Source organism: Cuculus canorus, chromosome 35, assembly GCF_017976375.1.
Source record: "Cuculus canorus isolate bCucCan1 chromosome 35, bCucCan1.pri, whole genome shotgun sequence".
NCBI lineage: Eukaryota > Metazoa > Chordata > Aves > Cuculiformes > Cuculidae > Cuculus > Cuculus canorus.
Genome location: NC_071435.1, coordinates 1193323 through 1334791, shown reverse-complemented (window position 1 = coordinate 1334791; position 141469 = coordinate 1193323). Strand labels below are relative to the sequence as shown.

Below are 141469 nucleotides of genomic sequence, written 5' to 3'. Positions count from 1 at the left end.
CCCATTCTCCTCCCTTGCAGGAGCACAGCGAGGTGCGGCGGCTCTCCATCATCCTTTTCAGAGACGCCGTGAAGGCAGTGGAGGGGAGGCACAAGGGGAAGATGAAGAAGAATGTGCAGAGGGCCCTGCTCCCGCTATTCCTCCGCATGAACGACCAGATGGGGAATGTGGCCAAGGTGCGGTGAGCAGTGACCGGGGCAGCGAGGACGGGCATGTGGACACCATGAGGGTGGCCTTGGTGTGCAGGGCAAGGGCTGCTGGATGTCAGAGCCTGGGAATGTGTCCCCCCAGGGTCCCACCGCTCCTCTCATTCCCTGCGCTGGTCCCACCACTGCCGGCTACAGAGGAGGGTGGGGAGATAGGGTCCCCTCACAGCCCCTCTCTACACATTCTGCCTTCCCCTAGCCCAGATCCAGGGTCCCAGCAGCACCGGAGAACCTGGCACAGACATTTGCCAGCGCTGCCCTGCCTCCTTCAGCAGGAGCAGCCCAAGGCCAGTGGACACACAAGTCCCTTCAGGCTTCCCAGCTCTCCCTGCAGGTGTGGGAGGCCAGGGCTTTGAGCCCCAAGCCCTGTCCCCAGGGCTGTGCCAGAGACCCCCAGGGCTTTGGGCCAGAGTCTGCCACAGCTCCCAGAGAACATTGCAGGCAATTCCCAGGGGTGCAGCCCTGCTTCCCCAGCTCCCCTTGCACCGGGACAGTGACCTCAGTGTGCGCCAAGGGGGCTGCACGTCCAGGGTGAGGAGAGCCAGCTCGTTCCCCAGCCGGGGGCAGGGAGAGCAGTGGTAAGGCAGATGGAGCTGGAGGGGGACCCACCCTGCATCCTGGGATCAGAGCTGGGCCCACACGGAGCACAGAATGAAGGAGCGGGACAGCCACGCGTCCTGCTGGAGGATGAGTGAGCAGTGGCCAAGGTGGCCAAGAAGGCCAATAGCATCTTGGCTTGCATCAGGAACTGTGTGGTAAACAGGACCAGGGAAGCGATTCTGCCCCTGGACTCAGTACTGGTGAGGCCACACCTCAAATCCTACGTTCAGTTTTGGATCCCGCACTATAAGAAGGACATTGAGGTCCTGAAGTGCATCCAAAGAAGAGCGACAAAGCTGATGAAAGGGCTGCAGAAAAAATCTTACGAGTAGCAGCTGAGGAACCTGGGGTTGTTTAGCCTGGAGAAGAAAGGGCTGAGGGGAGATCATATCACTGAGTTCCGGCTCAGACCCTGCTGGAAATACCTCAGAGCTTGGGTGAGAGGAGGAGGATGCCAGGTCTCCTTCCCTGGGCTGTGGCACCGTCTCTCAGCCTCTGCTTCTCTGCAGGCTTCCAGAGACACCCTCCTGGTCTGCTCAGAGTTCCTGGAGTGGGAGAAACTTGACTGCCTGGCCCGGACGTATGAGACCACCCTGATCGGAGAGTGCTTGGTGAGGAGAACCCCGAAGCCCCAGGCCAGGCTGGATGAGCGCTGTCCCCCATGCCCGTGAGCCCGGAGCCTGGAGCCGCTTCCTCCTTCCCTGCCCTCGAGCATGGACCCCCCACGGGCTCCTTCCAGCTCCACTCCCCTCCCTGCCCCTGGATGCTGAAGGAGATGCTGGCCCAGCCCAGCCCTGGCAGTGGGACAGGGCAGGTCTGGGCACACCCAGGCTCTCTCTGAACCTCAGCCCCAGCTGGCTCCTGGCTGGGAGGGAAGGAGGATGCTGGGAGAGAGGACTGCTCCGGTGGCTGCAGAGCATCTCAACCAGCTCTGTGTCCTTGTGCACCTTCCAGCTGGAGCGCAACAGGAGCCAAGCGGACAAATTCCTGCGCCAGAGCCTGCCCTACCTGCGGGACCCTCAGGCCAGCTTGCGCACGGCGGCCATCAGGTTTCTAGGTGAGCCACCACCCCCACGTCCCTCTCCAATCTTTGTGATCTCTAAGGTCCCTTCCAACCCAAAGCATTCCATGATTCTAGGACTTTATAAGGGCACAGAGTGATAAGACGAGAACAATGGCTTTAAATTGGAGGGGGGGAAATGTAGATCAGACTTTAGGAAGAGATTCTTCATGATGAAGGTGGGGAGGCCCTGGCTCAGGTTGCCCAGAGAAGTTGTGGTTGCCCCATCCCTGGAGGTGTTCAACACCGGGTTGCATGGGGACTTGGGCAGCCTGGTCCAGTGGGAGCTGTCCCTGCCCGTGGCAGACGGATGGAACCGGATGGGCTTTGAGGTCCCTTCCAACCCAACCCATGGTTTCACGATTCTAACTTGCTGTCAAACAGAACTCCAAGATCCTCTCCCTGGAGCTGCTCAAGGCCAGGTTGGATGGGGCTTTGAGCAGCCTAATCCAGTGGGAGGTGTCCCTGTCCATGGCAAGGGTTTGAAACTGGATGGGCTTTGAGGGCCCTTCCAACCCAATCCATTCTGTGATTCTCCTGGCAGCCTGGCCCCAGTCCCCACGGCTGCGCTGGCAGCACAGGACAGCCCAGTGGCTGCTGGAGGCCTGGTTGTCCCGAGGAGTGCCCACCACACCAGGGGGATCAGGAGCCAAGCTTCATCCCTGCACCCTGGGCACTGTCCATCCTGGGGTAACCCTGCACCAGGGCCGGGAACTGGGAGTGGTGGGGAGCAGGAGGTGTGACCGAGTACTCTGTCCAGGTCTGGCCACACGCTGCCTGAAGAACCGGAGCTCAGAGAAGCTGCTGGAGATCTGCGACGGTGAGGAGGGGCAGGGCTGGGGCTGGTGGGGCAAGGATAGAGCCTGGGCAGAACTGCCATGATTCATTCTGCTCCAGGGAAACGCTCCAGGGGCAGAGGAACATGTCAGGGGCAGATGGGCCTTTCCTGAGCAGGAGTTTCCAGCTGGGCTCTGTCTCAGCTGCTCCTCCTGGCCGAGCAAAGAGATGAGCGGGGCTTGGAGGGGTTGGGGGGACTCCTGGGGGTCCCTAAAGGCAGTGGGGATCACCTCTGGGGAGACCTTAGAGGAACATTCTGGTACGGAAAGGGGCTCCAGGAAAGCTGAGGAGGGGCTCTGGATCAGGGAGTGCAGGGATGGGAGGAGGGGAATGGTTTTGAGCTGAAAGAGGGGAGATTGAGGTGAGATCTTAGGGAGAAATGTTATCCTGTGAGGGTGGGGAGGCCCTGGCCCAGGTTGCCCAGAGAAGTGTTGCCTGTCCCACCCTTCAGGTGTTCAAGGGCAAGTTGTATGGGGCTTTGAGAACCTGATGCAGTGGGAGGTGTCCCTGCCCATGGCACAGGGGTTGGAACTGGATGGTCTTTAAGGTCCTTTCCGACCCAAACCATTCCATGAATCTCTGATCTCTGCTTCCTGCCCTTGCAGCCCTTCTGCCCTTGAGGGAGGACCCAGATATCTGTGTCAGCTCCCTGGCAATTCAGACCTTCTACATCCTGTCGAAAGAGAGGCCAACTCCAAGATGGAGACTGCGGTGTCTGTGCTGGTGGCCCTTCTGAGCCTTGGAGAGACCGAGTTCTCCTCCCAGAGTGGCCACATCCCAATATTTCTTGTCTTCAATAAACCTGGAAGAACGAGCTATGTCCCGTGGTGGTTTCTATGATTCTATGTTCATAATTGTGCAGATCTCGATTTCCCAAGCCCAGCTGTAAGGGGAGCTGTGAACAGTCTCTGTTGTTCCTGACGGCGCTGATCCCATCACAAGCAACGCCGGCAGCAATTGCAGAGGGAACACAGCGGCTCCGCGCAGACAGCGGCGAAAGCCTCCATGCCCGAGGCTGCAGGACGAAGGGGCCCATCCCCAAGCTCTGAACCGAGCACAGCCCAGGGCTGGCGGGCGAGAGAAAAAGGACCTGGATGAAGGCATTGAGTGCACCCTCAGCGAGTTTGCAGATGACACTCAGCTGGGAGGAAGTGTGGATCTGCTGGAGGGTAGGGAGGCTCTGCAAAGGGATCTGAACAGGCTGGACCGCTGGGCCGAGACCAATGGCATGAGGTTCAACAAGGCCAAATGCCGGGTCCTGCACTTGGGGCACAACAACCCTATGCAGCGCTACAGACTGGGGGAAGAATGGCTGGAGAGCTGCACAGAAGAGAAGGACCTGGGGGTGCTGGTTGACAGCCGACTGAACATGAGCCAGCAGTGTGCCCAGGTGGCCAAGAAGGCCAACGGCATCTTGGCTTGTATCAGAAATGGGGTCACCAGCAGGTCCAGGGAGGTTATTCTCCCTCTGTACTCAGCACTGGTGAGACCGCACCTCGAATACTGTGTTCAGTTCTGGGCCCCTCACCACAAGAAGGATGTTGAGGCTCTGGAGCGTGTCCAGAGAAGAGCAACGAAGCTGGTGAGGGGGCTGGAGAACAAGTCTTACGAGGAGCGGCTGAGAGAGCTGGGGTTGTTTAGCCTGGAGAAGAGGAGGCTGAGGGGAGACCTCATCGCTCTCTACAACTGCCTGAAAGGAGGTTGTGGAGAGGAGGGAGCTGGGCTCTTCTCCCAAGGGACAGGGGACAGGACAAGAGGGAATGGCCTGAAGCTCCGTCAGGGGAGGTTCAGGTTGGATATCAGAAGAAAACTCTTCACAGAAAGAGTCATCGGCACTGGAACAGCTGCCCAGGGAGGTGGTGGAGTCGCCTTCCCTGGAGGTGTTTAAGGAACGGGTGGATGAAGTGCTGAGGGCCATGGTTTAGGGAGTGTTAGGAATGGTTGGACTCGATGATCCAATGGCTCCTTTCCAACCTGGTGATGATTCTGTGGGGAGCAGAAGTCTTCCCACATCCATCTCTTTTTCTAAGCCGCCCTCACACCGTCGCTTTGCGAGAGCTGCTCAGCGCCACCACCCCTTCTCACACACACACAAACCCCAATGTCCACAAGATTTGCATAAGGCGGAAGTGATTCCGGCGACGGATGTCCTTCTGCCCTGGTTCATACAGTCTCTTCGCGCTTCCCGTGTTCAGCCCCTCTCATCCCAACCTTCCTCCGTGGATTCGCCAAATTGTTGTTGGGGGAACCGATCCCGAGGATGATTGAGGTTTTCTCTTGTAAGGATCCACGGAAGGGTCACACATTCTTTGCCGGAGTCCATCGGGAGCCGTTCTCCGCGGAGACACAGCATAACCTCTGCCCCACGGAATAAGAGGAGACGATCCCATGACCTTCCCAGTTTTAGGGTCGCCAACCAATACCGTGGCTTTGACTCTCGCCTCGACGCGGTTGTATTAAAACACCGAACAATTGGAGGGTCGTTATCCACCGAAGAACCATTCAAAAGGTTATAAACACACAAAGCTTTCTTCAAGCGCTCCTCAGGAGTAACGATTCCTCTTCCCCCTTTTTTGTTGTTGTCGTAAACGTTTCAGCGAGCGGTGAGAGCGCTCCATCAAAGGTTGAGCTGAGGGGGAATGAGGGGTACCGGAGAGATGGGGTTACGCCCCAAAGAGTCAAAGAACGCCTTCGTTGCGGTTGAGATGTGTGGAGGTCCATTATCTGCCTTTATCGGAGAGGTTTTAGACCCAACGGATGGGATCGTCCGTTCCCTTCTGCGATAAAGCCTGGAAGAGAAGGGTGTGATTAATATCCGTAATAAAATAGGGGTGAGGGCGAGAATCCAAGAGAAAAAATGAGCTCCTGGAACAAAACAAAGGATTTAGGGTGCGAAAGGTCACGCCGTAAAGATGCTTCGTCTCTCTCTTCAATCCCCGCAACGTAAGCGGAATCGGTGACAAAATTAAGCGGTGGATGAAGTGCTTCGGGCCACGGTTTAGGGAGTGTTGGGAATGGTTGGACTCCATGATCCAATGGGTCCTTTCCAACCTGGGGATTCTGGGATTCCAAAAAACTTGGAGTACCGCAATTCCTTCCACTCTTTGAGGGGACCCAAGGACGGTGCCTACGTCTGAGTTCCATCGTTCACGTTGGTCATGATGGAACGTTGACCATGTTGACGTTGGTCATCCCACCATAAGGTAACCGACCTCTGCGTTTTCCCGGATCCATCTGTAAATCCAATGAGGGATTGTAGTGCTCGGCCACTCTTTTTTTTGGGTTTAGGCATTGATCGGAAGTCGGCGTTGAATAACGTACGCGAAGGCGGATGGGACGCGAGTGGTCCTATACGGTCAGGAAGTGCCGTAGTGAAGGCGTTCGATTGCCGATAAATACATTGCAAACACCGATTTCCCACGGGCGGACGGGAAAATCCATTCCTGATGATGTCCATAAGCGCTGATTAAGCAAACAAACACTTCGCGCTGAGTAAAAATGGGTTTTGAGGGATCGATTCGGCCCGAAAGATCCATTCAGTGCTCAACGGTGGGTGTGATCTTCTAGGATCCCACTGGAATATCGGAGCATGAGGCTGTGGAGCGGGGTTTGAAAGGATCGGATAAAAAGGGGGTTCGGGAGCCCACCGATGCGCTTGTTCGAAGCGGCGTTCGGTAGAGGATCAATGGCCTCGGGGCCAAAATTGCGGTGGGAACGCAATCAGTGTCTCCCTTGAGCGGTTCCAATAACGGATAAGTCCGCGTTAGGAATTCCCAACAGCGGACGGATCCGGTTCGTCGTTCCTAATAGTTTCTGCACGTGGTGTAAATTTTCTACGTCGTTTCCTATCGGTAAAGGTTTTGGGATCACGGACTGAGCCATCGTACTTCCATGGCGGTGGGATTTGAATCTTTTCCCGGAGGGATCCAAAGGTCCGACGAATTGACGGCGGCCGTGACAAAGGCTACGGCTTCCTCCAAGACCTCGTGGTGTTGTGCAGCCACCGGAATAGGTGAATCCCAAGGACTTGGTAGAAGGCACAGTATGTCCTTTCGGCGATTGTTTGGCCACTGATTCTTGGAGGGCTCCGGCGTCGATAATCCCATTGTTTCCCACGAATGAGGGTACGTTGGCATAGATGTACGTTGTACCCATCGAGATGGAAGAGGAGAAACCCTTTGGACCCATCGAGATGGAAGAGGAGAAACCCTTTGTACCCATCGAGATGGAAGAGGAGAAACCCTTTGGACCCATCGAGATGGAAGAGGAGAAACCCTTTGGACCCATCACGATGGAAGAGGAGAAACCCTTTGTACCCATCGAGATGGAAGAGGAGAAACCCTTTGTACCCATCGAGATGGAAGAGGAGAAACCCTTTGGACCCATCACGATGGAAGAGGAGAAACCCTTTGTACCCATCACGATGGAAGAGGAGAAACCCTTTGTACCCATCGAGATGGAAGAGGAGAAACCCTTTGTACCCATCGAGGTGGAAGAGGAGAAACCCTTTGTACCCATCGAGATGGAAGAGGAGAAACCCTTTGTACCCATCGAGATGGAAGAGGAGAAACCCTTTGTACCCATCACGATGGAAGAGGAGAAACCCTTTGTACCCATCGAGATGGAAGAGGAGAAACCCTTTGTACCCATCGAGATGGAAGAGGAGAAACCCTTTGGACCCATCGAGATTTGAAGCGGAAGGTGACGATGACCCCCGACCTTCCCAGTGCCTCCCAGTATCCTCCCACTCCATCCCAGTATCCTCCCAGTTCCTTCCCAGTGCCTCCCAGTTACCCCCCAGTACCGCCACAGAAGGCTCTACTGCCCTCCCAGTGTCTCCCAGTTCCTCCCAGTGCCTCCCAGTTCCTCCATAGAAGCCCACTCTGCTCTCCCAGTGCCTCCCAGTGCCTCCCAGTGCCTCCCAGTGCCCTCATATCAACCCATTCTGCTCTCCCAGCCCCTCCCAGTCTCTCCCAGTGCCTCCCAGTCCCTCCCAGTCCCTCCCAGTGCCCTCATATCAGCCATTCTGCTCTCCCAGTGCCTCCCAGTGCCTCCCAGTCCCTCCCAGTGCCCTCATATCAACCCATTCTGCTCTCCCAGTGCCTCCCAGTCCCTCCCAGTGCCTCCCAGTGCCCTCATATCAGCCCATAGTTCCCTCCCAGTGGCTCCCAGTGGCTCCCAGTCCCTCCCAGTGCCCTCCTATCAGCCCCCTCTGCCCTCCCAGTGCCTCCCAGTGCCTCCCAGTGCCTCCCAGTGCCTCCCAGTCCATTCCCAGTCCCTCCCAGTGCCCTCATATCAGCCCACTCTGCTCTCCCAGTGCCTCCCAGTCCCTCCCAGTGCCTCCCAGTCCCTCCCAATGCCTTCATAGAAACCCATTCTGCCCTCCCAGTGCCTCCCAGTTACCTTCATCACTGACGCCCAAACCAACGACCACGGCCGCCAGGAGAAGCGCCTGGGCCAGAGGAGGACCCCCACCTCCAGCGCCGCCTCGGGCGCTCCTCTCTTGGCGCCTGAGGGCTCCCGGGTGGCCTTGGGCGCATCTCCATGGGGTTGAGGTGGGACCACGGCGGATGGCCGGGAGGAATCCGGTGGATGGAGCGACGTCAAAGGCAGCTCCGGAACAGCCGAACTTGGAAGCTCTTCCCCACCGTGAGATCCCATGGATGGAAGAGGGGAGCAGAGGAACCCCTTCTGGACCACCACCTCCGGAGACGTCCGTGGATCCATGGACATCGCTACACCCCCTTTTATTCCCTTCTTTTTCCCTCCCATCCTTTTCCTCTCTCTCTCTTTTATCGCACTCCGCTTTCCGGACACAGTTCATAACGTTCCCATTGGGATCGGAATTTAACTCCTGGAACTGAATTATGGCTTTGGTTTCTCTTTGCGCTCCGAGATCAGAGCTGAAAAGAACCATCGAACGTCCACTCAGGAGGGGACCGCGACAATAGGAACAACGGATTTGTCCTCTTCCATCGTGATGGGTACAAAGGGTTTCTCCTCTTCCATCTCGATGGGTACAAAGGGTTTCTCCTCTTCCATCTCGATGGGTCCAAAGGGTTTCTCCTCTTCCATCTCGATGGGTACAAAGGGTTTCTCCTCTTCCATCTCGATGGGTCCAAAGGGTTTCTCCTCTTCCATCTCGATGGGTACAAAGGGTTTCTCCTCTCCCATCTCGATGGGTACAAAGGGTTTCTCCTCTCCCATCTCGATGGGTACAAAGGGTTTCTCCTCTTCCATCTCGATGTGTCCAAAGGGTTTCTCCTCTCCCATCTCGATGGGTACAAAGGGTTTCTCCTCTTCCATCGTGATGGGTAGAGCCTCCCCCGGAGCCCCTCCGCCCTCGGTAAATACCGGCGGCTACGATGGTTTCGGCGATTTCTTCATTCTCCCTCCTGGCGCCTGATGTTCATCCGTAGATCCCGCGGATCAGGTGGATGAAGGTCCGGCTCCTTCTCAGCCTTCACCGGTCCCGGATCAAAGGGATCGTCCGCAGGAGGACAACCGACGGCGCTACCGCGGAGGGTCCATCCTTTGCGGGTGATAACGGAGGGATAATCGGAGACTCCTCCTCCCCTTTCACCTCATCTCGAGGGCTCTTTTCTTCTACTTTTAAAGTCGCAAAGGAAGTGTTCCATTGGTATCCATGAAATAAATATCATAAATAAACCCTTTGTACCCATCGAGATGGGAGAGGAGAAACCCTTTGTACCCATCGAGATGGAAGAGGAGAAACCCTTTGTACCCATCACGATGGGAGAGGAGAAACCCTTTGTACCCATTGAGATGGAAGAGGAGAAACCCTTTGGACCCATCGAGATGGAAGAGGAGAAACCCTTTGTACCCATCGAGATGGGAGAGGAGAAACCCTTTGTACCCATCGAGATGGAAGAGGACAAATCCGTTGTTCCTATTGTCGCGGTCCCCTCCTGAGTGGACGTTCGATGGTTCTTTTCAGCTCTGATCTCGGAGCGCAAAGAGAAACCAAAGCCATAATTCAACAATTCCAGGAGTTAAATTCCAACCCCAATGGGAACGTTATGAACTGTGTCCGGAAAGCGGAGTGCGATAAAAGAGAGAGAGAGGAAAAGGATGGGAGGGAAAAAGAAGGGAATAAAAGGGGTTGTAGCGATGTCCATGGGTCCACGGACGTCTCCGGAGGTGGCGGTCCAGAAGGGGTTCCTCTGCTCCCCTCTTCCATCCATGGGATCTCACGGTGGGGAAGATCTTCCAAGTTCGGCTGCTGCGGAGCTGCCTTTGACGTCGCTCCATCCACCGGATTCCTCCCGGCCATCCGCCGTGGTCCCACCTCAACCCCATGGAGATGCGCCCAAGGCCACCCGGGAGCCCTCAGGTGCCAAGAGAGGAGCACCTGAGGCGGCGTTGCAGGTGGGGGTCCTCCTCTGGCCCAGGCGCTTCTCCTGGCGGCCGCGGTTGTTGGTTTGGGGGTCAGCGGTGAAGGTAACTGGGAGGCACTGGGAGGGCAGAATGGGTTTCTATGAAGGCATTGGGAGGGACTGGGAGGCACTGGAAGGGACTGGGAGGCACTGGGAGAGCAGAGTGGGCTGATAGGAGGGCACTGGGAGGGACTGGGAATGGACTGGGAGAGAAGAATGGGTTGATATGAGGGCACTGGGAGGGACTGGGAATGGACTGGGAGGCACTGGGAGGCACTGGGAGGCACTGGGAGGGCAGAGGGGGCTGATAGGAGGGCACTGGGAGGGACTGGGAGCCACTGGGAGCCACTGGGAGGGAACTATGGGCTGATATGAGGGCACTGGGAGGCACTGGGAGGGACTGGGAGGCACTGGGAGAGCAGAATGGGTTGATATGAGGGCACTGGGAGGGACTGGGAGGCACTGGGAGGCACTGGGAGAGCAGAATGGCTGATATGAGGGCACTGGGAGGGACTGGGAGGGACTGGGAGGGACTGGGAGGGACTGGGAGAGCAGAATGGGGTGATAGGAGGGCACTGGGAGGCACTGGGAGGAACTGGGAGGCACTGGGAGAGCAGAGTGGGCTTCTATGGAGGAACTGGGAGGCACTGGGAGGAACTGGGAGACACTGGGAGGGCAGTAGAGCCTTCTGTGGCGGTACTGGGGGGTAACTGGGAGGCACTGGGAAGGAACAGGGAGGATACTGGGATGGAGTGGGAGGATACTGGGAAGCACTGGGAAGGTCGGGGGTCATCGTCACCTTCCGCTTCAAATCTCGATGGGTACAAAGGGTTTCTCCTCTTCCATCTCGATGGGTCCAAAGGGTTTCTCCTCTTCCATCTCGATGGGTACAAAGGGTTTCTCCTCTTCCATCTCGATGGGTACAAAGGGTTTCTCCTCTTCCATCTCGATGGGTACAAAGGGTTTCTCCTCTTCCATCTCGATGGGTACAAAGGGTTTCTCCTCTTCCATCTCGATGGGTCCAAAGGGTTTCTCCTCTTCCATCTCGATGGGTACAAAGGGTTTCTCCTCTTCCATCTCGATGGGTACAAAGGGTTTCTCCTCTCCCATCTCGATGGATACAAAGGGTTTCTCCTCTTCCATCTCGATGGATACAAAGGGTTTCTCCTCTTCCATCTCGATGGGTCCAAAGGGTTTCTCCTCTTCCATCTCGATGGGTCCAAAGGGTTTCTCCTCTTCCATCGTGATGGGTACAAAGGGTTTCTCCTCTTCCATCTCGATGGGTACAAAGGGTTTCTCCTCTTCCATCTCGATGGGTACAAAGGGTTTCTCCTCTTCCATCTCAATGGGTACAAAGGGTTTCTCCTCTTCCATCTCGATGGGTACAAAGGGTTTCTCCTCTTCCATCTTGAGAGGTGTGAGGGTCGATCAAAGGGTCCATCGAAGGCTCTCGGGGTGAGAGCAGTAAAGGCTTTTTTGTGGGTTTTGCCAATCGGGGAACCTTCAAAAAGGCGTTTTTTGCCTCCCCTCGCGCTGCCTCTAAAGCCCCTCGTGGGGTGCGACCCTGACCCTCGGGATTGGCCCCGAGGACCTCTGTACCGCTGAGATGTTCGACGGTACGCGCAGCTACGCCAGCGTTATGGTTACCGGCGTTGAGTCTCAATAAGGGTTTGTAACCCCTTTCTCCGCTGACCCTTCCCGCCAGGAATATCGCGCGGGCGTCAACAGCAGTTGAAGCAGAGGCTTTAAATCACGGGGGCGTCGCGACGCGCGGGTCAACGCCAGAGGGCAATAGACTCGGAGGATACGGCGGAGAGAGGCCGCGTTCCTTTCCCGTACGGCGCAACCCCTTCACTACCCATAAAGGAAGAGCCTTCCCCGCAGCCCCTCCGCCCTCGGTAAATACCGGCGGCTACGATGGTTTCGGCGATTTCTTCATTCTCCCTCCTGGCGCCTGATGTTCATCCGTAGATCCCGCGGATCAGGTGGATAAAGGTCCGGCTCCTTCTCAGCCTTCACCGGTGCCGGATCAAAGGGATCGTCCGCAGGAGGACAACCGACGGCGCTACCGCGGAGGGTCCATCCTTTGCGGGTGATAACGGAGGGATAATCGGAGACTCCTCCTCCCCTTTCACCTCATCTCGAGGGCTCTTTTCTTCTACTTTTAAAGTCGCAAAGGAAGTGTTCCATTGGTATCCATGAAATAAATATCATAAATAAACCCTTTGTACCCATCGAGATGGGAGAGGAGAAACCCTTTGTACCCATCGAGATGGGAGAGGAGAAACCCTTTGTACCCATCGAGATGGAAGAGGAGAAACCCTTTGTACCCATCACGATGGGAGAGGAGAAACCCTTTGTACCCATCGAGATGGAAGAGGAGAAACCCTTTGTACCCATCGAGATGGGAGAGGAGAAACCCTTTGTACCCATCGAGATGGAAGAGGAGAAACCCTTTGTACCCATCGAGATGGAAGAGGAGAAACCCTTTGGACCCATCGAGATGGAAGAGGAGAAACCCTTTGTACCCATCGAGATGGAAGAGGAGAAACCCTTTGTACCCATCGAGATGGAAGAGGAGAAACCCTTTGTACCCATCGAGATGGGAGAGGACAAACCCTTTGTACCCATCGAGATGGAAGAGGAGAAACCCTTTGTACCCATCGAGATGGAAGAGGAGAAACCCTTTGTACCCATCGAGATGGAAGAGGAGAAACCCTTTGTACCCATCGAGATGGAAGAGGAGAAACCCTTTGTACCCATCGAGATGGAAGAGGACAAATCCGTTGTTCCTATTGTCGCGGTCCCCTCCTGAGTGGACGTTCGATGGTTCTTTTCAGCTCTGATCTCGGAGCGCAAAGAGAAACCAAAGCCATAATTCAACAATTCCAGGAGTTCAATTCCAACCCCAATGGGAACGTTATGAACTGTGTCCGGAAAGCGGAGTGCGATAAAAGAGAGAGAGAGGAAAAGGATGGGAGGGAAAAAGAAGGGAATAAAAGGGGGTGTAGCGATGTCCATGGATCCACGGACGTCTCCGGAGGTGGTGGTCCAGAAGGGGTTCCTTCAGCGATGAAGGTAACTGGGAGGCACTGGGAGGGCAGAATGGGTTTCTATGAAGGCATTGGGAGGGACTGGGAGGCACTGGGAGGGACTGGGAGGCACTGGGAGAGCAGAGTGGGCTGATATGAGGGCACTGGGAGGGACTGGGAATGGACTGGGAGAGAAGAATGGGTTGATATGAGGGCACTGGGAGGGACTGGGAATGGACTGGGAGGCACTGGGAGGCACTGGGAGGCACTGGGAGGCACTGGGAGGGCAGAGGGGGCTGATAGGAGGGCACTGGGAGGGACTGGGAGCCACTGGGAGCCACTGGGAGGGAACTATGGGCTGATATGAGGGCACTGGGAGGCACTGGGAGGGACTGGGAGGCACTGGGAGAGCAGAATGGGTTGATATGAGGGCACTGGGAGGCACTGGGAGGCACTGGGAGGCACTGGGAGAGCAGAATGGCTGATATGAGGGCACTGGGAGGGACTGGGAGGGACTGGGAGGGACTGGGAGAGCAGAATGGGGTGATAGGAGGGCACTGGGAGGCACTGGGAGGAACTGGGAGGGACTGGGAGAGCAGAGTGGGCTTCTATGGAGGAACTGGGAGGCACTGGGAGGAACTGGGAGACACTGGGAGGGCAGTAGAGCCTTCTGTGGCGGTACTGGGGGGTAACTGGGAGGCACTGGGAAGGAACTGGGAGGCACTGGGAGGAACTGGGAGGATACTGGGATGGAGTGGGAGGATACTGGGAGGCACTGGGAAGGTCGGGGGTCATCGTCACCTTCCGCTTCAAATCTCGATGGGTCCAAAGGGTTTCTCCTCTTCCATCTCGATGGGTCCAAAGGGTTTCTCCTCTTCCATCTCGATGGGTCCAAAGGGTTTCTCCTCTTCCATCTCGATGGGTACAAAGGGTTTCTCCTCTTCCATCTCGATGGGTGCAAAGGGTTTCTCCTCTTCCATCTCGATGGGTACAAAGGGTTTCTCCTCTCCCATCTCGATGGGTACAAAGGGTTTCTCCTCTCCCATCTCGATGGGTACAAAGGGTTTCTCCTCTTCCATCTCGATGGGTACAAAGGGTTTCTCCTCTTCCATCTCGATGGGTACAAAGGGTTTCTCCTCTCCCATCTCGATGGGTCCAAAGGGTTTCTCCTCTTCCATCTCGATGGGTACAAAGGGTTTCTCCTCTTCCATCGTGATGGGTCCAAAGGGTTTCTCCTCTCCCATCTCGATGGGTCCAAAGGGTTTCTCCTCTTCCATCTCGATGGGTCCAAAGGGTTTCTCCTCTTCCATCTCAATGGGTACAAAGGGTTTCTCCTCTTCCATCTTGAGAGGTGTGAGGGTCGATCAAAGGGTCCATCGAAGGCTCTCGGGGTGAGAGCAGTAAAGGCTTTTTTGTGGGTTTTGCCAATCGGGGAACCTTCAAAAAGGCGTTTTTTGCCTCCCCTCGCGCTGCCTCTAAAGCCCCTCGTGGGGTGCGACCCTGACCCTCGGGATTGGCCCCGAGGACCTCTGTACCGCTGAGACGTTCGACGGTACGCGCAGCTACGCCAGCGTTATGGTTACCGGCGTTACGTCTCAATAAGGGTTTGTAACCCCTTTCTCCGCTGACCCTTCCCGCCAGGAATATCGCGCGGGCGTCAACGGCAGTTGAAGCAGAGGCTTTAAATCACGGGGGCGTCGCGACGCGCGGGTCAACGCCAGAGGGCAATAGACTCGGAGGATACGGCGGAGAGAGGCCGCGTTCCTTTCCCGTACGGCGCAACCCCTTCACTACCCATAAAGGAAGAGCCTTCCCCGCAGCCCCTCCGCCCTCGGTAAATACCGGCGGCTACGATGGTTTCGGCGATTTCTTCATTCTCCCTCCTGGCGCCTGATGTTCATCCGTAGATCCCGCGGATCAGGTGGATAAAGGTCCGGCTCCTTCTCAGCCTTCACCGGTCCCGGATCAAAGGGATCGTCCGCAGGAGGACAACCGACGGCGCTACCGCGGAGGGTCCATCCTTTGCGGGTGATAACGGAGGGATAATCGGAGACTCCTCCTCCCCTTTCACCTCATCTCGAGGGCTCTTTTCTTCTACTTTTAAAGTCGCAAAGGAAGTGTTCCATTGGTATCCATGAAATAAATATCATAAATAAACCCTTTGTACCCATCACGATGGAAGAGGAGAAACCCTTTGGACCCATCGAGATGGAAGAGGAGAAACCCTTTGTACCCATCGAGATGGAAGAGGAGAAACCCTTTGGACCCATCGAGATGGAAGAGGAGAAACCCTTTGGACCCATCACGATGGAAGAGGAGAAACCCTTTGTACCCATCGAGATGGAAGAGGAGAAACCCTTTGTACCCATCGAGATGGAAGAGGAGAAACCCTTTGTACCCATCACGATGGAAGAGGAGAAACCCTTTGTACCCATCGAGATGGAAGAGGAGAAACCCTTTGTACCCATCGAGATGGAAGAGGAGAAACCCTTTGGACCCATTGAGATGGAAGAGGAGAAACCCTTTGTACCCATCGAGATGGAAGAGGAGAAACCCTTTGTACCCATTGAGATGGAAGAGGAGAAACCCTTTGGACCCATCGAGATGGAAGAGGAGAAACCCTTTGTACCCATCGAGATGGGAGAGGAGAAACCCTTTGTACCCATTGAGATGGAAGAGGAGAAACCCTTTGGACCCATTGAGATGGAAGAGGAGAAACCCTTTGTACCCATCGAGATGGAAGAGGAGAAACCCTTTGTACCCATCGAGATGGAAGAGGAGAAACCCTTTGGACCCATTGAGATGGGAGAGGAGAAACCCTTTGTACCCATCGAGATGGAAGAGGAGAAACCCTTTGTACCCATCGAGATGGAAGAGGAGAAACCCTTTGGACCCATCGAGATTTGAAGCGGAAGGTGACGATGACCCCCGACCTTCCCAGTGCCTCCCAGTATCCTCCCACTCCATCCCAGTATCCTCCCAGTTCCTTCCCAGTGCCTCCCAGTTCCTTCCCAGTGCCTCCCAGTTACCCCCCAGTACCGCCACAGAAGGCTCTACTGCCCTCCCAGTGTCTCCCAGTTCCTCCCAGTGCCTCCCAGTTCCTCCATAGAAGCCCACTCTGCTCTCCCAGTGCCTCCCAGTTCCTCCCAGTGCCTCCCAGTGCCCTCATATCAGCCCATTCTGCTCTCCCAGTGCCTCCCAGTCCCTCCCAGTGCCCTCATATCAACCCATTCTGCTCTCCCAGTGCCTCCCAGTGCCTCCCAGTGCCTCCCAGTGCCCTCATATCAGCCATTCTGCTCTCCCAGTGCCTCCCAGTGCCTCCCAGTGCCTCCCAGTGCCCTCATATCAACCCATAGTTCCCTCCCAGTGGCTCCCAGTGGCTCCCAGTCCCTCCCAGTGCCCTCCTATCAGCCCCCTCTGCCCTCCCAGTGCCTCCCAGTGCCTCCCAGTGCCTCCCAGTCCATTCCCAGTCCCTCCCAGTGCCCTCATATCAACCCATTCTTCTCTCCCAGTCCATTCCCAGTCCCTCCCAGTGCCCTCGTATCAGCCCACTCTGCTCTCCCAGTGCCTCCCAGTCCCTCCCAGTGCCTCCCAGTCCCTCCCAGTGCCCTCATATCAACCCATTCTGCTCTCCCAGTGCCTCCCAGTGCCTCCCAGTCCCTCCCAGTGCCCTCATATCAACCCATTCTGCTCTCCCAGTGCCTCCCAGTCCCTCCCAGTGCCTCCCAGTCCCTCCCAGTGCCCTCATATCAGCCATTCTGCTCTCCCAGTGCCTCCCAGTGCCTCCCAGTGCCTCCCAGTCCCTCCCAGTGCCCTCATATCAGCCCATAGTTCCTTCCCAGTGGCTCCCAGTGCCTCCCAGTCCCTCCCAGTGCCTCCCAGTGCCTCCCAGTGCCTCCCAGTCCATTCCCAGTCCCTCCCAGTGCCCTCATATCAACACATTCTGCTCTCCCAGTGCCTCCCAGTGCCTCCCAGTGCCCTCATATCAGCCCATAGTTCCCTCCCAGTGGCTCCCAGTGGCTCCCAGTCCCTCCCAGTGCCCTCCTATCAGCCCCCTCTGCCCTCCCAGTGCCTCCCAGTGCCTCCCAGTGCCTCCCAGTCCATTCCCAGTCCCTCCCAGTGCCCTCGTATCAGCCCACTCTGCTCTCCCAGTGCCTCCCAGTCCCTCCCAGTGCCTCCCAGTCCCTCCCAATGCCTTCATATCAGCCATTCTGCTCTCCCAGTGCCTCCCAGTGCCTCCCAGTCCCTCCCAGTGCCCTCATATCAGCCCATAGTTCCCTCCCAGTGGCTCCCAGTGCCTCCCAGTCCCTCCCAGTGCCTCCCAGTGCCTCCCAGTGCCTCCCAGTCCATTCCCAGTCCCTCCCAGTGCCCTCATATCAACCCATTCTGCTCTCCCAGTGCCTCCCAGTCCCTCCCAGTGCCCTCATATCAGCCATTCTGCTCTCCCAGTGCCTCCCAGTGCCTCCCAGTCCCTCCCAGTGCCCTCATATCAGCCATTCTGCTCTCCCAGTGCCTCCCAGTGCCTCCCAGTCCCTCCCAGTGCCCTCATATCAACCCATTCTGCTCTCCCAGTTCCTCCCAGTGCCTCCCAGTTCCTCCATATCAGCCCATTCTGCTCTCCCAGTCCCTCCCAGTTCCTCCCAGTGCCTCCCAGTGCCCTCCTATCACCCCATTCTGCTCTCCCAGTGCCTCCCAGTCCCTCCCAGTGCCCTCATATCAACCCATTCTGCTCTCCCAGTGCCTCCCAGTCCCTCCCAGTGCCTCCCAGTGCCCTCATATCAGCCCATAGTTCCCTCCCAGTGGCTCCCAGTGGCTCCCAGTCCCTCCCAGTGCCCTCCTATCAGCCCCCTCTGAACTGGGAGCACTGGGTGTACTGGGAGCACTGGGTGAACTGGGAGCACTGGGGGAACTGGGAGCACTGGGTGAACTGGGAGCACTGGGGGAACTGGGAGCACTGGGGGAACTGGGAGCACTGGGTGAACTGGGAGCACTGGGTGTACTGGGAGCACTGGGGGAACTGGGAGCACTGGGGGAACTGGGAGCACTGGGAGCACTGGGAGCACTGGGGGAACTGGGAGCACTGGGAGCACTGGGGGAACTGGGAGCACTGGGTGTACTGGGAGCACTGGGTGAACTGGGAGCACTGGGTGTACTGGGAGCACTGGGGGAACTGGGAGCACTGGGAGCACTGGGAGCACTGGGGGAACTGGGAGCACTGGGAGCACTGGGGGAACTGGGAGCACTGGGTGTACTGGGAGCACTGGGGGAACTGGGAGCACTGGTGATGGGTTACTGGGTGAACTGGAGCACTGGTGATGGGTTACTGGGTGAACTGGGAGCACTGGTGATGGGTTACTGGGTGAACTGGGAGCACTGGTGATGTGTTACTGGGTGAACTGGGAGCACTGGTGATGGGTTTACTGGGTGAACTGGGAGCACTGGTGATGGGTTACTGGGTGTACTGGGAGCACTGGTGATGGGTTACTGGGTGAACTGGGAGCACTGGTGATGGGTTTACTGGGTGAACTGGGAGCACTGGTGATGGGTTACTGGGTGAACTGGGAGCACTGTTGATGGGTTTACTGGGTGAACTGGGAGCACTGGTGATGGGTTTACTGGGTGAACTGGGAGCACTGGTGATGGGTTACTGGGAGCACTGGTGATGGGTTACTGGGTGAACTGGGAGCACTGGTGATGGGTTACTGGGTGAACTGGGAGCACTGGTGATGGGTAACTGGGAGCACTGGTGATGGGTTACTGGGTGAACTGGGAGCACTGGTGATGGGTTACTGGGAGCACTGGTGATGGGTTACTGGGTGAACTGGGAGCACTGGTGATGGGTTACTGGGTGAACTGGGAGCACTGGTGATGGGTTACTGGGAGCACTGGTGATGGGTTACTGGGAGCACTGGTGATGGGTTACTGGGTGAACTGGGAGCACTGGTGATGGGTTACTGGGTGAACTGGGAGCGCTGGTGATGGGTTACTGGGTGAACTGGGAGCACTGGTGATGGGTTTACTGGGTGAACTGGGAGCACTGGTGATGGGTTTACTGGGTGAACTGGGAGCACTGGTGATGGGTAACTGGGAGCACTGGTGATGGGTTACTGGGTGAACTGGGAGCACTGGTGATGGGTTTACTGGGTGAACTGGGAGCACTGGTGATGGGTAACTGGGAGCACTGGTGATGGGTTACTGGGTGAACTGGGAGCACTGGTGATGGGTTACTGGGAGCACTGGTGATGGGTTACTGGGTGAACTGGGAGCACTGGTGATGGGTTACTGGGAGCACTGGTGATGGGTTACTGGGTGAACTGGGAGCACTGGTGATGGGTTACTGGGTGAACTGGGAGCGCTGGTGATGGGTTACTGGGTGAACTGGGAGCACTGGTGATGGGTTTACTGGGTGAACTGGGAGCACTGGTGATGGGTTTACTGGGTGAACTGGGAGCACTGGTGATGGGTAACTGGGAGCACTGGTGATGGGTTACTGGGTGAACTGGGAGCACTGGTGATGGGTTTACTGGGTGAACTGGGAGCACTGGTGATGGGTAACTGGGAGCACTGGTGATGGGTTACTGGGAGCACTGGTGATGGGTTTACTGGGTGAACTGGGAGCACTGGTGATGGGTTACTGGGAGCACTGGTGATGGGTTACTGGGTGAACTGGGAGCACTGGTGATGGGTTACTGGGTGAACTGGGAGCACTGGTGATGGGTTACTGGGTGAACTGGGAGCACTGGTGATGGGTTACTGGGTGAACTGGGAGCACTGGTGATGGGTTACTGGGAGCACTGGTGATGGGTTACTGGGTGAACTGGGAGCACTGGTGATGGGTTACTGGGAGCACTGGTGATGGGTTACTGGGTGAACTGGGAGCACTGGTGATGGGTTACTGGGTGAACTGGGAGCACTGGTGATGGGTTACTGGGAGCACTGGTGATGGGTTACTGGGTGAACTGGGAGCACTGGTGATGGGTTACTGGGTTTACTGGGAGCACTGGTGATGGGTTACTGGGGGAACTGGGAGCACTGGTGATGGGTTACTGGGTGAACTGGGAGCACTGGTGATGGGTTACTGGGTGAACTGGGAGCACTGGTGATGGGTTACTGGGTGAACTGGGAGCACTGGTGATGGGTTACTGGGTGAACTGGGAGCACTGGTGATGGCTTTACTGGGTGAACTGGGAGCACTGGTGATGGGTTACTGGGTGAACTGGGAGCACTGGTGATGGGTTACTGGGGGAACTGGGAGCACTGGTGATGGGTTACTGGGTGAACTGGGAGCACTGGTGATGGGTTTACTGGGTGAACTGGGTGAACTGGGAGCACTGGTGATGGGTTACTGGGTGAACTGGGAGCACTGGTGATGGGTTACTGGGTGAACTGGGAGCACTGGTGATGGGTTACTGGGTGAACTGGGAGCACTGGTGATGGGTTACTGGGTGAACTGGGAGCACTGGTGATGGGTTACTGGGTGAACTGGGAGCACTGGTGATGGGTTACTGGGTGAACTGGGAGCTCTGGTGATGGGTTTACTGGGTGAACTGGGAGCACTGGTGATGGCTTTACTGGGTGAACTGGGAGCACTGGTGATGGGTTTACTGGGTGAACTGGGAGCACTGGTGATGGGTTACTGGGTGAACTGGGTGAACTGGTGATGGGTTACTGGGTGAACTGGGAGCACTGGTGATGGGTTACTGGGTGAACTGGGAGCTCTGGTGATGGGTTACTGGGTGAACTGGGAGCACTGCTGATGGGTTACTGGGTGAACTGGGTGAACTGGTGATGGGTTACTGGGTGAACTGGGAGCACTGGTGATGGGTTACTGGGTGAACTGGGAGCACTGGTGATGGGTTACTGGGTGAACTGGGAGCACTGGTGATGGGTTACTGGGTGAACTGGGAGCACTGGTGATGGGTTACTGGGTGAACTGGGAGCACTGGTGATGGGTTACTGGGTGAACTGGGAGCACTGGTGATGGGTTACTGGGTGAACTGGGAGCACTGGTGATGGGTTTACTGGGTGAACTGGGAGCACTGGTGATGGGTTACTGGGTGAACTGGGAGCACTGGTGATGGGTTACTGGGTGAACTGGGAGCACTGGTGATGGGTTTACTGGGTGAACTGGGAGCACTGGTGATGGGTTTACTGGGTGAACTGGGAGCACTGGTGATGGGTTTACTGGGAGCACTGGTGATGGGTTACTGGGTGAACTGGGAGCACTGGTGATGGGTTTACTGGGTGAACTGGGAGCACTGGTGATGGCTTTACTGGGTGAACTGGGAGCACTGGTGATGGGTTACTGGGTGAACTGGGAGCACTGGTGATGGGTTTACTGGGAGCACTGGTGATGGGTTACTGGGTGAACTGGGAGCACTGGTGATGGGTTACTGGGTGAACTGGGAGCTCTGGTGATGGGTTACTGGGTGAACTGGGAGCACTGGTGATGGGTTACTGGGTGAACTGGGAGCACTGGTGATGATGGGTTACTGGGTGAACTGGGAGCACTGGTGCTGGGTTACTGGGTGAACTGGGAGCACTGGTGATGGGTTTACTGGGTGAACTGGGAGCACTGGTGATGGGTTTACTGGGTGAACTGGGAGCACTGGTGATGGGTTTACTGGGTGAACTGGGAGCACTGGTGATGGCTTTACTGGGTGAACTGGGAGCACTGGTGATGGGTTACTGGGTGAACTGGGAGCACTGGTGATGGGTTTACTGGGAGCACTGGTGATGGGTTACTGGGTGAACTGGGAGCACTGGTGATGGGTTACTGGGTGAACTGGGAGCTCTGGTGATGGGTTACTGGGTGAACTGGGAGCACTGGTGATGGGTTACTGGGTGAACTGGGAGCACTGGTGATGGGTTACTGGGTGAACTGGGAGCACTGGTGATGGGTTACTGGGTGAACTGGGAGCACTGGTGATGGGTTACTGGGTGAACTGGGAGCACTGGTGATGGGTTACTGGGTGAACTGGGAGCACTGGTGATGCGTTACTGGGTGAACTGGGAGCACTGGTGATGGGTTACTGGGTGAACTGGGAGCTCTGGTGATGGGTTACTGGGTGAACTGGGAGCACTGGTGATGGGTTACTGGGTGAACTGGGAGCACTGGTGATGGGTGAACTGGGTGAACTGGGAGCACTGGTGATGGGTTACTGGGTGAACTGGGAGCACTGGTGCTGGGTTACTGGGTGAACTGGGAGCACTGGTGATGGGTTACTGGGTGAACTGGGAGCACTGGTGATGGGTTACTGGGTGAACTGGGAGCACTGGTGATGGGTTACTGGGTGAACTGGGAGCACTGGTGATGGGTTACTGGGTGAACTGGGAGCACTGGTGATGGGTTACTGGGAGCACTGGTGATGGTTTACTGGGTGAACTGGGAGCACTGGTGATGGGTTACTGGGTGAACTGGGAGCACTGGTGATGGGTTTACTGGGTGAACTGGGAGCACTGGTGATGGGTTACTGGGTGAACTGGGAGCACTGGTGATGGGTTACTGGGTGAACTGGGAGCACTGGTGATGGGTTACTGGGTGAACTGGGAGCACTGGTGATGGGTTACTGGGTGAACTGGGGGCACTGGTGATGGGTTTACTGGGTGAACTGGGAGCACTGGTGATGGGTTACTGGGAGCACTGGTGATGGGTTTACTGGGTGAACTGGGAGCACTGGTGCTGGGTTTACTGGGTGAACTGGGAGCACTGGTGATGGGTTACTGGGTGAACTGGGAGCACTGGTGATGGTTTACTGGGTGAACTGGGAGCACTGGTGATGGGTTACTGGGTGAACTGGGAGCACTGGTGATGGGTTACTGGGTGAACTGGGAGCACTGGTGATGGGTTACTGGGAGCACTGGGAGCACTGGTGATGGGTTACTGGGTGAACTGGGAGCACTGGGAATGGGTTACTGGGTGAACTGGGAGCACTGGTGATGGGTTACTGGGTGAACTGGGAGCACTGGTGATGGGTTACTGGGAGCACTGGGAGCACTGGTGATGGGTTACTGGGAGCACTGGGAGCACTGGGAATGGGTTACTGGGTGAACTGGGAGCACTGGTGATGGGTTACTGGGAGCACTGGTGAGGGGTTACTGGGTGAACTGGGAGCACTGGTGATGGGTTTACTGGGAGCACTGGTGAGGGGTTACTGGGTGAACTGGGAGCACTGGTGATGGGTTTACTGGGTGAACTGGGAGCACTGGTGATGGGTTACTGGGTGAACTGGGAGCACTGGTGATGGGTTACTGGGTGAACTGGGAGCACTGGTGATGGGTTACTGGGTGAACTGGGAGCACTGGTGATGGGTTACTGGGTGAACTGGGAGCACTGGTGATGGGTTACTGGGTGAACTGGGAGCACTGGTGATGGGTTACTGGGTGAACTGGGAGCACTGGTGATGGGTTACTGGGAGAACTGGGAGCACTGGTGATGGGTTTACTGGGTGAACTGGGTGCTATACTGGTTTTACTGGTTTTACTGGTTATACTGGTTATACTGGTTATACTGGTTTTACTGGTTTTACTGGTTATACTGGTTTTACTGGTTATACTGGTTATACTGGTTATACTGGTTTTACTGGTTTTACTGGTTATACTGGTTATACTGGTTTTACTGGTTATACTGGTTATACTGGGTGAACTGGTTATACTGGTTATACTGGTTTTACTGGTTATACTGGTTATACTGGTTATACTGGTTTTACTGGTTATTCTGGTTATACTGGTTTTACTGGTTTTACTGGTTATACTGGTTTTACTGGTTTTACTGGTTATACTGGTTTTACTGGTTATACTGGTTATACTGGGTGAACTGGTTATACTGGTTTTACTGGTTTTACTGGTTATACTGGTTATACTGGTTTTACTGGTTATACTGGTTATACTGGGTGAACTGGTTATACTGGTTATACTGGTTTTACTGGTTATACTGGTTATACTGGTTATACTGGTTATACTGGTTTTACTGGTTGTTCTGGTTATACTGGTTTTACTGGTTTTACTGGTTATACTGGTTATACTGGTTTTACTGGTTTTACTGGTTATACTGGTTTTACTGGTTATACTGGTTATACTGGTTTTACTGGTTATACTGGTTATACTGGGTGAACTGGTTATACTGGTTTTACTGGTTTTACTGGTTATACTGGTTATACTGGTTTTACTGGTTATACTGGTTATACTGGTTTTACTGGTTGTACTGGTTGTACTGGTTATACTGGTTTTACTGGTTGTACTGGTTATACTGGTTATACTGGTTTTACTGGTTATACTGGTTATACTGGTTATACTGGTTATACTGGTTGTACTGGTTATACTGGTTATACTGGCTATACTGGTTGTACTGGTTATACTGGTTATACTGGCTATACTGGTTATACTGGTTATACTGGTTATACTGGTTATACTGGCTATACTGGTTATACTGGTTATACTGGTTATACTGGTTATACTGGCTATACTGGTTATACTGGTTATACTGGTTATACTGGTCATACTGGGTGACCTTGAAGGTCGGTTCCACCTCCAACCACCCCTCGACTCCGTTCCGTCCCTCACTCCGAAGGTGACTCTCATGGTGGACCCAGAGGTGCTCAAAGCCATCCTTGGATGGAGGAACTCCCGCGGTTCCTCCTCGAACCCCGGATGGGCGTTGGCGCTCCACCACCTCCATCTCCATCATCTCCACCTCCATCCCCATCATCTCCATCATCTTCATCATCTCCACCCTCATCTCCAACACCTCCATCCCCATCATCTCCACCTCCATCACCTCCATCCCCATCATCTCCACCTCCATCACCTCCATCCCCATCATCTCCACCTCCATCACCTCCATCCCCATCATCTCCACCTCCAACACCTCCATCCCCATCATCTCCACCTCCAACACCTCCATCCCCATCATCTCCACCTCCATCACCTCCATCCCCATCATCTCCATCTCCATCACCTCCATCCCCATCATCTCCACCTCCAACATCTCCATCTCCATCATCTCCATCCCCATCATCTCCACCTCCACCTCCATCCCCATCATCTCCACCCTCATCTCCATCACCTCCATCCCCATCATCTCCACCTCCATCATCTCCATCCCCATCATCTCCATCTCCATCACCTCCATCCCCATCATCTCCATCTCCATCACCTCCATCCCCATCATCTCCATCCCCATCATCTCCATCCCCATCATCTCCACCTCCATCACCTCCATCCCCATCATCTCCACCTCCAACACCTCCATCTCCATCATCTCCATCTCCAACACCTCCATCCCCATCATCTCCATCCCCATCATCTCCATCTCCATCACCTCCATCCCCATCATCTCCATCCCCATCATCTCCATCTCCAACACCTCCATCTCCATCATCTCCATCCCAATTTCCATCTCCATCCCAATCTCCTCCATCTCCACCGTTGATCCTCATTATCTTTAATTAACGCCGGGAGGGGACGATGGGGGTCACGCGGTGGGGAGGGGGGGGGACACCGAGGGGGGGTTTTTGGTGACACCGCGCGGTGACATCGCTGCGACCTCGCAGAGCTCAGGAAAGGGCGAGAACTGCGGAGAGAGAGACAGAGTCACCGATGGCCCCCAGAGCCCCCCCAGAGCCCCCTCATAGCCCCCCCATATCCCCCATATCCCCATATCCCCCATATCCCCCATATCCCCATATCCCCCATATCCCCATATCCCCATATCCCCCATATCCCCCATATCCCCATATCCCCATATCCCCCATATCCCCATATCCCCATATCCCCCATATCCCCCATATCCCCATATCCCCCATATCCCCATATCCCCCATATCCCCATATCCCCCATATCCCCATATCCCCATATCCCCCATATCCCCCATATCCCCATATCCCCCATATCCCCCATATCCCCATATCCCCATATCCCCCATATCCCCATATCCCCATATCCCCCATATCCCCCATATCCCCATATCCCCCATATCCCCCATATCCCCATATCCCCCATATCCCCCATATCCCCCATATCCCCATATCCCCATATCCCCATATCCCCATATCCCCCATATCCCCATATCCCCATATCCCCCATATCCCCCATATCCCCCATATCCCCATATCCCCATATCCCCCATATCCCCATATCCCCCATATCCCCCATATCCCCCATATCCCCATATCCCCCATATCCCCCATATCCCCATATCCCCCATATCCCCCATATCCCCCATATCCCCCATATCCCCATATCCCCATATCCCCATATCCCCCATATCCCCCATATCCCCATATCCCCCATATCCCCCATATCCCCCATATCCCCATATCCCCATATCCCCATATCCCCATATCCCCCATATCCCCCATATCCCCATATCCCCATATCCCCCATATCCCCCATATCCCCATATCCCCATATCCCCCATATCCCCCATATCCCCATATCCCCATATCCCCATATCCCCATATCCCCCCATATCCCCATATCCCCCATATCCCCATATCCCCATACCCCCCATATCCCCCATATCCCCCATATCCCCCATATCCCCATATCCCCATATCCCCCATATCCCCCATATCCCCATATCCCCCATATCCCCATATCCCCATATCCCCCATATCCCCCATATCCCCCATATCCCCCATATCCCCATATCCCCCATATCCCCCTATCCCCCATATCCCCATATCCCCATATCCCCCATATCCCCATATCCCCCATATCCCCATATCCCCATATCCCCCATATCCCCCATATCCCCCATATCCCCCATATCCCCCATATCCCCCATATCCCCCATATCCCCCATATCCCCATATCCCCCATATCCCCCATATCCCCCATATCCCCCATATCCCCCATATCCCCATATCCCCCATATCCCCCATATCCCCCATATCCCCATATCCCCATATCCCCCATATCCCCCATATCCCCATATCCCCATATCCCCCATATCCCCCATATCCCCCCATATCCCCATATCCCCCATATCCCCCATATCCCCCCATATCCCCATATCCCCATATCCCCCATATCCCCCCATATCCCCATATCCCCCATATCCCCATATCCCCATATCCCCATATCCCCCATATCCCCATATCCCCATATCCCCATATCCCCCATATCCCCCATATCCCCATATCCCCATATCCCCATATCCCCCATATCCCCATATCCCCCATATCCCCATATCCCCATATCCCCCATATCCCCCATATCCCCATATCCCCCATATCCCCATATCCCCCATATCCCCCATATCCCCCATATCCCCATATCCCCATATCCCCATATCCCCCATATCCCCCATATCCCCATATCCCCCATATCCCCATATCCCCATATCCCCCATATCCCGATATTCCCCATATCCCCATATCCCCATATCCCCCATATCCCCCATATCCCCCATATCCCCATATCCCCATATCCCCATATCCCCCATATCCCCATATCCCCATATCCCCATATCCCCCATATCCCCATATCCCGATATTCCCATATCCCGATATCCCCCATATCCCGATATTCCCATATTCCCGATATTCCCTCACCGCTCAGCGCCTCCTGCGCAAAGTATTTGACATCCACATCCTGGTCCTGCGTCAGCTTCTCCAGCACCGGCTTCACCTCCGTCTGCAGCGTCCTGGGGACGGGGGGGTACTGGTTATACTGGTTATACTGGGAGCACTGGGAGGGCACCCGCTCCGTAGGGTGGGTCCGTGTCCCAGTATAGCGTCTGTACTGGGAGCACTGGGTGAACTCGATGGGTTGGTGTAGAGGGGCTCCGGGGGCTCTGCGTGCTGTCTGTACTGGTTATACTGGTTATACTGGGAGAACTGGGACAATACCCACTGTCCAGGATGGTCCCACTGTGCTACACCAGTTTGTGTACTGGGAGCACTGGTTGAACTGGTGCTGTGTGTGCTATGGGCACTGCATGGACTGGGTGCTGTGTACTGGGTATACTGGGAGCTCCCTCTGCTGGCTATACTGGTTATACTGGTTATACTGGGACCGTACTCACTGTCAAGGATGGTCCTCCTGTGCTACACCAGTTTGTGTACTGGGAGCACTGGTTGAACTGGTGCTGTGTGTGCTTATGGGCACCGCATGGACTGGGTGCTGTGTGTACTGGGAGAACTGGGAGCACTGGGTGCTCTGCGCGCTGTGTATACTGGTTATACTGGTTATACTGGGAGAACTGGGACTGTACTCACTGTCAAGGATGGTCCCGCTGTGCTGCAGCACTGTATGTACTGGGTAAACTGGTTGAACTGGTGCTGTGTGTGCTATAGGCACTGCATGGACTGGGTGCTCTGGGTGCTGTGTACTGGGTATACTGGGTGAACTGGCTGCTCTTTTACTGGCTATACTGGTTATACTGGTTATACTGGGACTGTACTCACTGTCAAGGATGGTCCCACTGTGCTGCAGCACTGTATGTACTGGGTAAACTGGTTGAACTGGTGCTGTTTGTTCTATGGGCACTGCATGGACTGGGTGCTCTGGGTGCTGTGTACTGGGTATACTGGGTGAACTGGCTGCTCTTTTTACTGGCTATACTGGTTATACTGGGACAGTACTCACTGTCCTGATGGTCCCACTGTGCTGCAGCACTGTATATACTGGGTAAACTGGTTGAACTGGTGCTGTTTGTTCTATGGGCACTGCATGGACTGGGTGCTCTGGGTGCTGTGTACTGGGTATACTGGGTGAACTGGCTGCTCTTTTACTGGCTATACTGGTTATACTGGTTATACTGGGACAGTACTCGCTGTCAAGGATGGTCCCGCTGTGCTGCTGCACTATATATACTGGGTAAACTGGTTGAACTGGTGCTGTTTGTTCTATGGGCACTGCATGGACTGGGTGCTCTGGGTGCTGTGTGCTGGGTGTACTGGGTGAACTGGCTGCTCTTTTACTGGCTATACTGGTTATACTGGTTATACTGGGACTGTATTCACTGTCCAGGATGGTCCCGCTGTGCTGCACCACTGTATATACTGGGTAAACTGGTTGAACTGGTGCTGTTTGTTCTATGGGCACTGCATGGAGTGGGTGCTGTGCGTGCACTGCGTACTGGTTATACTGGTTATACTGGTTATACTGGTTATACTGGTGATACTGGTGATACTGGGGATACTGGGACGTACCCGCTGTCGAGGATGGGCCCGATGCGCTGCAGGGATTTGGCGACGTTGAAGCGGACGTTGGCGACGGCGTCGGCCGCCATACGCAGCACCGTGGGCAGCATCTGCTTGGTCGTTATCTCCTGCCCACACACCTCCGAGAGGACCTGGGGGGCGTAAAAATGGGCTTTAGGGGTGCTCTGAGAGTTTTGGGGGGCACCTAAAGGGGGAGGGGGCAGATTTTGGGGGAGAAAAGAAGGATTTTGGGGTTCCCGGGGGTTGAAAGGGGGCGAGAGACGACCCAGGAAAGGTGACCCAAGCATCAATCAAAGGGGGGGGGGCAGGTTTTGGGGGGGTCTCCTGGAATTTGGGGGGCACCCAGAGGTCTGGGGGAGCACCCAGGGGTGCAGGGGGGTCCCTGGTTTTGGGGGACACCCTGGGGTGGGTGGGAAGCGAATTTTGGGGGAGAAAACCAGGATTTTGGGGGTCACATCAGGGCAAAAACCCAGTGGAGAGCACCCACATTTGGGGGGGGGGGCAGGTTTTGGGGGGGTCCCCTGGAATTTGGGGGTCACCCCGAGGTTTGGGGGGGCACCCATGGGTGCAGGGGGGTCCCTGGTTTTGGGGTGCACTCTGAGGTGGAGGGCAAAGCGAATTTTGGGGTAGAAAATGAGGATTTTGGGGGTTGCATCAGGGCAAGGACCCAGTGGAGAGCACCCACATTTGGGGGGGTGGGCAGGATTTGGGGGGGTCCCCTGGAATTTGGGGGGCACCCAGAGGTCTGGGGGGGCACCCATGGGTGCAGGGGGGTCCCTGGTTTTGGGGGGCACCGTGGGGTGGGGGGGAAGCGAATTTTGGGGTAAAAAACCAGGATTTTGGGGGTTGCATCAGGGCAAGGACCCAGTGGAGAGCACCCACCTTTGGGGGGGGGGGGGAAGGTTTTGGGGGGGTCCCCTGGAATTTGGGGGGCACCCAGAGGTCTGAGGGGGCACCCATGGGTGCAGGGGGGTCCCAGTTTTTGGGGGGCACCCTGGGGTGGGGGGGAAGCGAATTTTGGGGGAGAAAACCAGGATTTTGGGGGTTGCATCAAAACAAAGACCCAGTGGAGGAGCATTAGGTACCCACTTTTGGGGGGGGGGGGCAGGTTTTGGGGGGGTACTCTGGAATTTGGGGGGCACCCCGAGGTCTGGGGGAGCATCCATGGGTGCAGGGGGGTCCCTGGTTTTTGGGGGCACCCTGGGGTGGGGGAGAAGTGAATTTTGGGGTAGAAAACCAGGATTTTGGGGGTCGCATCAGGGCAAGGACCCAGTGGAGGAGCATTACGGACCTACATTGGGGGGGGGGGGGCAGGATTTGGGGGGGTCCCCTGGAATTTGGGGGTCACCCCGAGGTCTGGGGGGGCACCCATGGGTGCAGGGGGGTCCCTGGTTTTGGGGTGCACTCTGAGGTGGGGGGCAAAGCGAATTTTGGGGTAGAAAATGAGGATTTTGGGGGTTGCATCAGGGCAAGAACCCAGTGGAGAGCACCCACATTTGGGGGGGGGGGCAGGTTTTGGGGCGGTCCCCTGGAATTTGGGGGGCACCCAGAGGTCTGGGGGAGCACCTATGGGTGCAGGGGGGTCCCTGGTTTTGGGGGGCACCCTGAGGTGGGGGGCAAAGCGAATTTTGGGGTAAAAAAACAGGATTTTGGGTGTTGCATCAGGGCAAAGACCCAGTGGAGAAACCCAATTTGGGGGGGGGGTGCAGGTTTTGGGGGGGTCCCCTGGAATTTGGGGGGCACCCCGAGGTCTGGGGGGGCACCCATGGGTGCAGGGGGGTCCCTGGTTTTTGGGGGCACCCTGGGGTGGGGGGGAAGCGAATTTTGGGGGAGAAAACCAGGATTTTGGGGGTCGCATCAGGGCAAGGACCCAGTGGAGAGCACCCACCTTTGGGGGGGGGGGCAGGTTTTGGGGGGGTCCCCTGGAATTTGGGGGGCACCCCGAGGTCTGAGGGGGCACCCATGGGTGCAGGGGGGTCCCTGGTTTTGGGGGGCACCCTAGGGTGGGGGGGGGAAGCGAATTTTGGGGGAGAAAACCAGGATTTTGGGGGTCGCATCAGGGCAAGGACCCAGCGGAGAGCACCCACATTTGGGGGGGGGGCAGGATTTGGGGGGGTCCCCTGGAATTTGGGGGTCACCCCGAGGTCTGGGGGAGCACCCATGGGTGCAGGGGGGTCCCTGGTTTTGGGGGGCACCCTGGGGTGGGGGGGAAGCGAATTTTGGGGTCAAAAACTAGGATTTTGGGGGTTGCATCAGGGCAAGGACCCAGTGGAGAGCACCCACATTTGGGGGGGGGGGGGCAGGTTTTGGGGGGGTCCCCTGGAATTTGGGGGTCACCCCGAGGTCTGGGGGGGCACCCATGGGTGCAGGGGGGTCCCTGGTTTTGGGGTGCACTCTGGGGTGGGGGGGAAGCGAATTTTGGGGTAGAAAATGAGGATTTTGGGGGTTGCATCAGGGCAAGAACCCAGAGGAGAGCACCCACTTTGGGGGGGGGGGCAGGTTTTGGGGGGGTCCCCTGGAATTTGGGGGGCATCCAGAGATCTGGGGGAGCACCCATGGGTGCAGGGGGGTCTCTGCTTTTGGGGGGCACCCTGGGGTGGGGGAGAAGTGAATTTTGGGGGAGAAAATGAGGATTTTGGGGGTCGCATCAGGGCAAAGACCCAGTGGAGAGCACCCACATTTGGGGGGGGGGGCAGGATTTGGGGGGGTCCCCTGGAATTTGGGGGGCACCCAGAGGTCTGGGGGAGCACCTATGGGTGCAGGGGGGTCCCTGGTTTTGGGGTGCACCCTGAGGTGGGGGGCAAAGCGAATTTTGGGGTAAAAAAACAGGATTTTGGGTGTTGCATCAGGGCAAAGACCCAGTGGAGAAACCCAATTTGGGGGGGGGGTGCAGGTTTTGGGGGGGTCCCCTGGAATTTGGGGGGCACGCAGAGGTCTGGGGGAGCACCCATGGGTGCAGGGGGGTCCCAGTTTTTGGGGGGCACCCTGGGGTGGGGGGGAAGCGAATTTTGGGGGAGAAAATGAGGATTTTGGGGGTTGCATCAGGGCAAAAACCCAGCGGAGAGCACCCACATTTGGGGGGAGGGGCAGGTTTTGGGGGGGTCCCCTGGAATTTGGGGGGCACCCAGAGGTCTGGGGGAGCACCCAGGGGTGCAGGGGGGTCCCTGCTTTTGGGGTGCACCCTGGGGTGGGGGGGAAGCGAATTTTGGGGGAGAAAACCAGGATTTTGGGGGTTGCATCAGGGCAAGAACCCAGTGGAGAGCACCCACATTTGGGGGGGGGGGGGGAAGGTTTTGGGGGGGTCCCCTGGAATTTGGGGGTCACCCCGAGATGGGTGGGGGGCACCCATGGGTGCAGGGAAGGTTTGAGGTGTTCTAAAGTGCAATTTGGGGGTTCTTACGTTGATGCAGAAGAGCGTTGTCATGCGGTGAAGGTAATTGGGGTCCCCGGCCATGGCCAAAACCTTTGGGACGATGGTGCCCTGGGCCCAATCCTGCCCGAAGCGCTCCACCAGTTTGCGGAGGTTACTGGTGGCCGCCTCGCGGATGGCGTAAACTGGGAGGGACCGGAGACACCAGTAAAGACCAGTAAGGAGCGGGGAAAAACCAGTAAGGGCCAAAAGTTGGGGAGCAAAGGGCCATACGGGCAACGAAGAACGGAGGGGAAACGGTGGAGGAGAGGGGGAACGGCCAAGAAAGAACTAAAGGGGTCCCAGTGGCTCCCAGTGGCTCCCAGTAAGCCCTCTATAGCCTCCCAGTAGCTCCCAGTAACCCCTCTACAGCCTCCCAGTAGCTCCCAGTAACCCCTCTACAGCCTCCCAGTAGCTCCCAGTAACCCCTCTACAGCCTCCCAGTAGCTCCCAGTAACCCCTCTACAGCCTCCCAGTAGCTCCCAGTAACCCCTCTACAGCATCCCAGTAGCTCCCAGTGCTCCCAGTAACCCCTCTACAGCCTCCCAGTAGTTCCCAGTAAGCCCTCTATAGCCTCCCAGTAGCTCCCAGTGGCTCCCAGTAAGCACTCCAGGTAACTCCCAGTAACCCTGGCGGCTCCCAGTGGCTCCCAGTAAGCCCTCTATAGCCTCCCAGTAGCTCCCAGTAGCTCCCAGTGGCTCCCAGTAAGCCCTCTACAGCCTCCCAGTGGCTCCCAGTAGCTCCCAGTAAGCCCTCTATAGCCTCCCAGTAGCTCCCAGTGGCTCCCAGTAAGCCCTCTATAGCCTCCCAGTGGCTCCCAGTAGCTCCCAGTAAGCCCTCTATAGCCTCCCAGTAGCTCCCAGTAGCTCCCAGTGGCTCCCAGTAAGCCCTCTATAGCCTCCCAGTAGCTCCCAGTAGCTCCCAGTAAGCCCTCTATAGCCTCCCAGTAGCTCCCAGTAAGCCCTCTATAGCCTCCCAGTAGCTCCCAGTAGCTCCCAGTAAGCCCTCTATAGCCTCCCAGTGGCTCCCAGTAGCTCCCAGTAAGCCCTCTATAGCCTCCCAGTAGCTCCCAGTAGCTCCCAGTGGCTCCCAGTAAGCCCTCTACAGCCTCCCAGTGCTCCCAGTAACCCCTCTACAGCCTCCCAGTAGCTCCCAGTAACTCCCAGTAAGCGCTCCAGGGCTCCCAGTAACCCTGTTGCCTCCCAGTAGCTCCCAGTAGCTCCCAGTTGCTCCCAGTAAGCTCTCCAGGTCTGCCAGTAACTCTGATGGCTCCCAGTAACTCCCAGTAAGCGCTCCAGGTCTCCCAGTAACCCTGCTGAGTCCCAGTAGCTCCCAGTAACCCCTCTACAATCTCCCAGTAGCTCCCAGTAACCCCTCTACAGCCTCCCAGTAGCTCCCAGTGGCTCCCAGTGGCTCCCAGTAAGCCCTCTATAGCCTCCCAGTAGCTCCCAGTAGCTCCCAGTAAGCTCTCCAGGTCTCCCAGTAACCCTGACGGCTCCCAGTAACTCCCAGTAACTCCCAGTAAGCCCTCCAGGTCTCCCAGTAACACTGGTGGCTCCCAGTAGCTCCCAGTAAGCTCTCCAGGTCTCCCAGTAACCCTGTCGGCTCTCCCAGTAGCTCCCAGTAAGCTCTTCAGGTCTCCCAGTAACACTGGTGGCTCCCAGTAGCTCCCAGTAAGCACTCCAGGTCTCCCAGTAACTCCCAGTAGCTCCCAGTAGCTCCCAGTGGCTCCCAGTGGCTCCCAGTAAGCGCTCCAGGTAACTCCCAGTAACCCTGGCGGCTCCCAGTAGCTCCCAGTAACCCCTCTATAGCCTCCCAGTAGCTCCCAGTAAGCGCTCCAGGTCTCCCAGTAACTCCCAGTAGCTCCCAGTAGCTCCCAGTAAGCCCTGTAGGTCTCCCAGTAAAACTGACGGCTCCCAGTAGCTCCCAGTAGCTCCCAGTAAGCTCTTCAGGTCTCCCAGTAACCCTGATGGCTCCCAGTAGGTCCCAGTAAGCTCTTCAGGTCTCCCAGTAACACTGGTGGCTCCCAGTAGCTCCCAGTAAGCACTCCAGGTCTCCCAGTAACTCCCAGTAGCTCCCAGTAGCTCCCAGTGGCTCCCAGTGGCTCCCAGTAAGCGCTCCAGGTAACTCCCAGTAACCCTGGCGGCTCCCAGTAGCTCCCAGTAGCTCCCAGTAACCCCTCTATAGCCTCCCAGTAGCTCCTAGTAAGCGCTCCAGGTCTCCCAGTAACTCCCAGTGGCTCCCAGTAAGCACTCCAGGTCTCCCAGTAACTCCCAGTGGCTCCCAGTAAGCACTCCAGGTCTCCCAGTAACTCTGATGGCTCCCAGTGGCTCCCAGTAAGCCCTCTATAGCCTCCCAGTAGCTCCCAGTAGCTCCCAGTGGCTCCCAGTAAGCACTCCAGGTAACTCCCAGTAACCCTGGCGGCTCCCAGTACCTCCCAGTAAGTGCTCCAGCTCTCCCAGTAAAGCTGCCGGCTCCCAGTAACTCCCAGTAACTCCCAGTAACCCTGCCAGTAACTCCCAGCAGCTCCCAGTAGCTCCCAGCAGCTCCCAGTAACTCCCAGTAGCTCCCAGTAGCTCCCAGTAAGCGCTCCAGGTCTCCCAGTAAAGCTGCCGGCTCCCAGTATCTCCCAGTAACTCCCAGTAAGCGCTCCAGGTCTCCCAGTAACCCTGCTGAGTCCCAGTAGCTCCCAGTAACCCCTCTACGGCCTCCCAGTAGCTCCCAGTGCCCCCAGTCTGTGCTCCCAGTAGCTCCCAGTAGCTCCCAGTGCTCCCAGTAACCCCTCTACGGCCTCCCAGTAGCTCCCAGTGCCCCCGGTCTGTGCTCCCAGTAGCTCCCAGTAGCTCCCAGTAACCCCTCTACAGCCTCCCAGTAGCTCCCAGTGCCCCCAGTCTGTGCTCCCAGTAGCTCCCAGTAGCTCCCAGTGCTCCCAGTAACCCCTCTACGGCCTCCCAGTAGCTCCCAGTGCCCCCGGTCTGTGCTCCCAGTAGCTCCCAGTAGCTCCCAGTAGCTCCCAGTAGCTCCCAGTAACCCCTCCACGGCCTCCCAGTAGCTCCCAGTGCCCCCGGTCTGTGCTCCCAGTAGCTCCCAGTGCCCCCAGTAACCCCTCTACAGCCTCCCAGTAGCTCCCAGTGCTCCCAGTAACCCCTCTATAGCCTCCCAGTAGCTCCCAGTGCTCCCAGTAACCCCTCTACAGCCTCCCAGTACCTCCCAGTAACCCCTCTACAGCCTCCCAGTAGCTCCCAGTGCTCCCAGTAACCCCTCTACAGCCTCCCAGTAGCTCCCAGTGCTCCCAGTAACCCCTCTACAGCCTCCCAGTAGCTCCCAGTAACCCCTCCACAGCCTCCCAGTAGCTCCCAGTAGCTCCCAGTAACCCCTCTACAGCCTCCCAGTAGCTCCCAGTAACCCCTCTACAGCCTCCCAGTAGCTCCCAGTAGCTCCCAGTAACCCCTCTACAGCCTCCCAGTAGCTCCCAGTGTTCCCAGTAACCCCTCTACAGCCTCCCAGTAGCTCCCAGTAACCCCTCTACAGCCTCCCTGTACCTCCCAGTAGCTCCCAGTAACCCCTCTACAGCCTCCCAGTACCTCCCAGTAGCTCCCAGTAACCCCTCTACAGCCTCCCAGTACCTCCCAGTAGCTCCCAGTAACCCCTCTACAGCCTCCCAGTAGCTCCCAGTGCTCCCAGTAACCCCTCTACAGCCTCCCAGTACCTCCCAGTAGCTCCCAGTAACCCCTCTACAGCCTCCCAGTAGCTCCCAGTGTTCCCAGTAACCCCTCTACAGCCTCCCAGTAGCTCCCAGTAACCCCTCTACAGCCTCCCAGTACCTCCCAGTAACCCCTCTACAGCCTCCCAGTAGCTCCCAGTAACCCCTCTACAGCCTCCCAGTAGCTCCCAGTAACCCCTCTACAGCCTCCCAGTAGCTCCCAGTAACCCCTCTACAGCCTCCCAGTACCTCCCAGTAGCTCCCAGTAACCCCTCTACAGCCTCCCAGTACCTCCCAGTAGCTCCCAGTAACCCCTCTACAGCCTCCCAGTAGCTCCCAGTGCCCCCAGTCTGTGCTCCCAGTAGCTCCCAGTAGCTCCCAGTGCCCCCAGTAACCCCTCTACGGCCTCCCAGTAGCTCCCAGTGCCCCCAGTCTGTGCTCCCAGTAGCTCCCAGTAGCTCCCAGTGCCCCCAGTCACCCCTCTACAGCCTCCCAGTAGCTCCCAGTGCCCCCGGTCTGTGCTCCCAGTAGCTCCCAGTAGCTCCCAGTGCCCCCAGTAACCCCTCTACGGCCTCCCAGTAGCTCCCAGTGCCCCCAGTCTGTGCTCCCAGTAGCTCCCAGTAGCTCCCAGTAACCCCTCTACGGCCTCCCAGTAGCTCCCAGTGCCCCCGGTCTGTGCTCCCAGTAGCTCCCAGTAGCTCCCAGTAGCTCCCAGTGCTCCCAGTAACCCCTCCACGGCCTCCCAGTAGCTCCCAGTGCCCCCAGTCTGTGCTCCCAGTAGCTCCCAGTAGCTCCCAGTAACCCCTCTACGGCCTCCCAGTAGCTCCCAGTGCTCCCAGTAACCCCTCTACGGCCTCCCAGTAGCTCCCAGTGCCCCCAGTAACCCCTCTATGGCCTCCCAGTAGCTCCCAGTGCTCCCAGTCTGTGCTCCCAGTAGCTCCCAGTGCTCCCAGTCTGTGCTCCCAGTAGCTCCCAGTAACCCCTCCACGGCCTCCCAGTAGCTCCCAGTGCCCCCAGTCTGTGCTCCCAGTAGCTCCCAGTAGCTCCCAGTAACCCCTCTACGGCCTCCCAGTAGCTCCCAGTGCTCCCAGTAACCCCTCTACGGCCTCCCAGTAGCTCCCAGTGCCCCCAGTAACCCCTCTACAGCCTCCCAGTAGCTCCCAGTGCCCCCAGTAACCCCTCTATGGCCTCCCAGTAGCTCCCAGTGCCCCCAGTCTGTGCTCCCAGTAGCTCCCAGTAGCTCCCAGTAGCTCCCAGTGCCCACCGTGGTCCACCAGCCAGGCCATGCAGAGGGAGTTCAGTTTCTCATCGAAGAACTCCACCCCCTGCGGAGACAAAACCAGTACAGACCAGTAAGAACCTCTGCCCTCCCAGTACAAACCAGTAAGAACCCCTACCCTCCCAGTAGAGACCAGTACCCATCCCAATACAAACCAGTACCCTCCCAGTATGGCCCAGTGCCCCCCCAGCCCCTGCCAAGGCCAGAGCATCCTCCCAGTGCCTCCCAGTATCCTCCCAGTGCCTCCCAGTATCCTCCCAGTGCCTCCCCAGCGCCTCCCAGTATCATCCCAGTATCCTCCCAGTATCCTCCCAGTTCCTTCCAGTGCCTCCCAGTATCCTCCCAGTTCCTTCCCAGTGCCTCCCAGTGCCTCCCAGTGCCTCCCAGTGCCTTCTCAGTTCCTTCCCAGTTCCTCCCAGTGCCTCCCAGTGCCTCCCAGTGCCTCCCAGTTACTCCCCAGTACCTCCACAGAAGCCTTTACTGCCCTCCCAGTGCCTCCCAGTTCCTCCCAGTGCCCCCCAGTTACTCCCCAGTGCCCCCACAGAAGGCTCTACTGCCCTCCCAGTGCCTCCCAGTTCCTCCCAGTTCCTCCCAGTGCCTCCCAGTTACTCCCCAGTACCGCCACAGAAGGCTCTACTGCCCTCCCAGTGTCTCCCAGTTCCTCCCAGTGCCTCCCAGTTCCTCCATGGAAGCCCACTCTGCTCTCCCAGTGCCTCCCAGTGCCTCCCAGTGCCTCCCAGTGCCCTCCTATCACCCCATTCTGCTCTCCCAGTCCGTCCCAGTCCCTCCCAGTCCCTCCCAGTGCCCTCCTATCACCCCACTCTGCCCTCCCAGTGGCTCCCAGTGCCTCCCAGTCCCTCCCAGTGCCCTCATATCAGCCCATTCTGCTCTCCCAGTGCCTCCCAGTCCCTCCCAGTGCCTCCCAGTGCCCTCATATCAGCCCATAGTTCCCTCCCAGTCCCTCCCAGTCCCTCCCAGTCCCTCCCAGTGCCCTCATATCAACCCATTCTTCTCTCCCAGTCCTTCCCAGTGCCTCCCAGTGCCCTCATATCAGCCCATAGTTCTCTCCCAGTGGCTCCCAGTCCCTCCCAGTCCCTCCCAGTCCCTCCCAGTGCCCTCATATCAACCCATAGTTCTCTCCCAGTCCCTCCCAGTGCCTCCCAGTGCCCTCATATCAGCCCATAGTTCTCTCCCAGTCCCTCCCAGTGCCTCCCAGTGCCCTCATATCAGCCCATAGTTCCCTCCCACTGGCTCCCAGTGGCTCCCAGTGCCTCCCAGTCCCTCCCAGTGCCGTCATATCAGCCCATTCTTCCCTCCCAGTGGCTCCCAGTCCCTCCCAGTCCCTCCCAGTGCCCTCCTATCAGCCCACTCTGCCCTCCCAGTGCCTCCCAGTCCATTCCCAGTCCCTCCCAGTGCCCTCACTGAAGCTCATTCTTCCCTCCCAGTGCCTCCCAGTGGCTCCCAGTCCATTCCCAGTCCCTCCTAGTGCCCTCATATCAGCCCACTCTGCTCTCCCAGTCCTTCCCAGTCCCTCCCAGTGCCTCCCAGTGCCTCCCAGTCCATTCCCAGTCCCTCCTAGTGCCCTCATATCAGCCCACTCTGCTCTCCCAGTCCCTCCCAGTGCCTCCCAGTCCCTCCCAGTGCCCTCCTATCACCCCACTCTGCCTCCAGTGCCTCCCAGTCCCTCCCAGTCCCTCCCAGTGCCCTCATATCAGCCCATAGTTCCCTCCCAGTCCTTCCCAGTCCCTCCCAGTGGCTCCCAGTGGCTCCCAGTGCCTCCCAGTCCATTCCCAGTCCCTCCCAGTGCCCTCATATCAGCCCATAGTTCCCTCCCAGTGGCTCCCAGTGGCTCCCAGTCCATTCCCAGTGGCTCCCAGTGGCTCCCAGTGCCTCCCAGTCCATTCCCAGTCCCTCCCAGTGCCCTCATATCAGCTCATAGTTCCCTCCCAGTGGCTCCCAGTGGCTCCCAGTCCATTCCCAGTGGCTCCCAGTGGCTCCCAGTGCCTCCCAGTCCATTCCCAGTCCCTCCCAGTGCCCTCATATCAGCCCATAGTTCCCTCCCAGTGGCTCCCAGTGGCTCCCAGTCCATTCCCAGTGGCTCCCAGTGCCTCCCAGTCCATTCCCAGTCCCTCCCAGTGCCCTCATATCAGCCCATAGTTCCCTCCCAGTCCCTCCCAGTCCCTCCCAGTGCCTCCCAGTCCCTCCCAGTGCCTCCCAGTGCCCTCATATCAGCCATTCTGCTCTCCCAGTGCCTCCCAGTGCCTCCCAGTCCCTCCCAGTGCCCTCATATCAGCCCGTAGTTCCCTCCCAGTCCCTCCCAGTCCCTCCCAGTGCCCTCATATCAGCCCGTAGTTCCCTCCCAGTCCCTCCCAGTGGCTCCCAGTGCCTCCCAGTCCATTCCCAGTGCCCTCCTATCAGCTCCCAGTGGCTCCCAGTGGCTCCCAGTGGCTCCCAGTGCCCCCATATCAGCCCGTAGTTCTCTCCCAGTCCCTCCCAGTGGCTCCCAGTGCCTCCCAGTGGCTCCCAGTGCCCCCATATCAGCCCGTAGTTCCCTCCCAGTCCCTCCCAGTGCCTCCCAGTGGCTCCCAGTCCCTCCCAGTGCCCTCATATCAGCCTGTAGTTCCCTCCCAGTCCCTCCCAGTGGCTCCCAGTGCCTCCCAGTCCATTCCCAGTGCCCTCCTATCAGCTCCCAGTGGCTCCCAGTGGCTCCCAGTGGCTCCCAGTGGCTCCCAGTGCCCCCATATCAGCCCGTAGTTCTCTCCCAGTCCCTCCCAGTGGCTCCCAGTGCCTCCCAGTGGCTCCCAGTGCCCCCATATCAGCCCGTAGTTCCCTCCCAGTCCCTCCCAGTGCCTCCCAGTGGCTCCCAGTCCCTCCCAGTGCCCTCATATCAGCCTGTAGTTCCCTCCCAGTCCCTCCCAGTGGCTCCCAGTGCCTCCCAGTCCCTCCCAGTGCCCCCATATCAGCCCGTAGTTCCCTCCCAGTCCCTCCCAGTGCCTCCCAGTGCCTCCCAGTCCATTTCCAGTCCCTCCCAGTGCCCCCATATCACCCCATTCTGCTCTCCCAGTGCCTCCCAGTGCCTCCCAGTGCCTCCCAGTCCATTCCCAGTGCCCTCCTATCAGCTCCCAGTGGCTCCCAGTGGCTCCCAGTGGCTCCCAGTGCCCCCATATCAGCCCGTAGTTCTCTCCCAGTCCCTCCCAGTGGCTCCCAGTGCCTCCCAGTCCATTCCCAGTGGCTCCCAGTGGCTCCCAGTGGCTCCCAGTCCATTCCCAGTGGCTCCCAGTCCCTCCCAGCGCTCACCAGCTGCCCGGCGAGCAGGGGCATGTACTCGATGATGGCGAGGCGCACGCGCCACTTGGCGTCCTCGGCGAGCTCGACGATGGCCGGCAGCAGCGACTGCGAGAGCTGCCGGATGCCGATCACCTCGTTCACGCAGTCCAGGTTGGAAATGATGTTGAGGCGAACTTCCGGGCACTGCCGACACCGTCCGAGAGAGACCGGGGGGGTCAAAAACCCGGGGGGGGACCGAAAATGGGGGGGACCGAAAATGGGGGGGACCAAAGGGATGGGGGAGAAAGGATGGGGGGAACTGAAAATGGGGGGAACCAAAGGATGGGGGAGAAAGGGATGGGGGGAACTGAAAATGGGGGGAACAAAAGGATGGGGGAATAAAAGGGATGGAGGGGACAAAGGGATGGGGGGACTCAAAAATGGGGGGACAAAAGGACCGGGGACAAAGGATGGGGGGAACAAAGGGATGGGGGAACAAAGGATGGGGGGAACAAAGGGATGGGGAACAAAGGGATGGGGGAGAAAGGGATGGGGGGACCCAAAAATGGGGGGAACAAAAGGACAGGGGACAAAGGATGGGGGGAACAAAAGGGATGGGGGACAAAAGGGATGGGGAACAAAGGGATGGGGAACAAAGGGATGGGGAACAAAGGGATGGGGAACAAAGGGATGGGGGGACCGAAAATGGGGGGAACCAAAGGACCGGGGACAAAGGAATGGGGAACAAAGGGATGGGGAACAAAGGGATGGGGGAACAAAGGGATGGGGGAACAAAGGATGGGGGGGACAAAGGGATGGGGGATAAAGGGATGGGGGACAAAAGGGATGGGGGACAAAGGGATGGGGACAAAGGGATGGGGAACCAAAAATGGGGGGAACAAAAGGACAGGGGAGAAAGGATGGGGAACAAAGGGATGGGGAACAAAGGGATGGGGGAGAAAGGGATGGGGGGACCCAAAAATGGGGGGAACAAAAGGACGGGGGACAAAGGATGGGGGGAACCAAAGGATGGGGGGGACTCAAAAACGGGGGGAACAAAAGGATGGGGGGAACAAAAGGACAGGGGACAAAGGATGGGGGGGACAAAAGGGATGGGGGACAAAGGATGGGGGAACCAAAAATGGGGGGAACAAAAGGACCGGGAACAAAGGGAGGGGGAACCAAAGGGATGGGGGACACGGAGGTGGCGTCGATCCATGGAGAACTTAAAGAGGGGGAACTAAGGGAGGAGGAACCTTTGGAGATGGAACCTTTGGAGATGGAACTATGGAGAAGGAACCTTTGGAGATGGTGGAAGTAATGGAGGAGGAACCTTTGGAGATGGAACCTTTGGAGATGGAACCTTTGGAGATGGAACTATGGAGAAGGAACCTTTGGAGATGGAACTATGGAGAAGGAACCTTTGGAGGTGGAACCTATGGAGATGGAACTATGGAGAAGGAACCTTTGGAGGCGGAACCTTTGGAGATGGTGGAAGTAATGGAGGTGGAACCTTTGGAGAAGGAACCTATGGAGATGATGGAACGTTTGGAGATGGAACCTATGGAGAATGAACCTATGGAGATGGAACCTTTGGAGAAGGAAACTATGGAGAAGGAACCTTTGGAGATGGAGGAACCTTTGGAGAAGGAACCTTTGGAGATGGTGGAAGTAATGGAGGTGGAAACGTTGGAGAAGGAACCTTTGGAGAAGGAACCTTTGGAGATGATGGAACTTATGGAGAAGGAACCTTTGGAGATGGAACCTTTGGAGATGATGGAACCTTTGGAGATGGAACCTATGGAGAATGAACCTTTGGAGATGGTGGAAGTAATGGAGGTGGAACCTTTGGAGAAGGAACCTATGGAGAATGAACCTATGGAGATGGAACCTTTGGAGAAGGAACCTTTGGAGAAGGAACCTTTGGAGATGGAGGAACCTTTGGAGAAGGAACCTATGGAGAAGGAACCTATGGAGATGATGGAACTTATGGAGAAGGAACCTTTGGAGATAAAACCTATGGAGATGATGGAACCTTTGGAGAAGGAACCTTTGGAGATGATGGAACCTTTGGAGGTGGAACCTTTGGAGATGGAACCTATGGAGAAGGAACGTATGGAGATGGTGGAACCTTTGGAGAAGGAACCTTTGGAGAAGGAACCTATGGAGATGATGGAACCTTTGGAGATGGAACCTATGGAGAAGGAACCTTTGCAGAAGGAACCTTTGGAGAAGGAACCTTTGGAGATGGAACCTATGGAGAAGGAACCTATGGAGAAGGAACCTTTGGAGATGATGGAACCTTTGGAGATGGAACCTATGGAGAAGGAACCTATGGAGATGATGGAACCTTTGGAGGTAAAACCTTCGGAGAAGGAACCTATGGAGATGGTGGAACCTATGGAGAAGGAACCTTTGGAGATGATGGAACCTTTGGAGGTGGAACCTCTGGAGATGGTGGTGTCCCCCGTGTCCCTCTGGAGGTCCTCACCTCGTCCTTGAGCTGCGCCAGGAAGAGGGGCAGCAGATGCTCCACGGTGTTGTCTTTGCCCAAAATCGGTGACAGTCCCATAATGACCGAGGCCAACGCCGACTTCACGTGTTGGTTGGCGTCCGACACCAACTCCTGCCGAGACGTCCCCATGGGTTCCCACCACCGAACACCACCCCACAAGGTCCTCAACGACTTCCCCATGAGGTCCCACCACCCAAAAAGGCCCAACTGGAGGTCCTCAAGATGTTCCCATGAGGTCCCACCACCCCAGAAGGTCCCCCTGGAGGTCCTCAAGATGTTCCCATGAGGTCCCACCACCCCAAAAGGTCCTCAAGGATGTCTACATGAGGTCCCACCAACCCAGGGGGTCCTTAGAGATGTTCCCATGAGGTCCCACCACCCCAAAAGGCCCAACTGGAGGTCCTCAAGGACGTCTCCATGAGGTCCCACCACCCCAGAAGGTCCTTAGAGATGTTCCCATGAGGTCCCACCACCCAGAAGGTCCCCCTGGAGGTCCTCAAGATGTTCCCATGAGGTCCCACCACCCCAAAAGGTCCTCAAGGACAGCCCCATGAGGTCCCACCACCCCAAAAGGTCCTCAAGGACGTCTCCATGAGGTCCCACCACCCCTAAAGGCCCAACTGGAGGTCCTCAAGGACGTCTCCAGGAAGTCCCACCACCCCTAGAGGTCCTTAGAGATGTTCCCATGAGGTCCCACCACCCCAGAAGGTCCTCAAGGACCTCTCCATGAGGTCCCACCACCCCAAAAGGTCCCCCTGGAGGTCCTCAAGATGTTCCCATGAAGTCCCACCACCCCACAAGCTCCTCAAGGATCTCTCCATGAGGTCCCACCATCCCAAAAGGTCCTCAAGGACATCCCTATGAGGTCCCACCACCCCTAAAGGCCCAACTGGAGGTCCTCAAGATGTTCTTATGAGGTCCCACCACCCCAGAACGTCCCCCTGGAGGTCCTCAAGATGTTCCCATGAGGTCCCACCACCCCAAAAGGTCCTCAAGGACCTCTCCATGAGGTCCCACCACCCCTAAAGACCCAACTGGAGGTCCTCAAGGACGTCTCCAGGAAGTCCCACCACCCCAGAAGGTCCTTAGAGATCTTCCCATGAGGTCCCACCACCCCAGAAGGTCCTCAAGGACCACTCCATGAGGTCCCACCACCCCAGAAGGTCCCCCTGGAGGTCCCTATGATGTTCCCATGAGGTCCCACCAACGCAGAAGGTCCTCAAGGACCTCTCCATGAGGTCCCACCACCCCAAAAAGTCCTCAAGGATGTCTACATGAGGTCCCACCACCCCAGAAGGTCCTCAAGGACGTCTCCATGAGGTCCCACCACCCCTAAAGGCCCAACTGGAGGTCCTCAAGGACATCTCCAGGAAGTCCCACCACACCGGGAGGTCCTTAGAGATGTTCCCATGAGGTCCCACCACCCCAAAAGGTCCAACTGGAGGTCCTCAAGGACATCTCCATGAGGTCCCACCACCCCAGAAGGTCCTTAGAGATCTTCCCATGAGGTCCCACCACCCCACAAGGTCCCTCTGGAGGTCCTCAAGGACGTCTCCATGGGGTCCCACCACCCCAAAAGGTCCTTAGAGATGTTCCCATGAGGTCCCACCACCCCAAAAGGTCCAACTGGAGGTCCTCAAGGACATCTCCATGAGGTCCCACCACCCCAGAAGGTCCTTAGAGATCTTCCCATGAGGTCCCACCACCCCACAAGGTCCCTCTGGAGGTCCTCAAGGACGTCTCCATGGGGTCCCACCACCCCAAAAGGTCCTTAGAGATGTTCCCATGAGGTCCCACCACCCCACAAGGTCCCTCTGGAGGTCCTCAAGGACGTCTCCATGGGGTCCCACCACCCCAAAAGGTCCTTAGAGATGTTCCCATGAGGTCCCACCACCCCACAAGGTCCCTCTGGAGGTCCTCAACGATGTCTCCATGAGGTCCCACCACTCCGGGAGGTCCTTAGAGATGTTCCCATGAGGTCCCACCACCCCAGAAGGTCCTCAAGGACCTCTCCATGAGGTCCCACCACCCCTAAAGGCCCAACTGGAGGTCCTCAAGGACATCTCCATGACGTCCCACCACCCCAGAAGGTCCCTCCGTGACGTTCCTGAGATACCTCCACGCCGTCCCACCACCCCTGAGCGCCCCTATTTCGACCCCAAAGCCCCCTTTGATGCCACCACCACAACCGCCTCCTCACCAGGAGAGGTTCCCATGAGGTCCCACCCCCTCCCACCACCTCCAGGTTGTCCTCTCCCGGGGTTGTCCTCTCCTGGGTTGTCCATACCTTAATGCAGGGCAGGATCTGCCCCATGATGACGGCCTCGCGGCAGTCCGGGGAGAGGTTCTCGCAGAACTCTACGGAGGAACGCGGTGGCATCAGGAGAGGACACTCGGACCTTCTCCTCAGGCCACCAAGAACCATCTCAGGGGCCTTGAGGACCTCCAAGAACCATCTCAGGAGCATTGAGGACCTCCAAGAACCATCTCAGGAGCATTGAGGACCTCCAAGAACCATCTTTGGAGCATTGAGGACCTCCAAGAACCATCTTTGGAGCATTGAGGTCCTCCAAGAACCATCTTTGGGGCATTGAGGACCTCCAAGAACCATCTTTGGGGCACTGAGGACCTCCAAGAACCATCTTTGGGGCATTGAGGTCCTCCAAGAACCATCTTTGGAGCATTGAGGACCTCCAAGAACCATCTTTGGGGCATTGAGGGCCTCCAAGAACCATCTTTAGAGCATTGAGGTCCTCCAAGAACCATCTTTGGAGCATTGAGGACCTCCAAGAACCATCTCAGGAGCACTGAGGACCTCCAAGAACCATCTCAGGGGCATTGAGGACCTCCAAGAACCATCTTTGGAGCATTGAGGACCTCCAAGAACCATCTTTGGGGCATTGAGGACCTCCAAGAACCATCTTTGGAGCATTGAGGTCCTCCAAGAACCATCGTTGGAGCATTGAGGACCTCCAAGAACCATCTTTGGAGCACTGAGGACCTCCAAGAACCATCTTTGGAGCATTGAGGACCTCCAAGAACCATCTTTGGAGCACTGAGGACCTCCAAGAACCATCTTTGGGGCATTGAGGACCTCCAAGAACCATCTCAGAGGCATTGAGGTCCTCCAAGAACCATCTTTGGGGCATTGAGGACCTCCAAGAACCATCTTTGGAGCATTGAGGTCCTCCAAGAACCATCTCAGAGGCATTGAGGTCCTCCAAGAACCATCTTTGGAGCATTGAGGTCCTCCAAGAACCATCTTTGGAGCATTGAGGTCCTCCAAGAACCATCTTTGGGGCATTGAGGTCCTCCAAGAACCATCTTTGGGGCACTGAGGACCTCCAAGAACCATCTTTGGAGCATTGAGGACCTCCAAGAACCATCTTTGGGGCCTTCAGGACCTCCAAGAACCATCTTTGGAGCACTGAGGTCCTCCAAGAACCATCTTTGGAGCATTGAGGACCTCCAAGAACCATCTTTGGAGCACTGAGGACCTCCAAGAACCATCTTTGGAGCACTGAGGTCCTCCAAGAACCATCTTTGGAGCATTGAGGTCCTCCAAGAACCATCTTTGGGGCATTGAGGACCTCCAAGAACCATCTCAGGAGCATTGAGGACCTCCAAGAACCATCTTTGGAGCACTGAGGACCTCCAAGAACCATCTTTGGAGCATTGAGGACCTCCAAGAACCATCTCAGGAGCATTGAGGTCCTCCAAGAACCATCTTTGGAGCATTGAGGACCTCCAAGAACCATCTTTGGAGCATTGAGGACCTCCAAGAACCATCTTTGGAGCATTGAGGTCCTCCAAGAACCATCTTTGGGGCATTGAGGACCTCCAAGAACCATCTTTGGGGCACTGAGGACCTCCAAGAACCATCTTTGGAGCATTGAGGTCCTCCAAGAACCATCTTTGGAGCATTGAGGTCCTCCAAGAACCATCTTTGGGGCATTGAGGTCCTCCAAGAACCATCTTTGGGGCATTGAGGTCCTCCAAGAACCATCTTTGGAGCATTGAGGACCTCCAAGAACCATCTCAGAGGCATTGAGGTCCTCCAAGAACCATCTTTGGAGCATTGAGGACCTCCAAGAACCATCTTTGGAGCATTGAGGTCCTCCAAGAACCATCTTTGGAGCATTGAGGACCTCCAAGAACCATCTTTGGAGCATTGAGGTCCTCCAAGAACCATCTTTGGAGCACTGAGGACCTCCAAGAACCATCTCAGGGGCATTGAGGACCTCCAAGAACCATCTTTGGGGCATTGAGGACCTCCAAGAACCATCTTTGGAGCACTGAGGACCTCCAAGAACCATCTTTGGAGCATTGAGGACCTCCAAGAACCATCTTTGGAGCATTGAGGTCCTCCAAGAACCATCTTTGGAGCATTGAGGACCTCCAAGAACCATCTCAGAGGCATTGAGGTCGTCCAAGAACCACCTTTGGAGCATTGAGGACCTCCAAGAACCATCTTTGGAGCATTGAGGACCTCCAAGAACCATCTTTGGAGCATTGAGGTCCTCCAAGAACCATCTTTGGAGCGTTGAGGTCCTCCAAGAACCATCTTTGGGGCACTGAGGACCTCCAAGAACCATCTTTGGGGCATTGAGGTCCTCCAAGAACCATCTCAGGAGCATTGAGGTCCTCCAAGAACCATCTTTGGAGCATTGAGGACCTCCAAGAACCATCTTTGGAGCATTGAGGACCTCCAAGAACCATCTTTGGAGCACTGAGGACCTCCAAGAACCATCTTTGGGGCATTGAGGTCCTCCAAGAACCATCTTTGGAGCATTGAGGACCTCCAAGAACCATCTTTGGAGCACTGAGGACCTCCAAGAACCATCTCAGGAGCATTGAGGTCCTCCAAGAACCATCTTTGGAGCATTGAGGTCCTCCAAGAACCATCTTTGGAGCATTGAGGACCTCCAAGAACCATCTTTGGAGCATTGAGGACCTCCAAGAACCATCTTTGGGGCATTGAGGACCTCCAAGAACCATCTTTGGAGCATTGAGGACCTCCAAGAACCATCTTTGGGGCACTGAGGACCTCCAAGAACCATCTTTGGAGCATTGAGGTCCTCCAAGAACCATCTTTGGGGCATTGAGGACCTCCAAGAACCATCTTTGGAGCATTGAGGACCTCCAAAAACCATCTCAGGAGCATTGAGGTCCTCCAAGAACCATCTTTGGAGCACTGAGGACCTCCAAGAACCATCTCAGGGGCCTTGAGGACCTCCAAGAACCATCTCAGGGGCCTTGAGGACCTCCAAGAACCATCTTTGGGGCATTGAGGTCCTCCAAGAACCATCGTTGGAGCATTGAGGACCTCCAAGAACCATCTTTGGAGCATTGAGGACCTCCAAGAACCATCTTTGGAGCATTGAGGACCTCCAAGAACCATCTTTGGGGCATTGAGGACCTCCAAGAACCATCTTTGGGGCATTGAGGTCCTCCAAGAACCATCTTTGGGGCATTGAGGTCCTCCAAGAACCATCTTTGGAGCATTGAGGACCTCCAAGAACCATCTTTGGAGCACTGAGGTCCTCCAAGAACCATCTTTGGAGCACTGAGGTCCTCCAAGAACCATCTTTGGAGCACTGAGGACCTCCAAGAACCATCTCAGGAGCATTGAGGACCTCCAAGAACCATCTTTGGAGCATTGAGGACCTCCAAGAACCATCTCAGGAGCATTGAGGACCTCCAAGAACCATCTTTGGGGCATTGAGGACCTCCAAGAACCATCTTTGGAGCACTGAGGTCCTCCAAGAACCATCTTTGGAGCACTGAGGTCCTCCAAGAACCATCTTTGGAACACTGAGGACCTCCAAGAACCATCTCAGGAGCATTGAGGACCTCCAAGAACCATCTTTGGAGCATTGAGGACCTCCAAGAACCATCTCAGGAGCATTGAGGACCTCCAAGAACCATCTTTGGAGCATTGAGGACCTCCAAGAACCATCTTTGGGGCATTGAGGACCTCCAAGAACCATCTTTGGGGCATTGAGGTCCTCCAAGAACCATCTTTGGGGCATTGAGGTCCTCCAAGAACCATCTCAGGAGCATTGAGGACCTCCAAGAACCATCTCAGGAGCATTGAGGACCTCCAAGAACCATCTTTGGAGCATTGAGGACCTCCAAGAACCATCTTTGGAGCATTGAGGACCTCCAAGAACCATCTTTGGAGCATTGAGGTCCTCCAAGAACCATCTCAGAGGCATTGAGGACCTCCAAGAACCATCTTTGGAGCATTGAGGTCCTCCAAGAACCATCTTTGGAGCACTGAGGACCTCCAAGAACCATCTTTGGAGCATTGAGGTCCTCCAAGAACCATCTTTGGAGCATTGAGGACCTCCAAGAACCATCTTTGGAGCATTGAGGTCCTCCAAGAACCATCTCAGGAGCATTGAGGTCCTCCAAGAACCATCTTTGGAGCATTGAGGACCTCCAAGAACCATCTTTGGAGCATTGAGGTCCTCCAAGAACCATCTCAGGGGCATTGAGGACCTCCAAGAACCATCTTTGGAGCATTGAGGACCTCCAAGAACCATCTTTGGAGCATTGAGGTCCTCCAAGAACCATCTTTGGAGCATTGAGGTCCTCCAAGAACCATCTTTGGAGCATTGAGGTCCTCCAAGAACCATCTTTGGAGCATTGAGGACCTCCAAGAACCATCTCAGGAGCATTGAGGACCTCCAAGAACCATCTTTGGAGCATTGAGGTCCTCCAAGAACCATCTTTGGAGCATTGAGGACCTCCAAGAACCATCTTTGGAGCATTGAGGTCCTCCAAGAACCATCTTTGGGGCATTGAGGACCTCCAAGAACCATCTTTGGAGCATTGAGGTCCTCCAAGAACCATCTTTGGAGCATTGAGGACCTCCAAGAACCATCTTTGGAGCATTGAGGTCCTCCAAGAACCATCTTTGGAGCATTGAGGTCCTCCAAGAACCATCTTTGGAGCATTGAGGACCTCCAAGAACCATCTTTGGAGCATTGAGGTCCTCCAAGAACCATCTTTGGAGCATTGAGGACCTCCAAGAACCATCTTTGGAGCATTGAGGACCTCCAAGAACCATCTTTGGAGCATTGAGGACCTCCAAGAACCATCTTTGGGGCATTGAGGACCTCCAAGAACCATCTTTGGAGCACTGAGGACCTCCAAGAACCATCTTTGGAGCATTGAGGACCTCCAAGAACCATCTTTGGAGCATTGAGGTCCTTCAAGAACCATCTTTGGAGCATTGAGGACCTCCAAGAACCATCTTTGGGGCATTGAGGACCTCCAAGAACCATCTTTGGGGCACTGAGGACCTCCAAGAACCATCTTTGGAGCATTGAGGTCCTCCAAGAACCATCTTTGGAGCATTGAGGTCCTCCAAGAACCATCTTTGGGGCATTGAGGTCCTCCAAGAACCATCTTTGGGGCATTGAGGACCTCCAAGAACCATCTTTGGAGCATTGAGGTCCTCCAAGAACCATCTCTGGAGCATTGAGGTCCTCCAAGAACCATCTCTGGAGCATTGAGGTCCTCCAAGAACCATCTCAGGAGCATTGAGGACCTCCAAGAACCATCTTTGGAGCACTGAGGACCTCCAAGAACCATCTTTGGAGCATTGAGGTCCTCCAAGAACCATCTTTGGAGCATTGAGGACCTCCAAGAACCATCTTTGGGGCATTGAGGTCCTCCAAGAACCATCTCAGGAGCATTGAGGTCCTCCAAGAACCATCTCAGGAGCATTGAGGTCCTCCAAGAACCATCTTTGGGGCATTGAGGACCTCCAAGAACCATCTTTGGAGCATTGAGGACCTCCAAGAACCATCTTTGGAGCATTGAGGTCCTCCAAGAACCATCTTTGGAGCATTGAGGACCTCCAAGAACCATCTTTGGAGCATTGAGGTCCTCCAAGAACCATCTTTGGAGCATTGAGGTCCTCCAAGAACCATCTTTGGGGCCTTCAGGACCACCTGAAGACCCAAAGGTCCTCTTTGTGGCCATTGGGACCACCTTAAGGGCCACAATGAGGTTCTTGGTGGGACCTCGTGATGTCCTCACTGACCTTTGACCTTGTGGGACGCGGCCGCTCTCACTTCGGCCTCGCAGTCCTTCATGAGGCTCTGGAAGGCGCCCACCAGGTCCGTTTTGGTGATCTCGGGGCCAACGGCGCGTTGGAGCTGCACAGGAGGACAACAGAGGACCACAAAGGTCCTCAGATACCACCAAAGCTCCACAGATACCTCCAGAGCTCCTCAGATACCTCCAAAGCTCCTCAGATACCTCCAAAAGAGCTCCAAACCCCCTTTAGATACCTCCAAACCCCCCTGAGATCCCTCCAAACCCCCTTTAGATCCCTCCAAACCCCCCTGAGATCCCTCCAAACCCCCCGGAGATGCCTCCAAACCCCCTTTAGATCCCTCCAAACCCCCCTGAGATCCCTCCAAACCCCCTTTAGATCCCTCCAAACCCCCCTGAGATCCCTCCAAACCCCCCGGAGATGCCTCCAAACCCCCTTTAGATCCCTCCAAACCCTCTTTAGATCCCTCCAAACCCCCTGAGATGCCTCCAAACCCCCTGAGATGCCTCCAAACCCCCTTTAGATCCCTCCAAACCCCCCTGAGATGCCTCCAAACCCCCTGAGATGCCTCCAAACCCCCTGAGATCCCTCCAAACTCCCTGAGATGCCTCCAAACCCACTTTAGATCCCTCCAAACCCCCTGAGATGCCTCCAAACCCCCTTTAGATACCTCCAAACCCCCTTTAGATCCCTCCAAACCACCCCGAGATGCCTCCAAACCCTCTTTAGATGCCTCCAAACCCCCCTGAGATGCCTCCAAACCCCCTTTAGATCCCTCCAAACCCCCTGAGATCCCTCCAAACCCCCCTGAGATGCCTCCAAACCCCCTTTAGATCCCTCCAAACCCCCTTTAGATGCCTCCAAACCCCCTTTAGATCCCTCCAAAACCCCCTGAGATGCCTCCAAACCCCCTTTAGATCCCTCCAAACCCCCCTGAGATGCCTCCAAACCCCCTGAGATGCCTCCAAACCCCCCTGAGATGCCTCCAAACCCCCCTGAGATGCCTCCAAACCCCCCTGAGATGCCTCCAAACCCCCTTTAGATGCCTCCAAACCCCCCTGAGATGCCTCCAAACCCCCTTTAGATGCCTCCAAACCCCCTTTAGATCCCTCCAAACCCCCCTGAGATCCCTCCAAACCCCCTTTAGATCCCTCCAAACCCCCTTTAGATCCCTCCAAACCCCCCTGAGATGCCTCCAAACCCCCTTTAGATCCCTCCAAACCCCCCTGAGATCCCTCCAAACCCCCTTTAGATCCCTCCAAACCCCCTTTAGATCCCTCCAAACCCCCTGAGATGCCTCCAAACCCCCCTGAGATGCCTCCAAACCCCCTTTAGATGCCTCCAAACCCCTCTGAGATGCCTCCAAACCCCCTTTAGATCCCTCCAAACCCCCTTTAGATGCCTCCAAACCCCCTTTAGATCCCTCCAAACCCCCCGGAGATGCCTCCAAACCCCCTTTAGATCCCTCCAAACCCCCTTTAGATGCCTCCAAACCCCCCTGAGATGCCTCCAAACCCCCCTGAGATGCCTCCAAACCCCCTGAGATGCCTCCAAACCCCCTGAGATGCCTCCAAACCCCCCTGAGATCCCTCCAAACCCCCTTTAGATCCCTCCAAACCCCCTGAGATGCCTCCAAACCCCCTTTAGATCCCTCCAAACCCCCTTTAGATCCCTCCAAACCCCCTTTAGATCCCTCCAAACCCCCTTTAGATGCCTCCAAACCCCCCTGAGATGCCTCCAAACCCCCTTGAGATGCCTCCAAACCCCTCTGAGATGCCTCCAAACCCCCCTGAGATCCCTCCAAACCCCCTTTAGATCCCTCCAAACCCCCTTTAGATCCGTCCAAACCCCCTGAGATGCCTCCAAACCCCCCTGAGATGCCTCCAAACCCCCCTGAGATGCCTCCAAACCCCCTTTAGATCCCTCCAAACCCCCCGAGATGCCTCCAAACCCCCTGAGATGCCTCCAAACCCCCTTTAGATCCCTCCAAACCCCCTTTAGATCCCTCCAAACCCCCTTTAGATCCCTCCAAACCCCCTTGAGATGCCTCCAAACCCCCTTTAGATGCCTCCAAACCCCCTTTAGATCCCTCCAAACCCCCTTTAGATCCCTCCAAACCCCCCCGAGATACCTCCAAACCCCTTTAGATCCCTCCAAACCCCCTTTAGATCCCTCCAAACCCCCCTGAGATGCCTCCAAACCCCCTTTAGATGCCTCCAAACCCCCTGAGATCCCTCCAAACCCCCTTTAGATGCCTCCAAACCCCCTTTAGATCCCTCCAAACCCCCTTTAGACCCCTCCAAACCCCCTTTAGATCCCTCCAAACCCCCTTTAGATGCCTCCAAACCCCCCTGAGATGCCTCCAAACCCCCCTGAGATGCCTCCAAACCCCCTGAGATGCCTCCAAACCCCCTGAGATGCCTCCAAACCCCCCTGAGATCCCTCCAAACCCCCTTTAGATCCCTCCAAACCCCCTGAGATGCCTCCAAACCCCCTTTAGATCCCTCCAAACCCCCTTTAGATCCCTCCAAACCCCCTGAGATGCCTCCAAACCCCCTTTAGATCCCTCCAAACCCCCTTTAGATCCCTCCAAACCCCCTGAGACGCCTCCAAACCCCCTTTAGATCCCTCCAAACCCCCTTTAGATCCCTCCAAACCCCCCTGAGATGCCTCCAAACCCCCTTTAGATCCCTCCAAACCCCCTTTAGATCCCTCCAAACCTCCCTGAGATCCCTCCAAACCCCCTTTAGATCCCTCCAAACCGCCTTTAGATCCCTCCAAACCGCCTTTAGATCCCTCCAAACCCCCTTTAGATGCCTCCAAACCCCCTTTAGATCCCTCCAAACCCCCCTGAGATGCCTCCAAAGCCCCCCGAGATGCCTCCAAACCCCCCCGAGCTGCTCTCCAACGCCGTTCCCACCTCGGTGAATTTGTCGGCCACCATATACCGGACTCTCCAGGACTTATCTTCGGCCGCTTGACGCAAGGTGGGCATCACTAAACCCTCGAGCTCCTCCTGGGGCAGCAGCTGAGCGATGCTGACGCACGCTTCCACCGCCAAGAGCCGTACGGAGTCCTACGTCGCCGAGAAAAGGCGGAATATCTCCAGGAATTCCATGAAAAGAACCCGAAAGAGCTTTCTAGAAGGTTCCTCACCTGCTCGTCGGAGGCCAAGTTGGAGAACATGGGGATGATCTCGCTCTTGACGTGCTCCAATTCCAGGACTTTGGCGAATTCGCCCAGTTTGGAGGCGGCGGCGCGACGGACCATGGGAGTGTCGTCGGAGCAGAGGTTCCGGAAGTACCTGGAGAAGGGAAAAGGAGCGGTTTGGAGAAGGACTTTTGACAACGGAAGGTTGGAAGGACGACGGAACGCCATCAGGGGGGGTTGAAGGTCATAAGGATGGGTTGAGGGCCATCAGGGGTGGGTTGAAGGCCATCAGGGGTGGGTTGAAGGCCATCAGGGATGGGTTGAAGGCCATCAGGGATGGGTTGAAGGCCATAAGGATGGGTTGAGGGTCATCAGGGGTGGGTTGAAGGTCATAAGGGATGGGTTGAAGGCCATCAGGGATGGGTTGAAGGCCATCAGGGATGGGTTGAAGGCCATCAGGGATGGGTTGAAGGGCATCAGGGGTGGGTTGAGGGCCATCAGGGATGGGTTGAAGGCCATAAGGATGGGTTGAAGGCCATAAGGATGGGTTGAAGGTCATCAGGGGTGGGTTGAAGGTCATAAGGATGGGTTGAAGGGCATCAGGGGTGGGTTGAAGGCCATCAGGGATGGGTTGAAGGCCATCAGGGGTGGGTTGAAGGCCATAAGGATGGGTTGAGGGCCATCAGGGATGGGTTGAAGGCCATAAGGGATGGGTTGAAGGTCATAAGGGGTGGGTTGAGGGCCATCAGGGGTGGGTTGAAGGCCATAAGGATGGGTTGAAGGCCATCAGGGGTGGGTTGAAGGCCATCAGGGGTGGGTTGAAGGCCATCAGGGATGGGTTGAAGGCCATAAGGATGGGTTGAGGGCCATCAGGGGTGGGTTGAGGGCCATAAGGATGGGTTGAGGGCCATCAGGGATGGGTTGAAGGTCATAAGGATGGGTTGAGGGCCATCAGGGATGGGTTGAAGGCCATAAGGATGGGTTGAGGGCCATCAGGGGTGGGTTGAGGGCCATAAGGATGGGTTGAGGGCCATAAGGATGGGTTGAAGGTCATCAGGGATGGGTTGAGGGCCATCAGGGGTGGGTTGAAGGTCATCAGGGGTGGGTTGAAGGCCATCAGGGATGGGTTGAAGGTCATAAAGATGGGTTGAGGGCCATCAGGGGTGGGTTGAAGGCCATCAGGGATGGGTTGAAGGTCATAAAGATGGGTTGAGGGCCATCAGGGATGGGTTGAAGGCCATAAGGATGGGTTGAAGGCCATAAGGATGGGTTGAGGGCCATCAGGGGTGGGTTGAGGGCCATCAGGGGTGGGTTGAGGGCCATCAGGGGTGGGTTGAAGGTCATAAGGATGGGTTGAGGGACATCAGGGATGGGTTGAGGGACATCAGGGGTGGGTTGAGGGACATCAGGGGTGGGTTGAAGGCCGTAAGGATGGGTTGAAGGCCATCAGGGATGGGTTGAAGGCCATAAGGATGGGTTGAGGGCCACCAGGGATGGGTTGAAGGTCATCAGGGATGGGTTGAGGGACATCAGGGGTGGGTTGAGGGACATCAGGGGTGGGTTGAAGGCCATCAGGGGTGGGTTGAAGGCCATAAGGATGGGTTGAAGGCCATCAGGGGTGGGTTGAAGGTCATAAGGATGGGTTGAAGGCCACAAGGATGGGTTGAAGGCCATCAGGGGTGGGTTGAAGGCCATCAGGGAGGGGTTGAAGGTCATAAGGATGGGTTGAGGGACATCAGGGGTGGGTTGAAGGTCATCAGGGATGGGTTGAAGGTCATCAGGGATGGGTAGAAGGCCATAAGGATGGGTTGAAGGTCATCAGGGATGGGTTGAAGGTCATCAGGGATGGGTTGAAGGCCATCAGGGGTCGGTTGAAGGCCATCAGGGATGGGTTGAAGGCCATCAGGGATGGGTTGAAGGCCATAAGGATGGGTTGAAGGTCATCAGGGATGGGTTGAGGGACATCAGGGGTGGGTTGAAGGCCATAAGGATGGGTTGAGGGCCATCAGGGATGGGTTGAAGGCCATAAGGATGGGTTGAAGGCCATCAGGGGTGGGTTGAGGGACATCAGGGGTGGGTTGAAGGCCATAAGGATGGGTTGAGGGCCATCAGGGATGGGTTGAAGGCCATAAGGATGGGTTGAGGGCCATCAGGGGTGGGTTGAAGGTCATCAGGGGTGGGTTGAGGGCCATCAGGGATGGGTTGAAGGCCATAAAGATGGGTTGAAGGCCATCAGGGGTGGGTTGAGGGCCATAAGGATGGGTTGAAGGTCATCAGGGATGGGTTGAAGGTCATAAGGATGGGTTGAAGGCCATCAGGGATGGGTTGAAGGCCATCAGAGGTGGGTTGAAGACCACCAGGGATGGGTTGAGGGCCATAAAGATCTCTTGAAGGCCACCAGGGATGGGTTGAGGGCCATAAAGATCTCTTGAAGGCCACCAGGGATGGGTTGAGGGCCACCAGGAATGGGTTGAGGGCCACTAAGAGGTCTTGAAGGCCACCAGGGATGGGTTGAGGGCCACAAAGGTTGGGTTGAGGGCCACAAAGGTGTCTTCAAGGCCACCAGAGATGGGTTGAGGGCCACCAGGGATGGGTTGAGGGCCACAAAGATGTCTTGCAGACCACCAGGGATGGGTTGAGGGCCATCAGGGATGGGTTAAGGAACATCAGGAATGGGTTGAGGGCCACCAGGGATGGGTTGAAGGCCATAAAGGATCGGTTAAGGGCCATAAAGATGTCTTGAAGGCCACCAAGGATGGATTGAGGGCCACCAGGGATGGGTTGAGGGCCACCAGGGATGGGTTGAGGGCCACTAAGAGGTCTTGAAGGCCACCAGGGATGGGTTGAGGGCCACAAAGATGTCTTGAAGGCCACCAAGGATGGATTGAGGGCCACCAGGGATGGGTTGAGGGCCACCAGGGATGTCTTCAAGGCCACCAGGGATGGGTTGAGGGCCATAAAGGGTGGATTGAGGGCCATAAAGATCTCTTGAAGGCCACCAGGGATGGGTTGAGGGCCACAAAGGTGTCTTCAAGGCCACCAGAGATGGGTTGAGGGCCACCAGGGATGGGTTGAGGGCCACAAAGGTTGGGTTGGGGGCCATAAAGATGTCTTGAAGGCCACCAGGGATGCGTTGAGGGCCATAAAGGGTGGGTTGAAGGCCACAAAGATGTCTTGAAGGCCACCAGGGATGGATTGAGGGCCACCAGGGGTGGGTTGAGGGCCATAAAGGGTGGGTTGAGGGCCACAAAGGATGGGTTGAGGGCCACCAGGGGTGGGTTGAGGGCCATAAAGGGTGGATTGAGGGCCATAGAGATGTCTTGAAGACCACCAAGGATGGATTGAGGGCCACTAAGGTTGGGTTGAGGGCCACCAGGGATGGGTTGAGGGCCACCAGGGATGGGTTGAGGGCCACAAAGATGTCTTGAAGGCCACCAGGGATGGGTTGAGGGCCACAAAGGTTGGGTTGAGGGCCACAAAGGTGTCTTCAAGGCCACCAGAGATGGGTTGAGAGCCACCAGGGATGGGTTGAGGGCCACAAAGATGTCTTGGAGGTCACCAGGGATCGGTTGAGGGCCACCAGGGATGGGTTGAAGGCCATAAAGGGTGGGTTGAGGGCCACAAAGGTTGGGTTGAGGGCCATAAAGATGTCTTGCAGACCACCAGGGATGGGTTGAGGGCCACCAGGGATGGGTTGAGGGCCACCAGGGATGGGTTGAGGGCCATAAAGATCTCTTGAAGGCCACCAGGGATGGGTTGAGGGCCACCAGGGATGGGTTGAGGGCCACCAGGATGGGTTGAGGGCCACAGCACCATCTCCAGAACCTCCCATTGCACCACCCCAACCCTTTCCTGAAGCCCTGCAGAGCCCAAAACCCCTCCGTGAAGAGCAGGAGATGTCCCCACCTCAACCCTCACCCCAGCGAGGAGGAACCAAAGGTATGGGAGAAAGGGGTTTGGAGGGTGGCGGTGGCCTTCCAGGAGAAGACTCACTGTCGGAGTTCGGCCTTGACGGGGCTGGAGACGCGGGGGTAGCAGACGCTGAAGAGGCCGCAGGCGGAGGTGCGAGAGGTGAACCAATCGCCTCCGGCCAAACGTTTGACCAAAGGGACAAAGTGACCTTCGAGATCCGGTGGAGAATGTTCGTGAGAAACGGCTCGAAGGGATTCCACCGCTTTGTCTCTCACCACCGTCTCCTCCACCGTGGCCAAACTTTCCAAAGGGGGCTGAGAAAATACCGGAAAAAGGGGGGGGGGGGAAAAAGGGGACACGGAAGGGAAGGGAAGGGGGAGAAGGAGAAGATCAGAAGGGTCACCAAGAGATGGTCAACGGATGCTCAGAGAGCTCCAAAGTGCTCCTGAAGGACCTCAAAGTGCTTATAAGAACCTCAAAGTCCACATAAAGAACTACAATGTCCTCTGAAGAACCTCAAAGTCCTCCTGAAGGACCTCAAAGTCCACATAAAGAACCTCAAAGTTCACCTAAAGAACCTCAATGTCCTCTCAAGAACCTCAAAGTCGATCTAAAGAACCTCAAAGTGCTCCTGAAGGACCTCAAAGTGCTCTGAAGGACCTCAAAGTGCTCTGAAGGACCTCAAAGTGCTCCTGAAGGACCTCAAAGTGCTCCTGAAGGACCTCAAAGTGCACCTGAAGGACCTAAAAGTGGTCCTGAAGGACCTTAAAGTGCTCCTGAAGGACCTCAAAGTGGTCCTGAAGGACCTCAAAGTGCTCCTGAAGGAACCTTAAAGTGGTCCTGAAGGACCTCAAAGTGCTCTGAAGGACCTCAAAGTGCACCTGAAGGACCTAAAAGTGGTCCTGAAGGACCTTAAAGTGCTCCTGAAGGACCTTAAAGTGCTCCTAAAGAACCTCAAAGTGCTCCTGAAGGACCTCAAAGTGCACCTGAAGGACCTAAAAGTGGTCCTGAAGGACCTTAAAGTGCTCCTAAAGAACCTCAAAGTGCTCCTAAAGGACCTCAAAGTGCTCCTGAAGGACATCAAAGTGCTCTGAAGGACCTCAAAGTGCTCCTGAAGGACCTCAAAGTGTTCTGAAGAACCTCAAAGTGCTCCTGAAGGACCTCAAAGTGCTCCTGAAGGACCTCAAAGTGCTCCTGAAGGACCTCAAAGTGCTCTGAAGAACCTCAAAGTGCTCTGAAGAACCTCAAAGTACTCCTGAAGGACCTCAAAGTGCACCTAAAGAACCTTTAAGTGCTCCTGAAGGACCTCAAAGTGCTCCTGAAGGACCTCAAAGTCCACCTAAAGAACCTTAAAGTGCTCTGAAGAACCTCAAAGTCCACCTAAAGAACCTTAAAGTGCTCCTGAAGGACCTCAAAGTGCTCCTGAAGGACCTCAAAGTGCTCTGAAGAACCTCAAAGTGCTCTGAAGAACCTCAAAGTACTCCTGAAGGACCTCAAAGTGCACCTAAAGAACCTTAAAGTACTCCTGAAGGACCTCAAAGTGCGTCTGAAGAACCTCAACGTCCACTCAACCACCTCAATATGCTCCTCTGAAGGACCTCAATGGCCTCTGAAGAACCTCAAAGTGCTCCTGAAGGACCTCAAAGTGCTCCTGAAGGACCTCAACGTCCACTCAACCACCTCAATATCCTCCTCTGAAGGACCTCAATGTCCTCTGAAGAACCTCAAAGTCCTCTGAAGAACCTCAAAGTCCTCCTGAAGAACCTCAAAGTCCTCCTGAAGAACCTCAAAGTGCTCTGAAGAACCTCAAAGTCCCCCTGAAGGACCTCAAAGTCCTCCTGAAGGACCTCAAAGTCCTCCTGAAGAACCTCAAAGTCCTCCTGAAGGACCTCAATGTCCTCCTGGAGATCCTCCATGTCCTCCCGCCCCTCCCCCGCCCCACCGCGGAGCTCCGAACGCCCACGGAATGGTCCGGAAGGACCTGAGGTGCCCACGGATGGTGGTGGAACTCCATACCAGGAGACAGTGGACAAACTCGGGGCCTCCGACGAGGGCGGTGAAGGTTCCGAGCTGCTCGGCCAACGCCAGGAGGACCTCATCCTCATCGTAGATGGTGTCTGGGACAGAGGAGAAGACATTGCGGTCACCTTCTGCGCTCAAAGTGACGTCCAGATGGTGGCCCACCAGGAGAACGTCCATCCCATCATCTCCAAATCCCATCGAACATCTCCAAACCGCGTCCCACCACCAGAAGACCTCATCCCACCACCTCCAAACCCCATCAACCATCTCCAAACCTCATCCCACCACCTCCAGACCTCATCCCACCCCCAGAAGACCTCATTCACCACCTCCAAACCTGTCCCACCACCTCCAAACCTCATCCCACCACCAGAAGACCTCTTCCCACCACCAGAAGACCTCCTCCCACCACCTCCAAACCTCCTCCCACCACCTCCAAACCCCCTCCCACCACCTCCAAACCTCTTCCCACCACCTCCAAACCTCTTCCCACCACCTCCAAACCTCTTCCCACCACCTCCAAACCTCTTCCCACCACCTCCAAACCTCTTCCCACCACCTCCAAACCTCTTCCCACCACCTCCAAACCTCTTCCCAGCACCAGAAGACCTCATCCCACCACCTCCAAACCTCTTCCCACCACCTCCAAACCTCCTCCCACCACCAGAACACCTCCTCCCACCACCTCCAAACCCCATCCACCACCTCCAAACCTCCTCCCACCACCTCCAGACCCCATCAACCACCTCCAGACCTCTTCCCACCACCTCCAAACCTCTTCCCACCACCTCCAAACCCCACCAACCACCTCCAAACCTCTTCCCACCACCTCCAGACCTCTTCCCACCACCCCCAAACCTCATCCCACCACCTCCAGACCCCATCCACCACCTCCAGACCTCCTCCCACCACCTCCAGACCTCTTCCCACCACCTCCAAACCCCATCCCACCACCTCCAGACCTCATCCCACCACCTCCAAACCTCCTCTGACCACCAGAAGACCTCATCCCACCACCTCCAAACCCCATCAACCACCTCCAAACCTCATCCCACCACCTCCAAACCTCTTCCCACCACCTCCAGACCTCTTCCCACCACCTCCAGACCTCCTCCCACCACCTCCAGACCTCCTCCCACCACCTCCAAACCTCTTCCCACCACCTCCAGACCTCCTCCCACCACCTCCAAACCTCTTCCCACCACCTCCAGACCTCATCCACCACCTCCAAACCTCTTCCCACCACCTCCAAACCCCACCAACCACCTCCAGACCTCTTCCCACCACCTCCAAACCTCACCAACCATCTCCAGACCTCTTCCCACCACCTCCAAACCCCATCCCACCACCTCCAAACCTCCTCTGACCACCAGAAGACCTCATCCCACCACTTCCAAACCCCATCAACCACCTCCAAACCTCCTCTGACCACCAGAAGACCTCATCCCACCACCTCCAAACCCCATCAACCACCTCCAAACCTCTTCCCACCACCTCCAAACCTCATCCCACCACCTCCAAACCCCATCAACCACCTCCAAACCTCTTCCCACCACCTCCAAACCTCTTCCCACCACCTCCAAACCTCCTCCCACCACCTCCAAACCCCATCAACCACCCCCAAACCTCTTCCCACCACCTCCAAACCTCTTCCCACCACCTCCAAACCTCTTCCCACCACCTCCAAAGCTCCTCTGATCACCAGAAGACCTCATCCCACCACCTCCAAACCTGTCCCACCACCTCCAGACCTCATCCACCACCTCCAAACCTCATTCACCACCTCCAAACCTCTTCCCACCACCTCCAAACCCCATCCCACCACCAGAAGACCTCCTCTGACCACCAGAAGACCCCATCCCACCCCCTCCAGACCTCATCCCACCACCAGAAGAAGACCTCCCGAGGGTCCCTCACCGGTGAGGAAGGGCAGCAGCTCACTGCGAGTCCTCTCCACTCCCAACGCCAAAGCGATGGTCGACAGCTTCTTAATGCTGTTGAGACGCAGCTGCCGGGACAGCAAACTGGGAGTGACTGGGACGGACTGGGACGGACTGGGAGTGACTGGGACGGACTGGGACGGACTGGGAGCCACTGGGACGGACTGGGAACCAACTGGGACGGACTGGGAACCAACTGGGACGGACTGGGAACCAACTGGGACAGACTGGGAGCCACTGGGACGGACTGGGAGGGACTGGGAACCGACTGGGACGGACTGGGAGCCAACTGGGATGGATTGGGAGTGACTGGGACGGACTGGGAGAGAATGGGAGCCAACTGGGAGGGACTGGGAACCAACTGGGACGGACTGGGAACCAACTGGGACGGACTGGGAGTGACTGGGAACCAACTGGGACGGACTGGGAGGGAGTGGGAACCAACTGGGATGGACTGGGAGGGACTGGGAGCAACTGGGACGGACTGGGAGCGACTGGGAACCAACTCGGACGGACTGGGAGGGACTGGGAGCCAACTGGGACGGACTGGGAGCCACTGGGACGGACTGGGAGGGAATGGGAGCCAAGTGGGACAGACTGGGAGGGACTGGGAACCAACTGGGAGGGACTGGGAGCCAACTGGGACGGACTGGGAGGGACTGGGAGCCAACTGGGAGGGACTGGGAGTGACTGGCAGCGACTGGGACAGACTGGGAGGGACTGGGAACCAACTGGGAGGGACTGGGAGCAACTGGGAGGGACTGGGAACCGACTGGGAGGGACTGGGAACCGACTGGGAGGGACTGGGAGGCACTGGGAACCAACTGGGACAGACTGGGAGTGACTGGGAACCAACTGGGACGGACTGGGAGGGACTGGGAGCGACTGGGAGGGACTGGGAACCGACTGGGAGGGACTGGGAGTGACTGGGAACCAACTGGGATGGACTGGGAGCGACTGGGAACCAACTGGGACAGACTGGGAGCCACTGGGACGGACTGGGAGTGACTGGGAACCAACTGGGAGGGACTGGGAGCCAACTGGGATGGATTGGGAGGGACTGGGACGGACTGGGAGAGAATGGGAGCCAACTGGGATGGACTGGGAACCAACTGGGATGGACTGGGAACCAACTGGGATGGACTGGGAGTGACTGGGAGGGACTGGGAGGCACTGGGAGGGACTGGGAACCAACTGGGAGGGACTGGGAGCCAACTGGGATGGATTGGGAGGGACTGGGACGGACTGGGAGAGAATGGGAGCCAACTGGGATGGACTGGGAACCAACTGGGATGGACTGGGAACCAACTGGGATGGACTGGGAACCAACTGGGATGGACTGGGAGTGACTGGGAACCAACTGGGACGGACTGGGAACCAACTGGGACGGACTGGGAGGGAGTGGGAACCAACTGGGATGGACTGGGAGCGACTGGGAGCGACTGGGAACCAACTGGGACAGACTGGGAGTGACTGGGAACCAACTGGGACGGACTGGGAGTGACTGGGAGGGACTGGGAACCAACTGGGATGGACTGGGAGCGACTGGGAACCAACTGGGACAGACTGGGAGTGACTGGGAACCAACTGGGACGGACTGGGAGGGACTGGGAGCGACTGGGAGGGACTGGGAACCGACTGGGAGGGACTGGGAACCAACTGGGACGGACTGGGAGCGACTGGGAACCAACTGCGACAGACTGGGAACCAACTGGGACGGACTGGGAGGGACTGGGAGCCAACTCAGAGGGACTGGGAGGGACTGGGAAGGACTGGGAGCCAACTGGGACGGACTGGGAGCCAACTGGGACGGACTGGGAGGGACTGGGAACCAACTGGGATGGACTGGGAGCGACTGGGAACCAACTGGGACAGACTGGGAGTGACTGGGAACCAACTGGGAGGGACTGGGAGGGACTGGGAACCAACTCGGACGGACTGGGAGGGACTGGGAGCCAACTGGGACGGACTGGGAGCCACTGGGACGGACTGGGAGGGAATGGGAGCCAAGTGGGACAGACTGGGAGGGACTGGGACGGACTGGGAGCGACTGGGAGCGACTGGGAGGGACTGGGAGGGACTGGGAACCGACTGGGAGGGACTGGGAGGCACTGGGAACCAACTGGGACGGACTGGGAACCAACTGGGACGGACTGGGAGGGACTGGGAGCCAACTCAGAGGGACTGGGAGGGACTGGGAAGGACTGGGAACCAACTGGGACAGACTGGGAGGGACTGGGAACCAACTGGGAGGGACTGGGAGGGAGTGGGAACCAACTGGGAGGGACTGGGAGGGAGTGGGAACCAACTGGGAGGGACTGGGAACCAACTGGGAGGGACTGGGAGTGACTGGGAGGGAGTGGGAGCCAACTGGGAGGGGCTGGGAGGGACTGGGAACCAACTGGGAGGGACTGGGAGGGACTGGGAACCAACTCGGATGGACTGGGAGGGACTGGGACAGACTGGGAGCGACTGGGAACCAACTGGGACGGACTGGGAGTGATTGGGAACCGACTGGGAGGGACTGGGAACCAACTGGGAGGCACTGGGAAGCAACTGGGAGCGACTGGGAGCAACTGGGACAGACTGGGAACCAAATGGCAGCAACTGGGATCAACTGGGACAGACTGGAAACGAAGTGGGAGGCACTGGAAATGAACTGGGATAGACTGGAACAAACTGGGACAGACTGGGAGCAAACTGGGAACAAACTGGGAGGCACTGGGAGGAACGCAAACCCTCCCAGTTCAACCTAAAGCACTTCCCAGTTCCTCCCAGTTCCCCCCAGTCCCTCCCAGTTCAACCTGAAGCACTTCCCAGTTCCTCCCAGTTCCCAGTACATTTCAACCCATTCCCAGGGTCAAACTGGGATGAACTGGGATGAACTGGGACACCCTTGGGGCCAAACTGGGCCAAACCGGGAGCACTTTGACCCATTCCCAGAGTCAAACTGGGTCAAACTGGGATGAACTGGGACTCCTGCTGGGTCAAACTGGGATGAACTGGGGCGAACTGGGGTGAACTGGGACTCCTGATGGAGCATACTGGGATGAACTGGGAGGTACTGGGACTCCTTTGGGGACAAACTGGGAGCACTCTGACCCATTCCCAGTGTCAAACTGGGTCATACTGGGACAAACTGGGTCATACTGGGATGAACTGGGTCATACTGGGAGGAACTGGGTCATACTGGGACGAACTGGGACACCCTTGGGGCCAAACTGGGCCAAACCGGGACCACTTTGGCCCATTTCCACAGTCAAACTGGGTCATACTGGGATGAACTGGGATGAACTGGGACTCCTGCTGGGTCATACTGGGATGAACTGGGAGGAACTGGGACACCCTTGGGGCCAAACTGGGCCAAACCGGGAGCACTTTGACCCATTCCCAGGGTCAAACTGGGTCAAACTGGGATGAACTGGGACCACGCCCCCTGCTCTAAGCGGTCCCCACCAGGTGGTGGGCGTGGCCACATCGCCCATAAGCGCTATTGAAGGGGCGTGGTCTAATGGAAGCCACGCCCCCTCTGCGTTGATCGCCCCCTATGAGGTAATAAAAGGGGCGACCCCACTCATACACCACATAGGGGCGTGGCTTCCTTTGACCACGCCCCTTTTGCGCTGATTGATCCAATAGCCGGTGGGCGTGGCCACACCCCCATAGGCGCTGCAGGAGGGGGCGGAGCTCCGAGCCGCCAGCCCACGTGACCCAATAAATGAGCCCCGGGGGCCAATCAGAGCGCGCCTTTCACCCCCCCCTCACCCCCACACATTGGCCGCCATGATGGGGGGGGGGCGCGCCTCAGCGCCAGCGATGGCGGCCGAACCGAAGGAGGGGGGGGGGGATAAAGATGGCGTTCGCCGTTTACCTGCACGTCCTCGTTGCGGAGCTCGTCGATAAGAACAGCGATGGGGTAAAGCGAATCGTCCCCGTCCGCCGCCGCCATCTTCGCCGCCGCCGCCGCCTCCTCCTCCTCTTCCTCCTCCTCCTCTTCTTCCGCCGCTTCTCCGGGTTCTGAGGGCCCCGCACGGGGTCGCCCGCCCCTTCCTGCAGGGGCTTCCCGGGCGCTCATTGGGCGAAATCTGCCTAGCAACCGCCTCCCTCGCGCTCTCATTGGTCCGCGCCCCCCCCCTCCCGGAGGGCCACGCCCCCTTGCGGCGCACAAGCCACGCCCCTTTTCCCACTGTGAGCGACAGCGCGGGAGGGGCGGGGGCGGCGTTGCCCGGCAACGGGGAGGGGGGAGGGGGGACTGGGAGCCCGGGGGGCCAAACTGGGTCATACTGGGGGAACTGGGAGCGACTGGGACCCCCCTGGGGGCAAACTGGGAGACCTTTGACCCATTCCCAGGGTCAAAATAGGTCATACTGGGATGAACTGGGAGCGGCTGGGTCATACTGGGATGAACTGGGACCCCCCTGGGGCCAAACTGGGTCATACTGGGGGAACTGGGAGCGACTGGGATGAACTGGGACCCCACCGGGGCCAAACTGGGTCATACTGGGAGCCCCTTGACCCATTCCCAACCTAATCTTGTTCATACTGGGAGCCCCTTGAACCATTCCCAACCCAAACTGGGCCATACTGGGATGCACAGCCCCAAACTGGGTCATACTGGGAGCCCCTTGTCCCATTCCCAGCCCAAACTGGGCCATACTGGGATGCACAGCCCCAAACTGGGTCATACTGGGAGCCCCTTGTCCCATTCCCAGCCCAAACTGGGCCATACTGGGATGCACAGCCCCAAACTGGGTCATACTGGGAGCCCCTTGACCCATTCCCAGTCCAAACTGGGCCATACTGGGATGCACAGCCCCAAACTGGGTCATACTGGGAGCCCCTTTTCCCATTCCCAGTCCAAACTGGGCCATACTGGGATGCACAGGAACCAAACTGGGCCATACTGGGAGCCCCTTGTCCCATTCCCAGTCCAAACTGGGCCATACTGGGATACACAGCCCCAAACTGGGTCATACTGGGAGCCCCTTAACCCATTCCCAGCCCAAACTGGGCCATACTGGGATGCACAGGAACCAAACTGGGTCATACTGGGAGCCCCTTGTCCCATTCCCAGTCCAAACTGGGCCATACTGGGATGCACAGGAACCAAACTGGGTCATACTGGGAGCCTCTTGCCCCATTCCCAGTCCAAACTGGGCCATACTGGGATGCACAGCCCCAAACTGGGTCATACTGGGAACCACTTGACCCATTCCCAGTCCAAACTGGGCCATACTGGGATGCACAGGAACCAAACTGGGTCATACTGGGAGCCCCTTGTCCCATTCCCAGTCCAAACTGGGCCATACTGGGATGCACAGCCCCAAACTGGGTCATACTGGGAGCCCCTTGCCCCATTCCCAGTCCAAACTGGGCCATACTGGGATGCACAGGAACCAAACTGGGTCATACTGGGAGCCCCTTGACCCATTCCCAGTCCAAACTGGGCCATACTGGGATGCACAGGAACCAAACTGGGTCATACTGGGAGCCCCTTGACCCATTCCCAGTCCAAACTGGGCCATACTGGGATGCACAGCCCCAAACTGGTTTATACTGGGAGCCCCTTGTCCCATTCCCAGTCCAAACTGGGCCATACTGGGATGCACAGCCCCAAACTGGTTCATACTGGGAGCCCCTTGTCCCATTCCCAGTCCAAACTGGGCCATACTGGGATGCACAGCCCCAAACTGGGTCATACTGGGAGCCCCTTGTTCCATTCCCAGTCCAAACTGGGCCATACTGGGATGCACAGCCCCAAACTGGGTCATACTGGGAGCCCCTTTATCCCATTCCCAGTCCGAACTGGGCCATACTGGGATGCACAGGAACCAAACTGGGTCATACTGGGAGCCCCTTGACCCATTCCCAGTCCAAACTGGGCCATACTGGGATGCACAGCCCCAAACTGGGTCATACTGGGAGCCCCTTGTCCCATTCCCAGTCCAAACTGGGCCATACTGGGATGCACAGCCCCAAACTGGTTTATACTGGGAGCCCCTTGTCCCATTCCCAGTCCAAACTGGGCCATACTGGGATACACAGGAACCAAACTGGGCCCCTCCCAGTCCCAAACTGGTCCAAACTGGTTTATACTGGTTTCCCCCCCCCCCCAAACCAGAGAGGCTGAGAGCCAACGGCCTTTATTGGGGGCAAAAGAGTGCCCCAAACTGGGATGAACTGGGAGGCACTGGGATGAACTGGAAGGCACTGGGCAGGGGGGGGGGGGAACCCCCGGACACCCCCAAACCCGGAGGAGGGAGGGGGGAACCCCAAATCCAGGAAGGAACTGGGATAAACTGGGATAAACTGGGTGATACTGGGACCGCGTGAGTCATACTGGGATGAACTGGGTTATACTGGGACAAACTGGGACCCCCAAATCCATTGGGGGGGGATATGGGGGGGACCCCAATTCCCGGTTTCTGGATGGAGGTTTTGGCACCAAGTGGGATAAACTGGGATTAACTGGGATAAACTGGGAGATACTGGGACCGTGTGAGCCATACTGGGATGAACTGGGTTATACTGGGACCAACTGGGACCCCCAAATCCATTGGGGGGGACCCCAATTCCCGGTCTTTGGGAGGGGGATTTGGGACCAAGTGGGATAAACTGGGATTAACTGGGATAAACTGGGAGATACTGGGACCGCGTGAGTCATACTGGGATGAACTGGGTTATACTGGGACAAACTGGGACCCCCCAAAGCCCTGGGCCCCCCCCAAAGCCCAAAGACCCCCCCAAATCCATGGGGGACCCCCCAAAATCCATAGGGATGGGATATGGGGGGGTCCCTATTCCAATCATCTGTATTCCCTATGGGGGATCATTGGGGTCTATGGGGCGCTATGAGGGGTTTTGGGGGGCTCTGGGGCGCTATGGGGGGTGGATATTGGGGTACCCCCCTTCAGGGAACCCCCAAATCCATGGGGACCCCCCAAAATCCATAGGGATGGGATATGGGGGGGTCCCTATTCCAATCATCTGTATCCCCTATGGGGGATCATTGGGGTCTATGGGGCGCTATGAGGGGTTTTGGGGGGCTCTGGGGCACTATGGGGGGGTGGATATTGGGGTGTCCCGCTCCAGGGAACCCCCAAATCCATGGGGTTCCCCCCAAATCCATGGGGACCCCCCAAAATCCATAGGGATGGGATATGGGGGGGTCCCTATTCCAATCATCTGTATTCCCTATGGGGGATCATAGGGGTCTATGGGGCGCTATGACGGGTTTTGGGGGGCTCTGGGGCGCTATGGGGGGGTGGATATTGGGGTACCCCCCTCCAGGGTCCCCCCAAATCCATGGGATCCCCCCAAAATCCATAGGGATGGGATATGGGGGGGGTCCCTATTCCAATCATTTGTATCCCCTATGGGGGATCATTGGGGTCTATGGGGCGCTATGAGGGGTTTGGGGGGGCTCTGAGGCGCTATGAGGGGGTGTATATTGGGGTGTCCCCCTCCAGGGTCCCCCCAAATCCATGGGGACCCCCCAAAATCCATAGGGATGGGATATGGGGGGGTCCCTATTCCAATCATCTGTATCCCCTATGGGGGATCATTGGGGTCTATGGGGCGCTATGAGGGGTTTTGGGGGGCTCTGGGGCGCTGTGGGGGTGGATATTGGGGTGTCCCCCCCCGGGGTCCCCCCAAATCCATGGGGGTCCCCCCAAAATCCATAGGGATGGGATATGGGGGGGTCCCTATTCCAATCATCTGTATCCTCTATGGGGGATTATTGGGGTCTATGGGGCGCTGTGAGGCGTTTTGGGGGGCTCTGGGGCGCTGTGGGGGTGGATATTGGGGTGTCCCCCTTCAGGGAACCCCCAAATCCATGGGGTTCCCCCCAAATCCATGGGGACCCCCCAAAATCCATAGGGATGGGATATGGGGGGGGTCCCTATTCCAATCCCTATGGGGGGACATTGGGTCCATAGGAGTCTATGGGGGGTTATGGGGCGCTATGGGGGGGTGGATATTGGGGTACCCCCCTCCAGGGGTCCCCCCCAAATCCATGGGGGTCCCCCCCAAATCCATAAGGATCGCATACAATGGCATATGGGGATGGGGATCCCTCCTCCGAACCCCTAAATCCATTCCGGGCACTCATTGGGGTCTATTGGGGGGCGATTATAGAGCTCTATAAGGGATGAATATTGGGGTACCCCCCCCCAAAAACCATTTTTGGGGGATCCCCCCCCCTAAATCCTCCCACAATTCCGGAGCTTTTGGATCAGCGTCGCGGCGTCTTCCACCTTTTCTCCGGCCGTTCGCGCCGGCGGCTCTTCCAAACGCAACACCCGCAAACGGGGGGACCCCGCGGGGACCCCAAAATCCGACAGCGGAATCACCTCCAGGGGCTTCTTTTTGGCTTTCTAAAGAGAGCAGAAAAGGATTTGGGGGGGGCCCCGAGTTTAGGGGTGCACTGGTGGGGATGAGATGGGGGGCGGTGGATTTTGGGGTGTCCCCCACCCCCCCAGTTTTGGGGCTCCCCAGGATTTGGGCACAGTGGGTCATTGAGATTCAAGGGTGTAAGGGGGAAAGCAGTGGTTTTGGGGGGCTCTGAGAGGTTTTGGGGGGCTCTGAGGGGGTTTTGGGGCGTCTCAGGTTTAGGGGTACACAGAGAAACAGTGGATTTTGGGGGGTGTCCCCCCCAGTTTTGGGGCTCCCCAGGATTTGGGCAGAGTGGGTCATTGAGACCCAAGGGTTGAGGGGGGGGGCAGTGGGTTTTGGGGGGCTCTGAGGGGTTTTGGGGGGCTCTAAGGGGTCTCTAAGGGGGTTTTGGGGGGTCTCAGGTTTAGGGGTACACAGAGAAACAGTGGATTTTGGGGTGTCCCCCCCCAGTTTTGGGGCTCCCCAGGATTTGGGCAGAGTGGGTCATTGAGACCCAAGGGTTGAAGGGGGGGGCAGTGGGTTTTGGGGGGCTCTGAGGGGTTTTGGGGGGTCTGAGAGGTTTTGGGGGGCTCTGAGGGGGTTTTGGGGCGTCTCAGGTTTAGGGGTACACAGAGAAACAGTGGATTTTGGGGGGTGTCCCCCCCCAGTTTTGGGGCTCCCCACGATTTGGGCAGAGTGGGTCATTGAGACCCAAGGGTTGAAGGGGGGGGCAGTGGGTTTTGGGGGGCTCTGAGGGGTTTTGGGGGGTCTGAGAGGTTTTGGGGGGCTCTGAGGGGTCTCTAAGGGGGTTTTAGGGGGTCTCAGGTTTAGGGGTACACAGAGAAATAGTGGATTTTGGGGGGTGTCCCCCCCAGTTTTGGGGCTCCCCAGGATTTGGGCAGAGTGGGTCATTGAGATTCAAGGGTTAAGGGGGGGGCAGTGGTTTTGGGGGGCTCTGAGAGGTTTTGGGGGGCTCTAAGGGGGTTTTGGGGGGTCTCAGGTTTAGGGGTACACAGAGGAACAGTGGATTTTGGGGGTATCCCCCCCAGTTTTGGGGCTCCCCATGATTTGATCAGAGTGGGTCATTGAGACCCAAGGGTTGACGGGGGGGGGGCAGTGGGTTTTGGGGGGCTCTGAGGGGTTTTGGGGGGCTCTGAGAGGTCTCTAAGGGGGTTTTGGGGGGTCTCAGATTTAGGGGTACACAGAGAAACAGTGGATTTTGGGGGGTGTCCCCCCCAGTTTTGGGGCTCCCCAGGATTTGGGCAGAATGGGTCATTGAGACCCAAGGGTTGAAGGGGGGGGGCAGTGGGTTTTGGGGGGCTCTGAGGGGTTTTGGGGGGCTCTGAGAGGATTTGGGGGGCTCTGAGGGGTCTCTAAGGGGGTTTTGGGGTGTCTCAGGTTTAGGGGTACACAGAGGAGCAGTGGATTTTGGGGGGTGTCCCCCCAGTTTTGGGGCTCCCCAGGATTTGGGCAGAGTGGGTCATTGGGACTCAAGGGTTGAAGGGGGGGGCAGTGGGTTTTGGGGGGCTCTGAGGGGTTTTGGGGGGCTCTAAGGGGGCTCTAAGGGGGTTTTGGGGTGTCTCAGGTTTAGGGGTACACAGAGAAACAGTGGATTTTGGGGGGTGTCCCCCCAGTTTTGGGGCTCCCCAGGATTTGGGCAGAGTGGGTCATTGAGACCCAAGGGTTGAAGGGGGGGGCAGTGGGTTTTGGGGGGCTCTGAGAGGTTTTGGGGGGCTCTAAGGGAGCTCTAAAGGGGTTTTGGGGCGTCTCAGGTTTAGGGGTACACAGAGAAACAGTGGATTTTGGGGGGTGTCCCCCCCAGTTTTGGGGCTCCCCAGGATTTGGGCAGAATGGGTCATTGAGATTCAAGGCTTGAAGGGGGGGGGCAGTGGGTTTTAGGGGGCTCTGAGAGGTTTTGGGGGGCTCTGAGGGGGCTCTAAGGGGGTTTTGGGGTGTCTCAGGTTTAGGGGTACACAGAGAAACAGTGGATTTTGGGGGTGTCCCCCCCAGTTTTGGGGCTCCCCAGGATTTGGGCAGAGTGGGTCATTGAGACCCAAGGGTTGAAGGGGGGGGCAGTGGGTTTTGGGGGGCTCTGAGGGGATTTGGGGGCTCTAAGTGGGCTCTAAAGGGGTTTTGGGGGGTCTCAGGTTTAGGGGTACACAGAGAAACAGTGGATTTTGGGGGGTGTCCCCCCCAGTTTTGGGGCTCCCCAGGATTTGGGCAGAGTGGGTCATTGAGACCCATGGGTTGAAGGGGGGGGGCAGTGGGTTTTGGGGGGCTCTGAGGGGTTTTGGGGGGCTCTAAGGGGTCTCTAAGGGGGTTTTGAGAGGTCTCAGGTTTAGGGGTACACAGAGAAACAGTGGATTTTGGGGGGTGTCCCCCCCAGTTTTGGGGCTCCCCAGGATTTGGGCAGAGTGGGTCACTGAGACCCAAGGGTTGAAGGGGGGGGGCAGTGGGTTTTGGGGCGCTCTGAGGGGTTTTGGGGGGCTCTGAGGGGTCCCTAAGGGGGTTTTGGGGGGTCTCAGGTTTAGGGGTACACAGAGAAACAGTGGATTTTGGGGGGTGTCCCCCCCAGTTTTGGGGGTCCCCAGGACTTGGGCAGAGTGGGTCATTGAGACCCAAGGGTTGAAGGGGGGGGCAGTGGGTTTTGGGGGGCTCTGAGGGGTTTTGGGGGGCTCTGAGAGGTTTTGGGGGGCTCTAAGTGGGCTCTAAGGGGGTTTTGGGGTGTCTCAGATTTAGGGGTACACAGAGAAACAGTGGATTTTGGGGGGTGTCCCCCCCAGTTTTGGGGCTCCCCAGGATTTGGGCAGAGTGGGTCATTGAGACCCAAGGGTTGAAGGGGGGGGGCAGTGGGTTTTGGGGGGCTCTGAGAGGTTTTGGGGGGCTCTAAGGGGGTTTTGGGGGTCTCAGGTTTAGGGGTACACAGTGAAACAGTGGATTTTGGGGGGTGTCCCCCCCAGTTTTGGGGCTCCCCAGGATTTGGGCAGAGTGGCTCATTGAGACCCAAGGGTTGAAGGGGGGGGGCAGTGGGTTTTGGGGGGCTCTGAAGGGTTTTGGGGGGCTCTGAGGGGTCTCTAAGGGGGTTTTGGGGGGTCTCAGGTTTAGGGGTACACAGAGAAACAGTGGATTTTGGGGGGTGTCACCCCCCCCAGTTTTGGGGCTCCCCAGGATTTGGGCACAATGGGTCATTGAGAACCAAGGGTTGAAGGGGGGGGCAGTGGGTTTTGGGGGGCTCTGAGGGGTTTTGGGGATCTCTAAGGGGGTTTTGGGGTGTCTCAGGTTTAGGGGTACACAGAGGAGCAGTGGATTTTGGGGGGTGTCCCCCCCAGTTTTGGGGCTCCCCAGGATTTGGGCAGAGTGGGTCATTGAGACCCAAGGGTTGACGGGGGGGCAGTGGGTTTTGGGGCGCTCTGAGAGATTTTGGGGGGCAATAGAGAACCTTAGTGGGGCAGAAAGGATTTGGGGGCGCCCCAAGTTTTGGGGTGCACAATCGCTTTGGGCCTTCATTGGATTTTGGGGCTCCCCAGTGGGCGGATTTGGGGCTCCCCATGACATTGCGCTCTGGCAGTTATTGATGCTCTGTAGTTGGAAAGGGGGGGGGGGGGGCGGTGGTTTCGGGGCGGATTTTGGGGTACCCGAAAGCTTTTTTTTGGGGGTGTCTGAGTTTTTGGGGGACCCCCGAGGGGGGGTTCTCACCATGATGTTGGGTAAGGTGGCGTAACGGGGTTCGTTGAGGCGCAGATCGGCCGTCAGCACCGCCGGCAGCCGCAGCCGCAGCGTCTCCAGACCTCCGTCCACCTCCCGCTCCACCTTCGCCGCTTCGCCCTCCACCTCCAACCGAGAGGCGAAGGTCCCCTGCGGGGCCACCGACCGCTGCCACCACCCCAACGCCTACTGGGAGCCTCCCAGTATGCACTGGGAATCCTACCGCCATCCTTTGGGGTCATTCTGATATCATTTAAGGTCACCCCAGTATCATTTAAGGGCATCCCAGTATGATTTAGGGCCATCCCAGTATCATTTAAGGGCATCCCAGTATGATTTAGGGTCATCCCAGTATCATTTAAGGCATCCCAGTATCATTTAGAGTCATCCCAGTATCATTTAGGGCATCCCAGTATCCTTTAGGGTCATCCCAGTATCCTTTAGGGCCATCCCAGTATGAATTTGGGGCGTCCCAGTATGAATTTCGATCTCCCAGTATGAGCTGGGAGCCTCCCAGTATCCTTTAGGGTCATCCCAGTATCATTTAGGGGCATCCCAGTATCATTTAGGGTCATTCCAGTATGAATTTAGGGCATCCCAGTATGAATTTTAGACTCCCAGTATGAATTAAGGTCATTCTACTCCCAATTTGAGGCATCCCAGTATGAATTTGGATCATTCCAGTATGAATTTAGGGCATCCCAGTAGGATTTTGGGTGTCCCAGTAAGAATTTCGATCTCCCAGTATGAGCTGGGAGCCTCCTGGTACCATTTAGGATCATCCCAGTATACTTTAGGGCCATCCCAGTATCGTTTAGGGTCATCCCAGTATCATTTAGGGCCATCCCAGTACCATTTAGGGTCATCCCAGTATCCTTTAGGGTCATCCCAGTACCATTTAGGGTCATCCCAGTATCATTTAGGGTCATCCCAGTATCCTTTAGGGCCATCCCAGTATAAATTAAGGTCATTCCAGTATGAATTTGGGTCTCCAGTATGAATTAAGGTCATTCCAGTCCAAATTTAGGGCATCCCAGTATGAATTAGGGTCTCCCAGTATGAGCTGGGAGCCTCCCAGTATCCTTTAAGGTCATCCCAGTATAAATTTTTACCCCAAATTCCCGATTTTTATCCCCAAATTCCCCATTTTAGCCCCAAATTCCCCATTTTAGCCCCAAATTCCCCATTTTTAGCCCCAAATTCCCCATTTTTACCCAAAATTCCCCATTTTTACCCCCAAATTCCCCATTTTTACCCCCAAATTCCCCATTTTTAGCCCCAAATTCCCCATTTTTAGCCCCAAATTCCCCATTTTTAGCCCAAATTCCCCATTTTTATCCCCAAATTCCCCATTTTTAGCCCCAAATTCCCCATTTTTACCCCAAATTCCCCATTTTTACCCCAAATTCCCCATTTTTATCCCTAAATTCCCCATTTTAGCCCCAAATTCCCCATTTTTACCCCAAATTCCCTATTTTTAGCCCCATAGCGACCCACGGCTGCCCCATAGCGACCCACGGCTGCCCCATAGTGACCCACGGAGCCCCATAGCGACCCACAGAGCCCCATAGCGACCCACGGCTGCCCCATAGCGACCCTCAGAGCCCCATAGCGACCCACAGAGCCCCATAGCAACCCACAGAGCCCCATAGCGACCCACGGCTGCCCCATAGTGACCCACGGCTGCCCCATAGCGACCCACGGCTGCCCCTTAGCGACCCACGGCTGCCCCATAGTGACCCACGGAGCCCCATAGCGACCCTCAGAGCCCCATAGCGACCCACGGCTGCCCCATAGCGACCCTCAGAGCCCCATAGCGACCCACAGAGCCCCATAGCAACCCACAGAGCCCCATAGCGACCCACGGCTGCCCCATAGTGACCCACGGCTGCCCCATAGCGACCCACGGCTGCCCCTTAGCGACCCACGGCTGCCCCATAGTGACCCACGGAGCCCCATAGCGACCCTCAGAGCCCCATAGCGACCCACGGCTGCCCCATAGCGACCCTCAGAGCCCCATAGCGACCCATGGCTGCCCCATAGCGACCCACAGAGCCCCATAGCGACCCACGGCTGCCCCATAGCGACCCACGGCTGCCCCATAGCGACCCACAGCTGCCCCATAGCGACCCACAGCTGCCCCATAGCGACCCACACAGCCCCATAGCGACCCACAGAGCCCCATAGCGACCCACGGCTGCCCCATAGCGACCCACGGCTGCCCCATAGCGACCCACAGCTGCCCCATAGCGACCCACGGCTGCCCCATAGTGACCCACGGCTGCCCCATAGCGACCCACAGCTGCCCCATAGCGACCCACAGCTGCCCCATAGCGACCCACGGCTGCCCCATAGCGACCCACGGCTGCCCCATAGCGACCCACAGAGCCCCATAGCGACCCACGGCTGCCCCATAGCGACCCACAGAGCCCCATAGCGACCCACGGCTGCCCCATAGCGACCCACACAGCCCCATAGCGACCCACGGCTGCCCCATAGCGACCCTCAGAGCCCCATAGCGAACCACGGCTGCCCCATAGCGACCCACGGCTGCCCCATAGCGACCTTATAGAGACCCCATAGAGACCCATGGCTGCCCCATAGCGACCCTCAGAGCCCCATAGCGACCCACGGCTGCCCCATAGCGACCCACGGCTGCCCCATAGCGACCCACACAGCCCCATAGAGACCCACGGCTGCCCCATAGCGACCCACGGCTGCCCCATAGCGACCCACACAGCCCCATAGCGACCCATGGCTGCCCCACAGTGACCCACAGAGCCCCATAGCGACCCACAGAGCCCCACAGCGACCCACGGAGCCCCATAGCGACCCACGGCTGCCCCATAGCGACCCACGGAGCCCCATAGCGACCCACAGCTGCCCCATAGCGACCCACGGAGCCCCATAGCGACCCACAGAGCCCCATAGCGACCCACGGCTGCCCCATAGCGACCCACGGCTGCCCCATAGTGACCCACACAGCCCCATAGCGACCCACGGCTGCCCCATAGCGACCCACGGCTGCCCCATAGTGACCCACACAGCCCCATAGCGACCCACACAGCCCCATAGCGACCCACGGCTGCCCCATAGCGACCCACACAGCCCCATAGCGACCCACGGCTGCCCCATAGCGACCCACGGCTGCCCCACAGCGACCCACGGCTGCCCCATAGAGACCCACACAGCCCCATAGCGACCCACAGTGCCCCATAGCGACCCACAGAGCCCCATAGCGACCTACAGAGCCCCATAGCGACCCACGGCTGCCCCATAGCGACCCACACAGCCCCATAGCGACCCACGGCTGCCCCATAGCGACACACAGAGCCCCATAGCGACCCACGGCTGCCCCATAGCGACCCACGGCTGCCCCACAGCGACCCACGGCTGCCCCATAGAGACCCACACAGCCCCATAGCGACCCACAGTGCCCCATAGCGACCCACAGAGCCCCATAGCGACCCACAGAGCCCCATAGCGACCCACGGCTGCCCCATAGCGACCCTCAGAGCCCCATAGCGACCCACGGCTGCCCCATAGCGACCCTCAGAGCCCCATAGCGACCCACGGCTGCCCCATAGCGACCCACAGCTGCCCCATAGCGACCCACGGCTGCCCCATAGCGACCCACAGAGCCCCATAGCGACCCACGGCTGCCCCATAGCGACCCACAGAGCCCCATAGCGACCCACCGAGCCCCATAGCGACCCACGGCTGCCCCATAGCGACCCACGGCTGCCCCATAGCGACCCACGGAGCCCCATAGCGACCCACGGCTGCCCCATAGCGACCCACACAGCCCCATAGAGACCCACACAGCCCCATAACGACCCACGGCTGCCCCATAGCGACCCACGGAGCCCCATAGCGACCCATGGCTGCCCCATAGCGACCCACGGAGCCCCATAGCGACCCACGGCTGCCCCATAGTGACCCACGGCTGCCCCATAGCGACCCACGGAGCCCCATAGCGACCCATGGCTGCCCCATAGCGACACACGGAGCCCCATAGCGACCCACGGCTGCCCCATAGCGACCCACACAGCCCCATAGCGACTCACGGCTGCCCCATAGCGACCCATGGCTGCCCCATAGCGACCCACACAGCCCCATAGCGACCCACGGCTGCCCCATAGCGACCCACAGAGCCCCATAGCGACCCACGGCTGCCCCATAGCGACCCACAGAGCCCCTTAGCGACCCACGGCTGCCCCATAGTGACCCACGGAGCCCCATAGCGACCCACGGCTGCCCCATAGCGACCCACAGAGCCCCTTAGCGACCCACAGAGCCCCATAGCGACCCACAGAGCCCCATAGCGACCCACGGCTGCCCCATAGCGACCCACGGCTGCCCCATAGCGACCCACAGCTGCCCCATAGCGACCCACAGCTGCCCCATAGCGACCCACACAGCCCCATAGCGACCCACAGAGCCCCATAGCGACCCACGGCTGCCCCATAGCGACCCACGGCTGCCCCATAGCGACCCACAGCTGCCCCATAGCGACCCACGGCTGCCCCATAGTGACCCACGGCTGCCCCATAGCGACCCACAGCTGCCCCATAGCGACCCACAGCTGCCCCATAGCGACCCACGGCTGCCCCATAGCGACCCACGGCTGCTCCATAGCGACCCACAGAGCCCCATAGCGACCCACGGCTGCCCCATAGCGACCCACAGAGCCCCATAGCGACCCACGGCTGCCCCATAGCGACCCACACAGCCCCATAGCGACCCACGGCTGCCCCATAGCGACCCTCAGAGCCCCATAGCGAACCACGGCTGCCCCATAGCGACCCACGGCTGCCCCATAGCGACCTTATAGAGACCCCATAGAGACCCATGGCTGCCCCATAGCGACCCTCAGAGCCCCATAGCGACCCACGGCTGCCCCATAGCGACCCACGGCTGCCCCATAGCGACCCACGGCTGCCCCATAGAGACCCACGGCTGCCCCATAGCGACCCACGGCTGCCCCATAGCGACCCACACAGCCCCATAGCGACCCATGGCTGCCCCACAGTGACCCACAGAGCCCCATAGCGACCCACAGAGCCCCACAGCGACCCACGGAGCCCCATAGCGACCCACGGCTGCCCCATAGCGACCCACGGAGCCCCATAGCGACCCACAGCTGCCCCATAGCGACCCACGGAGCCCCATAGCGACCCACAGTGCCCCATAGCGACCCACGGCTGCCCCATAGCGACCCACGGCTGCCCCATAGTGACCCACACAGCCCCATAGCGACCCACGGCTGCCCCATAGCGACCCACGGCTGCCCCATAGTGACCCACACAGCCCCATAGCGACCCACACAGCCCCATAGCGACCCACGGCTGCCCCATAGCGACCCACACAGCCCCATAGCGACCCACGGCTGCCCCATAGCGACCCACGGCTGCCCCATAGCGACCCACGGCTGCCCCATAGCGACCCACAGAGCCCCATAGCGACCCACGGCTGCCCCATAGTGACCCACGGCTGCCCCATAGCGACCCACGGCTGCCCCATAGCGACCCACAGCTGCCCCATAGCGACCCACACAGCCCCATAGCGACCCACAGAGCCCCATAGCGACCCACGGCTGCCCCATAGCGACCCACAGAGCCCCATAGCGACCCACCGAGCCCCATAGCGACCCACGGCTGCCCCATAGCGACCCACGGCTGCCCCATAGCGACCCACGGAGCCCCATAGCGACCCACGGCTGCCCCATAGCGACCCACACAGCCCCATAGAGACCCACACAGCCCCATAACGACCCACGGCTGCCCCATAGCGACCCACGGAGCCCCATAGCGACCCATGGCTGCCCCATAGCGACCCACGGAGCCCCATAGCGACCCACGGCTGCCCCATAGTGACCCACGGCTGCCCCATAGCGACCCTCAGAGCCCCATAGCGACCCATGGCTGCCCCATAGCGACCCACAGAGCCCCATAGCGACCCACGGCTGCCCCATAGCGACCCACGGCTGCCCCATAGCGACCCACAGCTGCCCCATAGCGACCCACAGCTGCCCCATAGCGACCCACACAGCCCCATAGCGACCCACAGAGCCCCATAGCGACCCACGGCTGCCCCATAGCGACCCACGGCTGCCCCATAGCGACCCACGGCTGCCCCATAGCGACCCACGGCTGCCCCATAGTGACCCACGGCTGCCCCATAGCGACCCACAGCTGCCCCATAGCGACCCACAGCTGCCCCATAGCGACCCACGGCTGCCCCATAGCGACCCACGGCTGCTCCATAGCGACCCACAGAGCCCCATAGCGACCCACGGCTGCCCCATAGCGACCCACAGAGCCCCATAGCGACCCACGGCTGCCCCATAGCGACCCACACAGCCCCATAGCGACCCACGGCTGCCCCATAGCGACCCTCAGAGCCCCATAGCGAACCACGGCTGCCCCATAGCGACCCACGGCTGCCCCATAGCGACCCACACAGCCCCATAGAGACCCACGGCTGCCCCATAGCGACCCACGGCTGCCCCATAGCGACCCACACAGCCCCATAGCGACCCATGGCTGCCCCACAGTGACCCACAGAGCCCCATAGCGACCCACAGAGCCCCACAGCGACCCACGGAGCCCCATAGCGACCCACGGCTGCCCCATAGCGACCCACGGAGCCCCATAGCGACCCACGGCTGCCCCATAGCGACCCACGGAGCCCCATAGCGACCCACAGTGCCCCATAGCGACCCACGGCTGCCCCATAGCGACCCACGGCTGCCCCATAGTGACCCACAGAGCCCCATAGCGACCCACGGCTGCCCCATAGCGACCCACGGCTGCCCCATAGCGACCCACAGAGCCCCATAGCGACCCACACAGCCCCATAGCGACCCACGGCTGCCCCATAGCGACCCACACAGCCCCATAGCGACCCACGGCTGCCCCATAGCGACCCACGGCTGCCCCACAGCGACCCACGGCTGCCCCATAGCGACCCACAGAGCCCCATAGCGACCCACGGCTGCCCCATAGTGACCCACGGCTGCCCCATAGCGACCCACGGCTGCCCCATAGCGACCCACAGCTGCCCCATAGCGACCCACACAGCCCCATAGCGACCCACAGAGCCCCATAGCGACCCACGGCTGCCCCATAGCGACCCACAGAGCCCCATAGCGACCCACCGAGCCCCATAGCGACCCACGGCTGCCCCATAGCGACCCACGGCTGCCCCATAGCGACCCACGGAGCCCCATAGCGACCCACGGCTGCCCCATAGCGACCCACACAGCCCCATAGAGACCCACACAGCCCCATAACGACCCACGGCTGCCCCATAGCGACCCACGGAGCCCCATAGCGACCCATGGCTGCCCCATAGCGACCCACGGAGCCCCATAGCGACCCACGGCTGCCCCATAGTGACCCACGGCTGCCCCATAGCGACCCACGGAGCCCCATAGCGACCCATGGCTGCCCCATAGCGACACACGGAGCCCCATAGCGACCCACAGAGCCCCATAGCGACCCTCAGAGCCCCATAGCGACCCACGGCTGCCCCTTAGCGACCCACGGCTGCCCCATAGCAACCCTCAGAGCCCCATAGCGACCCATGGCTGCCCCATAGCGACCCACGGCTGCCCCATAGCGACCCACAGAGCCCCATAGCGACCCACGGCTGCCCCATAGCGACCCTCAGAGCCCCATAGCGACCCACGGCTGCCCCATAGCGACCCACGGCTGCCCCATAGCGACCCACACAGCCCCATAGCGACCCACGGCTGCCCCATAGCGACCCACGGCTGCCCCATAGCGACCCACGGCTGCCCCATAGCGACCCACAGAGCCCCATAGCGACCCACGGCGGCCCCATAGCGACCCACACAGCCCCATAGCGACCGAAGGCTGCCCCATAGCGACCCACACAGCCCCATAGCGACCCACGGCTGCCCCATAGCGACCCACGGAGCCCCATAGCGACCCACGGCTGCCCCATAGCGACCCACAGAGCCCCATAGCGACCCACGGCTGCCCCATAGCGACCCACGCAGCCCCATAGCGACTCATGCAGCGCCATAGCGACCCACGGCTGCCCCATAGCGACCCACGGCTGCCCCATAGCGACCCACGGCTGCCCCATAGCGACTCACAGCTGCCCCATAGCGACCCACGGCTGCCCCATAGCGACCCACGGCTGCCCCATAGCAACCCTCAGAGCCCCATAGCGACCCACGGCTGCCCCATAGCGACCCACAGCTGCCCCATAGCGACCCAAACAGCCCCATAGCGACCCACGGCTGCCCCATAGCGACCCTCAGAGCCCCATAGCGACCCACGGCTGCCCCATAGCGACCCTCAGAGCCCCATAGCGACCCACGGCTGCCCCATAGCGACCCACAGAGCCCCATAGCGACCCACGGCTGCCCCATAGCGACCCTCAGAGCCCCATAGCGACCCACGGCTGCCCCATAGCGACCCACGGCTGCCCCATAGCAACCCACGGCTGCCCCATAGCGACTCACAGCTGCCCCATAGCGACCCACGGCTGCCCCATAGCGACCCTCAGAGCCCCATAGCGACCCACGGCTGCCCCATAGCGACCCAAACAGCCCCATAGCGACCCACGGCTGCCCCATAGCGACCCTCAGAGCCCCATAGCGACCCACGGCTGCCCCATAGCGACCCACGGCTGCCCCATAGCGACCCACGGCTGCCCCATAGCGACCCACGGCTGCCCCATAGCGACCCACGGCTGCCCCATAGCGACCCACACAGCCCCATAGCGACCCACGGCTGCCCCATAGCGACCCACAGAGCCCCATAGCGACCCACGGCTGCCCCATAGCGACCCACAGTGCCCCATAGCGACCCATGGCTGCCCCATAGCGACCCACAGCTGCCCCATAGCGACCCACAACTGCCCCATAGCGACCCACGGCTGCCCCATAGCGACCCACAGAGCCCCATAGCGACCCACGGCTGCCCCATAGCGACTCAAGGCTGCCCCATAGCGACCCTCAGAGCCCCATATTTAATTTAGAGAGCGCTCTAAAGCCCATTATACCCTATGGGGAGGGGCGGAGCTATCCCATCATCCCCTGCGGCGCGGCGCTCTAAAGCCCTTTATACCCTATGGGGCGGAGCTATCCCATCATCCCCTGCGGCGCGGCGCTCTAAAGCCCATTATACCCTATGGGGAGGGGGCGGAGCTATCCCATCATCCCCTGCGGCGCGGCGCTCTAAAGCCCATTATACCCTATGGGGAGGGGGCGGAGCTATCCCATCATCCCCTGCGGCGCGGCGCTCTAAAGCCCATTATACCCTATGGGGAGGGGGCGGAGCTATCCCATCATGCCCTGCGGCGCGGTCACGTGCCCCGCTGCTTACCTGCGGCCAATCCAACATGGCGGCGAGGAGCTGCCCGGTTTGGTTACAGTCGTCGTCGATGGCCTGAGGGGAGGGGGGGGGGGGGGGGGCTATAGGGAACGTTATAGGGGATATAGGGGACACCCCCCGCCCCCCCCCAAGGGCCCTGTGGGGGCTATAGGGGATCTATAGGGGCAGATATAGGGGGAGATAATGGGGGAGGTATAGGGGGAGGTATAGGGGATCCATAGGGGGAGGTAATGGGGGATCCATGGGGGGGCTATAGGGGATCCATAGGGGAGTTAATGGGGGGGCTATGGGGGATCTACAGGGGATCCATAGGGGGAGCGATAGGGGGAGATAATGGGGCAGCTATAGGGGAGCTATAGGGGGAGGTATAGGGGATCCATGGGGGGGCTATAGGGGAGCTATGGGGGATCCATAGGTGGAGCTATAGGGGAGCTAATGGGGGATCCATAGGGGCAGATATAGGGGGAGCTAATGGGGGAGCTATAGGGAAGCTATAGGGGAGCTAATGGGGGTCTATAGGGGATCCATGGGGGGGGGGGCTATAGGGGGAGCTACAGGGGATCCATAGGTGGAGCTATAGGGGATCCATAGGGGGGCTAATGGGGGATCCATGGGGGGGGGCTATAGGGGGAGCTATAGGAGATCCATAGGGGCAGATATAAGGGGAGATAATGGGGGATCTATAGAGGAGGTATAGGGGATCCATTGGGGGGGCTATAGGGGATCCATAGGAGAGGTATAGGGGATCCATAGGTGGAGCTATAGGGGACCTAATGGGGGATCCATAGGGGAGCTGTAGGGGATCCATAGGGGAGTTAATGGGGGATCTATAGGGGGGGCTATGGGGGATGTACAGGGGATCCATAGGGGGAGCGATAGGGGGAGATAATGGGGGATCTATAGAGGAGGTATAGGGGATCCATTGGGGGGGGCTATAGGGGATCCATAGGAGAGGTATAGGGGATCCATAGGTGGAGCTATAGGGGAGCTAATGGGGGATCCATAGGGGAGCTGTAGGGGATCCATAGGGGAGTTAATGGGGGATCTGTAGGGGGGGCTATGGGGGATCTACAGGGGATCCATAGGGGGAGCGATAGGGGGAGATAATGGGGGATCTATAGGGAAGCTGTAGGGGAGGTAATGGGGGTCTATAGGGGGAGCTATAGGGAAGCTAATGGGGGATCTATAGGGGATCCATAGGGGGACCGATAGGGGGGGCCATAGGGGAGCTAATGGGAGAGCTATAGGGGGAGCTATAGGGGATCTATAGGGGGAGCTATAGGAGAGCTAATGGGGGATCTATAGGGGATCCATAGGGGGAGCTATAGGGGAGCTAATGGGGGATCTATAGGGGAGCTATAGGGGAGGTAATGGGGGTCTATAGGGGGATCTATAGGGGATCCATAGGGGGAGCTGTAGGGGAGCCATAGGGGATCTATAGGGAGAGCTATAGGTGAGCTATAGGGAAGCTAATGGGGGATCTATAGGGGATCCATAGGGGGACCGATAGGGGGGGCTATAGGGGAGCTAATGAGAGAGCTATAGGGGGAGCTATAGGGGATCTATAGGGGGAGCTAATGGGGGAGCTGTAGGGGGTTTATGGGGGATTTATAGGGGAGCCATAGGGGGAGATACTGGGGGAGATAATGGGGGAGCTATAAGGGGAGCTAATGGGGATCTATAGGGGGAACTAATGGGAGAGCTGTAGGGGATCTATAGGGGACGCTGTAGGGGAGCTATAGGGGGGCTATAAGGAAGCTATGGGGGGACTATAGGGCAGCTTTAGGGGAGCTAATGGGGGAGCTATAGGGGATCCATAGGGGGAGCTGTAGGGGAGCTAATGGGGGATCTATAACGGGAGCTATAGGGGAGCTACTGGGGGATCTATAGGAGATCCATAGGGGGAGCTAATGGAGGATCTATAGGGGATCCATAGGGGAGGTAATGGGGGCCTATAGGGGATCCATAGCCTATAGGGGATCCATAGGGGATCTATAAGGGGAGCTATAGGGGAGCTAATGGAAGAGCTATAGGGGATCTATAGAGAGAGCTAATGGGGGATCCATAGGGGGAGCTGTACGGGGTTTATGGGGGATCTATAGGTGATCCATAAGGGGATCTATATGGGAGCTAATGGGGAATCTATAGGGAGAGCTATAGGGGATCCATAGAGGGAGCTCTGGGGGGGGCTGTAGGGCAGCTGTAGGGGAGCTATAGGGGATCCATAGGGGGGATCTGTAGGAGAGCTATAGGGCAGCTATAGGGGATCCATAGGGGGATCTATAGGGGCTCTGTGGGGACCTATAGGGGGATCGCTGGAACGTCTATAGGGCATCCATAGGGGAGCTAATGGAGATCTATAGGGGATCCATAGGGGCTCTCTGGGGAGCTATGGGGGGGGATCTATGCACCATCTATAGGGCGTCCATAGGGCATCCATAGGGGAGCTAATGGAGATCTATAGGGGATCCATAGGGGCTCTCTGGGGAGCTATGGGGGGGATCTATGCACCATCTATAGGGCATCCATAGGGGAGCTAATGGAGAGCTATAGGGGATCCATAGGGGCTCTCTGGGGAGCTATAGGGCATCCATAGGGGACCCATAGGGATTCTATATGGGATCCATAGGGGTCACTCCGGAGCAACTCCAGGGGCACCGCCGGGGCTGCACGGGGGCTCCATATGGATCTATAGGGGATCTATAAGGGCTCCATATTGGCTCTATAGGGGCTTCATAAGGGCTCCATAGGGGCACCATATGGGCTCCATAGGGGCACTACATAGGAGCTCTCTATGGGCTCTATTGGGACTCCATAGCGGCTCTATAGCGGCTCCATAGGGGCTCTATAGGTACTCTATAAGGGCTCCAAAGGGGCTCTATAGAGACTCTATAGAAGCTCCATAGGAGCTCCATAAGAGTTCCATAGGGGCTCTATATGGGTTCCATAGGGGCACCATAAAGCCTCCATAGGGGCTCTATAGAGGCTCCGTAGGGATCCATAAGGATTCTATAGGGGCTCCATAGCGGCTCCATATTGGCTCTATAGGGGCTTCATAAGGACTCCATATGGGCTCCATAGGGGCACCATAGGGGCTCTATATGGGCTCCATAGGGCCCTATAGGGGCTGTATAGGATCTCTATATGGGCTCTATAGGGGCTCTATATGGGATTTGTAGCGGTTTCATAAGGGCTCCATAGGGGCTCTATAGGGGATCCATAAGGGCTCCATAGGGACAGCATAGAGGATCCATAGGGATTCTAAAGGGGCTCTATATGGGATCCATAGGAGCTCCATAGGATCTCTATAGGAGCTCTAAAAGGGCTCCATAGGGGCTCTATATAGGCTCCATAAGGGTTCCATAGGGGCTACATATGGTCTCCATAGGAGCTGTGTAAGAGCTCCATAAGGGCTCTGTAGGGGCTCCATACGGTCTCCATAGGGGCTGTATAGGGGCTCCATAGGGGTTCTATAGGGTCTCCATAAGGGCTCCATAGGGGTTCTATAGGGTCTCCATAAGGGCTCCATAGGGGCTGTATAAGGTCTCCATAAGGGCTTTGTATGGGCTCTATATGGGCTCCATAGGAGCTCTATAAGGGCTGCATAGGGGCTGTATAAGGGCTCTGTAGGGGTTCTATAGGGGCACTATTGGGGCTTCATAGGAGCTCCACAGAGGTTCCATAGGAGGTCTATATGGGCTCCATAGGAGCTGTACAAGGGCTCCATAAGGGCTGTGTATGGGCTCTATATGGGCTCCATAGGGTCTCCATAGGGGCTCTATAAGGGCTGCATAGGGTCTCCATCGGGACTCCATAGGGCTCCATAGGGGCTGTATAAGGGCTCTGTAAGGGCTCTATAGGGGCACTATTGGGGCTTCATAAGGGCTCTGTATGGGCTCTATATGGGCTCCATAGGGGCTCCATAGAGGCTGTATGAAGGCTCTATAAGGGCTCTATAGGAGTTCTATAGGGGCACTACTGGGACTTCATAAGGGCTCCATAGGGGCTGTATAAGGGCTCCATAGAGGTTCCATAGAAGCTCTATATGGGCTTCATAGGGGCTCTATAGGGTCTTAATAAGGGCTCCATAGGGGCTCTATATGGGCTCCGCAGGGGCTATATAAGTGCTCTATAGGGGCTCCATAAGGGCTCTATAGGCGCTCCATAGGGGCTCTGTAGGGGCTCCATAGGAGCTGTATAAGTGCTCCATAGGGGCTCTATATGGGCTCTGTAGGAGCTCCATAAGGTCTCCATAAGGGCTTTGTATGGGCTCTATATGGGCTCCATAGGGGCTCTATAAGGGCTGCATAGGGGCTGTATAAGGGCTCTGTAGGGGTTCTATAGGGGCACTATTGGGGCTTCATAGAGGCTCCATAGAGGTTCCATAGGAGCTCTATATGGGCTCCATAGGAGCTGTACAAGGGCTCCATAAGGGCTGTGTATGGGCTCTATATGGACTCTATAGGCTCTCTGTAGGGGCTCCGTAAGGGCTCTATAAGGGCTGCATAGGGGCTCCATCGGGACTCCATAAGGGCTCCATAGAGGCTGTATAAGGGCTCTGTAAGGGTTCTATAGGGGCACTACTGGGGCTTCATAAGGGCTCTGTATGGGCTCTATATGGGCTCCATAGGGTCTTAATAAGGGCTCCACAGGGACAGCATAGAGGATCCATAGGGGCATCATAAGGGCTCTATAAGGGCTTTGTAGGGGCTCCATAAGAGCTGTATAAGTGCTCTATAAGGGCTCCATAGGGTCTCTGTAGGGGCTCCATAGGGTCTCTGTAGGGGCTCCATAGGAGCTGTATAAGTGCTCTATAGGGGCTCCATAAGGGCTCCATAGGAACTATATAAGTGTTCTATAGGGGCTCTATATGGGCTCCGTAGGGGCTCCATAAGGGCTCCATAGGGGCTGTATAAGTGCTCTATAGGAGCTCTATATGGGCTCCGTAGGAGCTCCATAAGGGCTCCATAGGAGCTGTATAAGTGCTCTATATGGGCTCCATAGGGGCTGTATAAGGGCTGCATAAGGGCTCTGTAGGGGCTCTATAGGGGCTGTATAAGGGCTCCATAAGGGCTCTGTAGGGGCTCTATAGGGGCTGTATAAGGGCTCCATAAGGGCTCTGTAGGGGCTCTATAGGGGCTGTATAAGGGCTCCACAGAGGTTCCATAGGAGCTGTATAAGTGCTTTATAGGGGCTCCATAGGGGCTGTATAAGGGCTCCATAGGGGCTGTATAAGGGCTCCACAGGGGCTCCATAGGGGCTCTATAAGGGCTCCATAGGGGCTGTATAAGGGCTCCATAGGGGCTCCGTAGGAGCTGTATAAGGGCTCCATAGGGGCTCTATAGGGGCTCTGTAGGGGCTCCATAGGGGCTGTATAAGGGCTCCATAGGGGCTGTATAAGGACTCCATAGGGGCTCTATAAGGCCCCCCCATGTCCCGGCCGTTCGTCACCTGCTTTCCGAGCAGGACGAGGTTCGGCTTTAATCTCCGCGAGAGCTCCGTCAGCGCCATCGCCACTTCCCGCGGCCCCAACGACGCCTCCGGCGGCGCCTCCAGGAGCAGCGCCCGATCCGCCCCCACCGCCAGCGCTGAGCGCAGGCACTCCTGGGGGGGGGACACCCCAAAAACAGCACCCTCAGCACCCCAAAAACACCCACAGGGACCCCAAAACACCCATAGGGACCCCAAAACACCCACAGGGACCCCAAAACCCCCCATAGGGACCGACAGCAGCAGCGCCCGATCCGCCCCCACCGCCAGCGCCGAGCGCAGGCACTCCTGGGGGGGGGGGGACCCCAAAAACAGCACCCTGGGAACCCCAAAAACACCCACAGGGACCCCAAAATACCCACAGGGACCCAAAACACCCATAGGGACCCCAAAACACCCACAGGGACCCCAAAACCGCCCATAGGGACCGACAGCAGCAGCGCCCGATCCGCCCCCACCGCCAGCGCCGAGCGCAGGCACTCCTGGGGGGGGGACCCCAAAAACGGCACCCTGGGAACCCCAAAAACACCCACAGGGACCCCAAAACACCCATAGGGACCCCAAAACACCCATAGGGACCCCAAAACCCCCCATAGGGACCGACAGCAGCAGCGCCCGATCCGCCCCCACCGCCAGCGCCGAGCGCAGGCACTCCTGCACCAAAACACCCCAAAAACGGCACCCTGGGAACCCCAAAAATACCCACAGGGACCCCAAAACACCCACAGGGACCCCAAAACACCCATAGGGACCCCAAAACCCCCCATAGGGACCGACAGCAGCAGCGCCCGATCCGCCCCCACCGCCAGCGCCGAGCGCAGGCACTCCTGGGGGGGGGACCCCAAAAACAGCACCCTCAGCACCCCAAAAACACCCACAGGGACCCCAAAATACCCATAGGGACCCCAAAATACCCATAGGGACCCAAAAACACCCCAAAACCCCCATAGAGACCCCAAACACCCATAGGGACCCCAAAATACCCACAGGGACCCCAAAACACCCCAAAAACACCACAAAAACACCCCATAGGGACCCCAAAACACCCCAAAAACATCCATAGGGACCCCAAAACACCCACAGGGACCCCAAAACACCCCAAAACTCCCATAGGGACCCCAAAACACCCCAAAACCCCCATAGGGACCCCAAAACTCCCCATAGAAACCACAAAACATCCATAGGGACTCCAAAACACCCCAAAACACCCACAGGGACCCCAAAACATCCATAGGGACCCAAAAACACCCAAAAACACCCATAGGGACCCCAAAACACCCCAAAAACACCCCAAAACCCCCATAGAGACCCCCAAAACACCCCAAAACACCCATAGGGACCCCAAAACACCCCATAGAGACCTCAAAACACCCACAGGGACCCCAAAAGACCCCCAAAACACCCCAAAACACCCCATAGGGACCCCAAAACACCCCAAAACCCCCATTGGGACCCCAAAACTCCCCATAAGAACCCCAAAACATCCATAGGGACCCCAAAACACCCCAAAACCCCCATAGGGACCCCAAAACTCCCCATAGGAACCACAAAACATCCATGGGGACTCCAAAACACCCCCAAACACCCACAGGGACCCCAAAACACCCCATAGGGACCGACAGCAGCAGCGCCCGATCCGCCCCCACCGCCAGCGCCGAGCGCAGGCACTCCTGGGGGGGGGGACCCCAAAAACGGCACCCTGGGAACCCCAAAAACACAACAAAACACCCACAGGGACCCCAAAACATCCATAGGGACCCAAAAACACCCCAAAAACACCACAAAAACACCCCATAGGGACCCCAAAACACCCCAAAACCACCCATAGGGACCACAAAACATCCATAGGGACTCCAAAACACCCCAAAAACACCCATAGGGACCCCAAAAGACCCCAAAACACCCATAGAGACCCCAAAACACCTCATATAGACCCCAAAACACCCCAAACACACCCCAAAATACCCCATAGGGACCCCAAAACACCCATAGGGACCCCAAAACCCCCATAGGGACCCCAAAACACCCTATAGGAACCACAGGGCACCCCAAAACCCCCATAGAGACCCCAAAACACCCCAAAAACACCCCAAAACACCCCTAAACACCCCATAGAGACCCCAAAACACCCCATAGGCACCCATAGGGACCCCAAAACACCCATAGGGACCACAGGGCACCCCAAAACCCCCACAGGGACCCCAAAACACCCCATAGGGACCCCAAAACACCCCCAAACCCCTATAGGGACCACAGGGCACTCCAAAACACCCCATAGGGACCACACAGTAACCCCAAAGCTCCCACAGGGACCCCAAAACTCAGGACACCCCCAAACCCTCCATAGGGGACCCCAAAACACCCCCAAACTCTCCATAGGGGACCCCAAAACTCAGGACACCCACAAACCCTCCCATAGGGGACCCCAAAACACCCCAAAACCCCTCTATAGGAGACCCAGGCATGCAAAGGACAGCCCCCCCCCAGGATTTTGGGGTCCCCCCAGGAGTTTTGGGGGGGTCTCTGAGGTTTGGGGGACCCCAAAACTTTAGGGGGACCCCAATAGTTTCAGGGGGACACAGAGATTTTGGGGGGGGACCCCAAAAAGTGGATGCAGACGTCTGGGAAAGGGGTTTTAAGGAGGGGATTCAGAGCTTTGAGGGGGGACTCAGGGTTTTGGGGGGGTCCCTCGGCTTTGGGGGGACCCCAAGACTTTGGGGGGACCCCAATCGTTTGGGGGGACCCCAATAGTTATAGGGGGGACCCCAAAAAGTGGATTCAGACATCCGGGAATGAGATTTTAGGGAAGGAACTCAGGGGTTGAGGGGGGATTTGGGGTTTTGGGGGGAATCTCAGGATTTTGGGGGAACCTTAAGAGTTTTGGGGGGGTCTCTGGGGTTTAGGAGGACCCCAAGACTTTGGAGGAACCCCAAAACTTTAGGGGGACCCCAATAGTTTCAGGGGGACACAGAGATTTTGGGGGGGGACCCCAAAAAGTGGATGCAGACGTCTGGGAAAGGGATTTTAAGGAGGGGATTCAGAGCTTTGAGGGGGGTCTCAGGGTTTTGGGGGGGTCCCTCGGCTTTGGGGGGACCCCAAAACTTTGGGGGGACCCCAATAGTTATGGGGGGACCCCAAAAAGTGGATTCAGACATCCGGGAATGAGACTTTAGGGAAGGAACTCAGGAGGTTGAGAGGGGATTTGGGGTTTTGGGGGGAATCTCAGGATTTTGGGGGAACCTTAAGAGTTTTGGGGGGGTCTCTGGGGTTTAGGAGGACCCCAAGACTTTGAGGGGACCCCAAAACTTAAGGGGGACCCCAATAGTTTGGGGGGGACACAGAGGTTTTGCGGGGGGACCCCAAAAAGTGGATGCAGACATCTGGGAAAGGGATTTAAGGAGAGAATACAGAGCTTTGAGGGGGGACTCAGGGTTTTGGGGGGTCCCTCGGCTTTGGGGGACCCCAAAACTTTGGGGGACCCCAATAGTTATGGGGGGGACCCCAAAAAGTGGATTCAGACATCCAGGAATGAGATTTTAGGGAAGGAACGCAGGGGTTTGAGGGGGGATTTGGGGGTTTGGGGGGAATCTCAGGATTTTGGGGGAACCTTAAGAGTTTTTGGGGGGTTCCTAAAGTTTTGGGGGGGCCCCCCTCGATCAAACCTGAGAGGCTTTAGTTCCTACGCTGACGGCGATGACCTCGGCGGCCGCTCCGCGTTCCCGCAGCCTCACGGCTTCTTCCAAAGCGATCTCACAAAAGGGGTTCAGCGAATGCTTCACCCCCTGAGTCTGCACCGAACCCCCATCGGGCGTCACCCGAACCTATTGGGGGGCACAAGAGATTGGGGGGTACGGGGGGGGGAAAAGGGGGGGCGGGGGGAAAAGGGGGTTGGGGGGAAAAAGGGGTTTTGGGGGAAATAAAGGGGTTTGGGGGGAAAAAAGGGGTTTGGGGGGAAATTAAGGGGTTTGGGGGGAAATAAAGGGGTTTGGGGTGAAAAGGGGTTTGGGGGGAAAAGGGGTTTGGGGGGAAAAGGGGGTTTGGGGGGAAAAGGGGTTTGGGGGGAAAAAAGGGGTTTGGGGGAAAAAGGGGTTTGGGGGGAAATAAAGGGGTTTGGGGGGAATAAAGGGGTTTGGGGGGAAAAAGGGGGTTTGGGGGGGAAAAGGGGTTTGGGGGAAAAAGAGGGGTTGAAAAGGGGGTTCGGGGGAAAAGGGGTTCGTGGGGTACAGGGGGTTTTGGGGTCCCCCCTCGCTCGAACCCTGACGGCGTAGTCGATGACCCTCTTCACCCCCACGAGCACCCGCAGCGCCGCCATTACTCCTCCCGTCAATCACCTCAGGAGGCCACGCCCCCTCCTCCTCGCCGCGATCAGCCAATCAGCGGGCGTCTTCAGCGCAGGCCACGCCCCTTTTAGACAAAGCCACGCCTACTTCCTCGTGTCGATCAATACCGCCCATCCGCTCGCCCCTAGCGACGGCGCAGCCAATCAGCGACCGCCGTCCGAGAGGGGCACGCCCCCTCCTCAGGCCACGCCCCCCTCGCCAGTCAGTCACGCCCCTTCTGTCAATCAACGACTCAAACCACGCCCTCTCGGCTCAGGCCACGCCCATACTGGGTAGAGGCGTCTGTAAAGGGGGTGTAAAGAGGGACCTCAGAGGGTTTTGGGGTTCAGAGGGGGTTTTGGGGGGTTCAGAGGGGGTTTTGGGGGGTCAGAGGGGTCCCCCAAATCCCTTTGTGTCCCCCCAAGTCCTTCTGCCCCCCCCCAATTCTTGGTTGCCCCCCAAAACCTCAATCTTTGGGGTTCTCCATCGTTTCTGGGTCCCCCCAAAACCCCTTCAGAACCCCCAAAACCCCCTCTGAACCCCCAAAGCCCCTCTGAACCCCCAAAACCCCTTCAGAACCCCCAAAACCCCCTCTGAACCCCCAAAACCCCACTCTGATCCCCCAAAACCCCCTCTGAACCCCCCAAAAACCCTCTCTGAACCCCCAAAACCCCCTCTGAACCCCCAAAAACTCTCTCTGAACCCCCAAAACCCCCTCAGACCCCCCAAAACCCCCCTCTGAACCCCCAAAAACCCTCTCTGAACCCCCAAAACCCCACTTTGACACCCCAAAAAACCCTCTCTGACCCCCCAAAAACCCCACTCTGAACCCCCAAAAACCCCTCTGAACCCCCAAAAACCCCACTCTGAACCCCCAAAACCCCTTCAGAACCCCCGAAAACCCCTCTGATCCCCCCAAAACCCCCTCTGAACCCCCAAAAACCCCACTCTGAACCCCCAAAACCCCCCTCTGAACCCCCAAAAACCCTCTCTGAACCCCCCAAAACCCCCTCTGAACCCCCAAAACCCCACTCTGATCCCCCAAAAACCCTCTCTGAACCCCAAAACCCCCTCTGAACACCCAAAACCCCACTCAGACCCCCCAAAACCCCACTCTGAACCCCCAAAACCCCACTCTGAACCCCCCAAACCCCCTCTGAACCCCCCAAAAACCCCCTCTGAACCCCCAAAAACCCCACTCTGAACCCCCAAAACCCCCTCAGACCCCCCCAAAACCCCTTCTGCGCCCCCAAAATCTCTCTCTTAGAAACCATCTCTTTATTCCCATAGAAGAACAAAGGGGGTGACAATAAATAGGGGTTCTTCCAGGGGGGTCCCCCCAAGATTTCGGGGTGCAGTCAGGGGGTCCCCCAAACCCCTTTGTGTCCCCCCAAGTCCTTCTGCCCCTCCCCCCAATTCTTGGTTGCCCCCCAAAACCTCAATCTTTGGGGTTCTCCTTCATTTCTGGGTCCCCCCAATACCCCTTCGGACACCCCAAAACCCTCTCTGAACCCCCAAAACCCCTCTGAACCCCAAAACCCCACTCTGATCCCCCCAAAACCCCCTCTGAACCCCCAAAACCCCCTCTGAACCCCCAAAACCCCACTCTGATCCCCCCAAAAACCCTCTCTGAACCCCAAAACCCCCACTCTGAACCCCAAAAACCCCCTCAGAACCCCAAAACCCCTCTCTGAACCCCCAAAACCCCCTCTGAACCCCTAAAACCTCTCTCTGAACCCCCAAAAGCCCTCTCTGAACCCCCAAAACCCCACTCTGAACCCCCAAAACCCCCTCTGAACCCCTAAAACCCCTCTCTGAACCCCAAAACTGCACTCTGATCCCCCCAAAACCCCTCTCTGAACCCCCAAAACCCCCTGAGAACCCCCAAAACCCCCTCTGAACCCCCCAAAAACCCCTCTCTGAACCCCCAAAAAAACCTCTATGAACCCCGAAAACCCCACTCTGACCCCCAAAACCCCCCTCTGAACCCCAAACCCCCACTCTGATCCCCCCAAAACCCCTCTCTGAACCCCCAAAACCCCCCTCTGAACCCCCAAAAACCCCTTCAGACCCCCCAAAACCCCCTCTGAACCCCCAAAAAACCCTCTCTGAACCCCCAAAACCCCACTCTGAACCCCCAAAACCCCCTCTGATCCCCCAAAAACCCCCTCTGAACCCCCAAAACCCCACTCTGACCCCCCAAAACCCCCCTCTGAACCCCAAAACCCCACTCTGATCCCCCCAAAACCCCTCTCTGAACCCCCAAAAACCCCCTCTGAACCCCCAAAACCCCCTCTGAACCCCCCAAAACCCCTCTCTGAACCCCCAAAACCCCCTCTGAACCCCCCAAAAACCCCCTCTGAACCCCCAAAACCCCCTCTGAACCCCCCAAAAACCCTCTCTGAACCCCAAAACCCCCTCTCTGAACCCCCCAAAAACCCTCTCTGAACCCCCAAAACCCCCTCTGAACCCCCAAAAACTCTCTCTGAACCCCAAAAACCCCACTCTGAACCCCAAAAACCCCCTCTGAACCCCCAAAAACTCCTCTGAACCCCACAAACCCACTCTGAACCCCCAAAACCCCCTCTGAACCCCCAAAACCCCCTCTGAACCCCCAAAACCCCTCTCTGAACCCCAAAACGCCCTCTGAACCCCCAAAAACCCCCTCTGAACCCCCAAAACCCCTCTCTGAACCCCAAAACGCCCTCTGAACCCCCAAAAACCCTCTCTGAACCCCAAAACCCCCTCTGACCCCAAAAAACCCTCTGTGATCCCCCAAAAAACCCTCTCTGAACCCCAAAAAACCCCCTCTGAACCCCCAAAACCCCACTCTGAACCCCCAAAACCCCTCTGACCCCCTAAAAGCCCACTCTGAACCCCAAAAACCCCCTCTGATCCCCCAAAAAACCCTCTCTGAACCCCCAAACCCCCCCTCTGAACCCCCAAAACCCCCTCAGACCCCCCCAAAAACCCCTTCTGCGCCCCCAAAATCTCTCTCTATAGAAACCATCTCTTTATTCCCATAGAAGAACAAAGGGGGTGACAATAAATAGGGGTTCTTCCAGGGGGGTCCCCCCAAGATTTCGGGGTGCAGTCAGGGGGTCCCCCAAATCCCTTTGTGTCCCCCCAAGTCCTTCTGCCCCCCCTCCAATTCTTGGCTGCCCCCCAAAACCTCAATCTTTGGGGTTCTCCTTCATTTCTGGGTCCCCCCAATACCCCTTCGGACACCCCAAAACCCTCTCTGAACCCCCAAAGCCCCTCTGAACCCCCAAAACCCCCTCTGAACCCCAAAAACCCACTCTGAACCCCCCAAAAACTCCTCTGAACCCCCCAAAACCCCACTCTGAACCCCCAAAACCCCTTTCTGAACCCCCAAAAACCCCCTCTGAACCCCAAAACCCCTCTCTGAACCCCCAAACCCCCCTCTGAACCCCCAAATCTCCACTCTGATCCCCCAAAACCCCCTCTGACCCCCCAAAAAACACTCTCTGAACCCCCAAAACCCTCTCCGAACCCCCAAAACACCACTCTGATCCCCCCAAAAACCCTCTCTGAACCCCCAAAACCCCCTCTGAACCCCCCAAAACCCCCTCTGAACCCCCAAAACGCCCCTCTGTAACCCCGAAAACCCCACTCTGATCCCCCAAAACCCTTCTCTGAACCCTCAAAAACCCCCCTCTGAACCCCAAAACCCCCTCTGATCCCCCAAAACCCCACTCTGATCCCCCAAAACCCCACTCTGAACACCAAAACCCCCTCTGAACCCCAAAAAGTCCTCTCTGAACTCCCTAAAAACGCCCTCATACCCCCAAAACCCCCCTCTGAACCCCCAAAAACCCTCTCTGAACCCCCAAAAACCCCCTCTGAACCCCCAAAATCCCCCTCTGAACCCCCAAAAACCCTCTCTGAACCCCCAAAACCCCACTCTGAACCCCCAAAACCCCCACTCTGACCCCCCAAAAACCCTCTCTGAACCCCCAAAACCCCTCTCTGAACCCCCAAAACCACCTCTGAACCCCCAAAACCCCTCTCCGAACCCCCCAAGACCACCTCTGAACCGCCAAAACCCCTCTCTGAACCCCCAAAAACCCTTCTGAACCCCCAAATCCCCCACTCTGACCCCCCAAAAACCCTCTCTGAACCCCAAAACCCTTCTCTGAACCCCCAAAAACCCCCTCTGATCCCCCCAAAAACCCTCTTTGAACCCCCAAAACCCCTCTCTGAACCCCCAAAAAACCCCTCTGATCCCCCAAAACCCCTCTCTGAACCCCCAAAAAACCCTCTCTGAACCCCCAAAACCCTCTCTGACCCCCCAAAAACCCCACTCTGAACCCCCAAAACCCCCTCAGACCCCCCCAAAACCCCTTCTGCGCCCCCCAAATCTCTCTCTATAGAAACCATCTCTTTATTCCCATAGAAGAACAAAGGGGGTGACAATAAATAGGGGTTCTTCCAGGGGGTCCCCCCAAGATTTCGGGGTGCAGTCCGGGGGGTCCCCCCGAGTTTTTTGGGGTTCAGGAGCGGCAGCAGAACCCACAGCCTTTGGTGCAGCAGTTGCAGCAGAAGGAGCAGAGGGGAAAGTGGGAGCTGTGGCGGCGGAGGCGGATTTGGGGGTGCTGGGAGGGGAGGGGGGGGGAAAAAGAGGAGGAGGAGTGATTTTTGGGGTCCCCACACCCCCCCAAAAACAAATAAACCCCCAAATCTATCGGAACCCCCAAAAATGAACTCTTTGCTTCAATAAAAGCCCCTTCTGACACCCCCAAAAGCTCCTCTGAACCCCCAAAAGCTCCTCTGAACCCCAAAAGCGCTCTGAACCCCCAAAAGCCCTTTGAACCCCCCAAAAGCGCTCTCTGAATCCCCCAAAACACCCTCTGAACCCCAAAAAGTCCTCTCTGATCCCCCCAAAACCCCCTCTGACCCCCCAAAAACCCTCTGAACCCCCAAAAGCCCTTTGAACCCCCCAAAAGCCCCTCTGAACCCCAAAAACCCCCTTTGAACCCCCCAAAAGCCCCTCTGAACCCCCAAAAAAAACCCCCTCTGAACCCCCAAAACCCCCTCTGCACCCCCATAAAAACCCTTTCCGAACCCCCAAAAAACCCTCTGAACCCCCAAAAACCCTTTCAGAACCCCAAAAACCCTCTCTGAACCCCAAAAACACCCTCTGAACCCCCAAAACCCCCTCTGAACCCCCAAAACCACCGCTGAGCCCCCAAAACCCCACTCTGACCCCCCAAAAACCCTTCTGAACCCCCAAAACCCCCTCTGACCCCCCCAAAAAAACCACTCTGAACCCTCAAAACCGACTCTGAACCCCAAAAAAACCTCTCTGAACCCCCAAAACCCCCTCTGAAACCCCGAAAACCCCTCTCTGATCCCCCAAAAACTCCACTCTGAACCCCTAAAACCCCTCTCTGACCCCCCAAAAACCCCCTCTGAACCCCCCAAAAACCCACTCTGAACCCCCAAAACCGACTCTGAACCCCAAAAAGTCCTCTCTGACCCCCTAAAAACCCCCTCTGAACCCCCAAAACCCCTCTCTGAACCCCCCAAAACCCCTCTGAACCCCCAAAACCCCACTCTGATCCCCCCAAAAACCCTCTCTGAACCCCAAAACCCCCTCTGAACCCCGAAAACCCCACTCTGATCCCCCAAAACCCCTTTCTGAACCCCAAAAACCCCCTCTGAACCCCAAAACCCCACTCTGATCCCCCAAAACCCCTCTCTGATCCCCCAAAAAACCCCCTCTGAACCCCCAAAACCCCCTCAGAACCCCCCAAACCCCCTCTGAACCCCCCAAAACCCCTCTCTGAACCCCAAAAACCCACTCTGAACCCCCCAAAATCTCCTCTGAACCCCCAAAAACCCTCTCTGAGCCCCCAAAACTCCTCAGATCCCCCCAATACCCCTTCAGACCCCCCAAAACCCCCTCTGAACCCCCAAAAACCCCTCTCTGAACCCCCAAAACCCCCTCAGACCCCCCCAAAACCCCTTCTGCGCCCCCAAAATCTCTCTCTATAGAAACCATCTCTTTATTCCCATAGAAGAACAAAGGGGGTGACAATAAATAGGGGTTCTTCCAGGGGGGTCCCCCCAAGATTTCGGGGTGCAGTCAGGGGGTCCCCCAAATCCCTTTGTGTCCCCCCAAGTCCTTCTGCCCCTCCCCCCAATTCTTGGTTGCCCCCCAAAACCTCAATCTTTGGGGTTCTCCATCGTTTCTGGGTCCCCCCAATAGACCTTCAGACACCCCAAAACCCCCCTGAACCCCCAAAACCCCCTCTGAACCCCCAAAAAAAACCCTCTGAACCCCAAAAAGTCCTCTCTGAACTCCCCAAAAACGCCCTCATACCCCCCAAAACCCCTCTGACCCCCCAAAAGCCCACTCTGAACCCCCAAAAACCCTCTCTGAACCCCCAAAAAACCCCTCTGAACCCCCAAAATCCCCTCTGAACCCCCAAAAACCCTCTCTGAACCCCAAAAACCCTCTCTGAACCCCTAAACCCCCGTCTGACCCCCCAAAAGCCCACTCTGATCCCCCAAAACCCCTCTCTGACCCCCAAAACCCCCTCTGAACCCCCAAAACCCCCCTATGAACCCCCAAAAACCCTCTCTGACCCCCCAAAACCCCCTCAGACCCCCAAAAACCCCTCTCTGAACCCCCAAAACCCCCTCAGACCCCCCCAAAAACCCCTTCTGCGCCCCCAAAATCTCTCTCTATAGAAACCATCTCTTTATTCCCATAGAAGAACAAAGGGGGGGACAATAAATAGGGGTTCTTCCAGGGGGGGTCCCCCCAAGATTTCGGGGTGCACTGGGGGGGTCCCCCCGAGTTTTTTGGGGTTCAGGAGCGGCAGCAGAACCCACAGCCTTTGGTGCAGCAGTTGCAGCAGAAGGAGCAGAGGGGAAAGTGGGAGCTGTGGCGGCGGAGGCGGATTTGGGGGTGCTGGGAGGGGAGGGGGGGGGAAAAAGAGGAGGAGGAGTGATTTTTTGGGGTCCCCACACCCCCCCAAAAACAAATAAACCCCCAAATCTATCGGAACCCCCAAAAATGAACTCTTTGCTTCAATAAAAGCCCCTTCTGACACCCCCAAAAGCTCCTCTGAACCCCAAAAGTGCTCTGAACCCCAAAACCCTCTGAACCCCCAAAAGCCCTTTGAACCCCCAAAAAAACCCTCTCTGAACCCCAAACAACCCCCTCTGAACCCCAAGAAAACCCCCTCTGAACCCCCAAAACCGACTCTGAACCCCAAAAAAGTCCTCTCTGAACACCCCAAAAACCCTTCTGAACCCCAAAAACTCTCTATGAACCCCCAAAACCCTCTCTGAACCCCCAAAACCCCACTCTGTTCCCCCCAAATCGCCTCTGAACCCCAAAACCCCCTCTGAACCCCCAAAAAAACCCTTTCCGAACCCCAAAAAACCCTCTGAACCCCCAAAAACCCTTTCAGAATCCCAAAAACCCCTCTGTGAACCCCCAAAACCCCTCTCTGAACCCCCAAAAAACCCCCTCTGACCCCAAAAAACCCTCTCTGATCCCCCAAAAAAACCCACTCTGAACCCCCAAAACTGACTCTGAACCCCAAAACCCCCTCTGAACCCCCCAAAACCCCCCTCTGAACCCCCAAACCCCCTCTGATCCCCCCAAAACCCCCTCTGACCCCCCAAAAACCCCCTCCGAACCCCAAAATCCTCTGCCCCCCCTCACCTGCCCCCCCTGGATTTGGGGGTTCTCCTTCCCGATGGCCTCAATGGGGAGCAGAGCCTGGAAGGGGGTTAAAAAGGGGGTGAAACCCCCCCCAAAACCCCTCTGAACCCCAAAACTATGACCCCCCCAAACCCCCTTTCCCCCCCCAAACCCTTTGAACCCCCAAAACCCCCTTTTTCCCCCTCCAAACCCCCTTTTTCCCCCCTCTTTCCCTCTTTCCCACCCCTCACACCCCCCCAAAACCCCCATATTGTGGCCCCCCAAAACCTTTTATCCCCCCCAAACCCCTCGGGACCCCCCCAAAACCCCTTGGGGAACCCCCAAACCCCTCTGACCCCCCAATATTCCCCTCCAAACCCCCTTTTTCCCCCCTCTTTCCCTCTTTCCCACCTCTCACACCCCCCCAAAACCCCCATATTGTGGCCCCCCAAAACCTTTTTTCCCCCCCCAAACCCCTCGGGACCCCCCCAAAACCCCTTGGGGAACCCCCAAACCCCCCTGTCCCCCCCAATATTCCCCCCCAAAACCCCCTTTTTCCCCCCCATACCCCCTTTTTCCCCCACTCTTTCCCTCTTTCCCACCCCTCACACCCCCCCAAAACCCCCATATTGTGGCCCCCCAAAACCTTTTATCCCCCCCAAACCCCTCGGGACCCCCCCAAAACCCCTTGGGGAACCCCCAAACCCCCCTGTCCCCCCCAATATTCCCCCCCAAAACCCCCTTTTTCCCCCCCAAACCCCCTTTTATCCCCCCCCTTTCCCTCTTTCCCACCCCTCACACCCCCCCAAAACCCCCATATTGTGGCCCCCCAAAACCTTCTATCCCCCCCAAACCCCTCGGGACCCCCCCAAAACCCCTTGGGGAACCCCCAAACCCCCCTGTCCCCCCCTCCTCACCGCTTGGCCCCCCCCCGCCAAGAGGCTGAGGCTGAAGATAACGATGAGGACTCCGATCGCCTTCATCCCTTCCCCTCCTCTTTTTTGGGGTCCCCCCAAGACTTTCTGCCCCATTTATTCCCCCCCCCCCAAATCCCACCCCCCCTTTTGTTTTTTCCCAGAAGGAGACGCCCCCAAATAGGGCCTTTCCTGGATGTGATCCCAATTTGGGTGGAAAAAAGCCAAATTTGGGGCTTTTTTTTTGCCCTTCTCGGTGATAATTGATATGAAAAGAGGGGGGGGGGGACCCCCATATCCCCCCCCAAAAACCCCATATCTATGGGGCAGAGGCACTTGGGGGGACCCCTATAATTGGGGGGACCCCCATATCTATGGGTCATAGAGATTTGGGGTCCCCTCACCCCATATCTGTGGGTCCAAAGGGTTTGGGGACCCCCATATCTATGGGTTGAGACACTTTGGGGTCCCCTCTGCCCCATATCTATGGGTCAGAGCCCCTTTGGGGTCCCCTCACCCCATATCTATGGGTCAGAGCCTTTGGGGACCCCCATATCTATGGGTTGAGACACTTTGGGGTCCCCTCTGCCCCATATCTATGGGTCAGAGGCACTTGGGGGAACCCCTATATTTGGGGGGACCCCCATATCTATGGGTCACAGAGATTTTGGGGTCCCCTCTGCCCCATATCTATGGGTCTAAAGGGTTTGGGGACCCCCATATCTATGGGTTGAGACACTTTGGGGTCCCCTCTGCCCCATATCTATGGGTCAGAGGCACTTGGGGGGACCCCTATATTTGGGGGGACCCATATATCTATGGGTCACAGAGATTTGGGGTCCCCTCTGCCCCATATCTGTGGGTCTAAAGGGTTTGGGGACCCCCATATCTATGGGTCGAGACACTTTGGGGTCCCCTCACCCCATATCTATGGGTCCAAAGGGTTTGGGGTCCCCCATATCTATGGGTCACAGAGATTTGGGGTCCCCTCTGCCCCACATCTATGGGTCACAGCCCCTTTGGGGTCCCCTCTGCCCCACATCTATGGGTCACAGCCCCTTTGGGTCCCCTCTGCCCCACATCTATGGGTCACAGCCCCTTTGGGTCCCCTCTGCCCCACATCTATGGGTCACAGCCCCTTTGGGGTCCCCTCTGCCCCACATCTATGGGTCACAGCCCCTTTGGGGTCCCCTCTGCCCCACATCTATGGGTCACAGAGATTTGGGGTCCCCTCTGCCCCACATCTATGGGTCACAGCCACTGTGGGGTCCCCTCTGCCCCACATCTATGGGTCACAGCCCCTTTGGGGTCCCCTCTGCCCCACATCTATGGGTCACAGCCCCTGTGGGGTCCCCTCTGCCCCACATCTATGGGTCAGAGCCCCTTTGGGTCCCCTCTGCCCCACATCTGTGGGTCACAGCCCCTTTGGGGTCCCCTCTGCCCCACATCTATGGGTCACAGCCCCTTTGGGGTCCCCTCTGCCCCACATCTATGGGTCACAGCCCCTTTGGGGTCCCCTCTGCCCCACATCTATGGGTCACAGCCCCTTTGGGTCCCCTCTGCCCCACATCTATGGGTCACAGCCCCTGTGGGGTCCCCTCTGCCCCACATCTATGGGTCACAGCCCCTGTGGGGTCCCCTCTGCCCCACATCTGTGGGTCACAGCCCCTTTGGGGTCCCCTCTGCCCCACATCTATGGGTCACAGCCCCTTTGGGGTCCCCTCTGCCCCACATCTGTGGGTCACAGCCCCTTTGGGGTCCCCTCTGCCCCATATCTGTGGGTCACAGCCCCTTTGGGTCCCCTCTGCCCCACATCTATGGGTCACAGCCCCTTTGGGTCCCCTCTGCCCCACATCTATGGGTCAGAGCCCCTTTGGGGTCCCCTCTGCCCCACATCTGTGGGTCACAGCCCCTTTGGGGTCCCCTCTGCCCCACATCTATGGGTCACAGCCCCTTTGGGGTCCCCTCTGCCCCACATCTATGGGTCACAGCCCCTTTGGGTCCCCTCTGCCCCACATCTATGGGTCACAGCCCCTTTGGGTCCCCTCTGCCCCACATCTATGGGTCACAGCCCCTTTGGGGTCCCCTCTGCCCCACATCTGTGGGTCACAGCCCCTTTGGGGTCCCCTCTGCCCCACATCTATGGGTCACAGCCCCTTTGGGGTCCCCTCTGCCCCACATCTATGGGTCACAGCCCCTTTGGGGTCCCCTCTGCCCCACATCTATGGGTCACAGCCCCTTTGGGGTCCCCTCTGCCCCACATCTGTGGGTCACAGCCCCTTTGGGGTCCCCTCTGCCCCACATCTATGGGTCACAGCCCCTGTGGGTCCCCTCTGCCCCACATCTATGGGTCAGAGCCCCTTTGGGGTCCCCTCTGCCCCACATCTATGGGTCACAGCCCCTTTGGGGTCCCCTCTGCCCCACATCTATGGGTCACAGCCCCTTTGGGTCCCCTCTGCCCCACATCTATGGGTCACAGCCCCTGTGGGGTCCCCTCTGCCCCACATCTATGGGTCACAGCCCCTGTGGGGTCCCCTCTGCCCCACATCTGTGGGTCACAGCCCCTTTGGGGTCCCCTCTGCCCCACATCTATGGGTCACAGCCCCTTTGGGGTCCCCTCTGCCCCACATCTGTGGGTCACAGCCCCTTTGGGGTCCCCTCTGCCCCACATCTATGGGTCACAGCCCCTTTGGGGTCCCCTCTGCCCCACATCTATGGGTCACAGCCCCTTTGGGTCCCCTCTGCCCCACATCTATGGGTCACAGCCCCTTTGGGTCCCCTCTGCCCCACATCTATGGGTCACAGCCCCTTTGGGGTCCCCTCTGCCCCACATCTGTGGGTCACAGCCCCTTTGGGGTCCCCTCTGCCCCACATCTATGGGTCACAGCCCCTTTGGGGTCCCCTCTGCCCCACATCTATGGGTCACAGCCCCTTTGGGGTCCCCTCTGCCCCACATCTATGGGTCACAGCCCCTTTGGGGTCCCCTCTGCCCCACATCTGTGGGTCACAGCCCCTTTGGGGTCCCCTCTGCCCCACATCTATGGGTCACAGCCCCTTTGGGTCCCCTCTGCCCCACATCTATGGGTCACAGCCCCTTTGGGTCCCCTCTGCCCCACATCTATGGGTCACAGCCCCTGTGGGGTCCCCTCTGCCCCACATCTATGGGTCACAGCCCCTTTGGGTCCCCTCTGCCCCACATCTATGGGTCACAGCCCCTGTGGGGTCCCCTCTGCCCCACATCTATGGGTCAGAGCCCCTTTGGGGTCCCCTCTGCCCCACATCTATGGGTCACAGCCCCTTTGGGTCCCCTCTGCCCCACATCTGTGGGTCAGAGCCGCTGTGTCGGTGGCTCTGAGGTCACAGTGGTGACAGACGCGGAGGCGCCACCGGAGGGGACATCGGGGACACCGCGAGGGACACTGCGGCGACACAGGGGGGACATTGGGGACACTGAGGGGACATTGGGGGGGGGACAGAGGGACAGAGGGGACATTGGGGACATTGGGGGGGACAGACACGGTGGCACCAGAGGGGACAGAGGGACATCATTGGGACATTGGGGACATTGGGGGGGGAGAGATGGAGCAGACACAGTGGCACCAGAGGGGGACATGGGGACAGAGGGGACAGAGGGGACATTGGGACATTGGGACATTGGGGGACAGACACGGTGGCACCAGAGGGGACATTGGGGACAGAGGGACATTGGGGACATTGGGGACAGAGGGACATCGTTGGGACATGGGGACAGAGGGAGAGAGGGACATTGGGACATTGGGGACATTGGGGGACAGACACAGTGGCACCAGAGGGGGACATGGGATCAAAGGGACATCATTGGGACATGGGGACAGAGGGAGAGAGGGGACAGAAAGACACGGGGACATTGGGACATGGGGACATTGGGGGGGACAGACACAGTGGCACCAGGGGTGGGGACAGAGGGGACATCGTTGGGACATGGGGACAGAGGGACATTGGGGGACAGACACGGTGGCATCAGAAGGGACAGAGGGGACATTGGGGACATTGGGAGGGGACACAAGGAGCAGACATGGTGGCACCAGAGGCGGGACAGAGGGACAGAGGGGATGTGGGGACAGAGGGACAGAGGGACAGAGGGACAGAGGGACAGAGGGACATTGGGGGACAGATGGAGCAGACACAGTGGCACCAGAGGGGGGGGGACAGAGGGGACAGAGGGGGACATTGGGGGGGACAGACACGGTGGCAGCAGAGGGGACAGTGGGGACATCATTGGGACATGGGGACAGAGGGACATTGGGGGGGGACAGAGGGACAGAGGGAGAGAGGGACATGGGGACATTGGGGACGTTGGGGGGACAGACACGGTGGCACCAGAGGGGACAGAGGGGACATTGGGGGGACAGAGGGACAGAGGGAGAGAGGGACATGGGGACATTGGGGACATTGGGGACATGGGGAGGGGACAGATGGAGCAGACACAGTGGCACCAGAGGGGGACAGAGGGACAGAGGGACACTGGGGGGCACAGACACGGTGGCACCGGGGGGGGGACATGGGGACATCATTGGGACATGGGGACATTGGGAGAGAGGGACAGAGGGACATTGGGACATGGGGACATTGGGGACATTGGGGACATTGGGGGGACAGACACAGTGGCACCGGGGGGGACAACATTGGGGACAGAGGGACAGAGGGGACACTGGGGGGGACAGACATGGTGGCACCAGAGGGGACAGAGGGGACAGAGGGACATCGTTGGGACATGGGGACAGAGGGACATTGGGGGGCACAGACACGGTGGCACCAGAGGGGACATTGGGGACATGGGGGACATTGGGGGACAGACACGGTGGCACCAGAGGGGACATTGGGGACATGGGGGACATTGGGGGACAGACACAGTGGCACCAGAGGGGGACATGGGGACATCATTGGGACATCATTGGGACATGGGGACAGACATGGTGGCACCAGAGGGGACATTGGGAGGGGACAGAGGGAGCAGACACAGTGGCACCAGAGGGGGACATGGGGACAAAGGGACATCATTGGGACAGGGGGACAGACACAGTGGCACCAGAGGGGACATCAAGGACAGAGGGACAGAGGGGACATCATTGGGACATGGGGACAGAGGGACATGGAAGCAGACGTGGTGGCACCGGGGGTGGGGACAGAGGGACAGGAAGGACAGGAGGGACACGGGGACACGGTGGCACCGAGGGTGGGGACATGGGGACATCATGGGGACATCGAGGCCAGAAGGGACACAGTGGCACCAGAGAGAGAGGGGACATCATGGGGACATCAAGGGTGGGGACCTGGGGACATTATGGGGACATCGAGGCCAGAAGGGACGTGGGGACATGGGGACATCGTGGGGACATTATGGGGACACGGTGGCATCAAAGGCAGAAGGGACATCGCAGGGACATTGGGGACACGGAGGAAGGGGACAGTATGGGGACATCATGGGGACATCGAGGCCAGAAGGGACACGGGGGGGGGACACAGGGAGCAGACACGGTGGCACCAGAGGGGGGACATCATGGGGACATCATGGGGACATCATGGGGACATTGAAGGATGGGGACATCATGGGGACATCAAGGAAGGGGACATGGGGACACGGTGGCATCGAGGATGGGGACATGGGGACATCGAGAGTGGGGACATGGGGACATCGTGGGGACATGGGGACATTGAGGACAGAAGGGACACAGGGACATGGGGACATGGAGGATGGGGACATGGGGACATCGAGGGGAGAAGGGGACATGGGGACACCGGGATGTGGTGGCACCAAGGGCGGGGACATGGGGACATCGTGGGGACATGAAGGGACGTGGGGACATGGGAGGGGACACGGTGGCACCCGGGGTGGGGACAGCACGGGGGGCGGTGGCCTTCGGTGGCTCTGGGTGGCAGCGATGGTGGCCCCAGCGGTGACGGTGACAGGAATGGGGACAACGGTGATGGCGGCACCAATGGTGGCACCGAAGGTGACAACGATGGCATCGATGGTGACATCAATGGTGACACCAAAGGTGATAACAATGACATCAATGATGACATCAACGGTGACGGTGACACCAAAGGTGACCCCAAAAGTGATAATGATGACATTGACGGTGACACCAAAGGTGATAACGATGACATCGATGATGACATCAATGGTGACACCAAAGGTGATAACGATGACATTGATGATGACATCAATGGTGACAGTGATGACATCAAAGGTGACATCAAAGGTGATAACGATGACATCGATGATGACACCAAAGGTGACCCCAAAAGTGATAATGATGACATTGATGGTGACACCAAAGGTGGTGACGATGACATCGATGGTGACATCAAAGGTAATGACAATGACATCGATGGTGACGACATCAATGGTGACACCAAAGGTGACACCAAAGGAGATAATGATGACATCGATGATGACATCAATGGTGACACCAAAGGTGATGACAATGACATTGACGGTGACATCAAAGGTGATGACAATGACATCAATGATGACATCAACGGTGACGGTGACACCAAAGGTGACCCCAAAAGTGATAATGATGGCATTGACGGTGACACCAAAGGTGATAACGATGACATCGATGATGACATCAAAGGTGAAACCAAAGGTGACCCCAAAAGTGATGACAATGACATTGACGGTGACACCAAAGGTGATGACAATGACATCAATGACATCAACGGTGACGGTGACATCAAAGGTGACATCAAAGGTGATAACAATGACATCGATGATGACATCAATGGTGACATCAAAGGTGACACCAAAGGAGATAATGATGATATCAATGATGACATCGATGGTGACACCAAAGGTGACACCAAAGGTGACGACAATGACATTGACGGTGACATCAAAGGTGATGACAATGACATCGATGATGACATCAATGGTGACACCAAAGGTGATGACGATGACATCAATGGTGACACCAAAGGTGACAGTGATGACATCAAAGGTGACATCAAAGGCGATAACGACGACATCGACGGTGACACCAAAGGTGATAACGACGACATCGGTGATGACATCAATGGTGACACCAAAGGTGACACCAAAAGTGATGACAATGACATCGATGGTGACATCAAAGGTGATAACGATGACATCAACGATGACATCAAAGGTGACGACGATGACATCGATGGTGACCCCAAAAGTGATAATGATGACATCAATGGTGACACCAAAGGTGACATCAAAGGTGACCCCAAAAGTGATAACGATGACATCAATGGTGACATCAAAGGTGATGACGATGACATCAAAGGTGACATCAAAGGTGATAACGATGACATCGATGATGACATCAATGGTGACACCAAAGGTGACCCCAAAAGTGATAATGATGACATCAATGGTGACATCAAAGGTGACATCAAAGGTGACCCCAAAAGTGATAACGATGACATCAATGGTGACACCAAAGGTGACATCAAAGGTGACCCCAAAAGTGATAACGATGACATCAATGGTGACATCAAAGGTGATGACGATGACATCAAAGGTGACATCAAAGGTGATAATGATGACATCGATGATGACATCAATGGTGACACCAAAGGTGACCCCAAAAGTGATAATGATGACATCAATGGTGACATCAAAGGTGATAACGATGACATCAACGATGACATCAAAGGTGACGACAATGACATCGACGGTGACCCCAAAAGTGATAATGATGACATCAATGGTGACACCAAAGGTGACATCAAAGGTGACCCCAAAAGTGATAACGATGACATCAATGGTGACATCAAAGGTGATGACGATGACATCAAAGGTGACATCAAAGGTGATAATGATGACATCGATGATGACATCGATGGTGACACCAAAGGTGACCCCAAAAGTGATAATGATGACATCAAAGGTGACATCAAAGGTGATAACGATGACATCAACGATGACATCGATGGTGACACCAAAGGTGACCCCAAAAGTGATAATGATGACATCAATGGTGACATCAAAGGTGATAACGATGACATCAACGATGACATCAAAGGTGACGACAATGACATCGACGGTGACCCCAAAAGTGATAATGATGACATTAACGATGACATCGACGGTGACCCCAAAGGGACACTTTCTTCCCCCCTTTTTTCCCCCTTTTTCCCCCCCAAAAAAAACCACCACCGAACAGCAAAAAAGCCCCAAAATTCCCTTTATTTTGGGCGTTTTTTGCCCCCTTTGGGGCTGCGGCGAAGCTCCGCCCCTCCCCCCCCGCCCCTCCCCCCTAGAAAACACCCACTAATTACAATAACCTTAATTACAAACGGGGGGGGGACCCCAAAATGGGGGGGGCAGCGGGGGGACCCCGAAATGGGGGGGACACATTGAGGGGACCCCAAAAAGGAGGGGGGGGGGGGACAGTGAGGGGACCCCGAAATGGGGGGGGATATTAAGGGGACCCCAAAAAGGAGGGGGGGGGGACATTGAGGGGACCCCAAAAAGGGGGGACACACATTGAGGGGACCCCAAAAAGAAGGGGGACACATATTAAGGGGAACCCAAAAGAGGGGTGTGTGATGTCGAGGGGACCCTAAAAGGGGGACACATATTAAGGGGAACCCAAAAGAGGGGTGTGTGATATCGAGGGGACCCTAAAAGGGGGGGACACACACTAAAGGGACCCCAAAAAGGGGGGGACACACATTAAGGGGAACCCAAAAGAGGGGTGTGTGATGTCGAGGGGACCCTAAAAAGGGGGGGACACACACTAAAGGGACCCCAAAAAGGGGGGGAACAGATTAAGGGGAACCCAAAAGGAGGGGGAACACATTAAGGGGACCCTAAAAGAGGGGACACATGAAGGGGAGCCCAAAAGAGGGGACACACATTAAGGGGACCCCAAAAGGAGGGGGGGACACATGTTAAGGGGAACCCAAAAAGGGGGACACACGTTAAGGGGAACCCAAAAGTGGGGACACTCACATCAAGGGGACCCTAAAAGGGGGACACACATTAAGGGGAACCCAAAAGGGGGGACACACATTAAGGGGACCCAAAAAGGGGGGACACACATTAAGGGGACCCCAAAAGAGGGGGGGTGACCCCAAGTTTAAAGAGGGGGTCCCCAAAATTGGGGGTTTGGGGGGGGGTCCTTGTGGGGTCCCCCAATGTGTCCCCAAGGGGGGGGGGGGCCGAAGTTGGGGGGCTCCTGGGGGGGGTCCCCAAGATGATGGGGGGGGTCCTTAGGGGGGTCCCCAAGGTTTGGGGGGTCCCCAAGTATTGGGGGGGGGTCCCCAAAGTCGGGGGGTCCTTAGGGGGGGTCCTCAAGTTTGGGGGGGGTCCCCAAAGGGGTCCCCCCAAGGTTGGGGGGGGGTCTTTAGGGGGGTCCCCAAAGTCGGGGGGGTCTTTAGGGGGGGTCCCCAAGTTTGGGGGTTCCCTGGGGATCCCGAGGGGGTCCCCAAAGTCAGGGGGTCCTTAGGGGGGGTCCCCAAGTTTGAGGGGGGGGTCCCCAAAGGGCTCCTTGGGGGTCCCCCCAAGGTTGAGGGGGGGTCTTTAGGGGGGTCCCCAAGGTGTCCATGGGGGGGGGTCACCTTGGGGGGGTCCCCTAAAGTTACAGGGGCGGTCCTTGGGGGGGTCCCCAAAGTGGGGGGGGTCCTTAGGGGGGTCCCCAATGTATCCTTGGGGGGGGATCCCCGAGATTGGGGGTGTGGGGGGTCCCTGGGGGTCCCCCCAAGGTTGGGCGGCGGTGGGGGGGGTGTCCTTGGGGGGGTCCCGAGGTGTCCTTGGGGGGGTCCCCGAGGTTGGGGGGGGTCCCCAAGTTTCAGGGGGCTCCTTGTGGGGGTCCCCGAGGTTGGGGGGGGGTCCCCAAGTTTCAGGGGGCTCCTTGTGGGGGTCCCCGAGGTTTGGGGGGGGGGTTCCAAGGTGTCCTTGTGGGGGTCCCCGAGGTTGGGGGGGGGTCCTTGAGGGGGTCCCCAAGTTTCAGGGGGCTCCTTGTGGGGGTCCCCGAGGTTGGGGGGTGTCCTCGTGGGGTTCCCCGAGGTTTTGGGGGTCCCCCTGGGGGGGGTCAGGGGGCGCTGCCGTCCGGGGGGGTCCCCTCCAACCCCCTTTGCTGCAGCTGCGCCCGAAGCGCCGCATTCTCACTCTTCAGTTCCTCCATCTGCAAAGGGGGAGAAAAGGGGGGTTCAGGGGGGACCCCCAAAATCCACCCCCTTGGAGAACCTCAGGGAACCCCAAAACCCCTCCAGGACCCCCAAACCCCCTCTTGGGACCCATTTAAGACCCTCAGGGCCCCCCAAAACCCCTCCAGGAGTGGTGGCTAGCAGCAGGCAGGGGGTGGCTAGCAGCCTTGAGGGGTGGCTAGTAGCCTCGAGGGGTGGCTAGCAGCCTCGAGGGGTGGCTAGCAGCAGGCAGAGGATGGCTAGTGGCAGGCAGGGCGTGGCTAGCAGCCTTGAGGGGTGGCTAGCAGCCTTGAGGGGTGGCTAGCAGCTTTGAGGGGGTGGCTAGCAGCCTCAAGGGGTGGCTAGCAGCAGGCAGGGGGTGGCTAGCAGCGGGAAGGGGGTGGCTAGCAGCCTTGACGGGGTGGCTAGCAGCCTTGAGGGGGTGGCTAGCAGCATTGAGAGAGTGGCTAGCAGCATTGAGGGGTGGCTAGCAGCCTCGAGGGGTGGCTAGCAGCCTTGAGGGGGTGGCTAGCAGCATTGAGGGGTTGCTAGCAGCCTCGAGGGGTGGCTAGCAGCCTTGAGGGGGTGGCTAGCAGCAGGCAGGGGTGGCTAGCAGTGGGCAGGGGGTGGCTAGCAGCCTTGAGGGGGTGGCTAGCAGCCTTGAGGGGTGGCTAGTAGCCTCGAGGAGTGGCTAGCAGCAGGCAGGGGGTGGCTAGCAGTGGCCAGGGGGTGGCTAGTAGCCTCGAGGGGTGGCTAGCAGCCTTGAGGGGGTGGCTAACAGCCTCGAGGGGTGGCTATCATCAGGCAGGGGGTGGCTAGTGGCAGGCAGGGCAGGGCGTGGCTAGCAGCCTTGAGGGGTGGCTAGCAGCAGGCAGAGGGTGGCTAGCAGCCTTGAGGGGGTGGCTAGTAGCCTCGAGGGGTGGCTAGCAGCATTGAGGGGGTGGCTAGCAGCCTTGAGGGGTGGCTAGCAGCCTTGAGAGGGTGGCTAGCAGCCTCGAGGGGTGGCTAGCAGCAGGCAGGGGGTGGCTAGCAGCAGGCAGGGGGTGGCTAGTAGCCTTGAGGGGGTGGCTAGCAGCCTCGAGGGGTGGCTAGCAGCAGGCAGGGGGTGGCTAGCAGCAGGCAGGGGGTGGCTAGCAGCCTCGAGGGGTGGCTAGCAGCAGGCAGGGGGTGGCTAGCGGCAAGCAGGGGGTGGCTAGCAGCAGGCAGGGGGTGGCTATCGTCAGGCAGGGGGTGGCTAGCAGCCTTGAGGGGGTGGCTAGCAGCCTCGAGGAGTGGTTAGCAGCAGGCAGAGGGTGGCTAGCAGCAGAGCGGGGGTGGCTAGCAGCCTTGCGGGGTGGCTAGCAGCACGTAGGAGGTGGCTAGCAGCCTTGAGGGGGTGGCTAGCAGCAGGCAGGGGGTGGCTAGCAGCCTTGAGGGGTGGCTAGCAGCCTTGAGGGGTGGCTAGCAGCAGGCAGGGGGTGGCTAGCAGCCTTGAGGGGTGGCTAGCAGCAGGTAGGGGGTGGCTAGTAGCCTCGAGGGGTGGCTAGCAGCAGGCAGGGGGTGGCTAGCAGCCTCGAGGGGTGGCTAGCAGCAGGTAGGGGGTGGCTAGTAGCCTCGAGGGGTGGCTAGCGGCAGGCAGGGAGTGGCTAGCAGCCTCGAGGGGTGGCTAGCAGCAGGAAGGGGTGGCTAGCGGCAGGCAGGGGGTGGCTAGCAGCGGGCAGGGGGTGGCTATCGGCAGGCAGGGGGTGGCTATCGGCAGGCAGAGGGTGGCTAGCGGCAAGCAGGGGGTGGCTATGGGTGGTCACCTGCTGGCGCAGGAGGTCGTTGTCGAGCTGGAGGCGCTCGGCCTCCTGCGCGGCCGCCTGCAGGCGTTGGTGGCTCTGCCGCAGCTCTCGCACGTAGTCGCACGCCTTCGACAGGATCCCCCCCTTGCTCTGGGGGCGCGCGTCAGGGCACCCCGAAACCAACACCACCACCCGAACCCCACCCGGAAACACCCAAAAACACCCCAAACCCCATCCGAAAACACCCAAAAACCACCCAAAAACACCCAAAATGCCCCCAAACCCCATCCGAAAACCCCCAAAAACACCCAAAACCCCCCAAAATGCCCCCAAACCCCATCTGAAAACACCCAAAAACACCCAAATTGCCCCCAAACCCCATCCGAAAACACCCAAAAACCCCCAAAATGCCCCCAAACCCCATCTGAAAACCCCCAAAAACCCCCAAAATGCCCCCAAACCCCATCCGAAAACACCCAAAAACACCCAAACCCCCCCCAAACCCATCCGAAAACCCCCAAAACCCCCAAAAACACCCAAAATGCCCCCAAACCCCATCCGAAAACCCCCAAAAACACCCAAACCCCCCCAAAATGCCCCCAAACTCCATCTGAAAACCCCCAAAAACCCCCAAAACCCCCCAAAACCCATCCGAAAACCCCCAAAAACCCCCAAAAACACCCAAAATGCCCCCAAACCCCATCCGAAAACACCCAAAAACACCCAAAACCCCCCAAACCCCATCCGAAAACACCCAAAAACACCCAAAAACCCCCAAAATGCCCCCAAACCCCATCCGAAAACACCCAAAAACACCCAAAAACCCCCAAACCCCATCCGAAAACACCCAAAAACACCCAAAAACACCCAAAATGCCCCCAAACCCCATCCGAAAACACCCAAAAACACCCAAAAATGCCCCCAAACCCCATCCGAAAACACCCAAAAACACCCAAAACCCCCCAAAACCCATTTGAAAACCCCCAAAAACCCCCAAAAACACCCAAAATGCCCCCAAACCCCATCCGAAAACACCCAAAAACACCCAAAAACACCCAAAATGACCCCAAACCCCATCCGAAAACACCCAAAAACACCCAAAAACCCCCAAAATGCCCCCAAACCCCATCCGAAAACACCCAAAAACACCCAAAAACCCCCAAACCCCATCCGAAAACCCCCAAAAACACCCAAAAACACCCAAAATGCCCCCAAACCCCATCCGAAAACCCCCAAAAACACCCAAAAATGCCCCCAAACCCCATTCGAAAACCCCCAAAAACACCCAAAAACACCCAAAATGCCCCCAAACCCCATCCGAAAACACCCAAAACCACCCAAAAACCCCCAAAATGCCCCCAAACCCCATCCGAAAACACCCAAAAACCCCCAAAATGCCCCCAAACCCCATCCGAAAACACCCAAAACCACCCAAAAACCCCCAAAATGACCCCAAACCCCATCCGAAAACACCCAAAAACCCCCAAAATGCCCTCAAACCCCATCCGAAAACCCCCAAAACCCCCAAAAACCCCCAAAATGCCCCCAAACCCCCACAAAAGCCACTCAAAACCCCCCTAAATTGCCCCAAAACTGCACCCCAAAACCCCCCAACCCCCCTAAAATGCCCCTAAACCCCATCCTAAACCCCTTGGGACCCCTTTACGACCCCCAGGACCCCCCCAAACCCCTCCAGGACCCCCCAAACCTCCCCTTGGAACCCATTTAAGACCCCCAGGACCCCCAAAATCCCTTCAGGACCCCCCAAACCTCCCCTTAGGACCCCTTTACGACCCCCAGGACCCCCCAAAATCCCTTCAGGACCCCCCAAACCTCCCTTTGGGATCCATTTAAGACCCCCAGGACCCCCCAAAACCCCTCCAGGACCCCCCAAACCCCCCTTAGGACCCCTTTATGACCCCCAGGACCCCCCAACCCCCCCTAGTACCCCCCCCAAACCTCCCTTTGGGATCCATTTAAGACCCCCAGGACCCCCCAAAACCCCTTCAGGACCCCCCAAACCTCCCCATGGGACCCTTTTACGACCCCCAGGACCCCCAAACCGCCTTGAGGACCCCCCAAACCTCCCCAAGGGATCTATTTAAGACCCACAGGACCCCCCAGAACTCCTCCAGGACCCCCCAAACCTCCCCTTTAGGACTCTTTCAAGACCCTCCAGGACCCCCCAAAATCCCCATTAGAACCCCTTTACGACCCCCAGGACCCCACAAAACTCCTTCAGGACCCCCAAACCTCCCCTTTAAAACCCCTTTACGACCTCCAGGACCCCCCAAAACCCCTTTAGGACCCACAAACTTCCCCCTGGGACTCTTTTAAGACCCCCAGGAATCCCCAAAACCCCTTTAGGACCCCGCAAACCTCCCCTTAGGACCCCTTTACGACCTCTAGGACCCCCCAAAACCCCTTCAGGACCCCCCAAATCTCCCCTTAGGACCCCTTTACGACCTCTAGGACCCCCCAAAACCCCTTCAGGACCCCCCAAACCTCCCCTTGGGACCCTTTTACGACCCCCAGGACCCCCAAAACCCCCCTAGGACCCCCCCAAACCTCCCCTTAGGACCCCTTTACGACCTCCAGGACCCCCCAAACCCCCCTAGGACCCCCCCAAACCTCCCTTTGGGATCCATTTAAGACCCCTAGGACTCCCCAAAACCCCCTTAGAACCCCCCAAAACCCCTCCAGGACCCCGCAAACCCCCCTTAGGACCCCTTTATGAGCCCCAGGACCCCCCCAAACACCTCCAGGACCCCCCAAACCCCCCTTAGGACCCCTTTACGACCCCCAGGAACCCCAAAACCCCTTTAGGACCCCCCAAATTCCCCCTTAGGACCCCTTTACGACCTCCAGGACCCCCCAAAACCCCTTGAGGACCCCCCAAACCTCTCTTTGGGATCCATTTAAGACCCCCAGGACCCCCAAAACCCCTCCAGGACCCCCCAAACCCCCCTTAGGACCCCTTTATGAGCCCCAGGACCCCCCAAACCCCTCCAGGACCCCCCAAACCTCCCCTTGGGACCCCTTTATGACCCCCAGGACCCCCCAAAACCCCTTTAGGACCCCCCAAATTCCCCCTTAGGACCCCTTTACGACCTCCAGGACCCCCCAAAACCCCTTTAGGACCCCCAAACTTCCCCCTGGGACCATTTTACGACCCCCAGGACCCCCCAAATTCCCCCTTAGGACCCCTTTACGACCTCCAGGACCCCCAAACCCCCCTAGGACCCCCCCAAACCTCCCTTTGGGATCCATTTAAGACCCCTAGGACTCCCCAAAACCCCCTTAGGACCCCCCAAAACCCCTCCAGGACCCCGCAAACCCCCCTTAGGACCCCTTTATGAGCCCCAGGACCCCCCCAAACACCTCCAGGACCCCCCAAACCCCCCTTAGGACCCCTTTACGACCCCCAGGAACCCCAAAACCCCTTTAGGACCCCCCAAATTCCCCCTTAGGACCCCTTTACGACCTCCAGGACCCCCCAAAACCCCTTCAGGACCCCCCAAACCTCTCTTTGGGATCCATTTAAGACCCCTAGGACCCCCAAAACCCCTCCAGGACCCCCCAAACCCCCCTTAGGACCCCTTTATGAGCCCCAGGACCCCCCCAAACCCCTCCAGGACCCCCCAAACCTCCCCTTGGGACCCCTTTATGACCCCCAGGACCCCCCAAAACCCCTTTAGGACCCCCCAAATTCCCCCTTAGGACCCCTTTACGACCTCCAGGACCCCCCAAAACCCCTTTAGGACCCCCAAACTTCCCCCTGGGACCATTTTACGACCCCCAGGACCCCCCAAATTCCCCCTTAGGACCCCTTTACGACCTCCAGGACCCCCCAAACCCCCCTAGGACCCCCCCAAACCTCCCTTTGGGATCCATTTAAGACCCCTAGGACTCCCCAAAACCCCCTTAGGACCCCCCAAAACCCCTCCAGGACCCCGCAAACCCCCCTTAGGACCCCTTTATGAGCCCCAAGACCCCCCCAAACCTCCCCTTAGGACCCCTTTATGAGCCCCAGGACCCCCCCAAACCCCTCCAGGACCCCCCAAACCCCTCTTAGGATCCCTTTATGACCCCCAGGACCCCCCAAAACCCCTTTAGGACCCCCCAAATTCCCCCTTAGGACCCCTTTACGACCTCCAGGACCCCCCAAACCCCCCTAGGACCCCCCCAAACCTCCCTTTGGAATCCATTTAAGACCCCCAGGACCCCCCAAAACCCCTCCAGGACCCCCCAAACCCCTCCTTGGGACCCCTTTAAGCCCCCGTGTCCCCCCCCCGTCCCTCACCGCTCCGGTTTTGCTGTTGTCGGCGCCGCAGTCGGGGATGATCTTGGAGAGCTGAACGATCCAATTATTGATCTTATCCCGGCGACGGCGCTCGACTGAGGACAGGGACAGGGGGACATTGGGGGGACGTGGGGAATGTGGGGGGACGGGGGGGGATATGGGGACATTGGGGGGATATGGGGACACTGGGAGATATGGGGGGACGTGGGGGGATATGGGGACACTGGGAGATATGGGGGGATATGGGGGGATATGGGGGGACATGAGGGGACATGGGGGGATATGGGGACATGGGGGGACATGGGGACATGAGGAGATATGGGGGGACGTGGGGGGATATGGGGACACTGGGGGGACGTGGGGAATACGGGGGGACGGGGGGGGATATGGGGACATTGGGGGACACGGGGACACTGGGAGATATGGGGGATATTGGGGGATGGGGGGATATGGGGACATTGGGGGACACGGGGACATGGGTGGATATGGGGGGACATGGGGGGGTGGGGGGACATTGGGGGGACATGGGGACACTGGGAGATATGGGGGGATATGGGGGGATATGGGGACACTGGGGGGACACCGGAGGGACACGGGGACATTGGGGGATATGGGAACACTGGGGGGATATGGGGGATATGGGGGGACACGGGGACATTGGGAGATATGGGGGGACACGGGGGGATATGGGCACATTGGGGGATATGGGGGACATGGGGGATATGGGGGGGATATGGGGACATGGGGGGATATGGGGGATATGGGGGATATGGGGGGACATGGGGGGACACGGGGACATTGGGGGATATGGGGGGACACGGGGGGATATGGGGACACGGGGGACACGGGGACATTGGGAGATATGGGGGGACACGGGGGGATATGGGGGGACATGGGGGGATATGGGGACATGGGGGGATATGGGAGATATGGGGACATTGGGGGGACGTGGGGAATATCGGGGGACGGGGGGGGATATGGGGACATGGGGGGACACGGGGACATTGGGGGATATGGGGGGATATGAGGGATATGGGGGATATGGGAACACTGGGGGGATATGGGGGGGACTTTGGGGGACATGGGGGGACAAGGGGATATTGGGAGATATGGGGGGACATTGGGGGGATATGTGGGGACATGGGGGGATATGGGGACACTGGGGGGGCATGGGGGGACATGGGGACATTGCGAGATACGGGGGGATGTGGGGGGGATATGGGGACATTGGGAGATATGGGGGGACATTGGGGGGACATGGGGGGGATATGGGGACATGGGGGGACATGGGGACATGAGGAGATATGGGGGGACGTGGGGGGATATGGGGACATTGGGGGGACGTGGGGAATACGGGGGGATGGGGGGGATATGGGGGTTTGGGGGGATACAGGGACATTGGGAGATATGGGGGGATATAGGGGGATATGGGGACATTGGGGGGACACTGGGACATGGGGGGATATGGGGGGACACGGGGGGATATGGGGACATTGGGGGGACACGGGGACATTGGGAGATATGGGGGGATATGGGGGGATATGGGGACATTGGGGGGACACTGGGACATTGGGAGATACGGGGGGACGTGGGGGATATGGGGGGGATATGGGGACATGGGGGGACACGGGGATATTGGGAGATACGGGGGGACGTGGGGGATATGGGGGGACATGGGGGGGATATGGGGACACTGAGGGGGCATGGGGGGACATGGGGGGATATGGGGGATATGGGGACATTGGGGGGGGACACGGAGACACTGGGGGATATGGGGGGACATGGGGGTTTGGGGGGACACGGGGACATTGGGAGATACGGGGGGATATAGGGGGACATGGGGGGACATGGGGACACTGGGAGATATGGGGGGATATGGGGGGACATGGGGGGACATGGGGACACTGGGAGATATGGGGGGATATGGGGGGACATGGGGGGATATGGGGGGACAGGGGGTATATGGGGGGGATATGGAGATATGGGGGGACATGGGGGGGATATGGGGACACTGGGGGGACATGGGGGGACGTGGGGACATTGGGAGATATGGGGTGACATGGGGGGACATTGGGGGACATGGGGGGATACGGGGACACTGGGGGGACACGGGGACATTGGGAGATATGGGGGGACATGGAAGGATATGGGGGGGATATGAGGACATGGGGGGACATGGGGGGATATGGGGACATTGGGAGATATGGGGGGACATGGGGTATATGGGGGGGATATGGGGACACTGGGGGGACACGGGGGGATATGGGCACATTGGGGACACATGGGGGGACATGGGGACATTGGGGGACATTGGGGGGACATGGGGGGATGTGGGGGGGACATGGGACGACATAGGGGGACGGGGGGACTTTGGGGGGGACTTTGGGGGGATATGGGGGGACATTGGGGATATGGGGACTCGGGGACATTGAGGAGATATGGGGGACATTGGGGGGACATGGGGGGATGTGGGGACATGGGGGGACATGGGGGGGACATGGGGGGGATAGGGAGGGACATTGGGGGACATTGAGGAATGTGGGGGGACATGGGGGGCACATGGAGGGACACGGGGAGACATTGGGGGGACATGGGAGGATGTGGGGGGGACGGGGGGATGTGGGGGGACATTTGGGGGACATTGGGGGGACATAAGGGGATGTGGGGACATGGGGGGACATAGGGGGACATTTGGGGGGGACACACACGGTGGGGGGGGGGGGTCATTCCCCTCACCCTCATTGTGCTGCGCTCGCCGTCGCTCATCGCGGGGCACACGGGGTCCCTCCAGCTTCCTGCGGGCACACGGATGTCACAGCGTGTTCACGCGTGTCAGAGCGTGTTCATAGCGTGTTCATGGCATGTCAGAGCGTGTTTGGTCGGCTCTGAGCATGTTGGAGCGTCTCAGGGTGGATCGAAGCGTGTTGGGAGCGCATTTGGAGCCGTTCTAAGCACCCCGAGGGGTGTTCACGCGTGTCAGGGCGTGTTCATGGCATGTCAGAGCGCGTTCACAGCGTGTCAGGATGTGTTTGGTGTGGCTCTGAGCATGTTGGAGCGTGTCAGGGTGGATCAAAGCATGTTGGGAGCGTGTTTGGAGCCACTTTAAGCACCCCGAGGCGTGTTCACGCGTGTCAGGGCATGTTCATAGCGTGTCAGAGCGTGTTCATGGCACGTAAGGCCATGTTTTTGTTGGCTCTGAGCATGTTGGAGTGCGTCAGGGTGGATCGAAGCGTGTTGGGAGCGCGTTTGGAGCCACTTTAAGCACCCCGAGGGGTGTTCACGCGTGTCACAGCGTGTTCATGGCATGTCAGAGCGTGTTTGGTGTGGCTCTGAGCATGTTGGAGTGTGTTAGGATGGATCGAAGCGTGTTGGGAGCGTGTTTGGAGCCACTTTAAGCACCCCGAGGGGTGTTCACGCGTGTCAGGGCGTGTTCATAGCGTGTTCATGGTGTGTCAGGACGTGTTTGGTTGGCTCTGAGCATGTTGGAGCGCGTCAGGGTGGATCAAAGCGTGTTGGGAGCGCGTTTGGAGCCACTTTAAGCACCCCAAGGGGTGTTCACGCGTGTCACAGCGTGTTCATGGCATGTTCATGGCATGTCAGAGCATGTTTGGTTGGCTCTGAGCATGTTGGAGCGCGTCAGGGTGGATCGAAGCGTGTTGGGAGCGCGTTTGGAGCCGTTCTAAGCACCCCAAGGGGTGTTCACGCGTGTCAGGGCGTGTTCATAGCGTGTTGGTGGCGTGTGGGGTACTCACGGCGAGTAGGGGTGGGCGCGGGGGGCGATGCTGTGGGGGGTCCCCGGCTGCAGCACGTCTTGGGGGGTCATCATCACATAGAACTGCCCTTTGGGGGGGGACAGGGGGTCACCCCAAAACCCCAACAACTCCCCCCCCACCCCAAAACCCTCATTTTTTTCCCCAAAATCCCTTTTTACCCCCCAAAAAAAAGCTTTTCCCCCCAAAAAAAACCCTTTTATTCCCCCAAAAAAGCCCTTTCTTCCCCCAAAAAACCTCTTTTTACCCCCAAAAGCCCCTTTTTTCCCCCAAAACCCCCTTTTTCCCCCCAAATCCCACTGCCCCCCCACTCTTTGCCTCTTTTCCATCCTTCACACCCCCCAAAACCCCCATATTGGGGTCCCCCAAAACCTTTTCCCACCCCCAAACCCCTCTGACCCCCCAATATTCCCCCCCAAACCCCCTTTTTCCCTCCCAAAACCCCATTTCCATCCCCCCAACCCCCCCTTTTTCCCCCCCAAAATCCCCCTTTTTCCCCCCAACCCCCTTTTTTTCTCCCCCAAACCCCCTTTCCTCCCTCCATTCCAACCTCCCTCCCCACTTTTGGGGCCCCTTCTCTCCATTTTTGGGGTCCCCCCACTTTTCAAGCTCCCCCCAAACCCCCTTTTTTCCCCCCCAAACCCCCTTTCCTCCCCCAAACCCCCTTTTTCCCCCCCAAATCCCCCTTTTCCTCCCATTCCAACCTCCCTCCCCCCTTTTTGCTCCCCTTCTCTCCATTTTTAGGGTCCCCCCACTTTTCAAGCTCCCCCCAAACCCCCTTTCCCCCCCCAAACCCCCATTTTCCCCCCCCAAACCCCCCTTTTTCCCCTCCAAACCTCCTTTTCCCCCCATTCCAACCTCCCTCCCCACTCTTTTGTCCCCTTCTTTCCATTTTTGGGGTCCCCTCCACTTTTCAGCCCCCCCAAACCCCCTCTTCCCACCCTCAAATCCCCTTTTTCCCCCCCAAACCCCTCTGACCCCCCAATATTCCCCCCCCAAACCCTTCGAACCCCCCAAAACCCCCTTTTTCCCCCCCAAATCCCACTGCCCCCCCACTCTTTGCCTCTTTTCCATCCTTCACACCCCCCAAAACCCCCATATTGGGGTCCCCCAAAACCTTTTCCCACCCCCAAACGCCTTTTTTCCCCCTCAAAACCCCTCTGACCCCCCAATATTCCCTCCCAAACCCCCCTTTTCCCCCCCAAACTCCCTTTTTTCCCCCCAAAACCCCCCTTTTTCCCCCCCAAATCCCCCTTTCCTCCCTCCATTCGCACCTCCCTCCCCACTTTCTGGTCCCCTTCTCTCCATTTTTGGGGTCCCCCCACTTTTCAGCCCCCCCAAACCCCCTTTCCCCCCCCAAAACCCCCTTTTTCCCCCCCAAACCCCCCTTTTTCCCCCCCAAAACCCCCCTTTTCCCCCCCAAACCCCTTTTTTCCCCCCCAAATCCCCCTTTCCCCCCCCATTCCAACCTCCCTCCCCACTTTTCAGCCCCCTTCTCTCCATTTTTGGGGTCCCCCCCACTTTTCAGCCCCCCCAAACCCCCTCTGCCCCCCCAAACCCCATTTTTCCCCCCCCAAACCCCATTTTTCCCCCAAAACCCCCCTTTTTCCCCCCCAAATCCCCCCTTTTTTCCCCCATTCCACCCTCCCTCCCCACTTTTTAGCCCCCTCCCCCCCCCCCGTTTTTGGGGTCCCCCGGTTTCGGGGTGCACTCACCTCCGGCCTGGGCGAGGGTGGGGTCAGTCTGGACGGCGACGGTGCCGTCCCCCCCCCAGGCGAAGCGCGCCTCCGCGCCGCCCTCGCTGCCGGGGCTGCCCCCGTTACTGAACGGGTTCTGGATCACCGCCTGGGGGGGGACACCCCGATATGTGGAACCCCCACAGACACCCCAAAAACACTCTCACCCCCCCAAAATCCCCTCTCAACCTCACAAACCCTCTCTCAGCCCCCCTAAAACCTCCTCTGACCCCCTAAAACCCCTCTGACCGCCCAAAACACCCTCTGACCGCCCAAACCCCCTCTCACCCCCCAAAACCTCTCTGACCCCCCCAAAACACCCTCTGAACCCCCCAAACCCCTCTGACTCCCCCAAATCCCCTCTGACCTCCAAAACCCCTCTGACCCCCCTAAACCCTCTCTGACTCCCCCAAAACCCCCTCTGACCCCCCAAAACCCCTTCTGACCCCCACAAAACCTCTCTCACCACCCCAAACCCCTCTGACCCCCAAATCCCCCTCTGACCCCCCAAAACCCTTCCCCCAAAACCCCTCTGACTCCCCAAAACACCCTCTGACCCCCCCAAAGACCTCTCTGACCCCCCCAAAGACCCCTCTGAACCCCCCAAAACCCCCTCTGACCCCCCCAAACCCCCTCTGAACCCCCAAAACCCCCACAGACACCCCAAAAACACTCTCACCCCCCACAAAACCCCCTCTCAACCTCATAAACCCTCTCTCAGCCCCCCTAAAAACCCCTCTGACCCCCCCAAAACCCCTCTGAACCCCCCAAAACCCCCTCTGACCCCCCAAACCCTCTCTGACCCCCCTAAAAACCCCTCTGAACCCCCACAACCCCCTCTGACCCCCCTAAACCCCTCACCCCCCCAAAACCCCTCTGACCCCCCCAAACCCTCTCTGACCCCCACAAATCCCCCGACCTCCAAAACCCCTCTGACCGCCCAAAACCCCAACCCCCCTAAACCCCCTCTGATCCCCCCCAAAACCCCCTCTGACCCCCCCCAAACCCCCTCTGACCTCCCCCAAATCCCCTCTGACCCCCCTAAACCCTCTCTGACCCCCCAAAACCCCCTCAAACCCTCTCTGACCCCCCAAAACCCCCTCAAAACCTCTCTCACCACCCCAAACCCCTCTGACCCCCAAACCCCCCTCTGACCCCCCAAAACCCTTCCCCCAAAACCCCTCTGACCCCCCAAAACACCCTCTGACCCCCCCAAAGACCTCTCTGACCCCCCCAAAGACCCCTCTGAACCCCCCAAAACCCCCTCTGACCCCCCCCAAACCCCTCTGACCCCCCCAAACCCTCTCTGAACCCCCCAAAACCCCCTCTGACCCCCCAAACCCTCTCTGACCCCCCAAAACCCCCTCTGACCCCCCCAAAACCCCCTCTGACCCCCCCCAAACCCCTCTGACTCCCCCAAACCCCCTCTGAACCCCCAAAACCCCCACAGACACCCCAAAAACACTCTCACCCCCCACAAAACCCCCTCTCAACCTCATAAACCCTCTCTCAGCCCCCCTAAAACCCCCTCTGACACCCACAAATCCCCTCTGACCCCTCAAAACCCCTCTGACCCCCCCAAAACCCCTCTGACCCCCACAAAACCCCCTCTGACCCCCCCAAAACCCCTCTGACCCCCACAAAACCCCTCTGAACCCCCCAAAACCCCCTCTGAACTCCCCAAACCCTCTCTGACCCCCCTAAAAACCCCTCTGAACCCCCACAACCCCCTCTGACCCCCCAAAACCCCTCTCACCCCTGCAAACCCCCTCTGAACCCCCAAAACTCCTTTTTACCCAAAATCCCTTTTCCTCCACAAAACCCCTTTTTCCCCCAAAAAAAACCTTTTCCCTCAAAACCCTCTTTTTCCCGCCAAAACCCCCCTTTTCCCCCCAAACCCCTTTTCCCGCCAAAACCTCTTTTCCCGCCAAAACCCCTTTTCCCCCCCAAAAAACCCTTTTTCCCTCAAACCACTTTTTCCCGCCAAAACCCCCCTTTTGTCCCCCAAATTCCCTTTTCCCCAAAACCAACTTTTTCCCCCAAACCCCTTTTCCCCCCAAACCCCTTTATTTCCCCCAAACCTCCATTTTCCCCCCAAACCCCCTTTTCCCCCCAAACCCCTCTTTCCCCCCAAACCCCCTTTTCCCCCCAAACCTCCATTTTCCCCCCAAACCCCTCTTTCCCCCCAAACCCTTTTCCCCCCAAACCCCCTCTTTCCCCTCAAACCTCCATTTTCCCCCCAAACCCCTCTTTCCCCCCAAACCCCTTTTCCCCCCAAACCCCCTTTCCCCTCAAACCTCCATTTTCCCCCAAACCCCTCTTTCCCCCAAACCCCCTTTTCCCCCCAAACCTCCATTTTCCCCCAAACCCCTCTTTCCCCTCAAACCTCCATTTTCCCCCCAAACCCCCTTTCCCCCAAACCCCCTTTTCCCCCCAAACCTCCATTTTCCCCCAAACCCCTCTTTCCCCTCAAACCTCCATTTTCCCCCAAACCCCTCTTTCCCCTCAAACCTCCATTTTCCCCCAAACCCCTCTTTCCCCCCAAACCTCCATTTTCCCCCAAACCCCATTTCCCCCAAACCCCTTTATTCCCCCAAACCCCTTTTTCCCCCCAAACCCCTTTATTCCCCCAAACCCCTTTTCCCCCCAAACCCCTTTTCCCCCCAAACCCCTTTATTCCCCCAAACCCCTTTTTCCCCCCAAACCCCTTTATTCCCCCAAACCCCTTTTCCCCCCAAACCTCCATTTTCCCCCCAAACCTCCATTTTCCCCCAAACCCCTTTCAACCCCCTTTTCCCCCCAAACCCCTTTTCCCCCCAAACCCCTTTTTTTCCCCCCAAACCCCCTTTTCCCCCCGAACCCCCTTTTCCCCCACCTGTGTGGCTCCCGCGAAGGTGGAGACGACGCTGACAGCGGCTCCTTCGGGGCCATCGAGGGGCGACTCTGTCACCTGAACCACCCGGTAGGTGACCTGGGGGGGACACGGGGGGACAGGGGGGGCATGGGGGGATATGGGGGGATATTGGGGATATGGGGGGACATGGGGGACATGGGGAGACATGGCGGGGATATGGGGGACATAGGAGATATGGCGGATATAAGGGGACATGGGGGGATGTGGGGGGACATGGGGGGATATGGGGGACATGGGAGATATGGCGGATATAAGGGGATATGGGGGGATGTGGGGGGACATGGGGGGACAGAGAGGAGATATGGGGGACATGGGGGACACATGGGGGGGTGACAGGAGGGGACACAAGGGGGGACACATGGGGGGACATGGGAGGAGATGAGGGAACATGGGGGGGACATGGGGGACACATGGGGGGTGACAGGAGGGGACACAAGGGGGGACACATGGGGGGGACACATGGGGGGACACATGGGGGGGACACAAGGGGGGACATGGGAGGAGATGGGGGACATGGGGGGACATGGGGGGACAGGAGGGGAGATGGGGGGACATAGGGGAGACATTGAGGGAGATGGAGAACAGGAGGGGACATGGGGGAACATGGGGGAACATGGGGGGTGACAGGAGGGGTGACAGGAGGGGACACAAGGGGGGATATGGGGGGGACAGGAGGGGAGATAGGGGGACATGGGGGCATGGGGGGAGATGGGGGAGATGAGGGGAGATGGGGGGACATGGGGACACATGGGGGGACACATGGGGGGGTGACAGGAGGGGATACAAGGGGGGACATGGGAGGAGATGGGGGTTACAGGAGGAGATATGGGGGGACATGGGGGAGACATGGGGGGGTGACAGGAGGGGACACAAGGGGGGACACATGGGGGGACGTGGGAGGAGATGGGGGAACATGGGGGGAGATGGGGGGGACAGGAGGGGAGATGGGGGGACATGGGGGGGTACATGGGGGTCACGGGTCAGCCCCACCCCATAGCTGCCCCCCCACCTGCCCCCCCATAGGTGCCCCTCCCACCCCATAAATGCCCCCCCAACAGTTGCTCCCCCCATAAGTGCCCCCCCAATAGTTGTCCCCCCCATAGGTGACCCCCCAATAAGTGCTCCCCCATAAGTGCCCCTCCCATAGTTGTCCCCTCTCCAATAAGTGCCCCCCCCATCTGCACCCCCCATAGGTGCCCCCCCCAATAGTTGCCCCCCCTCCATAGGTGCTCCCCCCAATAGGTGCCCCCCCCCATAGGTGACCCCCCAATAAGTGCTCCCTCCAATAAGTGCCCCCCCCATAGTTGCCCCCCACATAAGTGCCCCCCAATAAGTGCTCCCCCATAAATGCCCCCCCATAGGTGCCCCCCCAATAGTTGCCCCCCATAAGTGCCCCCCCAATAAGTGCTCCCCCATAAATGCCCCCCCCATAGGTGCCCCCCCAATAGTTGCCCCCCCAATAAGTGCTCCCTCCAATAAGTGCCCCCCCATAGGTGCCCCCCCAATAAGTGCTCCCCCATAAGTGCCCCCCCATAGGTGCCCCCCCAATAAGTGCTCCCCGCATAGGTGCCCCCCCAATAAGTGCCCCCCCCATAGGTGCCCCACCCCATAGGTGCCCCCTCCAATAGGTGCTCCCTCCAATAAGTGCCCTCCCATAAGTGCCCCCCCATAAGTGCCCCCCCAATAGTTGCCCCCCCAATAGTTGCCCCCCCAATAGTTGTCCCCCCCATAGGTGACCCCCCCAATAAGTGCTCCCCCATAAGTGCCCCCCCCATAGTTGTCTCCCCTCCAATAAGTGCCCCCCCCATCTGCACCCCCCCATAGGTGCCCCCCCCGAATAGTTGCCCCCCCTCCATAGGTGCTCCCCCCAATAGGTGCCCCACCCATAGGTGACCCCCCAATAAGTGCTCCCTCCAATAAGTGCCCCCCCCCCATAGGTGTCCCCCCAAATAGGTGCCCCCCCCAACAGGTGCCCCTCCAATAAGTGCTCCCTCCAATAAGTGCCCCCCCATAAGTGCCCCCCCAATAGTTGCCCCCCCAACAGTTGTCCCCCCCATAAGTGCCCCCCCCATAGTTGTCCCCCCTCCAATAAGTGCCCCCCCCATCTGCACCCCCCCATAGGTGCCCCCCCCGAATAGTTGCCCCCCCTCCATAGGTGCTCCCCCCAATAGGTGCCCCCCCAACAGGTGACCCCCCAATAAGTGCTCCCTCCAATAAGTGCCCCCCCCCATAGGTGTCCCCCCAAATAGGTGCCCCCCCCAACAGGTGCCCCTCCAATAAGTGCTCCCCCATAGGTGCCCCCCACAATAGTTGCCCCCTCCATAGGTGCCCCCCCAATAGTTGCTCTCTCCATAGGTGCCCCCCCAATAAGTGCTCCCCCATAAGTGCCCCCCCCATCTGCACCCCCTATAGTTGCCCCCCCATAGTTGCCCCCCCATAAGTGCCCCCCCCAATAAGTGCCCCCCCCAATAAGTGCCCCCCCTCCATAGGTGCCTCCCCATAAGTGCCCCCCCCATCTGCACCCCCTATAGGTGCCCCCCCCCATAGGTGCCCCCCCATAGGTGCCCCCCCCCACCTGTCCGCCGTTGCTCTCGGAGCGGAATTGGTACTGGAGGGCGGCGTCCCCGAAGCCCCCCGGGACGGGGACACTGGCGATGGCCACCGCCGCCTCGGAGCCCGGAGAGGCCCCCCCTGCGCGGGGGAGGGGGGTCACCACCGTGCACCCCAAAACCCACCGACACACCCCCAAACCCCTTTGATCCCACAAAACCCCCTTTCACCCCTCCACTCTGAGCCCCCCCAAACCCCTTTGATCCCCCCAAACCCCCTTTCACCCCTCCACTCTGAGCCCCCCCAAACCCCTTTGATCCCCCCAAACCCCTTTGATCCCCCCAAACCCCCGAGACACCCCCAAACCCCTTCAATACCCCCAAACCCCTTTGATCCCCCCAAACCCCCGAGACACCCCCAAACCCCTTCAATACCCCCAAACCCCTTTGATCCCCCCAAACCCCCGAGACACCCCCAAACCCCTTCAATACCCCCAAACCCCTTTGATCCCCCAAAACCCCCGAGACACCCCCAAACCCCTTCAATACCCCCAAACCCCTTTGATCCCCCAAAACCCCCGAGACACCCCCAAAACCCTCTTTTGCCCCCCCAATCTGAGCCCCCCAAAACCCTTTGATCCCCCCCAAACCCCGAGACACCCCCCAAACCCCTTTGATCCCCCAAAACCCCTGAGACACCCCCAAACCCTATTTGATCCCCCTAAACCCCTTTGATCCCCCCCAAAACCCCCTTTTGCCCCCCTGAGCCCCCAAAACCCCTTTGATCCCCCCCAAATCCCCTTTTGCCCCCCCACTCTGAGCCCCCCAAATCCCTTTGATCCCCCCAACACCCCTCTGATCCCCCAAAAACCCCTTTGATCCCCCCCAAACCCCTTTGATCCCCCCAAAACCTCCTTTTGCCCCCCAGTCTGAGCCCCCCAAACCCCTTTGATCCCCCCAAAACCCCAAGACACCCCCCAAACCCCTTTGATCCCCCCAAAACTCCCTTTTGCCCCCCCGACTCTGAGCGCCCTAAACCCCTTTGATCCCCCAAAACCCCCTTTTGCCTCCCCAATCTGAGCCCCCCAAACCCCTTTGATCCCCCCAAACCCCTTTGATCCCCCCAAAACCCCCTTTTGCCCCCCACTCTGAGCCCCCCAAACCCCTTTGATCCCCCCAAACCCCCTTTGATCCCCCCAAACCCCTTTGATCCCCCCAAAACCCCCTTTTGCCCCCCACTCTGAGCCCCCCAAACCCCTTTGATCCCCCCAAAACCCCCTTTGATCCCCCAACCCCCCTTTGATCCCCCACTCTGAGCCCCCCAAACCCCTTCGATCCCCCCAACACCCCCTTTTCCTCCCCCAAACCCCCCTTTTCTTCCCCCAAACCCCCTTTTTGCACCCCAAACCCCCTCTTTTCCCCCCAAACCCCATTTTCCTCCCCCCAAACCCCATTTTACCCCTCCAAAACCCCCTTTTTCCCCCCCAGACCCCCTTTTCCCCCCCGACCCCCCCTTTTTTTCCCACCAAACCCCCCTTTCCCCCTCCCCAACTTTTGGGGTCCCCCCTCACCCTCTTGCAGCTCGACGCTCTCCTCGGGTTCTTGGTTTTTCTCTTGGCTGAGGGGGGGGGGCAAAGCTCAGGACCCCCTTTGGACCCCCAATTTTTGGGGTCCCCCCTCCACCTTTTACCCCTCCTCATCCCATTCTACCCCCCCTTTATTTTAGGCTTTCCCCTTCTTTTTGGGGATCCCCTCCCCCCTTTTTGCCCCCCCCCCATTCCCCCCCCTTTTTGGGGTCCCCCCTCCCATTTTAGCCCCCCTTTTAGGGTCCCCCCTCGCATTTTGGGGTCCCCCCTCCCATTCCCCCCCCTTTTTGGGGTCCCCCCTCCCATTTTGGGGTCCTCCCTCTCATTTTACCTCCCCCCTTCCCATTTTTCCCCCCCCTTTTTGGGGCTCCCCCCCCCCCATTTTTGCCCCCCCTCCTCCCATTTCCCCCCTCCTTTTTGGGGTTCCCCCTCATCTTCCCCCCTCTTTTTGGGGTCCACCCCCCATTTTACCCCCCCTCCTCCCATTCCCCTCCCCCTTTTTGGGGTCCCCCCCATTTTACCCCCCCTCCTCCCATTCCCCCCCACCTTTTTGGGGTCCCCCTCCCCATTTTGGGGTCCCCTTCCCCATTTTACCCCCCCTCCTCCAATTCCCCCCCCCCTTTTTGGGGTCCACCCCCTTTTGCCCCCCCTCCTCCCATTCCCCCCCCTTTTTGGGGCCCCCCTCCCCATTTAGGGGTCCCCCCCCATTTTTATCCCCCCCTCCTCCCACTCCCCCCCCTTTTTTGGGGTCCCCCCCCCGTTTTTGGGGTGCCCCCCCTCACCTTGGGGCAGCGGAGCCGGACGCCGATTCCAGCCCGGGGTCGAGCATGTCCATGGGGGGGGGGGGGGAGGCACCCACTTTTTTTTGGGGGGGCCCTGAGAGTTTTGGGGGGTCCCTGGGGGTTGGGGGGGGCCTAAATGGGGGGTCCTGAAGGGGGGGGGGCGAGGGGACCCCCAGTTAAAGGGGGGGGTCCCTAAAAGGGGGGGGTAAGGAGAGGGGGGGGTCCCTAAAAGGGGGTTCAGGGGGGGTTTAAGGATGGGGGGACCCTAAAAGGGGGGGTAAGAATGGGGGGGGTCCCTAAAAGGGGGTTCAGGGGGGGTAAAGGGGGGGTAAAAAAGGGGGGGATCCCCTAAAAGGGGAAAAAAAGGGGGGGTTAAGGGGAAAGGGGACCCGGAAAGGGGAAAAGGGGGACCCGGAAAGGGGAAAAAGGGGGGATTTAAGGGGAAAGGGGACCCGGAAAGGGGGAAAAGGGGGACCCGGAAAGGGGAAAAAGGGGCGATTTAAGGGGAAAGGGGACCCGGAAAGGGGAAAAGGGGGACCCGGAAAGGGGGAAAAGGGGGGATTTAAGGGGAAAGGGGACCCGGAAAGGGGGAAAAGGGGACCCGGAAAGGGGGAAAAGGGGGGATTTAAGGGGAAAGGGGACCCGGAAAGGGGGAAAAGGGGGGGGAAGGGGGATCCGGAAAGGGGAAAAGGGGAAAAGGAGGGGGAGGGGGGACCCGGAAAGGGGAAAAGGGGACCCGGAAAGGGGAAAAAAGGGGGGGGTGGGTGTTAAGGAGGAAAAGGGGGGGTCCTTAGGGGCTGGGGGCGGGGCTGCTGTGGGGGAGGGGTGGGCGCTGCCCCTGCCCCCCCCGCCCCCCCCCGGCCGCGCGGATCACGGGGCCAAACACCCGAGTCACGTGATTATTTTTTTTGGGGGGGGGGTTGAGAGAGAGAGAGAGAGAGATATGATGGGATGGGAACCCCCTCCTCCCCCCCTCCTCCTCCTCCTTCCTCCCCCCCCCGCCCCCCCCCCCTTGCCTTCACCACCTCTTTTTCTTGGGGGGGGGTTTAAGCTCTCTTTTTTTTTTGCCCCCCCCCCCCCGGTTTTTTTTTTTTGGGGGGGGCTCTTTTTGGGGGGGTTGATTTTTAGGGGCCCCCCCCAAAAAAAATCAAAAGAAGAAGCGGCGGCTCCGGAGCGATCGTGGCGGCGGCGGCGGTGGAGCCCGAGGAGGGGGGGGGGAGGGGAAAAAAAGCGGGGGGGGGAGGGGGGGGGGAAGGGAGGGGGGAGGGGCAGGGCCGGAAGGGAGGGGAGGAGCATGCGCAGAGGGAGGGAGGAGGGGCGAAGGACCCGGATGGGAAGGAAGGGGGGTGTTAGGACCCGGGGGAGGCGCTGTGAGAATGGGAAGGGGGCGCTAAGACCCAGCGGAGACCCTGTGGGAATGGGGCACTAGGACCCAGCAGAGAGATAATAGGAGAGGGGGCAGCTAGGACCCAGCAGAGCCCCTGTGGGAATGGGGCACTGGGACCCAGCGGAGACCCTGTAGGAGTGGGGCACTAGGACCCAGCGGAGACCCTGTAGGAGTGGGGCACTAGGACCCAGCGGAGACCCTGTAGGAGTGGGGCACTAGGACCCAGCAGAGCCCCTGTAGGAGTGTGGCACTAGGACCCAGCAGAGCCCCTGTGGGAATGGGGCACTAGGACCCAGCGGAGACCCTGTAGGAGTGGGGCACTAGGACCCAGCGGAGACCCTGTAGGAGTGGGGCACTAGGACCCAGCAGAGCCCCTGTAGGAGTGTGGCACTAGGACCCAGCAGAGCCCCTGTGGGAATGGGGCACTAGGACCCAGCGGAGACCCTGTGGGACTCGGGAAGGGGGGGCACGAGGACCCAGCGGAGACCCTGTGGGAGTAGGGCACTAGGACCCAGCGGAGACCCTGTGGGAATGGGGCACTAGGACCCAGCAGAGACTGTATAGGAGCCCATAGCACCCGGAAGAACCCCTATAGGAACAGAGAGAGGGGCTCTAAGCCCCAGGAGAGACCCTGTGGGAATGGGGAGGGGCACTAGGACCCAGCGGAGACCGTGCGGGAATTGAGGGGGGGCACAAGGACCCAGCAGAGAGCCAATAAGAGAGCGGGGCACTAGGACCCAGCAGAGCCCCTATAGGAATGGGGCACTAAGACCCAGCGGAGACCGTGTAGGAACGAAAAGGGGGAGGGCTGTAGGACCCAGGAGAGACTGTACAGGAGAGAACCGGGAGAACCGTTATAGGAACGGGGACACGGGCTCTAGGACCCAGCAGAGCCTCTATAGGCGCCCATAGCAACCGGAAGAACTTTTATAGAGCCGGGAGAGGGGCACTAGGACCCAGCGGAGACCCCATAGGAACGAAGGGTGGGGCTCTAGGACCCAGGGAAGCCCCACAGGAACAGGGAGAGGGGCTCTAGGACCCAGGAGAGACCGTGTAGGAGCCCATAGCACCCGGAAGAGCCTTTATAGGAGCAGGGAGAAGGGCACTAGGACCCAGGGGAGCCCCTCTAGGAATGAGGAGGGGCACTAGGACCCAGGAGAGACCGCAAAGGAGCCACTATAGCACCCAGAAAAGCCTTTATAGGAATGGGAAGAGGGGCTCTAGGACCCAGCGGAAACCGCATAGGAACGAAAGGGGTGGGCTCTAGGCCACACGGGAGCCCCTATAGGAGACTATAGGGGCTCCCGGAAGAACCCTTATAAGCAGGGAGAGAGGTTCTAGGACCCAGCGGAGACCCTATAAGAATGGGGAGGGGGCACTAGGACCCAGCGGAGACCTCATACGAGGGGGAGAGGGCTCTAGGACCCAAGGGAGCCACTATGGGAATGGGGAGGAGGCGCTAGGACCCAGCGAAGACCCTATGGGAATGGGGGGGGGGGGCTCTAGGACCCATGGGAGCCCATATATGAGCCTATAACACACGGAAGGGATCTAATAGGGACAGGAAGAGGGGCTCTAGGACCCAGGAGAACCCCTACGGGAAGGGAGACGGGGCTCTAGGACCCAGGAGAGACCGTACTGGAGCCCATTGCACCCCGGAAGACCTTCTATAGAAATGGCGAGGGGGCACTAGGACCTAGCGGAGACCCCATAGGAACAGGGAAAGGGGCTCTAGAACCCAGTGGAGCCTCTGTAGGAATGGGGAGGGGCTCTAGGACCCAGGAGAGACCGCAGAGGAGCCTATAGCACCCGGAAGAGCCCCTATAGGAGCAGGGAGAGGGGCTCTAGAACGCAGGGGAGCCCCTATAGGGACTGGGAGAGGGGCTCTAGGACCCAGGAGGTCCCCTATAGGGATCGGGAGAAGGGCTCTAGGACCCAGGAGGTCCCCTATAGGGACTCGGAGAGGGGCTCTAGGACCCAGGAGGTCCCCTATAGGGTCTCGGAGAGGGGCTCTAGGACCCAGGAGGTCCCCTATAGGGACTGGGAGAGGGGCTCTAGGACCCAGGAGGGCCCCTATAGGGACTGGGAGAGGGGCTCTAGGACCCAGGGGAGCCCCTATAGGGACTGGGAGAGGGGCTCTAGGACCCAGGAGGGCCCCTATAGGGACTGGGAGAGGGGCTCTAGGACCCAGGGGAGCCCCTATAGGGACTGGGAGAGGGGCTCTAGGACCCAGGAGGTCCCCTATAGGGACTGGGAGAGGGGCTCTAGGACCCAGGGGAGCCCCTATAGGAACTGGGAGAGAGGGCAGTGGCGTGGTCCGGGTGGATGTGGGCGTGGCCATGGGGCAGAGGGCGTGGTCTTGAGGCAATGGGCGGGGCTACAGTGGAGATTACTCGGTGGTGGGCGTGGCTATGAGACGGTGGGCGTGGCCACGGCATCAAGGCGGTTGGCCGCTGGGCTGTGGGCGGGGCCTTGAGGCCATGGGGTCCCTCTAAGAGCCCCCCAGGACCCCTTTAGGGACCCCCCAGAACCCCTTTAGGGACCCCCAGGATCCTTCCAGAAGCCCCAAACCCCCTCAAGTGACCCCCAAAACCCCTTTAGGGACCCCCAGGATCCTTCTAGAACCCCTAAAACCCCTTTAAGGATCCCCAGGACCCCTTTAGGGACCCCCCCAGAACTGATCCAGGACCCCCAGAACCTCTCAAGGGACCCCCAGAACCCCTCTGGTGACCCCCAGGACCCATTTTGGGACCCCCAGAACCCCTCAAGTGACCCCCAGAACCCCTTTAGACACCCCTTTAGGTCTCCCCCGAACCCCTTTAGACACCCCAAAACCCCTCTAATGACCCCCAGAACCCCTTTAGACACCCCAGAACCCCTCAAGTGACCCCCAGGACCCCTTTAGACACCCCAAAACCCCTTTAGGGCCCCCCAGAACCCCTTTAGATACCCCCAAACCCCTCCAGTGACCCCCAGAACCCCTTTAGAGCCCCCCAGAACCCCTTTAGACACCCCAGAACCCCTTTAGGTCCCCCCAGAACCCCTTTAGACACCCCAAAACCCCTCTAGTGACCCCCAGAACCCCTTTAGACACCCCCAAACCCCTCCAGTGACCCCCAGAACCCCTTTAGAGCCCCCCAGAACCCCTTTAGACACCCCAGAACCCCTTTAGGTCCCCCCAGAACCCCTTTAGACACCCCAAAACCCCTCTAGTGACCCCCAGGACCCCTTTAGACACCCCAGAACCCCTCAAGTGACCCCCAGAACCCCTTTAGACACCCCAGAACCCCTTTAGACACCCCCAGAACCCCTTTAGACACCCCAAAACCCCTTTAGGGCCCCCCAGAACCCCTTTAGATACCCCAAAACCCCTTTAGGTCCCCCCAGAACCCCTTTAGACACCCCAGAACCCCTCTAGTGACCCCCAGAACCCCTTTAGACACCCCAGAACCCCTCTAGTGACCCCCAGAACCCCTTTAGACACCCCAAAACCCCTCCAGTGACCCCCAGAACCCCTTTAGACACCCCAAAACCCCATCTGGTGACCCCCAGAACCCCTTTAGACACCCCAAAACCCCTCCAGTGACCCCCAGAACCCCTTTAGAGCCCCCCAGAACCCCTTTAGACACCCCAGAACCCCTCTAGTGACCCCCAGAACCCCTTTAGACACCCCCAGAACCCCTTTAGACACCCCAAAACCCCTTTAGGGCCCCCCAGAACCCCTTTAGATACCCCAAAACCCCTTTAGGTCCCCCCAGAACCCCTTTAGACACCCCAGAACCCCTCTAGTGACCCCCAGAACCCCTTTAGACACCCCAGAACCCCTCTAGTGACCCCCAGAACCCCTTTAGACACCCCAAACCCCCTCCAGTGACCCCCAGAACCCCTTTAGACACCCCAAAACCCCTCCAGTGACCCCCAGAACCCCTTTAGACACCCCAAAACCCCATCTGGTGACCCCCAGAACCCCTTTAGACACCCCAAAACCCCTCCAGTGACCCCCAGAACCCCTTTAGAGCCCCCCAGAACCCCTTTAGACACCCCAGAACCCCTTTAGGTCCCCCCAGAACCCCTTTAGACACCCCAAAACCCCTCTAGTGACCCCCAGGACCCCTTTAGACACCCCAGAACCCCTTTAGGTCCCCCCAGAACCCCTTTAGACACCCCAGAACCCCTCTGGTGACCCCCAGAACCCCTTTAGACACCCCAAACCCCATCTGGTGACCCCCAGAACTCCTTTAGACACCCCAAACCCCATCTGGTGACCCCCAGAACCCCTTTAGACACCCCAGAACCCCTTTAGACACCCCAAAACCCCATTAGTGACCCCCAGGACCCCTTTAGACACCCCAGAACCCCTTTAGACACCCCAAACCCCCTCTGGTGACCCCCAGGACCCCTTTAGACACCCCCAGAACCCCTTTAGGTCCCCCCAGAACCCCTTTAGACACCCCAAAACCCCTCAAGTGACCCCCAGAACCCCTTTAGACACCCCAAAACCCCTCAAGAGACCCCCAGAACCCCTTTAGACACCCCAAAACCCCATCTGGTGACCCCCAGGACCCCTTTAGACACCCCAAAACCCCTTTTGGTCCCCCCAGAACCCCTTTAGACACCCCCAGAACCCCTCAAGTTACCCCCAGAACCCCTTTAGACACCCCAAAACCCCTTTAGGTCCCCCCAGGACCCCTTTAGACACCCCAGAACCCCCTTAGGGTCCCCCCAGAACCCCTCCAGAGACCCCCCCGGGGTGGGGTGTCAGCATTTTGGGGTGCCCCCCCCCCCCTTCCAGGCTGAGCGGCGCTGGGGCCGCGCTGTTCATTTGCTCAGTAATTAACGGTCATTAACTGGGGGGGGGGGAGGGGGGGAACGGAGGCCAATGGGGCACCGGGAACCTTTAACCCCCCCAAAATCCCCCTTTTCCCCCCTTTATTCCCCCTTTATTCCCCCTTTATTCCCCCCTTTATTCCCCCTTTATTCCCCCCTTTATTCCCCCTTTATTCCCCTTTATTCCCCCTTTATTCCCCCTTTATTCCCCCTTTATTCCCCCCTTTATTCCCCCCTTTATTCCCCCCTTTATTCCCCCTTTATTCCCCTTTATTCCCCTTTATTCCCCCTTTATTCCCCCCTTTATTCCCCCTTTATTCCCCCTTTATTCCCCCCTTTATTCCCCCCTTTATTCCCCCTTTATTCCCCCTTTATTCCCCCTTTATTCCCCCTTTATTCCCCCCTTTATTCCCCCCTTTATTCCCCCTTTATTCCCCCCTTTATTCCCCCTTTATTCCCCCCTTTATTCCCCCCTTTATTCCCCCTTTATTCCCCCCTTTATTCCCCCTTTATTCCCCCTTTATTCCCCCTTTATTCCCCCTTTATTCCCCCTTTATTCCCCCTTTATTCCCCCCTTTATTCCCCCCTTTATTCCCCCTTTATTCCCCCTTTATTCCCCTTTATTCCCCCTTTATTCCCCCCTTTATTCCCCCCTTTATTCCCCCTTTATTCCCCCTTTATTCCCCCTTTATTCCCCCCTTTATTCCCCCTTTATTCCCCCCTTTATTCCCCCTTTATTCCCCCCTTTATTCCCCCCTTTATTCCCCCCTTTATTCCCCTTTATTCCCCCTTTATTCCCCCTTTATTCCCCCCTTATTCCCCCTTTATTCCCCCCTTTATTCCCCCTTTATTCCCCCTTTATTCCCCCTTTATTCCCCCCTTTATTCCCCCTTTATTCCCCCCTTTATTCCCCCCTTTATTCCCCCTTTATTCCCCCTTTATTCCCCCTTTATTCCCCCTTTATTCCCCCTTTATTCCCCCTTTATTCCCCCTTTATTCCCCCTTTATTCCCCCTTTATTCCCCTTTATTCCCCCTTTATTCCCCCCTTTATTCCCCCTTTATTCCCCCTTTATTCCCCCTTTATTCCCCCTTTATTCCCCCTTTATTCCCCCTTTATTCCCCCTTTATTCCCCCTTTATTCCCCCTTTATTCCCCCTTTATTCCCCCTTTATTCCCCCCTTTATTCCCCCTTTATTCCCCCTTTATTCCCCCTTTATTCCCCCCTTTATTCCCCCTTTATTCCCCCTTTATTCCCCCTTTATTCCCCCTTTATTCCCCCTTTATTCCCCCTTTATTCCCCCTTTATTCCCCCTTTATTCCCCCCTTTATTCCCCCTTTATTCCCCCCTTTATTCCCCCTTTATTCCCCCTTTATTCCCCCTTTATTCCCCCTTTATTCCCCCTTTATTCCCCCTTTATTCCCCCTTTATTCCCCCTTTATTCCCCCTTTATTCCCCCTTTATTCCCCCTTTATTCCCCCTTTATTCCCCCTTTATTCCCCCCTTTATTCCCCTTTATTCCCCCTTTATTCCCCCTTTATTCCCCCTTTATTCCCCCTTTATTCCCCCCTTTATTCCCCCTTTATTCCCCCTTTATTCCCCCTTTATTCCCCCTTTATTCCCCCTTTATTCCCCCTTTATTCCCCCTTTATTCCCCCCTTTATTCCCCCTTTATTCCCCCTTTATTCCCCCTTTATTCCCCCTTTATTCCCCCTTTATTCCCCTTTTATTCCCCCTTTATTCCCCCTTTATTCCCCCTTTATTCCCCCTTTATTCCCCCCTTTATTCCCCCCTTTATTCCCCCTTTATTCCCCCCTTTATTCCCCCTTTATTCCCCCCTTTATTCCCCCTTTATTCCCCCTTTATTCCCCCTTTATTCCCCCTTTATTCCCCCCTTTATTCCCCCCTTTTCCCCCTTTATTCCCCCTTTATTCCCCCTTTATTCCCCCTTTATTCCCCCTTTATTCCCCCTTTATTCCCCCTTTATTCCCCCCTTTATTCCCCCTTTATTCCCCCTTTATTCCCCCCTTTATTCCCCCCTTTATTCCCCCTTTATTCCCCCTTTATTCCCCCTTTATTCCCCCCTTTATTCCCCCCTTTATTCCCCCCTTTCCCCCCCCCTTTATTCCCCCTTTATTCCCCCCTTTATTCCCCCCTTTATTCCCCCTTTATTCCCCCCTTTATTCCCCCCTTTATTCCCCCTTTATTCCCCCCTTTATTCCCCCTTTATTCCCCCTTTATTCCCCCTTTATTCCCCCCTTTCCCCCCCCTTTATTCCCCCTTTATTCCCCCTTTATTCCCCCTTTATTCCCCCCTTTATTCCCCCTTTATTCCCCCTTTATTCCCCCTTTATTCCCCTTTATTCCCCCTTTATTCCCCCTTTATTCCCCCCTTTATTCCCCCCTTTATTCCCCCTTTATTCCCCCCTTTATTCCCCCCTTTATTCCCCCCTTTATTCCCCCCTTTATTCCCCCTTTATTCCCCCCCTTTATTCCCCCTTTATTCCCCCCTTTATTCCCCCTTTATTCCCCCCTTTATTCCCCCTTTATTCCCCCTTTATTCCCCCTTTATTCCCCCTTTATTCCCCCTTTATTCCCCCTTTATTCCCCCCTTTATTCCCCCTTTATTCCCCCTTTATTCCCCCTTTATTCCCCCCTTTATTCCCCCTTTATTCCCACCTTTATTCCCCCCTTTATTCCCCCCTTTATTCCCCCTTTATTCCCCCCTTTATTCCCCCCTTTATTCCCCCTTTATTCCCCCCTTTATTCCCCCCTTTATCCCCCCCTTTATTCCCCCTTTATTCCCCCTTTATTCCCCCTTTATTCCCCCCTTTATTCCCCCCTTTATTCCCCCTTTATTCCCCCCTTTATTCCCCCCTTTATTCCCCCCTTTATTCCCCCCTTTATTCCCCCTTTATTCCCCCTTTATTCCCCCTTTATTCCCCCTTTATTCCCCCCTTTATTCCCCCTTTATTCCCCCCTTTATTCCCCCCTTTATTCCCCCTTTATTCCCCCTTTATTCCCCCCTTTATTCCCCCTTTATTCCCCCTTTATTCCCCCCTTTATTCCCCCCTTTATTCCCCCCTTTATTCCCCCTTTATTCCCCCTTTATTCCCCCTTTATTCCCCCCTTTATTCCCCCTTTATTCCCCCCTTTATTCCCCCTTTATTCCCCCTTTATTCCCCCCTTTATTCCCCCCTTTATTCCCCCTTTATTCCCCCCTTTATTCCCCCCTTTATTCCCCCCTTTATTCCCCCTTTATTCCCCCTTTATTCCCCCTTTA

General features: G+C 58.0%; 4 protein-coding genes across 4 annotated transcripts; all 4 read right to left on the bottom strand.

Moving 5' to 3' along the window:
• Window positions 1–25567: 25567 nt before the first annotated feature.
• PPP2R1A (protein phosphatase 2 scaffold subunit Aalpha) lies at window positions 25568–66603 on the bottom strand. Its single transcript, XM_054052684.1, has 15 exons — window positions 66441–66603; window positions 62547–62637; window positions 60624–60724; window positions 58689–58921; window positions 54702–54849; window positions 54466–54621; window positions 51531–51645; window positions 45762–45832; window positions 43451–43585; window positions 40990–41163; window positions 37678–37738; window positions 32702–32856; window positions 29290–29432; window positions 27688–27779; window positions 25568–25703 (listed from the first exon to the last, which is right to left on the bottom strand). Exons 1-15 carry the CDS (start codon window positions 66516–66518, stop codon window positions 25687–25689), a joined length of 1770 nt encoding a protein of 589 aa, XP_053908659.1. The 5' UTR covers window positions 66519–66603; the 3' UTR covers window positions 25568–25686.
• Window positions 66604–70498: 3895 nt separating this feature from the next.
• On the bottom strand, window positions 70499–93921 carry ETFB (electron transfer flavoprotein subunit beta). Its single transcript, XM_054052668.1, has 6 exons — window positions 93767–93921; window positions 93174–93332; window positions 89473–89625; window positions 84013–84075; window positions 74642–74800; window positions 70499–70947 (listed from the first exon to the last, which is right to left on the bottom strand). Exons 1-6 carry the CDS (start codon window positions 93821–93823, stop codon window positions 70774–70776), a joined length of 765 nt encoding a protein of 254 aa, XP_053908643.1. The 5' UTR covers window positions 93824–93921; the 3' UTR covers window positions 70499–70773.
• On the bottom strand, window positions 74255–132086 carry LOC128849934 (upstream stimulatory factor 2-like). Its single transcript, XM_054052667.1, has 12 exons — window positions 131975–132086; window positions 131178–131224; window positions 129633–129748; window positions 127019–127114; window positions 124123–124252; window positions 122390–122477; window positions 121374–121432; window positions 118638–118732; window positions 114356–114484; window positions 112383–112570; window positions 112200–112223; window positions 74255–74268 (listed from the first exon to the last, which is right to left on the bottom strand). Exons 1-10 carry the CDS (start codon window positions 132025–132027, stop codon window positions 112478–112480), a joined length of 906 nt encoding a protein of 301 aa, XP_053908642.1. The 5' UTR covers window positions 132028–132086; the 3' UTR covers window positions 74255–74268; window positions 112200–112223; window positions 112383–112477.
• On the bottom strand, window positions 100545–102528 carry HAMP (hepcidin antimicrobial peptide). Its single transcript, XM_054052669.1, has 3 exons — window positions 102429–102528; window positions 101533–101589; window positions 100545–100770 (listed from the first exon to the last, which is right to left on the bottom strand). Exons 1-3 carry the CDS (start codon window positions 102492–102494, stop codon window positions 100669–100671), a joined length of 225 nt encoding a protein of 74 aa, XP_053908644.1. The 5' UTR covers window positions 102495–102528; the 3' UTR covers window positions 100545–100668.
• Window positions 132087–141469: the final 9383 nt, after the last annotated feature.

What these genes read in the sequence shown, in the direction of transcription:
- PPP2R1A (XM_054052684.1), bottom strand. Translation starts at nt 66,518, where the DNA reads ATGGCGGCGGCGGACGGGGACGATTCGCTTTACCCCATCGCTGTTCTT. An exon ending in TCCGCAACGAGGACGTGCAG is followed by an intron (nt 62,638 to 66,440) that starts GTAAACGGCGAA and finishes CTGTCCCGGCAG; the next exon opens with CTGCGTCTCAACAGCATTAA. An exon ending in GGGCCCATCCTCGACAGCGG is followed by an intron (nt 27,780 to 29,289) that starts GTACGTCCCAGT and finishes CCCCGTCCCCAG; the next exon opens with GACGCTGCAGACGGAGGTGA.
- ETFB (XM_054052668.1), bottom strand. Translation starts at nt 93,823, where the DNA reads ATGGCGGCGCTGCGGGTGCTCGTGGGGGTGAAGAGGGTCATCGACTAC. An exon ending in TAGGAACTAAAGCCTCTCAG is followed by an intron (nt 89,626 to 93,173) that starts GTTTGATCGAGG and finishes TCCCCCCCCCAG; the next exon opens with GAGTGCCTGCGCTCAGCGCT. An exon ending in CCACCTTACCCAACATCATG is followed by an intron (nt 70,948 to 74,641) that starts GTGAGAACCCCC and finishes TGCTCTCTTTAG; the next exon opens with AAAGCCAAAAAGAAGCCCCT.
- HAMP (XM_054052669.1), bottom strand. Translation starts at nt 102,494, where the DNA reads ATGAAGGCGATCGGAGTCCTCATCGTTATCTTCAGCCTCAGCCTCTTG. An exon ending in TGGCGGGGGGGGGCCAAGCG is followed by an intron (nt 101,590 to 102,428) that starts GTGAGGAGGGGG and finishes ACCCCCTTCCAG; the next exon opens with GCTCTGCTCCCCATTGAGGC. An exon ending in CCCAAATCCAGGGGGGGCAG is followed by an intron (nt 100,771 to 101,532) that starts GTGAGGGGGGGC and finishes CTCCCCTCCCAG; the next exon opens with CACCCCCAAATCCGCCTCCG.
- LOC128849934 (XM_054052667.1), bottom strand. Translation starts at nt 132,027, where the DNA reads ATGGACATGCTCGACCCCGGGCTGGAATCGGCGTCCGGCTCCGCTGCC. An exon ending in GCGAGCGCAGCACAATGAGG is followed by an intron (nt 118,733 to 121,373) that starts GTGAGGGGAATG and finishes CCCTGTCCTCAG; the next exon opens with TCGAGCGCCGTCGCCGGGAT. An exon ending in ACGACCTCCTGCGCCAGCAG is followed by an intron (nt 112,571 to 114,355) that starts GTGACCACCCAT and finishes CCCCCTTTGCAG; the next exon opens with ATGGAGGAACTGAAGAGTGA.